General features: G+C 39.6%; 2 protein-coding genes and 1 non-coding gene across 3 annotated transcripts; all 3 read left to right on the forward strand.

Moving 5' to 3' along the window:
• The first annotated feature begins 22,711 nt into the window (after positions 1-22,711).
• On the forward strand, positions 22,712-22,847 carry LOC112841204. The gene has a single exon (XR_003212825.1). It is a non-coding gene; the product is annotated as a small nucleolar RNA SNORA66 (small nucleolar RNA).
• Positions 22,848-25,654: 2,807 nt separating this feature from the next.
• On the forward strand, positions 25,655-54,932 carry ZFR (zinc finger RNA binding protein; the record flags this gene model as incomplete). The annotated part of the gene is given in 19 exon segments (XM_018077276.3): positions 25,655-25,807; positions 25,810-25,944; positions 27,330-27,474; positions 28,220-28,438; positions 29,584-29,834; positions 31,206-31,397; positions 33,485-33,785; positions 34,671-34,864; positions 36,679-36,798; positions 37,302-37,447; positions 37,838-38,000; positions 39,574-39,779; positions 39,999-40,149; positions 41,575-41,716; positions 46,612-46,709; positions 47,533-47,628; positions 51,558-51,669; positions 51,778-51,875; positions 52,585-54,932. Coding segments are annotated over 19 exon segments (3,102 nt in total), but the record flags the coding sequence as incomplete, so codon positions are not given.
• Positions 54,933-66,826: 11,894 nt separating this feature from the next.
• Positions 66,827-100,513, forward strand: MTMR12 (myotubularin related protein 12). The gene is made up of 16 exons (XM_029961523.1): positions 66,827-67,000; positions 75,017-75,071; positions 75,970-76,109; positions 77,913-77,985; positions 78,773-78,903; positions 79,557-79,650; positions 82,108-82,231; positions 83,418-83,493; positions 85,764-85,870; positions 88,025-88,149; positions 92,090-92,168; positions 93,788-93,858; positions 94,909-95,081; positions 95,795-95,962; positions 96,734-96,895; positions 97,768-100,513. The coding sequence occupies exons 1-16, from the start codon at positions 66,827-66,829 to the stop codon at positions 98,341-98,343; spliced, it is 2,328 nt and encodes a 775-aa protein (XP_029817383.1). The 3' UTR covers positions 98,344-100,513.
• The last annotated feature ends 9,723 nt before the right edge of the window (positions 100,514-110,236 follow it).

The raw sequence follows: 110,236 nt of genomic DNA on the forward strand, positions 1-110,236 counted from the left end.
TGTAAGTGTCTCTTTGTTCTTGTTGTTCATTGCAGGTGAAGCTTACTAGCTGCCACCAGACCTGGTAAGTTTTTTCAAACTGAGTGATAGTATCATTTTTCTCTTTTATTTCTTTTATTTTTTGTGGCAGTCTCCCAGACGTTCTTTCCCTAATGGTATATGGTACTACAGTCTGTAGCCATAGCTGTGACTATAAACACTGAAGGGCAAGGGATACGTTACTTTGTAGTTCTCCTTCAAAGGATACAACTGACTGAAAGTCTTTTTGGGTGTGTCTGGACAGGGTGGTCAGGAAATCTTGCCGAAAGTTTTGCGTCAGTAGTGATGATCTTAATGATACTTGGAACTAGCCTAAGTCTGTAGTGACCGTACTTAATTTATTAATCAGTACGTCCTGATCTATAGAGTTAAGTATTCCTAATCCTGACCCGAACCATCCTGCTAAATCTCGCTTGACCTTGGTGTTTAGTGTCCGTGATTTTAGCCATGCTTCTCGTCCTTGTAAACTTTATGCTATAAATCGAGAACAGTTCTGTTGTACCTTTGAAATATCTGCTTGAATTGTAACCTCTAATTTCTTTAGCGAGTGCACTGGGTCTAGTAATAGTTTCTGTTCATTACTTTGTTTTACCACATAAGGTCCTGCAAATGAAAAGTTATGATAGCTTACCGTGCTCACAGAGGATACTGTTGCCTAAAGATCGGGAGCAAAAGCTCATCAGGCAAATTTAGTAGAGATTAGATAGAGAACAGGTCTTTAATGAAGGCTTTCTTGTGCAAGAAGTATGAAAAGTTGCGTGCCCCTGTGTCTAGGAGTTCCACAATTTTTGGTCCAATCCAAGAACTACCCATCCCCCAGATCCCCCCCAAATCTGCCTCCCAGCACGCCCCACTAGAAATTGAGTTGGAGGTCCCAAGACCCCTTTGTTCCTCATCTTCTCCTTCTTCACAGCACGTACTGTCTTTGGAGCTTCTCCAAGGTTGCAGGCTTGAAGGCCGCTTTGACTATGACAGTATCTTTTTGTTCGGGCCTGGGGTGCATATGTTCTCAAACAGAATGTGTTCACTCTAGTTCTGCCTTGAAAGGAGCCTAAACAAGCCTAAAGAATTTAGAAAATTTGATATGAAATAGGGGAATAGGGTTTGGTAAGTGTTAACTACTATTCTAAAGTGTGACAGACTATACAGCTGCATTAAAATCTACAAAAAGCTAAAAATCCTAAAAATTCAAAGGCATCAGTATGAAAGGGGGTGGTGAAGGAGAAAGGATAAATAGTAACACTAAATCCTGAGAAAAATTTGATTTTTCAGACATCTTCCATACACTCTTTATGTAATAGTATTGTTCTAATTCGTTCACTTGAACTACAAGTTTACATAGCATCCTGTTTGAACAAGAAACACTTTGTGTGATCTTCTTCCACAGTGTTCCTGGTACCTTTATTTCACAAAGATCTAGTTTTCTTGAGGTTTTATGTCTTATGGTTATAGTAAAATTCTTTACTCTAGCAGAGAGGGTATAAACATAAGAGATAGGCGAAACTAGGCTTGTTTCGTTTCCTGTATATCAAATATTCATCTGTCCTGCCACTATATACACCATAAAGTTTCAAAATTTATCTCCTGAGGGTTTCACAGTTGGCCTAACTCTTTTGCTAATTTCTGGAGAAGTACCTGATTTACTTATGTGCTGCTGACATTGGTCTCTGACTGAGCCACCGAACTGATCGTTCGGTCCTGCAGTTTACATCTAAAGATGCTACTATCATGCGGGATGATTTTTGAAATGTACTCCCTGTTCCTATTGTTCCTAAACAGATCAACACTATATCAGTTGAGGCTTTGATTTGCAGCTGACAGAAATCCTGGTAGAGGTCACAAGATGCTGAGTATATGCACTGGTTTGTATCATATATGTAAAAGGTTAGCATCAAAACAGTATCAATACACGTTTGCTTAACTTCAAACTTACAAGCCATATCAATATTACTATTAACATTGATTTTAAAATGTTGTATCATTGTATCCTGTTTCCAATCCTTGTTTACTTGTCCTTTTATATGAAGAGTGGTGTGCACCATTTTAATATTATTGGAAATATTCAAATCTGCAGGTCCTGAGTACCTTTTCTTTATCCAGTCTCCAGGGTCTAAAATTCCAGTGATGTTCTCATGAGTATTACAGTCTTGAGCACAGATCAGGCTCACACACTGATCAGGAAGAAACTGAATTTCGGCTTGGTGTCTCCAATTCTTTTGGCTGTCCATTGTGGTTTGACAGGCTCAAGAGCCTTTTTGGTCCTGGAATAATGTATCCAAGAAGTTAATCCTTTTACTTTGACAGCTGTGTAAGTGACCACCAGGGACCTTTCCGTTTGGCTTGGAAGGGATCTCCAACCATTGTTTTAACATACACTCTGTCTCGTTGTATATTGTGCAGGGGTGCATCTAATCCTTGTGACCATGTACCAGCCATATGCTTATTAATTTCAATTAATTGGTTTGATAAGGCTATGATATAGTTCTGAACATATCGTTCTCCCACACAGGAGATATCTTCTCCCTGGTAATTGTTCCCCTATGACCTTCCATACAGCAATTAAAATGGGCTCAATTTTTCCTTTGTTCTGGACTTTACTCTGATTCTTAATAAAGCCAGAGGTAGTGCTTGAGGCCATAATAAGCCAGCCTCTTGTCCAATTTTAGCAATTTGGTCTTTCAATAAATGATTCATCTTCTCCACCTGACCACATGCTTGTGGCCGACAGGGAGAATGTAGGTGTCAGTTGATTTGCAAAGCCTGACTCACATCCTTCGCTACGTCTGCTGTGAAGTGAGATCCTTTGTCAGAGGACGTAGCTGACAGTACTCAAAATCTGGGTATGATCTCATTCAGGAGTACTTTGACCACTTCTCTGGCTTTATTAGTTCTAGTGGGAAATGCTTCGGGCCAAGAAGAAAAGATATTTGTTAATACCAAAAGGTACTGATACCCCGTTTTTCTTGGGAGCTTGGAAAAATTAATTTGCCATTGTTGTCCTTTGTCTGTGTTTCCAATTCCTATTTTATGGGTAGTTTGGGGATTGTTTTGGAGGCAGACAGCACACTGTTACTTGTTTTACAATAGTATATAAATTCCTTCCTACTATCAGTTTCCTCAAATACCCATATAGGGCATCTCCTCCCCAATGAGTTTTACTATGTTCATCCTTAACCACCCTCCATAATGCTTTTTCAGGTACCACAATTTGTCTTTCTGATGTTATATAATTTTCTTCTTTTGGTTTTGCATGTATATCCTCTTTTAGCTCCTGGTCTTTACATGTGTATTGAATGCTATGATCAAATTGAATCTTACCTTCTGGAATGAGAGACTGAATGCTTGCTGTATCTTGTTCTGCCTCCCTTTCAGCCTCCTGGTCAGCTAACCTTTTGCCTTTTTCTTGATCAGATTCTCCTTTTTAATGGCCTCTGTGATGCATGATTGCTGCTTCTTGAGGTAGCAGCACAGTGTCCAAAAGTTCCAGGATTTCTTTGGAATGTTTTGTCAGTTTTCCTTGTGAGGTCAGTAGTCCTCTCACTTTCCATACTGCTCCATGCGCATGTGCTATTCTGAATGCATACTTTGAGTCTGTCCATACATTAATTCTTTTACCATTTGCCAGCTGGAGAGCTCTAGTCAATGCTATTATCTCTGCCTTTTGTGCTGAGGTTCCTGGAGGCAGGGATTCTGACTCTATAGCAGAGTCTGTAGTGGTGATGGCATACCTGGCCTTGCATTGTCTGTTTTTCACAAAACTGCTTCCATCTGTGTTACCAGGTCTCCACCTCTAGAAGGAGCACCTCCTTCAGATCTGGTCTGCTAGAATGTGTAGATTCTATTATCTCAATGCAATCACATTCCAGGGGTGCAGGATCAATCTGTTCAGTGGATAGAAAGGCTGCAGGATTGATTAGATAAGTTGTTATAATTTCAACATCGTCCTATTCAACGTGTAGGGCCTGGTATTTTAAAAATCTGGATGGAGGTGGCCAATGATTACCTTTTTGTTCCAGCACTGCAGCAAGAGTATGTGATACCAACGTGGTGATTCTTTGTCCCAAGGTAAATTTGCAACCCTCTTGTATGTTGAGGACCACAGCAACTACGGCCCTTTGCTCACTCGGTTTCCAAGCCGCTTTCACAAACACCTTTACTGTAACCTCCCAAAGGCACATTCAGTGCTTAGCTAACACCCGCTTAATACTTATACAGGCAATACAACACACAGATTTTCACACGGGATTCCCCCCTCCACACCATTTAAAGCAGACCAGAAGACAATATATTGCCAAACTTGCAATAATCGCAATTCCAAATCTGAGTCCAAAATCCATTGACAAAGGTAAATCCAAAAACATCCATTCCTTTCTTTCCAGACCCTTTTAGCCTAATGAGTCTGGTAGAGCTTTGGTGGGACTCTAACCCACATTCAAAAGCTCTTAGGACCCCCCTGTTGAGAACATAATCCACACTCAGAAGTTATAGCTCCTGTTTAACTGTTTCACGGCTGCTCCTGCAGGACTCTAACCCTCCCACCTCCTTCGTTTTTTCTTTTATGGGACTCTAACCCACAATCCTGAGAGGACACTTACGCCTCTGCAACTTCCTCAGGCTATCCTGCACATGACTTACGGATTTTAGCCAGTATAACTTTTTAGTAAAATACTTTTAAAATGCCTTTTAAAATACCCTTTTTAAAATTTTTAAAATATCCCCAGGGTTTCAAATTTTATGTCAGATACTTTAAATGTGGCTTACGAATCCGCGTCAGGATCTTGTCTATCCCCACGATGATCCATGGAACCTCCTGCAGAGCAAAAGGGCTCCGGGGTGGCCTTGGAGGGGCTGCAGCCCCAAGGGTCTCACAGCCAAACAGAGATTCTCCTGCTGGCTCGCCACTTGATTCAAAGAAATCCACCGACAAACGAATTGCCCGCCAAAGTACCATTAAACACCTTGGTAGAGAAGACGCGGGGTTAACCACACAGATGTGCCTTCTGCCTTTCCACATTTTCCATGGGTTTATATAGCAGTTTTATCATAAATGCCATACACTCTTACATTTCTATGGTCAGTAGCTGATAAACTAAATGGTTAAGCACACATTACAATAGCATTCTGTTTTACTTAGGCCTAAGACACATTTTCTGGCTTTCTTGATAACACCTGTCTACGTGCCTAAAAGCAACAGTTGGTTACCTATCTGTTTCTCCAAGCCTGTTTATGTGTTTTTGAAGCAACAATTAGTTAACTATCTGTCTCTCACACAGGGGTCGTTCCCTATTTGCAGCTAGCAGTTTTGAATATTTGTTAAAATATTCCAGGTTGCTAAGTCACACTAAACTATGCCTGCTTATGCTAATTACAATTACAATATAAAGTTGACAATTCTTTGTTTCAAAGTAAACTGGCTTTCAGCGTGAGAACCACCTTTCACTTTTTCACTTTAGTAGCAGGAAAACAGAAAGGAAATACCAGAAATAGGAAGTGTACTCTTTTAAATATTCCTTGGTAACTTGCAGTTTCACGATGTTACATAGCTTGCAAAATGAAAAGAAAAATAGAAAAATATACCATTCTTACTACATGCCTGACCTTTGGAAAATAAAAATATAGTTGTTTATAGAGAATTAAAAGACATTAAATCACACGTGGGCAGTGTAGTAATTATCACCACTGCACAAACACCGGTCTTGTCAAGCCATATAATTGTGGAAGATGGACAGATGATATTGTAATACTTATTGCTTAACTCCAACAAAGAAAAAAAACCTGTTCCACACAAGATCACCTCCAAATGTGAAATGTTAATCTGTAAAAATCCATAGTTACTCTTTTCAAGATTTTCACTAACATCTCATGTTAGAAGTTTAATGGCAGTAAAGGTTCTTTGTAATCCATGTCTGCTTCGCTTTCTTAGATGTTAACACCTGCTACACAAAGAATGCTCGGGTTTTAATCAAACCATCAAGGAACTGTTGATTCAAATCAGCAATTCTTAATGCATTTTTAATCAAGTCTTTCAGCCTTGACATAAATCAAAATTTCTAAAACATTTTTTTTCTGGCTCTTAATGAGTTAATTTCTCCCACCTGCAGCATTTCCTCCAAAGCAAGTACCAAGTTTATTTTTACAGCTGAATTCATAAATAACAGGTCAGTGAGGGGAAGGGAGTGTTTGCTGCAAGTGGAGATTTCATGTTCTGCTTTTCAGTAATAAGAGGTTTCTTTGAGAATTATTCTGGTTGTTGAGTATTGTGGCTGTTCGAGCTATTGGTAAATTACCCTTACTGTGTTTTATTCTTTTTAAAAAAGAAGAAAGAAGCTACCAAGAAAAAATGCTGTCTCTAGAACAGTGGGAAAGGAGCCGTAATTTTTCCAAGGTAAATTCTCTGCTGTTACCTTCTGACTGAGTCATCTATCCCCCTAAGGGGTATAGTTCACTTTCTGAGCTCTTAAAATAGACTTTTGTAATGGGTTTGTTACCTCATCAGACACTTTACTTCTGTAGCTGCCTTAAAAGGGCTTAAATTCTTCTAGTTACTGCCTGATTGCCTCATTTCATATCCCACATGTCTTTGGCACAGAATAATGTTCAAGCACTAGTTTTTTCTTCAAAAACATATGTTAGAATGCAGATTTGAATGGCAATGCTGAAAAATGCACGGGCTTCTGATCTCATAACAATTACTGGCTGCAATGGTTGACTCCTCTACTTAGAAACACACATTTTGGGGCAAGCCCAGTGAGAGATCAGCTCTTTAAAGCTCTTTTGTTCTCTACTTACTAGTTTAAAAGGTGGATGATGAAATGTGCTGTAGAACGGAAGGTTAGCCTATAACATGGGCAGTAGTTTTATTAAAGTGTCAGGAAAGAACAAGTAAGAGGTGCTGCCAGAGAGTATTCTTTTGCCTGTGTACTGTAACTGGTTTGTTTCTTGTGTGTGTATCATGTGCAATTTGAGTTTGCATTAATACTTGCATAACTTTCTGTTATGTTTGGGAAGTGGGGTTTTCATGTTGCAATTTAGTATTTAAACACTGATAACTTCCATCTGTAGTTTAATAAATTACTTTTATTTATTTTAATATGTCTATTGTTATGGTCACTCTTCAGTGCCTAAACACTGTTGTTAAAAGTGACACTTTTTTGCTTTAATAATTTTAAATCATGGTGAAAACACAGGGTCTTTGTCTTCACTGCTTAAAAAATGTAAATTCCCTTTAAAATAATGTTGATAAGCTGAAGAATGTCTTGTCTCTGTAGCTATCTGAAATAATTTCCAGGTGAGAAGGTAGCATTGGATTCCGTATGCTGATTGTAAACCTTTTTCCATCTAGAGCTTTTACAAAGAGAGCCCTAAGTATTAAGTTACCTTTTCAGGAAATAGAAGAGCAGCTTTTGTTAGCATGGTCTGTGCTGTGTTGGAAGCCTTTAATCTTCCGCTGCATCGCCCTGCCCTCTGGTGGGCACTCAAAGGCCGGCTGAGAGCCAGCTTTTACATAAACTGGAAGAAATCTTACTTAATCTTACTTAACAGATCTTAAGATTTAAAAAGATTTGGGTTTCCCCATTGTGTTTCAAGCACAGTTCTGCAGTCCTGTGGTAGCAGCTGAGACATGCATCTCGGAACATTAAAGTAAAAATAGCAGGATTGATGGCACTGCAGGTTATATGGTACTTTCTTCTTCTCCCCATATTTTGGAGATCTCCTTTCACAGAGTTAAAAAGAACGTCAAAAATTAGTTTTTCTGAATGCTACCTTGCTTACCAGTTTTGTCTGTGATATTTTTAAACACACTGAACTTTGAGCAGAAAGAGTAGCTGTAGTATTTGATTCCAAATTAAAGAATTGTGTTCCAGTGTACATTTTTATTCTGCAAATTCTTGGCTGTTCTTCTGTAATCTTAATAGGAAGAGAGATGATGTTTAATTTTCCTGTTTAAAAAATACCTTCTTCATCTTTCACAAAAGTTTTTCTTTCTTTCTCCCTCTGCCACGACTTGCACTTTATCACTCCATGTATTTCCCTTCCAGTTAAGGATACAGAAATCAGTAAAGCTCAAAATGCCCTGAAGGATCTAATCTGAATTTACTACTGTTTCATTTTGAAGCAATCTGATACACGTCTTAGGGAGATGCAATCTTGTTTTATAACCTACTGAGGTTTTTTTAAGTATAGACTATGAATCTGATCCTGCAAGCAACTAGTAGCATAAATAGATGTTATGTAATGGTTCACAAAGTCACCAGGAAGCATCAGGTTCTTATTAGGAAGCTGCTGAGGGAAAGACTTGTATAATACTAGTCATTTGGGTTTTTTTCAAGGAAAAAGGGAAACCTTGGGGGTGTTTTTGGTAATATTTAGTAAGTGTGACTTCTCATAAAGCGTGTTGTAGTCTTTTTTAAGTGATATATGCAGTGTAGACTGAAAATGCAAAATTCACCCAGGGTAGTAATCTGAATCTTCTGATGAAATTGCAGCTGAATCGAACTGCCAAGTGGGAGTTAATGCTCAGACATATGTGGGGCTGAAATCACAACACAGAGGGTGTAATATCTGAATTAGAACTACTAGAAATTATTTGGATTTTAAAAAGTACTGTATTTTCAATAGGAAGGGTTTTGGGGTTTTTTTGTGGAAACAAAGTTGAAAAGAGGGTAAGTAGTCCAAGTTGGTTTGGAATATTATAATACGATATATATATTAGTAGTTCTATATATTAAATACATATATATGTATATATAGATGTATGATATCCATTAGGAGAGTCCAGATGAGGCCACCAAGATGATCAGAGGAATGGAGCACCTCTCCTGTGAGGAAAGGCTGAGAGAATTGGGATTGTTCAGCCTGGAAAAGAGAAGGCTGACTCTGGAGCCTTCCAATATCTGACGGAAACCTATAAGAAAGATACAGAGAGTTTATTTACAAGTGCCTGGAGTGACAGGACAAGAGAGAACGGCTTCAAACTGAAAGAGAATAGGGTTAGATTAGATATTAGAAAAAATTCTTTACTATGAGGGTGGTGAGGCTCTGGAACAGGTTGTCCAGAGAACCTGTGGATGTCTCATCCCTGGAAGTGTTCAAGAGCAGGCTGGATGGGACTCTGAGCAACTTGGTCTAGTGGCATGTGACAACTGTCCGTGGCAGTGAGGTTGGAATGAGATGACCTTGAAGGTCCCTTCCAACCCAAGCCAATCTATGATATTCTGTCATTCAACAAAGTTTACCTCATAAATGAAGAGGCGATTGCAGGCCTATACACTAGTGAAATATAGCTTTAGTGATGTAGTGTTTAAAGGTGTGTGAATGTCTGTGTCTGTATATAGATGCTTGTATTTGTAAAGAAATGTGTATTGAATATTGCTTATTCATCAGTATATTGAATGTTTATAATTGAAGAAACTTGAAAGCAAGTGGAAGAAAACTTCTGTTGTCTTCTTGTCCAAGCATCACGATCCAGTGGTCTAATTATGAACAATTAAAAAAAAAAAAAAAGGAAGAGGGAGTGTATATATATCTCATTTGTGTATGCTACCTCAATCAAAGTTTTCATGGCAGAGGTCATACCCTCTGAGTTCTTCTGTAGAAGATTTCTGTATAGCCCTCTCCTCAAATACTGTCACAGAGAACTTTGAGATTAAGGCTTTGCTTTTTGTAATCTATAAACTAAATTATTGAAATGTTTTCACCCAATAGCCACTTTCTGCACAGAAAAGCACTTTGGGTGGAACCACGCAGATTCCTTTTACTATTGTGCCTGATAAGGATAAGAATGAAGAAAAGGTACAGTAATACTCCGTATGCAAAATTCATAATAATGACAAATTATGTCCAGTGGACTGGCAAGGATGTTTGGCATCTGAAGTAGCAGTACTTCATATGCAGCTGCAATAATGTAAGCTTTAGATGAGAAATTACTTTTTTCCTCTCATTTTATGAACAACAGTATCTTTGAAGTCTTAGTGCCTAAGATGTCCACAGCTACTGTAGGATAAGGGAAACCCCTGTTTTTGTGAGGACCATGGGAGGAGATCCCAAGCAGGGGCGTTTTGAGTATGTGTGGCTTACAGAAAACAAATACTTCCAAAATGATAATGATTTACTGAATCCAGAAGTGTTTTATAAGTCTTGACTAGTTTATGAAAAATGCACAGTGCAGCACAGACAAAAAAAAAAAAAAAAGAGATGGAAGTGTTTCAGCACTTAAGTTTTGCTCTCTTCAGAGCTTTGAGGAACGCCTGCTGCTCAGAGAGGAGGAGTGTGCGAAGGAGGGGCAGAGCCTCGAGGAATAGACACTAATTTAGTCCCTTTGGTCGGGAGGTCACTGCACCGGCCAGTGGATTTCAGTAGCGATCTGACGGGCTGCTGGTGCACGAATGGGCCCAGTATGGGTGAGGCTGTACCTGTGTTGTACGTGCAATAAGCATATAAGAACTGTTGTGAGATGGGGCTCTACATATGAGAGATATACATGTTTGTGTGTAAATACTCTCTGTGCTGCCCTGAGCGCGGCTCCCCGTGGTCGGACAGCGGGACTACAACTCCCGGCGGCCCCGGCGCACATCCCGCGCCTGCGCATCATGGGGCTCCCGGCGGCGGCGGGCGGCTCCCGCGGGTCCCCGTTCTGCGGGCGGGGGCGCCGCGGCGGCCGGACTACAGTTCCCAGCGGCCCCCCGCGCACATCCCGCCTTGCGCAGGCGAGCCGGCCGGCCGCACTCCGCCGTTGTCGCGGTTCGTGGGTGGGGAAGGAGCGAGCGGGAGGAGGAGGAGGAGGAGGAGAGGCGGAGGAGGGAGGTGGGAGGCGGGGGAGAGTTGATTTCACCGCCGCCGTCGCTGCCAGGCCGGACTCATGATTCCCATAGTGCCCGGTTAGTTTCGTTGCACCTATGGTGAGTAGCGGCGCTCGGCGTGTCCCGTGCGCGGGGAGGGGCGGCGGCGGGTCGGGGTGGGGGTCGGTGCTGAGGCCCCAGTTCTGACCGGCGCTCCGCGCTTTCTCGTCCCTTGTCCTCTGTTGTGTTCCCCTTCTTCTCCCCACCCGCCTCTCCCGCCGGCCTCTGTCATGGGGGCCCCCGGCGGCCCGCCGTCGCCGCCGCCGCAGTGCCCAGCCGGTGGGGGAAGATGCCAAAATGGCCACCGCAACTACTTTGGATTCACCCACAGCGGGGCTTGCCCATACAGGTAACCACCGCCGCGACCCGCCCCGCCCCTGTCCCCGGCCGGGACCCGCGCAGCCCGCCCCTCGCCTCTCGCCCGGGCGCCGTGCCCGGACGTCCTCCGCCGCGCCCGGGGTGCGTGTCTCAGGCTCCTTCTGCTCCTCATCTCCCGTGTCCCCCAGGGTGGGACGGTGGGCCGAGCACAGCGCGGGAGAGGGGGAGGAGAGTCGGCGGCGGCATCGGTCCCAGGCCCTCAAAAAAAATGGCCATTGCAGGCAGCAGCACCGGCGAGTCACCGAGTGCCGCCCCCGGGCCCGTCTGCTCCTGCGGCTCCGGGCAGCGCGGGCCCTGCTCCCCAGGGCTTTGCTGTCGGTGCGGGACGGCAGAATCCTTGCTAACATGGGTCGGAACCCAGCCTGAGGGAGACGGGATGGATAAGGGGAGAGATGGAGCACGGGAAAATACAGGGGACTTGATCCGGTTGAAGTAATGTTACGATTGATGTGTCTGAGAAAGTAGAGAAGGTACTTTCCGGGCCAGCTACCTTTTAGAAATATCTCCTACTATGATTTCTAAGACCGGGAGCACGTACTGTAGTGGAACTTGAGGACCTGTGACTGTAGGCAGGCAGACCTGCATCTTATAGGTCTGTACAGATCTCGTATGGACACACTGCCATGAGTCTCTGTATATTTGTTGGGTTTGTTCATCCGAATTGTGACCAGGGTGTTAAAAAGCAACCGGTAGCATCTATTATCTCACATTTTCTGACATCAGGTTGCTTAATTTGCTACATACAGTCAGGAATTGCCTTCACATTTTTGGCTTGTATGGGAGTAGCACCCTAAAGTCCACGTTTCAGTCTTATGTTGTTCATTCCATAAATCTGCGATAAAGACCTTCCATGATGCCTACGTCTTGGCTAATGGGAAAAACAAAAGAAGAAAGCGTATATCTCAAGGATTATTAACAAACAAGTGCAGATGTATGCTACTCTCTAATAAAAATTGCATACAGTTTCAGGAATGTACAGTTTTATGGAGGTCTTGTAAGAACTCCCAGACTGTTTTTTTGCAATTATTTTTTCCTGGAAATGGAAATGAAATACATTAAATTTTATTTACTTCAATGTTTAATATTAAAGGAGAGGATTAAGCTTAGCTCATATTCTAGGTCCCTTTCTGTGGCACTGCTTTGCAGCATCTCATTCCCCAGTCTATCTATACATCCAGGGTTGCCCTGTCCCAGATGCGGAGTTTAAATCAACACTGAAAAGACTATGGAGCTATTATTGGCATAGAATTTACAGTGTCTTCCTGGGATTCCAGTTTATCTGTGGCATTGGTGGATCATTTAAATACTCTCTCATGCTGCACATGAAGAAGAAATTAAAATTTGTCCAAGTCTTAACATTAACTACTGATATTTGAAGCAGTTTTAGAGGCCAGATTGGTAGGTTCTCAGGTGTTAGATCTTGGATTTGGAAAATTCAGAAGTACTGTGTCGTTGCTGTTTAACCCCAGCCAGCAACTCAGTACTACACAGGCTCTCACTCGCTTCCCACGGGTACTGGTGGGGAGGAGAATCAGAAAAGCAAAACTCCTGGGTTGAGATAAGAACAGTTTTAATAGTTGAAACAAAATAGAATACAATAATATGAGTTATAGCAGTAATAATAATAAAAATAATAGTAATGAAGAGAGCAGGGGGAATAAAGCCCAAGAGAAGAAAGTGAAGCACAACACAATTGCTCATCATATGCTGACCAATGCCCAACCTGCCCAGAAGCAAGCAGCAGCTCCTGGCCAATTCCCCATAGTTTATACACTGGGCATGATATTCCATGATATGAAATATCTCTTTGGCTATTTCTGGTCAGCTCTCTCCATGCTCCCTCCTGACTTTTTTTGCAACTGCTCTCTGGCATAGCACGGGACACTGAAAAGTCCTTGATTTAGAGTGAGCCCTGCTGAGCAACTAAACCATCAGTGTGTTATCAGTATTATTCTCATACTAAATCCAAAACAGCACTAAGCCAGCTACTAAAAAAAACTTAACTCCACGCCAGCCAAAAACCAGGACAGGCATGCAGGAGTTAATAATATTTACCATTGTAACAGTGTGATTGGTATTGACTAGATAAGAAAAGGAATAGATGACTGTCTTTATTAGTTCATAAATACTAATTTTCATAAAACACACTTGAAATCTTAACGTTTCATGTTTAATCAAAGGCAGCAAAAGAGCTAAGTGCCCTTTAAACCTGTAAATAATGTATTAGAAGCATTCTTGTTCCTTTCAGTGTTGTTGCTGCATAAAATTTCCTGCTATCCTACTCATTTAAAATTCTTTGTGTAATAGTATCATGACTTAATGAGAGAAGCATTAGATTATGCAAATACTAATGCAGGAAATGTCTCTGAATATTGCAATACCTTTCAATTTGTGCTTTCTGCCAGTGGCGGTATTAGGGCCCAAGATTATAAACCTGCATTCAATGCAAACTTCATTTGTTATTTATTTTAGTGTCTACTAATCTATCCATTTAGGAGCCTGAAATAAGTGTGGAATTTGGTGATACTAGACCTCATTTCTTTGTGTCTATTCAGTGTGAAATTACCATACTAATATTGGCTTGTCTTTAGCATGTAAAAAATACTAGCATGCTTGGTTCAGTGCTGGAGAGAGGCGTAATATGCTTTTATTCTGAAGTTTGCTGGTTGAAATGAGAAGATGCTGATGGAGAGATAGGGGTATTGAGTAATGTTTGGACAAAGTGTGTGAATGTGATAGTCTTGTTTAATTAAATTTGTGTTATGATTTTGCCTTCTGTTAAAAAGATGAAGAATCTTTAAGTGCTTGAGTTTCATCTTAGTGATATTCATACTATGTCTCTGCTCTAGTGAGACAGGATAGTGATGAAGATGCTCTTGTAGTTAGGAGTGATTTGTTAACTTTGAATTGCCTTGAAGCAGAGTGAATATTGCTAAATGTGCTGAGCCTTCACAGGTAAAGGCAATTCTAGCAGTTCAGGTTCAGAGCAGACCACGGTATCTGTGAGTTTAGGTTCAGATGCAATCTTCAAAGCAGCCATATGGAAGTGAACTCTCGCAGTTAGAGCTAGTTTGGAATTCAACGGTAGAGCTTGATGTTAAAACATACTTGAGTCTGGTGCAGAACAGCAAAGGAGGGTGAATTGCTGTGGTTGGGCAAGGTGGCTATTGAGAATTGATTGGGGGTGGAGTGTTTTTTTCACATTTGCTGGTGTTTCTAATTAACTTTTCTTTTGTCTTCAGTGTCTTCCCCAGGTACCTCTTCTTCAAGTAGATACTGGTTTGAAAAGTATTCAGTCTTTCAGAGGCATTAGGACTGTAATTCACACAGGCATATAAAGAAGTATCACTGAACATAAGTCAGGGTTGTACTGGTAGAAACAGATGAGGACAATACTGAGTAGCTTTTCTTCTGAAGAGAGTATGTAATAGTAGACTTAAACTTATGCGAAGAAAAACATTTATGCATCTTATAGCACATACACCTTATTCTAAAATGCATGGACAGTGAAAATAATCATAGTTTTACCATAGCAGGAAGGCAAAAGCTCCAAATGCTTTCTCTGTGAATTTTATGCTCATACTCTTTTGAGTTGCATCACATCTTGAAGCATACGGATTTTCAGCCAAGGAGACTTCAGTGAATGTGACAGAGCTGTGTGGAGCTGATTCTCTTTTTGTTTAGTCTTAAGTGCTATCCTAAACATGCTGTTCTAGCTTACTTAGTGTACACAAGAAGCCTCCAGTGCTGGTGTTTTTGAAAGGATTTTGATAGACCTCTTTTCAAGTCAATGAGGTCCTGCTCTCAAAGGAGGTGCACCAACATTAGAAAGGCAAGGAGGGCTCTGAGCTTGTTAACATGGGCTGTACCAGTATTGCAGTTGGCTGTAAAGGGGAGACAAGAGGAGGTGGTGGTAACCGAGGAGGAAAAGTGCCTCAGGAGTCAGAGGAGCCTTTGTCATTTTAAGGAGAGAAGTCTACCAACTAGTTGAAATTTGCAGCAGGTTCTTGTCTTTAGGAGCAGAGCACTTGGGGAAGCATTTCTGTTAATGGCATAGTTATGGTTAATGGTATAGTTATGTCCTTTGAAGTTGTATCCTCAGAATGGTTTGATGACTGTAGGCTTAACTCTAGGGTGTTAAATAATGTGTAAAATTTGATCTGTTTCTAAAACAAAACAGTGGTAGGTTAATGTGTTGTTACATTATTGATGCTAGAAAAGCAAAGTACTAGTTTAAGATAGGAAACACAGAATGTTTTAACAATTTAATACAACTTTCCATACTAGTGAAGTTTCTTTACTTTTACAGAGAATGTGCCAAGTTTAGCATTTTTTTCTATTTAACATCTTTATTAATGACCCAGATGATGGGGCAGAGTGTACCCTCAGCAAGTTTGCTCATGATAAACACTTAGGAGGAATGGCTGATGTGCCAGAGAGTTGCAGTGACATTTGGAGGGACTTCAAACGGCTGGAGAAATGGGCTGACAGGAATCTCAGGAAGTTTGACAAGGGGAAGTGCAAAGCTCTGTATGAAAAAACAACCCTATGTGCCAATTTATGCTGTGGGCCACCCAACTGGAAAGCAGCTTGGCAGAAAAAGGACCTGGGGATCCCAATGGACACTAGACTTGAATGTGAGACAGCAATGGGTCCTTGCAGCAAAGAAAGGGAATAGCATCCTGGGCTGCATTAGTGCAAATATTGCCAGGACATTGAGAGAGGTGATCCTTCCCCTCTAATTCAGCACCAGTGAGGCCACACCTGGAATCCTGCATCCATTTCTGTGCTTCAGTACAGGAGAGATATGGACATACTGGAGAGAGTTCAGTGAAAAGCCCACAAAGATGCTGAAGGATCTGTAGCTTTTATGGAGAAAGGCAAGGAGAGCTGGGATTGTTCAGTGTGGAGAAAAGGAGGCTGAGGGGGATCTTCTTAATGTGTATAAATGCTTGAAGGAAGGATGCAGAGAGGACAGAGCCAGGCTCTTTTCAGTGGTGCCCAGTGCTGGAGTCAGAGGCAGTGGGCACAAACTGAAACACAGGAGGTTCCCTCTGAACATCAGGAAGGACTTTTATTGTGAGAGTGACTGAGCCCTGGCAGAGGTTGCTCGGGGAATTTGTGGAGTCTGCATCCTTGGAGATACTTGAAAGCCATCTGGATACAGTCTTGGGTGTCTGGCTGTAGGTGGTCCTGCTTGAGTGGGACTGAACCTCCAGATGATTTCCAGAGGTTCCTTCCCAGCATCAGCCATTCTTTGATCTTGTGATTTTGGCAGGGATAATGTTAGTTAGTTGGCCCTTTTCAGGCAGATGTACCATCTCAATCTCAGGTCTTTTTGTGATGTTGACTAGACTGGAAAAGATCAACTTTTTGTGTGCTGTGAACTGTGTGTTGTGAGCAAAGGGAGGTAGATAACAGAGTGTATATTGCATCACTGTTACAGCCACTTGCAGTACATACATGAGGAAAACATTGTGGAATTCGATTGGAATTAAATCAGGCTGTGAAGCTAAATGTAAAGATTATCAATGCAGTAAGGGTGTTTTCAAAACATGGGGCTGTTCACCTTTGAGGTAAGTTATTCATAATATATGGTTTAGCCATCTAGTAGCAGTCATTAATTTTGGTTTGTATTGGAATGATACAAGCAAGTTCTTAGAACAAGGAAGAAGAAGGGAAACTCAAAATAGCTACAAAGAACTGTCTTTTTTAGGCTTTATGTAGTTAAACCATAGAACACATTACTAGGAACTTCTGAAATACAGCAGAATTCAAGAGGGGATTGCACATTTGCACGCCTTCAGGCCTCTCTTTGTATAGCTAGTGAATTGAATTACAGTGTTCTATTCACAAAACTGTAAGAATAGGAGAAAATTTAAAAATTTACTTTAAAAAATTAAAGTTCTAAATATATATATTGAGTCTTCATCAAAATCTTTTTGCCTGCAGTGAGTTACAAGCTCTAGAAAAACAGAAGCAAAGTCACTTCTAAAGTACAACTTAGTATAGTCTGTTATTTCAACATTTTATGCTGCTTGTTGTCAAGCATGCTTAGAAGGAAAAAAGTTCTCACTTTTTTGTTGTTTTTCAGTTATTATTTTGTTTTTACTTTACTCTGTCCATGTTCCATTAGCACACCTGAAAGTACATCTGACCAGTTATTCAGGAGTGCCTCTCCCTGGGTTAGAATCTTCAGCAGTAGCAGATTGCACTGCTTCTAGCAGTTTTTGTGACAACAGCCAAGAATGCACTCAGATAGCAGGGAAAGGCACACAGCTACTTTATTTACCTTAAGCTTAGACTTATATTCTTCTCTGTCCACGCGCAAACATAATATATTTCATTGTTCAGGTACTTCTCTTCACACGCCTAAACTCGTCTGTTGATAGGTGGTCGACAGTTCTTCACGTGCCGGCAAATCTCAAAAACAGCACCTGTTATTTACAGCAGTTTTGCTCCTTTTCTGCTTTCCCATCCTGTATTGTTTACATCTTTACAATTTCAGAGCCGCAACTGCTCAAATTCAAGGCCTACCATCCAGTCGTTCCCACGTTTTTGTAGAGTTGGATCATACTTGTATCAATCCTCATATTCCTGAAAAAGCTGCAAATCTGTATTTTTTGCTATTCATAGAATAATCTATGAAACTTCAAGAAGTCTGATAGTTAGGTGCTATCAGATATGGTTTCCTTGATGCTAAAATGTTCAAATATTCTTAAAAGTTAGAATTCAAGAAATACATCTTAATTTGTGAGGAGTTTAATTCAAGATACTTGTATTTTAAAATTTATTTTAAGACTTGCTTTAATGTTGTGCCAAACTAGCATGGAAATCTCCTCTTTAAATGAAAAACACCTGCAAGAAGTATGTTTTAGAAGTTGTAATTTCTGAGGAAGATTGTCATTTGGATAAGAGACAGACTTGGTTCTAGGCCAAATCTAAACTCTCTATCAAAATACCAGTCCTCAGAAAACTGAAACTAAAAAACTGAAGATGTTCTTTGCCTCTAGGAGAGGAGTTTTCAGTGTCCAGCAACCTAAACAGAGCTGGATCAGTAACGGCATTTGCGTGTGTGTGCATGTTGGTTGTTCGTACAGAGGTGTGCTGGAGATCAGTATTTTTTTCTTCAGGTTATGTGCACATGAGTAACAATTAATTTCCTTTTTTTTTAATTAAATGAGTCGGTATGATGAAAAGCAAGGCTTATAGGGAACCTTTTATGTGTTTCCTCTATATAGAGCTTTTATATGCTATATATCTTAGTTGGAAATAGACTGCATTTTCCTGAAAATGTGTTATTCTTCTGACAGTAATTGCTACAGATAGTTCATAAAATTTCTTAATGCATGACCTACTCCACGAATATCTTCATGTGGAAAATAAAATATCTTAAAATCTTTAGTTATCTGGAAAAATAGATATTTTCTTTTATTGTTAACATGCAAAAAATAAAGCTTTCTAGTTTCAATTCAGTTTTTTACAAAAAAAAACCTCAATTTTTTTTTCTAGGAAAGGGTAATAGTTGGAAATGAAAAAAAAAACATGACCCAAGTGTGTTACAGAAGAGAATTCAATATTTGTTTCATAATTGCTCTTAATTTTCTGTCATTCACGGGTAATCCAGACCTCCTATCGGTGGTGTTACTTGAAAGTAACTAACAAGGGTTCTGCTGTATTCTATCTAATAGTTAAAACAAGTTCTCATCTAAGCTTTTTTGTGGAATAATGTTGCTCCTTTACAAACCTACCTTATATAGCTATTTAAGTTAGACAAATGTGGTTTTGGGACTGGAGAACAATGTTTTGCCAAGTGGACACCAGTACCTCATTAATTGGTATTGATGAGCAATTTCTGCCTCCTAGGCAACTTCTGACTGTTTTAGGTGTGCTCCCAGATTTTTTTTTTTTTTGCTTTTCAAGGCCATATTTCTTTTTCTGTATCAAAAACACTGCTATAGTTTTCTTGCTAAAGATTTTTGTGCAGCTCAGAAAAGGTTGTTAGTTGCTGCTTGAGTGCTCTGATTTTTGACAAGGAAAATAAAAGTTACCAACAGAATTATGAAATTAATCTAGTTACTTTAATAACAAGTATTGATGGCTGACACCTTCTGAGAGCTTGTTCTCAGGATGTGGACTTTTTGTTGCTGATGTTTTAATACAACTTGGCCAAATGTAAGTGTTCAGGGTAGGATTTTCCTGGCTAAGTATCTATCTAGAATTTCACTGTTTTTTTTTAAAGCTGTGCTGTAGCTTATTCGATTTTGTGGTGTAGAATTGAGCAGGGAGATCTTCATAACTCTTTGGTGTCTCATTGTTTTGGAATGGAGACTTCACAAATGAGAAAAATATCTTTACGTATTACACTGTTTCAGAGTGATAGTTCTGAGTGTACACAACAGGTCGAATGGTGGTCGGATACCGTGTAAACATCTGCTGTATTATTCTTATATCCAGCTTAGAAAGTATTGAGGCAAAATGCACACCTGCTTTGAGAAAAGGTACTTGCACTTGGTGAGGGGAGTTCTGTGCACGAGACAGCAATATGGGCAAGGCCAGTTTTTTGCTGTGGACTTTGCTCTGGGATAAATTCTGCAGGACTGTGAGACAGTGTGGCCCCTGACTCCCACTCCCAGAAAATCAGATTGTCATGGAATTAGAGATTACTGTGGAGAAAGATACACAGTCACAGCTCACTGCAGTCAGTTTTATCAAGGAGGTTTAATCTCGTGGTGATATTTTCACAATATGGCACTTGTTCTGATACTAACACCACAGAAAGATTAGTATTTCCTGTTGTTAGTGTCAGTAAAAATTAGAATAGAAGTTATTCAAAGATTCGAGTCAAAGGTGTTTTACAAAAAATACTTTTCTCGTGCACTGTAATACAATATTTGTGAATAAAGAATTCTCTCATTCTTGAGGTTATTTATTTAGGATGTGGAAGATGAGGGCAAGTTAAGTGTGCACTGGGGTGTGAAACTTTTGAATAGAGGTGACCTTATTTAAGAGAAACAAGTAGAGAGCATGAGTAAATAGTGATATACATGTGGAAAAGAAGGTAAGGAGAGACAAAGCACATTAGGTAGGGTCCTGCAGGTGACCTTTTGTAGTTGACTGAAGCATACCTACAGAGCTTGAAGCAGAAAATTTGAGTGTAACATGTGCACTTTAACCTGGCTCTGGATGGGATAGTAAAAGTGCTGTGATGGGGATATCTGAACTGGAAGATGAGCGTTGAAGAATGTGTTCTTCCTAGAAAATAGAAATTAAGTCAGCGTGGTGGGAAAGCACTGCTATTATTATTATAAGCTAAAGAAATAGGAGTAGTTATCAGTAAAATGTATTATTTTTTAATTAAAACTTCTGGTGGAAAGGGTAATATAGTAGCAATACAGCAGAGTACAATTTGAAGATCTGCCTTATATAAATGTTGGTCTAGAGCTCATCTGTGTTTGCAATTGGAACATCTATAAACTAAGGAAAAAATTCTCAACAGGGTGCTCGAATATTGTGTGCTGATTTTGTCTGGGGTAAAGTTAATTTTTTTCATGGTAGCTGATATTAGGCTGTGTTTTGGATCTGTTCTGAAAAGTGTTGATAGCAGAGAGATGTGTTCATTACTGCTGAGTAGGACTCACTGAGCCAAGGCCTTTTCTGTTCCTCACCCCACCCCACCAAGCAAACAAGGAGACTGGGGGAGCACAAGAAATTGGGAAGGGACGCAGCTAGGACAGCTGACCCCAGCTCACTGAAGGGACTTTCCATACCATATGGCACCATCTCAGCAATAAAACTGGGGGAAGAAGGAGGAAGGGGGTGATGTTCAGAGTGATGGCATTTGTCTTCCCAAGTAACCATTACACGTGATGGAACCCTGCTTTCCTGGGATGGCTGGGCACCTACCTGCCAATAGAAAGTGGTGGATGAATTTACAGACTCACAGAATCATAGAATCATTAAGGTTGGAAAAGACCTCCAAGGGCATCAAGTCCATCCTTTGACCAAACACCACCATGTCAGCTAAACCGTAGCACCAAATGCCATGTCCAGTCATTTCTTGAACACTTCCAGGGACAGTGACTCCACCACCTCTGTGGGCAGTCCATTCCAATGCTTAGCCACTCTCTCAGTGAAGAAATTCTCGCTGATGTCCAGCCTGAACCTTCCCTGGCACAACTTCAGGCCACATTCTCATGTTCTGTCACTTCTGTGGGTGAAGAGACCAACTCCCACCTGGCTACAACCTCTTTTCAGATTGTCGTGGAGAGTGATGAGGTCCCCCCTGAGCCTCCTCTTCTCCAGGCTAAACATTCACAGCTCCCTCAGCTGCTCCTCATAGGACTTTTCTCCAGACCCTTCCACGCTCCATTGCCCTTTTCTGGACACACTCCAGCACCTCAGTGTCTTTCTTGGAGGGGCCCAAAGCTGGACACAGGAGTCAAGATGTGGCCTTACCATTGCTGAGTAAGGGGGACAATCAGTTCCCTGGTCCTGCTGGCCATACCATTTCTGATCCGAGCCAGGTGCCATTGGCCTTATTGGCCCACCTGGGCACATACTGGCTTGTGTTGAGCTGCTGTCAACCAGCTCCTTTTCCATGGCAGCTTTCCAGGCAGTCTGCCCCCAGCCTGTAGCACTGGTTGAGGTTATTGTGACCCAGGAACAGGACTTGGCAATTGGCCTCGTTGAACCTCATACCTTTGGCCTCGGCCCATCGATCCAGCCTGTCCAGATCCTTGTTTTGCCTTGCTTGTGTGCAAGACTTATGCTTTCCCTATTAAACTGTTTTTGTCTCAACTGACAAGCTTTCTCACTCCTACTCTTCCAGTTCTCTCCCTGCTTCCACTGTGGTGGAGCAGGTGGGCAGCTTTTTGAGGCTGAATTGGCAGCTGAGCTTAAACCATGGCACACTGGAACAGGTTGTCTAGAGAAGTTTTGCAATTTCCATTTTTAGTGATGATGAGAACCTGACTGGACAAAGCCCTGAGAAATCTAACTTTGAAATAAACTGTGTTTTGAACAGGTACAAACAGATGACTTCCAAATCTTTGGTTAAACCTAAATTATTCTGTGATTTTTAAGCTCCACCTACTTAATAAAGCAGATTGGACCCATAAAAACAGATAATGCTAGGATAGGTGTACAGATGGAGTGAAACAGGGAGTCCAGCAAAATAGTCTAGGAGGAGGTAAGTTCATCTCAGCAAATGTGATAAGGCACTAATCACCAAAAAAGGGCAAGAACTTTTGTAAGTTAAATGAAGAAGTTGGCACGAAGTCATTTTTATGTAAATTAATTCCATGAAAATGGCTGCTCATCTTAATGTTAAAAGACCATGGGGAGAAGAATGTCACAAATTTAGATGAGATGTCACTGTGAGTTTCTGTAACATAATGTAACATAACTTTTAGGAAGGAAGAAGCACTCAGTTCTAGAATACTTTTCTTGCAGTCTTGGAAACTCAGTCACCAGCTCTGCATGATGTTGCAGAAGCAAGGGAAGCAGATTTGCTAAAATTAACATGGACATAGAACTGTATTACCCTTAGAAATCAAATTATTTGGGCTGTTGTTCTATGCTATGATAAGGAATTTTGATGCACAAGAAATGGAACTGTTTGTACCATAATCTTATTAATAGTTCTGCCAGTAATGATTGTAATTTCTTCACAATATTAAATATGGAAAACTATCAGGTATCTTTAATCATACATATTCTGAGAACAAAAGCATTTTCTTTGATAAATAGACAGGCACTGTTATTTTGTAGTTTGTTGTGAGCTCTGAATCATATTTTATAATAGTGACTTAAACTCAGTGAAGCTTGGAAGAGCCAAGCTAGTGCTTCTGCACAGGTCTTTCTCCAGCTCCCATTTTCTCCCCATTTTCCTATATATATAACTTACGTGGGTTCTGGCACTCAGCCGACTTACTTTGTAAGCTCCAATGTTTCTTAATGTTTCTGCCATGTTAGAAAATGACCCCAGCAAAAAACCCTCTCTTTGTTTTCTTCTAGATTAATGAGTTAATAAATCAGTGCACTGAGTGGCTTGACAAGTAGCAGAATTAGCACCAAGGATGAAATAAAATGGCTTAGGTTTGGGAAAGAATAGTGTGCAGTAAGCTTTACCTTCTTGGCAGTAGTGGACTGTTGGTGTGTTCAGCTGCAGTCTGAGTTTAAACAGTCTGTTGTCTGTTTACTCAGTTTAATGTGGTTTTAGGAAACATGTATGATAGTGATAATTACTTCAGAATTTGTGAATATTTTATGCTTCTATGCTGTTAGCTATGCAGATAGTGCAGCCTAATTTTATAGACTGTCATTCACTTTTACCATCATAAACTGGTTTTCCTGAATTTTGTGGTGGAGTCCAATTCTCACCTTAAACAAACAGAGAATCTTCCTATATACATCAGGTAGGAGGAATTGTTTCAAGCAGTGAGGGGAGTTACATCAAAGTGGTTTAGTCTTTTCCTTCTACTTTTAGGCTAATAAATTGAAAATAACATGAAACATGATTGTGAGTACAAGTCACAAGTGGATTAAAATTGGGTAGAATGCAAGTGGTCTTTTGACCACTCAGGGACCTGTGATAGGCAGAAGGTTGAGTCCAGGCATGTAAGTCCAATAGCAGTAAAATTTTCTCTGTTTCTGCTGTGAGAATGCTGATGGGCAGAGAGGGGCAGTTGTTTTGTTTAATTGAAGTAGGTGGGTTCTATTGTAACTGAAATGACAAGATAAGGTTTTCTAAAACTAAATTAAAAAAACATGCTGAACACAAGTGAGTTGTGGAAATGTCTTTTGCAAAGCTAATAATAGATACGGTTAAAAGGTACTTTGTTTCTGTCAGAGGGAATACTGCAGACATTAGGAAAAAAATAGTGTAACTTGTTCCTTTTGGTTTTGAGCATAACCATATTTCAATTCCACTGTGCTGCTGAGTACATTTACTTCAAATGAGATTTCATTTTTCTATTTTCTGAAAAGCAGAGGATACTACCTCTGTACTAGGCATGGAGTTGTTTTGGAAATACCTTCTAATAGTGCTATGGCAATTTTAAACCCTACAGAGATTCTTAGCTGTTATTGAAAAACAGTGCAGAGAGTGTATTAAAAATTTAGAATTATCACTGAATCCTCACTTGATGACATTGTTCCAGATGGTGATATTTTGCCTGCTTTGCTTTATTTGTTTAAAAATCAAAATAGCTATTCTAAGCTTCTAAAAATAATCCACAGTTGTACATCAGTATAGGACATCACACAGAGTTACACATCAGTACAGGACAATGATACTAGTTTCTGTTCAAGTAATTAAACCTTTGAAGCCATTATTTTTGACTTCTGCTGTTAGTATTTGCTCATTCTTAGTATATGTCCACATATTAGTGTCCTGCCTGCAAATTTTAGAGAGCAGATTATTCGCAGCATGTGCCTGGAAGGTTGCCAGAGCTCTGGTGCCAGTCTTTTTGCTCAATAAGACTGACTGTTCTTTTGATGCTTCATGTTGTGTCAGTGGAATTCTGCACGAGCAAGTGGGGCCAGTTTTTACAATTCTAAACTTCTGTGGGAGAAGTCCTCTATCAGAGGTGTTTATTTAAGTAAATGCAACAGTTCTGAGCTAATTTCCATGGAAGTTTTCAATAAATCATATTACTTGAATATGGTTTCATGGAAGACTTCATGTTAGTACAGGTCACATAAAAGCTCTGACAGAAAAGTGACATCCTTCTTAATTTGACATGTGTCAGTCTTGTGGAAGAACCACTAAAGCATTTTAAAACTTGCCAGTCATGAAAAGATAACAGTTTAAGACTATTACATTATTTTGAATGAAAGACTTGTTCCACTGCTTAGAAAAAACCCAGCACAAACCCCCCCTTGCTAAGAAAATCATCATCTGCATATGTCAGAAACTGTAATGATAGTACAAGGAGTAATGGGTGAAAACTGAAAGAGGGGAAATTTGGGTTAGATATTAGGAAGAAATTCTTTACTGTGAGGCTGGTGAGACACTGGCACAAGTTTCCCAGGAAGGCTGTGGAAGCCACAACTCTGGCAGTGTTCAAGGCCAGGTTCGATAAGGCCTTGAGCAACCTGGTCTAGCGGGAGGTGTCCCTGCCCATGGCAGGGGGGTTGGGACTAGATGGTCTTTAAGGTCCTTTCTCACGCTTTGACATTCTGTGATTCTATTCTGTCTGTCCATCCACAGAACCTTCAGAATGATACAACCTTTTTCATGAGGGTGGCAGATGGGTAATAAGAGTATGCACAGGTAGATAGCTGCTCCAGGTCTGTCTGTAGAACAGACAAGTATTAATCAAATCTGGGATTTTGAAACGTGTGGGCGTTGGCTTTGTATGTTGGAATAATTTTCTTACTGTCCTTTTTCCCAATGCAGCCAGCAGCCGGCCTCGGGTGTAGCCTATTCCCATCCGACCACGGTTGCCAGCTACACTGTGCACCAGGCGCCAGTGGCTGCGCACACGGTCACCGCAGCCTATGCCCCGGCAGCAGCCACGGTGGCCGTGGCCAGGCCAGCCCCTGTGGGTCTGTTGCAGCTGCTGCCACAGCTGCTGCCTATGGAGGGTATCCCACGGCACACACAGCCACGGATTATGGCTACACGCAACGCCAGCAAGAGGCCCCACCACCACCGCCTCCTGTCACCACTCAGAATTACCAGGTCAGTTCCTGTTGTGTGGTATTTAAATGATAATTTTAAAAGAGAAAGGCTGTTTGGAAAAGAAAATGGGATTTTGTGAAGCTGCTGCTGTAAAGAATAGCACTGACTTGCCTCAGCTAAGTGATGTTCAAGTGGTGTGCAGTAAAATGGCTCATGGAACTGATGTAGCTGAAAAGACTGTGCCAAAGGAACTATTCTACCTCCACTGAAAATTTTTACTGGAAGATTCCTGGGTGCCATAGGAGTTGTAGTACCAAGCTTATGAGGATAGAAGATTGCTCTAGAAGATAAACTACTCTGTAAATAGCTTTTGGGTGCCCTCTGTGAGATCCCTGCCTAACCTGCTGTGGATACAGGCTTCTGCAAATGGGAGCTTTGTCCCTTTTCATTGTGAAATACTGTATCTCGTTTCAGCTGTTTAGTCCTAAACTTATCAAGGCATTAGCTAGATTCTAATTAGCAGCTTAGTTTGTCTAAAAGGACTATATTATTACTGCATGTTCTCAATTCTTTTGCACAGTTCCTCTAATTTTTTACATATTGTAATTATGGGGTCAGTTAATAGACAAGAAAGAGAGACCCCAAAAATAAATAAAATAATTCGTATTTACATAGGTTGGTTGGAAAAAGGATTTTATGTTATATTCTTTGGAATTACAAAAGATTTTTATATGTTAGTGTATTTCAGCTCTAGTGGTTCATGCCTTGCTACTCCTCAGTTGATCAACTCTTTGTGCTTTACTACAAACACTGTGAGGATGAGAGAATATATGTACATATATGTACAGTGGCTTCCAGGTCATTTCCTTCTAAGCTTACTAGGCATCTCCAATGTTTTAAAGGTGTCACATGGGCTATTTTATAGACTTCTTATGGTTCGGTAATGGGAAGAAGGCTTTAAAAGTACCACCTTCATACTCCAAAAAACATAACCAAGAAAAATGTTGTTAATGATAGGATTTTTAAAGCCAATATGGGCTCATGTTTCTAACCTTGTGAATTTATGGGGGTTGTAGAAATTTACATTTTGTGGAGATCTGTTGTGGGTTTTCCCTTCATATTTTACAGAAATAGAATCTGATACAGTTTTTATTAAAAACTAGTGAGATTAGATGTTTTTCAAAAACAAAAATAATTAGGTAGGGAAAGTTATGTAATAGCATGAGGTTAATTCCTGTATTAAGTCTATAAAAGACCAGTAGGGTTGTTTCAGGCCTGAAGCACCTTTAAATGTAAATTTAATTTCTTTAATGCATTTATTTGTATATACTCTATAGATAGATGGGGGGTTTTAATTCTACTTTAGTAGGCCAGAAGAAAATGCTAACGACTTTTATTACTCTAGATAGATACCTAAAGGTGATTTTTCTCTTTTGAATTCTTAGGATTCCTATTCCTACGTTCGATCTACTGCCCCAGCTGTAGCTTATGACAGCAAACAGTATTATCAACAGCCGACAGCAACCGCGGCAGCCGTAGCTGCTGCTGCCCCGCCTCAGCCCTCAGTGGCTGAGTCCTACTACCAGACAGGTGGGTGGCATGGTTCACACCGCTCTCCTTGTTCACAGCCAGTCAACTGCTTTAATATCTTAAAAAACAGTTGTTTGAACATTTCACTTTTTAGTTTTGTCGCATAGTTTCTGTCAACGTGTTGAAAAATTTTCCGCACCTAGAGCTTCAGTGTTATTGTGACATTGCCATAAGTAGCTGCCTCTCAGGTTTGGATTATTACCAAGTAGACTCAAAACATACCTCTAGGCAAAGGTCTTATTGATTTGTCTAGAAAACTTGCTGAAGTAGGTTCAGATGATAACTTGATTAGAATTACTCTTTTAAGTCTTTAGTTACTTCATTTGTGTAATTCTTTCATTATTCGCATCATGATTGCTACAAATCACCAATCCTATTTAATTTTTTTACTTCACTTAGAAATAAGAGGAAAGTTTAGGTGTGTGCTTTGGTTTAGTAAAACCAATGGATGAGGAGGTTCTTTAAAAACATAGTAGCACAGTTAAAAATAAATAATAAAAGTGAGGCTTACTAGTGTGAGCTGTGACATGGTTAAATTGCTGTTTGATACATTGTATGCAGTGCATAACCATGACAACCGAATGCAGGACGCTAAAAAGCAAAACAAACAAAGAAACCAAAACAAAGGCCCACTTTTTACACGTTTGTTCACCAGCATGTTTTTAGTTATCCCATAATATGGTTTGCATTTCATTCAACTAAAACCCATCAGTCTTTGTACACTTACATTTTCTATCCTAATTAGCTCCAAAAGCAGGATATAGCCAAGGGGCAACTCAGTACACCCAAGCCCAGCAAACTCGACAAGTGACAGCTATAAAACCTGCAACCCCAAGTCCAGCAACAACTACGTTTTCCATTTATCCGGTGTCCTCGACTGTGCAACCAGTGGCAGCTGCAGCCACTGTTGTTCCATCCTACACTCAAAGTGCGACATACAGTACAACGGCAGTGACTTACTCTGGTAAGGATTTTGCATGTTTTGTTACTGGGATCTTTGCAGTTGTTACAGGAGAGACTTTCAGTACTCAGAATTTCAGCGGTTTCTGTTCAATTACATCGAAGTCTGCTGAGAAATATCAACCAGTTAAATCATTGTAATTTTGTTATATCTTTAGAAGAGGTTTGGTGTCTTATGTGCCTCTTTGGTTATATGTGAGAGTATACAAGTGGCATTGCTACGCGAATGGTGACTTACTGTAAGAACTGAAAGGAAGAGATGAGGGATAGAAAAAATAAGGAAGTGCATCCACACAAATGTTACCCTTGGGAAATGAGAAGGGAGCATGCAGTTACAGAGACAGTTCGATATAAATCTTTTAAAATTGGGCTGTCTTGACCCAAAATGGGATGACAGTGGGTGCTGAAAAAAACACTGTCATTCAACCATTGAGAATCCAGAAAGTAGTTACTGAGGAAAATGTATTAACTTTGTAGCCAGATGATAATCAGCTGGCATGTTACAGCTACCTTGAACTTTTTGTTTTCTGTTTAAAAAGGGATTTTAGTACTTCCTCGAGACAGAGCCCAGTTTTCTTCATTTATTCAACTGATACTAGAAATCAAGAACTGGCATAGCCAAGCTTTAGTGAGCAAGCATCTTCTCTGCACTAAAAGAACTTAAATCAATGTAATAGGATGTAATAGTAGTAGACATTCTGTCTTTTATCTTCATTTTTTCCCTTTCTTCTGCATTATGTCAGTACTCCTTGCTGTTTGGAAACTTGAACAGCAACTCTGGTTCTGGAAGATTGCTTTCTTCAGGTGGCCTTTGATAAACCTTTCACTGAAATTCTTGTTCCATCATACCCAATTTTACCAGATATGCCAGGAAATTTCAGATGTTCTTTAGATATATAAGTGCATGCCTAGCATAACTGTTTGTCTGCAAAGATATGTCTAAAATTGAATATATTCCAGTACAATTGGTACCTCTGTATTCGTGTACTGTAAAACATGAAGTGAAATTCAGACTGCCTGACAAGATTTCAGTAAATTATTTATATCTTGCCCTGCCCCTCTGTTATGCAACATGATTTGAATTAGTGTATTATGTAGTCGATCCATGATACCCAGTGATGTAACATTTGCTTTATTTTGATTTGTGAGGTACCTCTTACTCTGGCTATGAAGCTGCAGTGTATTCGGCCGCATCGTCCTATTACCAACAGCAGCAGCAGCAGCAACAGAAACAGGCAGCAGCGGCAGCTGCTGCTGCTGCTGCCACAGCTGCTTGGACAGGGACCACCTTTACTAAAAAGGCACCATTCCAAAATAAGCAACTGAAACCAAAACAACCTCCCAAACCGCCCCAGATCCACTACTGTGATGTTTGCAAGATCAGCTGTGCTGGACCACAGGTACCTGTATTACATAGTTTTCTACTTTGCACGTTATTTGTAATTTCTTCAGCTAAAAATCCGACCCTGTTAAGAGTCATAGAATCGTTAAATGGCCTGAGTTGGAAGAGACCTTAAAGATCATCTCGTTCCAACACCCCTGCCATGGACAGGGACACCTTCCAACTGACTGGGTTGCTGAGAGCCCCATCCAGCCTGGCCTAGAACACTTCCAGGGATGGGGCATCTGCAGCTTCTCTTTTTCAGTTTGAAGCCATCCCCCATTATCATGTCATTGCATGCTCCTGTAAAAAGTCTCTTTCCATCTTTCTTGTAGGCTCCCTTCAGGTACTGGAAGGCGTCAGTTAGTTCACCCCAAAGCATTTTTTTTTCCAGGCTGAACAAACTGAATTCTCTCAGCCTTTCCTCGGAGGAGAGGTGCTCTATCCCTCTAATCAGGAATATGTGTTAATTTTTGAAGATTTGATTCTATACTTATACTGAAGGAATAATTAAATGAAAATGGGTGCTACTATAGAAAGAGGTCCTATGAGAAGACAAAAGGATAGATCCCCGAGCTTGTACAGAGAAGCTTCACCTGTATTTTGGACTTCAGAATTATTTGAAACTTTGAATTTGATTTACTTCTTTAGTATAGCAAACTTCTTAGAAAATACTTTTTGGAAAGCTATGGAATTACATAAATTATGTGAATGGTAAGCCTGAAAATTTATTCTTCACTGTATTCCAGCATCCCCCTTTAGTTTCACAGTGTGTACAAGTGCACGGAAAATAAGATACCAAGTCATGCAAAGTGTTGGCTAAAAAGTTCCTTTTTTTTTTTACATAAACTTGTTGTTATTTCCCATCCTGTATGCTCTCTAGATTGCCAGTGTTAATGTAGGAACTCAGATCAACTTATGCATTAAATTTTCAATACAGCTTTATTTATGCACTGCCTTCTTTTAAATTGGTTTTTCTGGTTATGTGGATACACTTGATCCCCGTGGTCTTGTAGGTTAGAGGAAAAACCAAAATCAAGAATAATTGAATGCAGTGCAGGAAACTGTGGTTTTCTGATCATACCAAGTTTTCAGTGATAGTATCTGTTGACCAGTCCTTGACTGTGGAAAGGAGAATTTAGAGAAGAAAAGCCTATATTGTTTTACCTAACCGTGGAATCCTGGTGGTAGAGAAGAAAATTTACTGGTCTTAGAAGTGGCCTATTAATACCTGAAAACATGTCATACAGAGGAAATGTTCAGAGTAGGAAGTGTTTCTTAAGTAAAGTGTGTGTTTTTTATGCAGTGTTATATATTATACGTATTCACATGAATGATGAATGAGCAGTACAAAGACAGCTGATTGTGTGTGTATTGTTTATTTAAACAGACTTATAAAGAACACTTAGAAGGCCAGAAACACAAAAAGAAAGAAGCAGCATTGAAAGCTTCCCAGAACACCAATAACAACAGTACTTCTGCTCGTGGAACTCAGAATCAGTTGCGCTGTGAGCTTTGTGATGTGTCTTGTACAGGGGCAGATGCTTATGCTGCACATATCCGTGGAGCCAAGCATCAGAAAGTAAGAGTTTTCTCTTGTTCTTACTATGCAAGACAATGTATATTTCTTTCCATCATTTTTTCTCATCTTAAGAAAGGAGAAGATAGGCAGAAACAATATAACTTGAATTATTTTTTTTAAAGATGTTTACTACTTCTTTTTGTTTCGACCTTGTCTTTAAGTTCACTATTGGAAAGGCCTTGCTGAAAGAAAGGGGGGGAAATATTGCCATGACATTAATGAGAAGAGGATGTCTTGGGAAAAGTATGTAAATTGTAGGAAGAGATATGGATTAAGATGAGGAAAAGAGTCATTGAGGACATGGGGTACTACACTTGTGCCCTGTAACTGTTCTCAAGACTTCTTGAGATTCATCCTACTTGTCTGGTGCTGTGAAGCTTTCAGTGCTCTTTGAAACACTGTAAGCTGAGACAGTGCCAAGAAACAGGACTATTATGCATCACTCCTTAGTAATTCTTGCAAAGAAAATTGTCATATGGGAGCAAGGAACAGTGTCCTGTAATAGACTTTACAATGCATATGCTTGGAAGACTTCTGATATGCATGTTTTTCCTACTGTTTTGGGGGCATTTAGGTGGGCATTCTGGAATAAAGTCTATGGGCTGCACTGTGAAACATTGTGACTTGTGTTTTAAATTTGGCCATACAACAGTAAATGCAGTAGTAGGGTAGAATGTGTGTTTTATATTACAGATTTTCCTCATAGCTCTGGAAAGATTAGTGTCACTAACAAATACAGTATTAATACTCAGCTTTTGTAGCTCTTTACATCTCAGAACACAAGCATCAGTAACATTGTTCCTATTGAAATAAATCTCATAGCAGATATAACATAAATTTCCCACAAGACAGACTTGTCTAGTGTTTTGTTCTTTCTTTAATAAATTGGACCATTACTACTTTGGGTTCTATCCAATAACTCCATAGTTATATGGAGTATAGTATATGTTATCCTTATGTAATCGGATGTAGTTTTCTCTTTCTGATAGGTAGTCACTAACCACTGCTCTTTTAGGTTCTTACCAGTATAAAAATGAAGTCTGAAAGGACTCTGTTTCTGTGGTAACTGAAGAACTGTGTGCATTCTACTGGAAAAAAAAAAGTAATTTTAAAGAGTTGCTTGAACTTAAATTATAGTATTGTGTGACATTAATATGTCTGTATTCTGATAGGGAACATAAAAACTAAGAACCTAAGAAATTAATTTATACAGTTGTGAGCATATCATGCTTGTGTACATGTGTTTGCATTTAAGGCATGTCTCAAAGATTTGTATGGTTTTTACTCCTATTTTCAAAACCCAGTCTTTAGTTTTGGTTTTGCATGTTTTCTGCTTATGGACTACATGGATTGCTTTTCCAGGTGATGGTAAGCAGTCACCAAAAAGAAGTCTTACTCTGTCAGGCATGTTGTGGAAAGGCCTCTGCTTATTGCTTCTAAGAATAAGCATGTACCTCTTTACTATGTAAGAGATATTAAAGAACTCTGAAATACCTCTTCCGTCCTCTTTAACTATTTCTGTACGTGTACCTTTTTCTCTTCTTAAAATAAAACAAAACAAAACACTTTTGCCCAAGGAACCTCTTCAGTTTTGCTAGATGAACTGGAAATTCTTTCAATATGAATACTCTTAAAATGTAGCAATTGAAAGAGACAGTGTTGTTCAATTTAATTAATTACTTAAATAGTTTAATTAGTTACAAATACTGTTTGGAACCAAAATAGTTCAATGTGCTACACTTTTGGAGGGAGAATAAAAAGCAACCAGACAACAAAACAGACACATTGAAACAATGGGAGCAAAATGTTTTCTTGAGTTGTGCTGACTTACAAGTTTATTGCATTTCTGTTCTCATCTACACAGCTGTGGGAGTAAATGCTTGAATTTCTCATGGAAGTAAGCTATGTGACATAAATATTTACTGTTTCCTTGTGATACAAATGCCAAGAGCTTTCAAATGTCCTTTTATTTGGACTACTTTTTGTAAAAAAACAACAGCCAAGTTTTTTAGTTATATTGATCTTTGTGATGCATAATTGAGATCATGTTATGAATTTGAATTATGAATTTCTCTTCATACTTACAGGTAGTAAAGTTACACACAAAACTGGGCAAGCCCATTCCTTCCACTGAACCAAATGTGGTTACCCAGGTGACTTCCTCAACATCCACATCTGCTTCCAAGCCAACTGCCTCTGCTTCAAATATAGCAACGAGCAGCAGTACTGTGAACTCTTCTGTGGCATCCTCTGCAGTGAAAATTCTTACTCCCACGGCAAACACGCCACTTAACACTGCGTCCAACAACAAAACATCTTCAACCGCTGCTAATATACCTGTAAAGAAAATATCTACACCGAAAATTAACTTTGTTGGCAAGTACAGAAGTCAGTCTTTATTTTGAAACCTAACCTATTCTATAATTTTTTATTATGTATGAGTGCAGAGATACAAATGTATTTAGTTAACTTCAGGCATGAGGAACTCCGTTGCGTTTAAAGGAATTACTGATAGGTGAGAATAGGGATGTATATTAAAGTTTTTTTCAAAATTTGTGGCATTTTCTGCCTGGTTGTCTCCCACCGTCATGAGAAATCTCACGCTTATGGTTTCTTATGTAGTAGCTGCTGGAGTATTGCAGTTTATAGTCCAGCTGGTCCTAATTTCAGCTCACAGCCTGGACTGTTAAGGCACCTGCAGTAGGTTGGCAGTCAGTAACTGGGCAACTGAAACATCCTTGTAAGAGTAGAAATGTAACCATGGAAACTTTGAACTGAGCATGACAGACACTGAAAGATGGGAAGCAGCTGTTCCACAATAAGCTGTCCTGCTCTTCAAGGAAAGACATACACAGTTGCAACACTATATGGGTATACTGCCTTTACTAGTACAAACACTATAACATTTTAAGTACTTTTTTTTTGATACATTTACACAATGTCAAAAAAAATTAAAATAAATTCAACTGACTTGTTCCATTCTGTCCTGTCTCTTGGAAAAGCGGGGGAAAAAAAAACCCAAACCAGTAATTTTATAAAGCAAAAGTTTTTCTTGTTAAAACAAAAAACTTTAGCATTTAAGTCACTTGAATGTTGCTAAACTCATTTTTAAACTCTTTATTTGTATTTAAAAATATGTTTAAGTTCTAACTGATTTTAAAAGACTGATAATGCCAGACCATTGATATTTGCAAATAAAGTCTTCAGTGTGCACGTCATGTTTAATCACATTCTCATTTTATGAAAGTTAATTTAACATTTTTTGATTTCTAGGTGGCAACAAGCTTCAGACAACAGGAAGTAAAATGGAAGAAATGAAATCAGCTGAAAGTGTTAAAACAACTCCTGCTGCTACAGTACAAACACAGGAAGTAAAACCAGACACAACAACTGAACCAGTGACTCCCACAACTCTTGCAGCCTTGCAAAGTGATGTCCAACCAGTGGGCCATGACTATGTGGAGGAGGTATTAATGTGAAAATGTGTATTTTAATTGTTTTAGTGAAACATAATTGCAGAGTGGTTGAAGTTGGCAGGGACATCTTGAGGTCGTCTGGTTCAGCCCCCTGCTCAAGCAGGGCCTCCTACAGCCAGTCACCCAGGACCATGTCCAGGTAGTTTTTGAGGATGTCCAAGGATGGAGACTCTGTAACTTTCTTGGGCAAACTGTGCCAGGGCTCACAATAACAAAATGTTTCCTAATGTTCAGTTGTGTTTTTGTGTCTGTTGTCTCTGGTCCTGGCACTGTGCACCACTGAAAAGAGTCTGGCTGTGTCCTCTTTACATCCTTCTTCCTTCAGGTATCTATATACATTGATAAGATCCCATCCCCATCAACCTCCTCTTCCCTAGGCTAGACAGTCAAGGTCCCTCTGGATGTCAGGGCAACCCTCTGGCATATCAGCCACTCCTCTTAGTTTCATGTCATCAGCAGACTTGCTGAGGTTACACTCTGCCCCATCATCCAGGTCATTCCTGAAGATGGAGCCAGTGTTGATCCCTAGGGTACACTGCTGGCTACTAGCCTCTAACTGGGCTTCATTCCGCTGATCACTGCTGTTGGCCAGGCTGTTCAGACAGCTTTCAGTCCACCTCACTGTATCCTTATCCAACCTGTGCATTAACGGATTATGTTTGAGGATATTGTGGTCAGACTGTGTCAAAGGCTTTACTGAAGTCCAGATAGACGGTATCAATTGCTGTGTCTTCATCTGCCAGGCTTCACTTTGGTGAAGCCATGCTGACTGCTCCTGATGGTTTTTTGCCCTCATTGTACCTGGAAGTGGTTTCCAGGGTTAGCTGCTTGCATCACCTTCCCAAGGATCAAGGTGAGGTTAACTGATCTGTAATTCCCTCAGTCCTCTGTGGATGGCGGGAGTACAGAGACAAAGCAGATGATCAATGTGATCGAAGCGATGTCCAATTTATTATTTAAATCAGTTAACTTTTATACAGTTTAGTTTGTTCTGGGTACATGCTCACAACAAGGTGATTGGATAGCTCAGTCTGTGCACGCATCTCATGCTTTCAGTTTATTGGACCTGGTACTCTGTCCATGTGGCCTGAAATCATAGTTGGCATGCAAAGCTCTTTCTATTGATCTACCTTTAGGGTTTTTCTGAGGTCTGCAGGTGTTTCATTATCTCCAGTTTCTCAAGGCTTTCTTACTTTAAACATACTATTTTCTCAAACTTTATAACTATAAACACACGGCTAACAAGTATAAACATTGCATATTTTCACACAGCTTATAAGTATAAACATTACACCGCTTGCCACTTCTAAAGTCATGGCAAGCAAGGCCTACAGAGTGCAGGAAAAATTGTTCAGAGAAATCTCTCTGCTGCGACCACAGTCCTCCTTGAAGATAAGAGTGACAAGGCACTGAACCTGCAAAGGCTTGTGCATGTGTTTACACTTTTGTATTTTACATATTTCTTTTTTTACTCAGTGGGGCATTCTTCAGGTGACTGGTATGAGAAAGGTGGACCAAGTCTAATGTAAATTTTGTATTATATGCAATGGTATATAGGTTTGTAATTTATTCAGCTCAGTACGTTCAGGTTTGAATTTAAAGCTATGGACAGTGGTTGTCTGTCAGCAATGAAAGTTCTCCTTTGCCTTCTTTCAGTCATTGAATGAACTTCTTAGCATGTTTTGAGACAGGTAGACATTATCCAGTGACACTGGATAGTTAGACTACTGGATAATCAATTTTTACATCAGCTTTATAAAAAAAGAAAATAAAAGGCCAAAATGTGTTACAACTTTATTTTCCAGGTAAGGAATGATGAAGGAAAGGTGATCCGCTTTCACTGTAAACTCTGTGAATGCAGTTTTAATGATCCCAATGCCAAGGAGATGCACTTGAAAGGGAGACGGCACAGACTTCAGTATAAGGTTGGTACAAATGCTAATGCTTCTCTCTGAAAATCAACCAGACATCACTGATCACGTGTTCTTACATTTAAAGACTAGAAGAAAGGAGGCATATGAAATAAAAGTTAGAGAAATACATTTCCTAGGGCATATACTCTTTAAGAAATAATGCACACTGTGAAACTATTTTGGTTTGGGTTTTTTAAGATGTTTTAACATTGCTTGTAGTATGCAAGCAACAATAGATTCTTTATGTTGTTTACCATGAATTTCAAATAGTGTAAAATAGTATTGCTCAATGTTTTTGTCAGGATAAACCATGTACACTCTTTGCGGAATCCTTAAGAAACAATTGTTTGCAGATTTTTTTAGTGATAAGTGCATTTATGCAGCTCTAAAACTGCATTTTACTCCCCTTCATTTTACTGTAGACGAGTAGGGCTTGTTAAATATGTCACAACAGCTCTGTAATCTTGTGATGAGAAGAGGAAATCAACATTTAATTAATTATATTTTTGAACTAGAAAAAAGTAAACCCAGACTTACAAGTAGAAGTAAAGCCCAGTATTCGAGCAAGAAAAATTCAAGAAGAGAAGATGAGGAAACAGATGCAGAAAGAAGAATACTGGAGAAGGCGAGAAGAGGAGGAACGCTGGAGGATGGAAATGAGGTAATGCATTGTTTTATGAATGAATGAATGAATGAATGAGACAAAGCTGCAGTCAGATTATCTGAAACTAAATTCAGTAGTTACTTATTTTGAATACTTCTTTGAGGAACTCTGTACTGTCTTGTTTTAAATTAGGTTGTCATTATCTCTCTGGGGTTTTTGTTTGTTATTGTTCACTCCCTCTGAGGAATGTAGAGTTGTTAGAATTACTTTGCTGTAAATTCAGACCTCCTTTTAAAATAATAATTCATTTTAGTTGCCCTCTGGAGTTCACTGGTATTTGCTTATGACCACTAAAAAGTGGTTGATGAGGACATATGAGAATCTCTTTAGGATGGCTGCAGGTATTAACTGCTATATAAAGAGAACACTTTGATTGATACACTTCAGGCGGTATGAAGAGGATATGTACTGGAGGAGAATGGAGGAAGAGCAGCACCACTGGGATGACCGACGCAGAATACCAGATGGAGGATATCCTCATGGTCCTCCAGGACCTCTAGGCCTGCTGGGAGTTAGACCAGGAATGCCTCCTCAGCCTCAAGGACCAGCTGTGAGTTTCTTAAATTGAGAAAAAAAATTAAATCATACTTACCAGGAGACCCAGTTAAGAATTACAAATTATTCAGTGCTATTTCATTTGTCTCCAGTGTTTGTTAATAAAGGATTTGGAAAAGTGAAAAATTTTATGGCAATGAAATGGTGTAAGTGTACCTGCCTTCCAAAATAAGTCCACTGAAATGACAAGAGGATGCCTTAAATATTGTTTCTTCTGAAATACAAGTCACATTGCATTTCTATAGTTTTTATTTTATTTTACTGCATTACATAATTTGTGGACAAATACTTGGATAAAAAGTGGCTGGATCATCAGTCTCAAAGGATATCAAAGGATAGTGCTTAGTGGTGGATCATACTCTACCTGTGTGGAGTGCAGTACCACATAGTTTTATCCTGAGGTTAGTCTGAAAAGGACCTTATGGATGATCTGAAAGGTGATGGGGTGAGTGCACACTCCTGTGGTTTGCAACTGGCATGAAACTGAACCAGTCTGGGATGGGGAGGATGGCTGATAGGTTTGAGGGCAAGGCTGCCATCCTGAGGGACTTAGGGAGGCTGGAGGAATGGAACTTTATGGAATTGTGCAAGGACAAATATCTAATACTGCACTCAGAGAGGAATAACCCCGTGCCTTGATACAGGCTGGGTAGCAGCTCTGCTGAAAGGGATCTGGAGGTCTTGGCAAACAGCAAACTGACTATAAGTCAGCAGTGTGCCCTGGCAGCAGGCCAGCAGCACCCTGGGCTTTGGTAACAGGAGCATAATCAAGAGGTAAAAGGAAGTGATCACTTTCGTGAGAAACAAACTGATATAGTACATTTAGTTTGGGGCTTGCCAGTAGAAGAAAGATACAATAAACTGTAGCAGGTTCAGTGTGGGGCTACCAGGATGGTGAGGGGTCTGGAATGCATGCCCTGAGAGACAGGGATCTGGGCTTCTTCAGTCTGGAGAGGCAAGAGCTTCAGTGGGACATAATAGCCTTCTGTTACCTGTGTATTATAAAGACAATGGAGCCAGGCTTTTACAGCCATGAGAGGGTGAGACACATGCAGCTTGAGCCAAGTCAAAAGAGGTTCAGATTGAAAACAGGAAATCATGTTTTTTCATGCAAATGGCATACAGCCTCCATCTTTGATGGTTTTCAAAAACCAACAGGCTAAAGCCCTGAGCAACATGATGTGGTCTAACAGCTGACCATGTTTTGCACAGGACGTTGGACCGTACAACTTCCTGAGATCCCATATTGTATGAATGTAATCATGGATACTTTATTTTGCATCAGTATGCAAGTATTTCCCAGTTGACAGAAAGACAAGAGGTATTTTTTTGGCAGAGGTCCCTCTGATCCTGGGATTTGTAATTTGTTTAATTTTGACACATTTCATGTCTTTTCAGACACTATTGATTGTGACCAGTGTAGATTGTTAAGGACACTTCAGTTCATGTTTTGTTACATTTCAGTGATGTCAGGGTTGAATATTCTGTTGTTTAACCATATGTTTGGGCTTTGATCACAACATGGAAGTGCACTCAAGTTTCAGAAATACACTTTTTTGTCTGTGTAGCCTTTGCGCCGCCCTGACTCCTCTGACGACCGCTACGTGATGACCAAGCATGCTGCTATATATCCGACGGAGGAGGAGCTTCAGGCAGTCCAGAAAATTGTTTCTATTACTGAGCGTGCTTTGAAACTTGTTTCTGACAGCATGACTGATCTGGAAAAAAGCAAGAACAAAGAGGGAGATGACAAAAAGGATGGCAGTAAAGACAGGTATTTTTTTAAATTAGTTTTTATGAGTGTCATTCTTTTTCCTTACCCAGTTAATCAGTGCTTGAGGGATTCTCTTCTCTCTGGGTTTTTATACAGTATATGCCACTGTGGTCCCAGAAGTATGTGGAATACTATTTTGCTTCACTTCTCTATGTTCAGGATTATTTTCAAGGTTTTTACATTGTTGTTTTAAATACGACTTTTAACTGTAATTCACAGAGCTTTGAAGGGAGTTTTACGGGTAGGCGTTTTGGCTAAAGGATTGCTGCTCCGTGGAGACCGAAACGTCAATCTTGTTTTGTTATGTGCTGAGAAGCCTTCTAAGTCATTGCTCAGTCGTATTGCTGAAAGTCTTCCTAAGCAACTTGCAGTAAGTAGAATTTTGGGGTTTAGATTGGAATTTTTGTAGAAGTGCTGTAAAATTCAAGTCACATATCAGCAGGGCTCACTGTGCTACATTTCATAGCTCTGGTTCAGTTTCTTTCCATTTTCTGAGTGTTTTCATCTGAATTCAGAGACTGCTGCAAATTCTGCTTTCTCTGTATTGTGTCCGTACAAGGGTGCACTCTAGTGGTGTAGTACCAGTCATCATTTTATAGATTTTATTTAAATGGGAAATAGAAATGAGCACAAGAAAGACTGTTATTCAGTTATCAGCAGCAATAGGGGTAATTTGTGCAGTGTTACAGAAAGCTTGCTGCCTGAAGGTCAGGTTCTCCATTAATGCCAGTCTTTTTGTAGTTATATCTTGTTTCCCATTTGTGTCAGTGCTTTGTAGGTCCACAGTAGCTTAGTCTTGTCGGGTGTTTTGTGTGATTTGGATCTTTAAAAAAACAAACATGCAGTCTTAGACCATTCATTGAAATTAATATAAACCATTTGTGGTATTTCCACAAGGAAGGAAAGTTAAAAATAAAGTCTCTCCCTTCTCTCTGCTGAATGAAGCCTGTCCAGTGTCACCCTAGAGTCCCTGTCACAGCATTAGTATTTCACTGCAGTCTGGTATAAACTGCTTGACAGAATATCAGTGACATGGTAGAAACTTTAGCAGGATCAGATTAATTAGAAAATAGTCTCAGGTTTTGCTCTTGTTTGAAGTAACAGAACAGAAGTCAATTTAAAAAATGCACATCTTGGGCTGTCTTTGTGGAGATGTGACTTGTCTATGTAGTTTGTGGAAGAATGTCACAGAGGTGCTGACAGCTTCCTTTTGGGGCTGTATAGAATTATTAAATTAAGTTCACAAGAAGCAATTTTTAAAAACAGTCTTGTTCAGTTACTCTTACATTTTTTTCCCCTAGTGTTTGTCTTGCCCTTAGTTCTTAGCATGTTGTGACAGCCAAGCATAGGATGTACCTAGCAATACCCATCCTGAAACTGTGAGCTTGAAAAACAACCACTGCATCTTTGTTTTTTAAAGGCTTCTGTGTTCCAATGAGAAACACCCTGCTGACATTCTAAGTGGCTCTGAGGCTTTTCTTTATCTCAAACACCATCAAGATTCTCGTTCTGTAATTGTATCTGAATTTCCTTTCTGGGTGGTTTTCTTTCTTTTGCGTGCTTGATTACTGTTGTGTATTTTCATTAACGATTTGGAAACAGTATGCAAGTCCAGATATTAAGTCCAGTCTTAATAGTGTGTACTTCGGTTTCTATGACTACACAGGTGTCTGCTTCATAAAATTATGTTGTGTTTCTGTCTTTCTGTTAAAAAACCACTATGTTGGAGTCCATTTTCTTCCCCACACTTTTATTGACCACATGCTAACAGAAATTTCTGTTTCTCAATATTTAGGTAATAAGTCCTGAGAAATACGATATCAAGTGTGCAGTCCCAGAAGCAGCAATAATTTTAAATTCATGTGTGGAACCCAAAATGCAAGTTACAATCACACTGACATCTCCAGTCATTCGGGAAGAGAACATGAGGGATGGAGGTTGGGAAGTTGTTAAAGATGTTACTTTTTTCTCACCCGTTTTTTAATGTTTATCTATTCTGCTTAAGATGGCATTAAGGTCCTGGAAGGCAACATGCTGGCACATATATTTGGTCGAAACCTTGTTTTTCAACAACCAGTCTTGGTAGAGAACAGTTGGTTAAAATAAATGCGTATATGATGCTTTTATTTAATTTTTAAAATTTTTAACTTTATGTCCAACCTCAGCTTTCTGGAAAAGGTACAAACTTGACTTTTTTCCCTTCTTTTAAAATTATGTGGAAAACTAAGTATTTTATACTAAGTGGCTATCAACTGGCTTCCTAGATCAGTCTTGCCTTAAGAGAAAGATTTTATGGTTTTAGAAAATCAAATGACAGGGTTTTGGGTTTAAACTGGATCAGTATTACCATCACTTAGTCATTCCAAATAGCAGCGCATTTAAAATGCACTTTCGATAATACTTTCGATGGTAACATTGCTTTTAACTTTAAAAGACAATGCGATTTTTTCCAGCTCTCTGAGGTTGTTTTTTGGTCTGAAGTGCTTTTTGAGTATATTTAGGCTCCTGGTATTACTATCAGTCTTCTATCCAACTGGCAAACCCAGACTAGTACAATAAGAAATGGCTTTGTCGTTGAGCTGAAGCAGAAGGTGGAGCTTGTAAATCAATTTGCATTTCTGAAGTCCACAGTTTCTCTGGTGCCAGCAGTGTTGCTTTAGGGTCTGTTCTGTAACACTTTCAGAGCTCCAAAAGCTTTTAAGCCAACAAGCATGATTAATGTCTGCAGTACATTGGTTCTTTTTATTTACGGGTCAGATAAAATTAACTTTTGTTTCCTTTTAATCCTGTATTTTCATAGTTGAAAGTGATCATAGCAAACAGGGTTCTGGTGTTTGACAGTGAACCTACAAATAGGAAATCTGAGGCGGTCTTAGCACATCTCATATGCAGGTTGAAAGAAACTGTATGTGTGTATGTATACATGTGCTTGTGTATATACGTATTTATATAAGCCACAGAGGTTTTTTTATTTCATCTCATCATTACATGTCCTCTAAAATACTTGAGGTTTTTATATTGCATTAGTAAATGTCCTGTAGCTGTGCCTAGTGCATTATAAGCAAGCTGTGTTAACACAGTCATCCTGCATACTCAGAAAGAAAAATTTCAAGATGCATTCTGTGGTTTGGATGACTTCCAAAGAGTCTTAGAGTGCTTTGTACATAATTTTTAAGCTGTGCATATTATTCCTAGCTATAAAGGCTTTGTAACATGTACTGTCACACCCAACCAATTTTACTTGTTTTTTAACAATGTAAGGGGAACGTGATTGGCCTGAATCTGACTTACCATATTATTTAAGTTTATAAAGAATATGTTCACTTAAAAGATTTTATTATTAAATTAGACTAACTATTAAGTGAAATTATCCTTAAACACCATGCTTATTTCTCAATGTGCTGTGCAAAAGTGCAATATTGATTCCTGCTACAACACTTAATTTCAAATAAGTGATTTCTGGCCTAAAATTCCATGATGTGGACTAAAAATAAAAGAATTTTCAAATTACTGTCATCGGTCCCTTAATTTATGCCACCAAAAGGAAACAAATCTGTATTTTTGTCTGACCCACACTTGAGTTAAATTATCTTTGTGAGTTTATTCACTGCTGAATGCAGTACTGCCTCTAGGCAATCAAAGTCAAGTTAAATTTCTCTTCAAGACACTGAGCAGTATAAAATGGATGTGCAGAAAAGTTCACTTTTGAAACTGGAGCAAATAGAAGACTGAATTGCCAATTATTGCAGCAAAGGAGTTCCTTGTTGCGAAGACTGCTGCTTATTTGCTGCAGAGTAACAGTATGTGTTTGTGTTTTTCTTACTGCAGCTTCTCATGCTCTGTGTCTTACATTGGTTTGAAGTTCTCATTTTTTTAGCCCACTTGGGGAGCTAGTTCAGGTGTTAAGGAAGGCTTTACCGGAAGAACCAGTTCGAGTAAAGATGAGACTGTCTTGCACGTGGAGTAGAATCATGTTTGATGTGTAATTACATGATGAAAGGCTAAAAAAAACCCCACCAAAACAGTGAAATAAAATTGTTAACCGCATAGCTACTGTTTCTCACAGTATTGTGCGTTTGACAGTTTCCCGAATCTGATATTCCAAGAGCTCTAACTCCTGCTGTGGAGTCTTCCTTCAGCAAACAAAGTGTACATACTTACAAAGACATCTGTGTGTGCGCGTGTGTCTTTTTTATCCTTAGCTAACAGCCCCGGTCCAAAGCCTTCTAGCAGAGGGACTTGATTCCTGTCAGGGGTGGCTGCCAAGACATCGGAAGGATTTTTGACCAAGGTTTTCTAAAGCTCAGTGTCACACCTGCCATGCTTTACAAAGGAGGGGTTTGGATGCATAGTCCTAGCATCTACTGTTACTTTGTGTTTGTTTTTGGTTTTTGTTTTTTTTTTTTTCTTTTCGTCTTTGTCTCTCTCCTAGAATTAAGCAGTGTTCACACTAGTCTTGAAATAGTTGACTGGATAAAATGTATTTCACATAATAAAACTTACCTAAATTGATACACCTGTTAACTTTTAATGAAGAGGTAGTGTGGACACAGCATGTCTAACTGAAGATTAACCCCTTATGTTTAGCCTAGTAATGAGTTATACAGGGTAAGAATTCGTGCCCGTATTTTGTAAATTAATTCAGGTTTTGTCTTAGTTTAATAGGGTGGTAGGTTAGGCATCTGATTTTAGTTAAATAGTCTTTAAGGGGTTAATCCTGAAATGTGAAACATATGCAAAAATCCACAGATTAAATATTACAGGAGTTCCCTTGATATATCTTTTCAGTCAATGTGCAATACATGCCTCAGCAACTTCTAACTTTCAGAGTCTTAAGTTTCAAGAATGTTCTTATAATAGCTGTTAGTAGTCCATTTTAGATGGGCGTTTCCAGCACTGAGTAAGATTCTTTTCTGTGCATTTAAACTGCAATTCTCAGTAAAATTATTTTCCAAATTAAAGTTTTTCAGAGGTAGAAGTTTAAAATTATTTAATGATTTGTTGTGCTAAAAGTTTGCACAGTGTCACTATTTGTGTATTACTTTTAGAAGAAAGTAAATAATTGACTGATTAGGCTAGTAGGCCCAACAACACATATTTTTATTTCTAATTCTCAGCCCAACTTTCCCACTTTTTCCTGGTGTGGGTTTTCTCAAGATGTTCTCCTTGTCTCTTATATCTGGGTTGTACTCCTTTCATCCGTTACCTTACCTGGCACCCCTCTTGTTTAGGTTTTGAGGGGATTATTTTGCTGGAATTTTTTTTCATTTGTTTTATTTTTTTAAAATAAACACCACTTGAGATGTCACCATTTGCTCTGTAATTGCCTTGTTAGTGCAGATTTTCATCTTTCCACTTCAACATGTAGTATGTAAGTTGGAATATCTGTGTGAGGAGATACCTATGTTCTTCTCAGCTTTGTTCTTATGAAGTCCTTTCCCTTTTATCCCTGTGCAATGGGACTGCTTTATCAAAATGCTCAAATCTGAATGCAGTACTTCACATTAAATTTAATTACTGTATTGCAAAGCTATACCACTGCATTAATTCATGGCTTTTCATCGCTGTATAGTAAAGTATCCTACTATTTATTTTACATTTGTGGTTTCAGAGCATTATTTCTGCAACATCCCTAAAAGCTTCTTGTTGCAGGCATGTTTGATAAGTCTCTGTTTTTAAATTTTATTCTCTGGCTTAGCTAAATTTGTATCTTTCTGAGTAAACTATATTGCTCCATACAGTCAGCTCCTGTGAAATGAGTGCCGTTGAGTGAGGGCTTTTTGTTCATTTTATCTGGTGTATCACCAGTTATGCTGCCAATATACTTTGTTAGTAGTCCCAATAGCCATTTTCACAACTACTAAAAAAAACTTCTAAAGGTTATCACTGATCTGATTATACCAATGTAATTTTCAGCCTGTGGATACCCTTTCACATTGTTCAGTGGTTCCAGTTTTGCTGATGAAATCACTTCTGTGGTCCCTTCCTTTTTGGTAGCAAAGCAGTCAGTTTGGTAATTAAATCCTTTTCTGAATATTTAAATACACAAGGTCTACTGTATTTTTTTATCTTTCAGGCATTCTGCTTTGTTTTTTAGACTATTCCTTGCTTTTCTCTTTCCTACTGAATCTTATGTAAAGCAGACCCTTGTCAGATCCAAATGTTGCTGGAATACATCACGTGTATTATCACTGAGGAATTTTATTTACATGAGTAAGATAGGATACTAGAAAGCAATGGAACTCTGTAATATTGAAGAACATTTCACATTCCTTTAGTTAGGTTTTTAAAGCAAAATAATTTCAAGTTTAAGGTATGATAAAAATAACATCATTACTAAACATCTAGTGCTGTTAAGATTTGTTATATTTAGTTTTTCTTTTAAGAATAGGTCCAAATAACACATGACCATTAAAATTTACAAGAAACTAAGTTTGAATGTTTCTGCTTGGTTAAAGTGGATTTTTGTGTTCCTTCTGTCTTGTGTTCTCTGTGCTGGTGCACTGTGTCCAACCATCCTTCCTTCAGAATTTAATTTTAGGGGATATGTGTTTTTCCAGTGTTAGCTTAAATAAAGAAATGCTGCGCATTGCATGATCTGCAATGCATTTGAAAATAACCTCAGAGCTGAAGCGCAACATGCTCTTGATCTTCCGACTGGGTTGATGCCCTCATCCGAATTGAACGACTTTCACTGAACATTTACATTTGTTGCTCAAGGGTTTTAAACTTTAAATGGCATGTGTGACATTGAAGCTATTTAAGGAAGTGTCTTGCTCACCTGGTCAAACACCCATTCCTCACTGCATTTTGCCAATTCAATCCATTTTAGATGTAACCTCGGGTATGGTGAAAGACCCACCGGACGTCTTGGACAGGCAAAAATGCCTTGACGCTCTGGCTGCTCTACGCCACGCTAAGTGGTTCCAGGTTCGGAACATCATTTTACTTTCTTCTTGTAGCCTTATGAGAGATTAGTTCAGTTACAATATAAATGTTTAATTGTGTGAAAAAACTCAGCGTTGTTCATGCTAATAATACTTAATACTTTTCTGGTCCCTAAATTTAACTGTAGAAGGTTGAGTATGGAGGAGCTGCTTTATGCAGTGGTTGCTCATTTGACGTCATTTTTTTTTCTGGTCATGGAGAAGGCGATGTTGAAAGCTTGACTCGCTTGGGGTGATCATACGGTGTATATTTGTTATATATTCCATAAGGCTGCAGAGTAACTTCGCTTTAAATAATGGAATATGTGTTTAAAGCTTTGTGTTTAGATTTTAAGACCTTTTTTTTTTCTATTTCTTTAAGTGCATTAAGTGTAGGGAATGAAAGGTGAGAAGCAACTGTTTGGTTTAGTGACTTTGCATGCTGGCAAAGGCACAATAAAGAAACCAAACAGATTCCCTTGACCTTTCAGTCTCTATACCTATTTCTTAGATCTTTACTTTATTCTTTTTTTTCTAATATAGAAAGATACTGTATTTATTGTTACAAATGAACATAGGTCAAAGTGTACAGGGGATCAAGAAATGTTATTCTTGTATAACCTGTGCACTTTGACTTCTACCACCTTAAATTACTAACCCTATATAAAATACTGCTGTAAATGGCAGCTCATGGAATAAAGTTGTAGAATGATTTGTTTCAATCTTGTATCTGAGCTTCCATTGAACAGCGGTGTTTTAGTCGTTCAGCAAGTCCTTTTTGCTGCAGGTGCAGGGATTAATTAATTTGATTTTGTATTGCTCTCAAGGCTAGAGCTAATGGTCTGCAGTCCTGTGTGATTATCATACGTATTCTTCGTGACCTCTGTCAGCGGGTCCCTACTTGGTCTGATTTTCCAAGCTGGGTAAGTAATGTCCTTTTGAATGAGTGTTTTTAATAAATGTGGTACTGCAAGTAAAGTGTAGGGAAGTGTTACTATAATTTTTCAATTTAGATTTTTTCAACAAGTAATGTAGGGGTTTGTTTGGGATTTTTTGGAGCATTTTTTGGTAACAAATACTCCAGATTCCCTCGTAAAGTATAATTTTCTGAGGTTTTGTCATTTAAAACTGGAAGTAATTATTTCTTCCAAAAGGAATTTTCTGGTTCTTTTGTATCCTCTGTGGGTATATTCTTGTGTGTTTTAGCATTTTTTCCCTTTACTCTGTAAAAAAAAATATATTTTTTTCTAACCATCTGCTCTAAATGCTTGGAGTTGGCTGAAGCTTATTTAAAATGATGTTAGCTGTGCCCAGATAGTTCCATGATAACAGAAAGGCTACTTGAAAGAATAAATCACAGTAATTCCTGTGATCGTTAATATGGCCCTCCCACAAGGTGAAATGCCATAGTACTTCAGTGTAGTCTGTCGTTGTGTCACCATCCGATTTTAATCTCTGGGTTGTATAGGGTCAACTCTCTAAATTCTTGCATCTGAGTGTTCTTGGAGCATTGACTATTAAATTACCTCTCCAGGAGTGCAGCATGTGCTCCGGATATTAACAGATGTTTAATCTGTGGACTGGACAAAGTTTGTCTGAAACAAGTCTCTGAAACTTGTATTGTGAGGAAATAAACTTAGCTCTGACTGTTTTGTTTCACGGACCAAATCCAATTGCAATGTGCTCCTTCCTATTCAGATTTGGCAGGAAGGGCACAGTCATTGTCAAGGAAGTTTCAGCAGTTGGCTTTATTTCAATGAGAAATGTTTTACAACTCTACTAAGTTTGCAGACAATTTTATTAAATTACTTCTGATAGTATTTACTGCTTCTGGAAAGAAGTGGAGCAGTTACATCTGGTTTTTAAATATCTAAAGGGAAAAAAAGTACTGTTTGTTTCTGTGCTACATTTGATGAAAAGTACATTGGACAAATAGGGCTTAAAAGACACTAAGAAGTAAGTGCCCTCCTAATATCACTGCAATACTAAGTTGCTAAAGAGTAAACCCTGGCATACTTTTAGAAGAGCATCCTTAGAACTACTGCAACACACAGCAGACTGCGCGTGGGTGAAGAACAAGGAATGTAGTTCCTTAGTGCTCACATACCTGTTCTAATACAATCCAAAAGGGAAGAGAGGTAGGAAGCAGCGTGTCAGACCTGTCTGTGTCTCAATTCTCTCCAAAAGTGATTCCTGACCTGCTCCTGGCACCTGATGCATTGTCAGTGACATGCATCAGCACTGAAGTGTAGTCAGCAGTTCTTTTGTCCCGTCGGAAAAATCTTACTGATTAAAACAATGGCTAAATGAAATTGGTGATTTCTGCCAGTCACAGATGGAATTTCATAGACTGGAGAAACACAGTTTTCTTGATGCAGGTCTAACTTATATGCCAGAAACCTCTTACAAACAAAGGAGATGCCAGAGTTTTAAAAAAAAACCAGCATAACTAGTTGTAAAAATAGAAGATATTAGGAAGTCTAAAATATTGATATTAGTAGCATTTTATGTGTCTAAAAGTAAAAATTAAATTAAAAAGCATTGTCAGGTTCCTACAAGTTGGAAGAAACTATTACTCAAGTTTGGTGTTTCAGACTTCAAATCCAGCCTTTTGTGGACATAAATGCCAGGGCATCAGTTATAATTCATATTTTCCTAGAATTGAGTTCTAGATTTCAGTGTATTGTATGAGGATTCAAATGAACTAGACTTGAATAAATGCAGAAGCATGGTCTGCTTTGTTCTTCACTGATGCATTTTGCTTCCTACTTGAAAACCACCACATAACTGTTGCCAAATCCTAAGGGATACAGTGTGAGTATGGAAATAACATGCTCAGGAACTGAAATATGTCAGTTAAATGGAGCTAAAATAGAAAGGAATGGGCACTCTTGGTGAAGGATTGGGATCAGCGCTGCCTGTAGTTAACTTGCATACATGAGAATAAACATTTACATGTGGAAAGGAAAAATCAAAGGTAGCACTGTAAAGGTAGTGAGAAGGACAAGGAACAAACAACAAATCTGTCCAAAAATCCTACCTAAGAGAAACACATTGTTTGAGAATTAAACTTGCCAAAGAGGTGGTAATGAAACATCCATTTAATGCTTGGAAAGAAAACTAAGGAAATCTAGTCTTTACTTTTACAAATATCTTTTATAGATTTTTCTGGAAAAAAACAGTGTCTTACAAAAGTGAATAGTGGAAATAGTCACAGAAAAAACACCAATGTTTAAAATACAGCTGATGATTTAAACCATTTTAACTAGTATCAAATAATGTGTAAAATTTAAAAAACATGTTTATTACGGCGTGTTCTTTTACCCTTGTTTAACATCTGAGTTAGTGTTAGGCAACAACCAGGAGAAAACTTGCTAGGAACTTCAGTTTTGCTAAATGGAAGAACTATTAACCACTTAAGCATTTTAAGAACATTAATTTTTTTATGTTTTCTGTACTCTTGTAGAAAAAAGTATTTTTCTGTATCATCCTGTTAATTTCTTTGGCTGTACTGTGTACTATACTAACATGGCTGACAGAATCAAGTGACCCATGATGTTTCATATGCTTGAAAAATGGCTGCACTAGTTGTCTACCTGCATATGTAGGCTACAAGTTTGTAAATTTCTACGAAATTATTGAACAACTTGTGATGAGAAGAATGATGTCATAGCATCACAGAATTGTTAAGCTTGGGAAAGACCTTTAAGATCCTAAAGTCCAACTGTTAACCCAGGACCATGACCACTAATCCATGTCCTTAAGTGCCATATTCCCGTTTCATGAACACTTCAAGGGATGGTGACTCCACCACCTCCATGAGCAGCCTGTTCCAGTGCCTTACAACCCATTCAGTGAAAAATTTTCTGCTTATATACAATATAAATCTTCCCTGCTTCAGCTTGAGGCCATTTTCTTGTCCTGTCACTTTGTTCCCTGGAAGAAGAGGCTGACTCCCACCTGGCTACAACCTCCTTTTCAGGTGGTTATAGAGAGTGATAAGGTCCCCCCTGAGCATCCTTTTCTCCAGACTGAGCCCAGCCAGCTCCCTCAGCTGCTCCTCACAGGATTTGGGTTCCACACCCTTCCCCAACTCCATTGTCCTTCTCTGGATATGCTCCAGCACCTCAGTGTCTTTCTTGGAGTGAGTAGCCCAAAACTGATCACAGGATGCAAGGCATGGTCTCACCATTGCCCAGTACAGGGGGACAATCCCTGCCCTGGTCCTGCTGGCCACACCACTACTGCTGACACAGACCAGGTGCCATTGGCCTTCTTGGTCACCTGGCCACACTCTGGCTCATGTTCAGCCACTGTCGACCAGCACTGGGACACTTTCCAGCCACTGTGTCCCAGGCCTGTAGGTCTGTATGGGGTTGTTGTGACCCAAGGGCAGGACCCAGCACTTGGCCCTGGTGAACCTCACAGAATTGGCCTCAGCCCATCGATTCAGCCTGTCCAGATCCCACTGCAGAGTGTTCCTACCCTCCAGTAGATCAACACTTCCAGACAGCTTGGTGTCATCTGTGAACTGACTGAGGGTGCACTTGATCCCCTTGTCCAGGTCATCAGTAAAGATATTAAACAGGAGTGGGCCTGATACTGAGCTCTGGAGAATAGTGATTGGCCACCAATATCATTATCAGTACTCAGTGTTAATCTTGCACCACCTTTCTTTTTATTTATCTTTATAAAATAACAGGATTTTTTTTTCCTTTTTAGCTGAAAGTGTTGTATGATGTGTGGTGTTCAAAATTCCAGATTCAAAAGTTCTATATTGAGCAACAGGAGCAGCTTTTTTCTGTCTTAATCCATATTCTGATTTGACTGAATTCTCTTATTTTTGGTCTAGGCTATGGAGTTGCTTGTGGAAAAAGCAATTAGCAGTGCTACTGGACCACAGAGTCCTGGAGATGCACTGAGAAGAGTTTTTGAGTGTATATCTTCTGGAATCATCCTTAAAGGCAAGTTGCATTTGATCAGTGTATGTGTATTATGTTTAACCAATGTAAAATCTGTAATCTTGGTTGAAATCTGGAAAAGATGAGCTGCTAATAGCCTGATTATCGTAGGTGGTCCTGGCCTTCTGGACCCTTGTGAAAAAGATCCTTTCGATACACTTGCTGTAATGACAGATCAGCAACGAGAGGATATTACTTCAAGTGCGCAGGTAAGGAAAGGATGTGTAAAGTAACTAAAATTGATGGATGCTTTTTGGTTAAATTATGGGTTTGGTTTTTTTCAATGGAGCTATATATTGGACATGAATTTTTCTTCCTCAGAATGTAGTCGGATCTTACCAGTCTTAAGTTAGGCATTAAACTTGTCACATTAGAAGATGTAGAATAGTGCTCATTTTTGCACTAAAATTAAAGTATTGTCCTGAAAGGTTAGTAGCATTCTCATACATATATCTATCTCTCTGTAAATAGGCTCACTCTGCACCAGCATGCTGCTAGATTGGACATTATGATGACATTTAATATTTTATAAATAAATCTGTGTAATTTTAATTTTTAATATGACAGTAGTGACCATTCATGCCTGGGGGTTAAGAGGTTACTGCCTCTTCATTTGATCCTTTTGCTTAAGTTTACTAATACCTAATGGGCCACGTGACAAGCCTTCCCTGCTTCAGTGCAAGTCCAGCAGTAAGACACATGTACATTATTTTTGAGCTAAGATGATGTACTTACAGAAGAAGCAAATGCGACATACACATTTTCTTATGTTGACTTTGTTTAGGGAAATAAAGAAGGGATAATTAGAGCTAAGGATAGTATCATGCACCACTAATGTTCTTCCTTAATTGTTTGATGAAGTACTCAGAACTGACATTTGTTCCTAACAGAAATAACTTCTTTCTACCCTTTTTCTAGTTCGCGCTGAGACTCCTTGCATTCCGTCAAATACACAAAGTTCTAGGAATGGATCCATTACCACAGATGAATCAACGCTTCAACATCCATAATAATCGTAAAAGGAGAAGAGACAGTGATGGGGTTGATGGATTTGAAGCAGAGGGAAAGAAAGACAAAAAAGATTATGATAACTTTTAAAAATGTTTGTCATCATTGGTAAGATTGAAGGTAATGAAAGTCCATTTGTTGCCTTGCTTTTACTTCATTCATAATAATGTCTGCTTAAAACATCCAAAGCATGGATCTGGTTCCAACTTGGTAATTAGATTTTGAAGTTTGATTAGTTTTTTAACAACCTAGCTCTTCTATGAGATTCTGAATATTTCAGTTGGATGTACTGTACCAGACAAATTATGGATGGAAAGACTGCAAATGGAAACTCTGTTGTCATAGGAAAAAATAGTTTTCCTTCATTTTGTTTTCTTTTAATGTTTTGCTAACTTCAGTAACTTCTTTTTATTATGTCTTTTCTATTAACAAGTGCATTGTCTTCCTATCTTGACTATATTTAATGCAGCATTTGTGCTTCTGTTGCTTTGTGTATTTTGACTTATTATTTAGAAGTATTTTTATTTGCCTTTGACACTAGTTGTATGAGTTACTTTGTGTTAGGTAGTAGAATTGTTCCCCTCCCAGATAATATTTTGCAGAAGTTGGTTGGGTTTTTTTGTAAAGTGAGACTGCAGGATCATGTTTTATTCTAAATGTGAAGGGATTACAACACATAATTGTCCTGCCATTTGAGTGCTCAGAATTCAATGTTTTTGCCAATCCTGTGGCATTTGTCTCCTTAGTGTGATATAACGGTGTAATTAAGACAAATTTGTGTTAATCTAATCGAGTTTGCTGTTAGTTGTGCATTAGCAGTATAAAAGCTAATATATACAGTATGGTCTTGCAACAGTTTTAAAGCGCTGCATAATTGATCAAAGATTTGCATGATGGTTTTTTTTTTTTATAGAAGGGCTTTTAAAACTATTACCTTAGGTTAAACGCGTAGATCTTTGTATGATTGACTTTGTGACATAGCAAGGCCAAAAAATAACTTTCTGAATTTCTTAACAAGCAAAAGTGGGCATTTCCCATTTAGACAAAGTTAGTCATTCTTTTCAGTCAACTTTGTCAATATGGTATTAATGCCTTTCAGCCCTTAAAATAAATGTTTGTCATATCAGTGCCTGTGAGGTTATCCTTATATCTGTTCCTGTATAAACTTTCTGTGACTTTTTCATTAATTCAAAATTTAAAAGTGAAGTATTACTGAAAAAGTGAAGGTTATCAAAGAAAAAACCCAGAAAATTATTTGCTGTGGCCATAGTGTATGCTTATGTCTCTTTCGAAAATCTAAATATAGCAGTGGTGTAAGTAAAGTTACATCATACTGTTAATGTATGCTCTGGTACACCGGTGTGATATGTTGTCACAGCACTACAGTGGAATACACAAATAAAAATTAAAATGTATTAAATGACTAAAATTCATTATATACTGGAAAGTGAAATTTCACTCTGTTAAATGTGTATTATGCTTTGTTGCAAACCCATAAAACACAGTTTAACATAGACTAACATTCCAGTAACTACTTTATCAATGGCTGTAGGAGAGTATCACACATGACAAAGATAATTTGTTAATTCTGGTACTATTTATTAAGGAAAACCCAGCTTTTGTTCCATTTCAAGGTCGAATTTATCTTTGACCTTTTTAATAAGTCACTCTTGGAGTAAAGGGGATGTTTCTTTTCACAACATTTACTGCTAAACAGCCTGGGCCTGTGGAATAAAAATACAATATTTTAAAAAAACAGAGGGAGTCTAAAGACTTAAAAGAAAAACATGTAATAATAGTGTTCTTCAAGCACCAGAGTGCAATTTTCAAGGGAGTGACTAGCTTTCTAAATAATTTCCATGTCAGAAATACAAAAAAGCAGAAATGCTTTAATATTACTTTAAAGAAATTACACTAGCTCTGTTGTCCAGCCTTCATGCATAGCTCCAAGCATATGCTTGTTCTTAGGGGATATCTTGCTGCCATCATGTCTAGTTAGCCATTACTATTTATTTTGGAAGCTACAGGTGCTATTCATGTGGCTAGTTCAACTCCATACCAAAGTTTCTTTCCTCATAAAATAAACTTGTCTATTCAGGAATGTGACCCTAAAATATAGGATTAAAAAGGTCAAAGATGTATTTTGGATTTTCTGTATTTTTGTTCTACTGGCTTTTAGCTCCTAACCAGTTTCTGGATGTTTTGAAATATTGTATACTTAAAGTGATTCCACATTAAATATGAAGCTGTGACCATTATTTTTGTGCTGTGTGGTGAAGGGTGAATTTGCATTTTGTTTTTGGTTTTCCTGGCCGTTTGAATGGATAACTTCTGACTCTGGTTAACAAGCCTAAGAAGAATGGAAAAATGAGGTTTTAAAAAGTACAGAGCTAGCTTTTACTTTAAATATTACACTGTGCACTTAGGAAGACAGAACTGTAACCAAGTAAGCATTTTAATATCCTGTGTTTTGGCAATGCTGCCAGTTGACTAATAAGTAATGTTTGCCTTTTTTATTCAGCAGTACTGGGCGTTAAAACTCAGAATCACAGACACTGTAGTCCTTATACACAGAAGATAAATGCACAAAGGAAGGATACTCCCCTCCATGCTCACCTTAGAGGAACAGTTTGTGAGAATGTGAGCTCTTCTCTTTTGAAGCTTTTTCAGCCTTTGACTTGTCTGCCTAGTTAATAAGTATGTCCTGTCTGTGAGCAGTGTGGTTTCACATGGATTCTTGCATAAAGGCATTGCTAGAAATTAAAGTCTGTTGGACATAGTCCATCAACTTCTTGCCCTTTTATGAAATTCTAGATGAACAGTTAAAGTTCCAGAGCTATTGAATGTGATGCATTCATTTGCAACTTCTGTTTTTAGACCTATTTCCCTACGCAGAAGTGATTTAAAGAAGTACTTAAAATTGTTCTACCTAGAAAATTTCTGAGAGTTGGAATCAACTTTAAACATTCCTACGACAATTTGTATGCATATTTAACATTCTGGTTGCTGTTTGAGTGTCTGCTGATCATTAGTCTGTTAAGTATTCACACAATGCTTAATTCTTTTCTTTATGAAACAATTAAGACTGTCCAATTAGGACTGTCCAAATGGATTTGAATAGCATAGCATTAATAATGGGGGGGGAGTAGACACAGTTGGCAATGTTTTTTTCTACTTTTATGGTAAGTTTACAAAGTACAGTGACAGATTCAACAAAAACATCTGTTTTCCTTCCGTTTGTTGGGGTTTTTTTTTCAATGACAGCTGTAAGCCAGAGAGTTTTCTAGCCAAAAAGACTAGCAAATTAAATTTCTTTTGAGAGATTCTTTTATAGATCTTCTCAGAAGATCTTTTTTTGCCTTCAATGTGGTATTTCTCAGGCTTTTGATAATGAAACAGATACTTGGTCTTTTTGAGGAGGAAAAAAAATCCAAGGAGTGTTGTCTATAGACTTATCATGATGATTTTGATTTATATGCAAATAAAAATCAGGCTTCATTCTGTAAATATCTGTTAATTGTTATTCTCCCATTTTGTTCCACTTTTTCATTTGGCTTACAAAAATCTAAGAGAAGTTTGCTGTTTATTGAACTGCTTTCTGATTGTTTACACTTTGCATTTTAAGAAATGCTGCTCTAATAATACTTTACAAGTGTAGAGTTCCTGCCAGGATAAAGGTCACTGTTTCTCAGGGGTACGTGACTTGCAGCTCTTGCTGGGGATCTTTACCCTGCACAGAGCACACTTTCCCATATAACATGGCCCTTACACACTTCTCTTAGTAAAGGTCATCATTAAGAGTCATCTTCTTTAATACATGTGTTTTCTTCAACTATTTTGCAAGGCCATGGCTGTTAGTATTTATTTATTACAGGGTAGTTTGAAGCCTATCACCTTTTAGAGGCTCAGCCTCTAGTTAAATACTTTCCCATATACTCTGCATCATTCCCACCTGAGACTGATTTCCTAAACTGAAAGAAACATGGAATGGCATCAAGAAACCTCTGTGGATTTTTTAAGTTTCCTGTACGTAAAAATCTAAGATTGCAGAGTGGAATAGGTGGCCAAGAGAAAATGAATGGCTTTTTCTACAGAAAAAGGTTACAGAAAGCCTTTTATTTCTACAAGAGAATCACAAGCCTTGCTCCTTACATAAGCTCTTTTATTTCCTCTTCTGCATGCTGCATCGTGCTTGTATTAATAGTATGCATACTATTAATCAGGAAATTCTGTCCAGAATATGTAAAGCAGCCTTATCACAGGCTTCACTTCTGGCACACATTTACATATGCCAGTAATTATCCAGTTATGCAAGTTAATGGACAGCATGGGAGAGATGAAGGTGCCTGAATACAGGAGTTTACTGTCATGTTTTACATGCTTTATGTGCTGCTCCGAAAGAGGGTGGGTTTATCAGAGGTTCAGGCCCAGGGCTGCCAGTCCCACATGGATACCTTGTTGTCATAGGATGTCAAGAATGTCACGGCTTAGGTAACTACCCTATATTTACACACATGAGAGAAAAGTGCAGTAAGTTTAAGAATTGGGAGCCAGAGTGGTCCAGAATGTTGCCAATGTAGTCATGCGAAACTGCAGCCCTGGGAAGGTGGGATAACCATGAAGGAAGCACTGTGGTACCAGCAGCAGAGTGTGTTTGTCACTGGAAAGTGTCTGCGATAATTGTCATCCCGATTTCTACCAATAACTTAAATAGTTTATCTTAATGTGTAAATAGTGGAAAGGGAAAGGGATATAAGTAGCGGGAATGGATTAAAGTAGAATATAATAGAACAGACTCCTTCAGTTGGAAAGGATCTGCAGTCACTGTCCAGTCCAACTGCTTGACCACTACAGGGCTGACCAAGTTCAAGGATGCTTTTAAGGGCACTATCCAAATACTTTTGAACACTGACAAGCTGGGGAGGCATCGACCCTTTCTCTAGGAAGCCTGTTCCAGTGTTTGACCACCCTCTCAGCAAAGAAATGCTTCCTAATGTCCAGTTTAAATCTTTCCAGGTGCAGCTGTGAACCATTCCTACATGTCCTCTCCCTGGATACCAGGGAGAAGAGCTCAGCACCTTCTCTCCCCTTACCCTCCTCAGGAAGTTGCAGAGGGCAACGAGGTCACACCTCAGCATCCTTTTCTCTGAACTGGACAAACCCAAAGTCCTCAGCTGCTTCTCACAGGAAATCTCTTCCAGCCCTCTTAGCAGCTTTGTTTCCCTCCTCAGGACACATTCCAAACCTTCACATCCTGCTCCACCTGCAGGGCCCAGCACTGCACACGGTGAGGCCGCACAAGGCTGAGCACAGCGGGATCATCCCCTCTCTGGGCCGGGTGGTTGTGCTCTGTTCGAAGGATCCCGGGATGTGTTTTCCCCTGGGCTACCGGGCCACACTCTGCTGACCCACACTGAGCTCAGCACCAGCCAGGCCCCCACATCCCTCTCTGCAGGTGTCCAGCCACTCCTGTGCCTGTCATTACTCCATCCCAGGACGCAGAATCCAGCATTTGGACTTTGTTAAATTTCTTTGCATTAGAAAGGGGGAAAAAAACCAAGAAAAATTATTACAGAAGAACAGAAATAATTAAATGGGTCCAATTGAAGAAATGAGGAAGGCCACTAGAGAGCTACAAATCAAAGCTAAATTAAAAAGGGGGGGGAAAAGATCAAGTAGTACAATAATCAACTCCAAAAATAGTGTGGAAAATTGAAAAGAAAGACTTTATTTCATGCAGAAAGAAGACTAGTGCATGGTTTGCCACCCATGCATCAATTGGAGTGCCCTACAAAAACAGAACTAAAAAAGAAGTTCCAGATGATTGAGGAAGTTGAGACCAAAATAATTTAGGCCAGCTGAGTTAAGGTTTTAATAAATGTTACATGTCATGTCACTGCAAGTGAGCTGGGGGAAAAGGTGAAGGGAAATTTGAACAGAAGCGACTGGAATACTGACCTTTTATGCATCTGTCCTACCTCACATACAGAACTGAACATGTAGTGTCCACGCACTGCTCCCTTACACGTGAATGAAGGGTGTTAAAAAGTGTGTGAAGACACTTCTCCAAACACTTGGAAACCCAAGTGAATGCTTAACAGCCAAAAAAGAAAGTGCACTTTTATGCAGCAAATCAACGGGTCTGTATTTGTCCCTATGTGCTCCCAGCAGCAGAGAGCGCTGTGTCCTCAGCAGCAGCTCCCATTGGAAAGACAAAGTTCTTTCTCACCTTTCTGTGACAAGCAGGTAGGGAAAACTGATCAGTTTCAGCTACTACAGTGTTCCTCTCTATTGCTGAAGAATGCATTTTAAAAGCATTTTAAATAAGTTTTCTTTAAGTTGCCATGGCAGCAAAACCCAAAATAAAATCTCCTGGTGCATTAGAAGAGAGCAGTGGTTACAAACACAATCAGGACTATCTCGTGAATAAATTAGAAATAAATACAGAGATAAAGAAATTAAACAATTCAGAGCAGGCAGAAGGGAGAAGAGATTCAATTTGTCCAGAGTCACTGGGAAGCTGCAAAGAAGAAATGAGCTATGGAAGTTCTGCAAGGTAAGGATAGATTCCCACTGAGGAAGGTGACCTGAGAAAGGTTATAAAGGAAGACTTGATAAAAACTTGTCAGAACACTGTATCTGGCAAATCACTGATAACAGGAGAAGAGGGACATTTCAGATGTAATTCTTCTGTGAGGAGGTACTGTGTGGTTTTGCTTTCTTACATACATTTCATAAGAAGTTTCTTGCAGGCTACTACCGGGGTTGATTTCAGGGCACTATATTCAGGATAAGCATTCCTCATGTCTCTGTTGTAAATCATAAATGAGGATTCTGGATGCTGTAACTAATGTCCCCAGCATATCCAAAGGCATAAGATGTGCCAATTTACAAGCTGTGTGACCTGTTCAGAGCTCCAGTTACAGGAGTAGCCTGGCCTGAAGTGTTTCTGAAGAAGCAGTGATACAAAGAAAACAGACCTGAAAACCAAAGGTTTGGGACAAAGTCCACACAATAAACTTCTACCAATCCTCTGCTGGTTTATATATTCTCCCTGAGGAAAAGTGTCTCTACAAATTTCACCCACGCATCAGAAAAAAATAGAAGAATTAAAATAACTTATTTCCTTGGAAAAACATTCTGGAGTTCTATAAGGGCAGGTGAGTTTTAGAGTTATCAAGAAAGATAATTCCAAATACCCATCTGCGTTCAGACATGCCAAATTCCCCTATAGACATCAGCATGAATATGTCTTAATTCTAGCACAAATATGTCTTAATTGTAGAAAGTTTGGTCAAAAAACTTTCCAAAGGCCTGAAGCTGAAAACCACAGCAATTCCAGAGAAAAATATTCTAGTAAATCGAAGACAGTTGCTAACAGGGTAGAATATATATGAGTTTATGAGATATCTTTTACAAGATTTGCTGCTTCTATGAAGTTTGCTGCTTCAAAGACTCGTTTGTCTTAGCCAAATAAAGGCTTACCTTGCTTAGACAAAGGCCTTTTTGGAGTCAGGGACAAAAATGGGAAGTTAGAGCCAACCTCTAGACTTAAGTTTGTGGTTTTAGTTCCCACTAAAGAGCGTGTCGCTTTCCTGAAGGGGTGGGTTTGTGCCTGTTTCTTAAATTATCTGGGCTGGATTTTTGAGTTGCAGCAGCTATATGGGAGGTGAGGACGACAGCGTGAGCATTTATTTAACTGGATGGCTTCTCTCTTACCCAACATCCATGATCAGTGACACACAAGTGCCTTTTCCATTAGGAAATCAAAGCCAAGAGTATGTCGAGGGCCTGGTAGGCAAAGTAAAACAAGCGCATTTTTTTACTGCAGTCATGCACTAGATACAATTGTCACACAAGGAAAGAACATGTGAAGCTACCAAAAGCTTCAAGTCTGTATGTGCCCTTCACAAAGAGAAGAGGCTACTGTATAGGCCTTGTATTTCTCCCTAAGGATACTCTGGAACCTGCCTGTCCAGTATCCTGTGACTTGGATGCTGGATGGTTCTCAATAGCTCCTCTTCTCCCACAGCAGAAGTCCTCATGCCCGATAGGAAGAGTCCTGCACAGGAAGAGCTGTTTAACTAGATGGACCAGATTCCTAGCTAGCGATGGAGAGCTGAAAATCTTTCCCAAGGACTTTACAACCATATTGCATTTGGAGAAGTTACTTGGGCAGAAAGAATCGGGGCTGCCCAAGGATACCTTGGCAGATTTTTCTACCACTCAGCTCAAGGACTGGCATCAAACTGGGAGCTGAATGTTGCTCTTTGGTTTCTTGGGTTCATTCCAAGACAGAAGAGTCAATTCACACCCTTAGATATCATGAGGACCACATAGCTGTTTATCATTCTTGTTTTCTAGGAGATCCTTAAGACCTCCCTTTGGTCTGCAGGTTTAGAAGAACCGAGGGTGAGAGGTGATCCCTGATTTAACTTTTCCTGACATCCAGACATGGCATAGGCTTGTCTCCTGATACAGATGGGCTTTGGCTCACTCTTTGGGTACTGTTAAGGGTAAGAAGTCTCCAGCCTGAAGTGATTTGGATTCACAGCTTTTTGAAGAATGAAAGAAGGAGGTTCACTACACAAACAAAGAAGTCTCTGTGTGCCCATGAAAAAGGAATTGTGTTTGCTTTCAAGAGATCAAAAAAAAAATGAGGAACTTTTCTAGCTCTTGTATTCTTGTTTGTGACACCCATGCTTTCCTGGGTGAGTAGAGTTAGTAGTCACTCACTTCCTCTTCTCCCACTTGTAGCTAATAAAAGAAGGTGATTTTGCTATTAGATGTGAGGTGCTGTGTTCCTTCAATTTTCACAAGTCTCATAGCAATACTTTGTTTTCCATCCTCAAGTTTAAACCATGTACTTTCCAGCTCTGTCTCTATGACTAAACACGCTGTTCCAGGGTGTGTTCCCAGCAGTTAATGCCTGTGTCTCATGTTAATTTGGACCTGCACTCTTCTGCATGCATGTTTTGGCACTATATGCCCTATATGCTCCAAATGGTAGATGAACCTTCCTGGTCATTGATCAGATGTTCCCATGGCCCCTCTCTATGGCCTTTTACCATCTAGATTATTACTTAACCAAGACTCCAAATTTTAGCTCTGGAAGGCCCTTGTAGAACAAAAATATCCAATAATTAGGGGATGGATACAAAATTGCAATGGTCTGTATTGCTACTGCTGAAGGAATTGCTGTTTGCCCTCTGAGTCATGATGTGAGCATGTGGGACATCCCAGATGGCTTTACTTAAGAAATAAAATGCATCTCTTCAACCACCTTCAGGGAGGAACTGGGCATGTGGCATCCATAGATTGAGACATGGGATGGATTAGGAGTCAGAGCCAGAGTTTTCAGCTGATGAGAGCTAGAATAGGTCTGCTTTCCCTTTACTAGGGGGGATTCACACAAAACCTCCCCAAAGAAATTAGGTTCTCACAACAATGAATAGAAAACGCTACATACAAAATTGAAACACACAATATAGTCAGTAGAGAAAGATCACTGTAACAAAGATGAGAGATAAAGAGTTCATGTAAGACACCATTACACAATCTCTGACCATATACTTTCATAAATGAGGATGGAAACAAATGGTTATACTGCACAGCTCCAGTATTACCTTGGAGTTCACCTCGAAGGTGACAGACTGTAATCTGAACCAAGTTTGGAAACTAACTCCCAAAGGACACTGGAAGTACTGACAGATGAAAATGTCAGTGTGAATCCAGTGCTAAAAGCAACATCTTAGAGTAGAGCTTTTATTTTATTTTTCTTTTTTTTAGAATTGTCTTAATTTGCATAAAGCTAACATTCATGACTTTTCATAGGAAATTATCTTAACCTGGGTAAAGCAGAGATAGCTATAGACTGATTTGCTGACCTTTTCCCAGGGGACATCACAGTACATTCCTCATTTATGATTTTTTCTCTGATACTTCCCAGTAATCTGACTGCCATCTTCATCTTAATTCTCCTATATTTTTTGCATACTGATTTCAGTCACTTTAATGTGCTTAATATATTAATCCCTAAATTGAGTTACTTAATTGAACAGTAGAGATAGGGAGTATCAGACCCAGCACACATGGCAGATCTGTTTATACTCAGGGTAAATCCAACACTTTGGGGACACCTCCTCCCTTCTTAGCACACGTGACCATGTGTAATGCTCTGGGAAGTGTCAAGAGTAACTCTACATGTATGACAGAAATACCTAGGTTTGTGCAGTTCTTCTGGTAATGCCCAGACAAACGTGAAAAAAAGAAAAATCTTCAAATTCTGTCCAGGTAGCTTTTCTGGATAGAAGAGGAGGACTGTGAAACCTTGACAAAGGGTAACTTTATAAGATTCTCTTTCCAGCTGCTGTGTCAAAATCTTTACCTGTGCCACCACTGGAGATGCACTTACTGAAAGTAGTGTCTACACCTGGACGTAGCCATGATGGGAGGTCAAAGGGGTGCACAGCCACGGAGTCCTGCCAGTGATTCACCCCTCTGGAATGGAAGCTCTGCCCACCTGTGACTTTGCAGGTCTACAGAAGGGCAAAGGCTCCTTCTATTTTCTTCAGCAAGAGGAAATCGGGAGTAGAAATTCAGTAGTCGCACAAGTTTGCTCAACCCCCAGAAATGGCTTTAAAAATTCGTGACACCTGTGCAACCCATACCAAAGCATCCACAACAACACACACTGACCTGCATCCCACCCGAGTGCACCACAGTGCATCCGAGCACCATTTGGACTCCCCAAGGCACCGCAATTTACAGAGTCCCAGGCTCAGAAAAGCTGGAATGCGGCACAAAGCCGTGTTCAGTGATCTTTGCCAACTGCACTCCAGATACTGCCTCGGATAATGCCTTATCCAGGCTACTCACTCCCCATGGCCAAGGCAATGGTGATGAGGAGGACTGCCACGAAGGAAAATGGGAGACACAACTTGCAGTTGAGAGGATCCCTGAAAAAATTGATAGAAAAGCTGCAAGTGGCTCCTTTTGTTTCCCCTCCGTCAGCTGTTCCCACCCAGCCTGGGCACAGCTGAGAATTCAGCCCAAAGAATTACTCAAAGTAATGGCACGTAAATTTTTTAAACAAAGCAATCTCTGTTCAGGGGAAGAGCAGAGCTGGTCTGGAGTTTCCTTCTTTTAAAGGTGAATACTGTGATTATGTTTTTAGAGAGTTCAAAGTATCAGGATAAAATAGGGGCAGTAAAATGCTGTATATTCCTCACCCACCACAGATAAACTAGAACTTGACTTTTAAAAAGTTTTAGTCTTCTACATTTGCATGACTGTCACTGATATAACTGAGAAATGTAAAACTGAATAAAATTAAATTACATAATTTTACACACTTTTTTTTTAATATACTGGAAGTCATTGGCAGAATGAAACAACACTTCCCATTTAGAAGTAACGTGGGAAGACATATCCTGTTAATACGCCATCCCAGGAATTTCAATTTGTTGCAAAATTATGTCTGAAAAAGTCTTCACTGGTGAAGAGAATAATCCCAAATGATGCAGGATTCAACTGCCTTATCTCCTCACAGGGAGAAAATTACAGGGGGTAATTTGGAACAACACTACAGAGTGAAAATGTGCGGGGAGGGAGCACATGAAAGTGACAGAAAAGTAAATATATGAATACATAAATGAGAGGCAGTAGATGACTATAGTGTAAAGACAAGGAGGGGAAGTAGGGCACTTCAGAAGACCAGCTTCAGTCTGACCAAGCTGGTTTCCCGAGGTGCTCTGAGCACTGGGCACTCTCTTGAGGCTGTTTCTTAACAAAGACTATATTTGGGTGCCTTCACAAGGACCCTATTTCCCTCCACTGTCTGCAGGAGGAATCTATGGAGATCAGGTGGCTGGGTTGAAGTTGGCTTTTGTGAGTACTCCCCACAGACTCTAGATTTTAGAAGAGAAAAGGAGAAGACAGAGGCCTTTCTGAGGAAAGGGAAGATCCCCAAAGCCCTCAGGGCTCTGTGATCTGTTGGGTCACTGTGGGTTGCAGCTGGCCCTTTCAGATGCCAGTGTACTTTTCTGAGTTAACCTGCATGTGTGACAGTTTATTTCATTCATTCCAGAAAAGGTGAACACACTGACTGATGAAGGGGATCTGAATCCCACCCTTAAATTCCAGGCAAAAGGCTTCAAATTCCTTCTGCGATTGGTTGAGCCCTGCACATTTGGCAGCCTGGAGAGCAAACCCCAGGAAGGAACACTTCCTGTTCATTACCAGGGACAGGACACGGATTTTTTGCTGTGGATATTAGCAGTTACATTCCGATTTTTTTGGATGTAGGGCTTTTTTTTTTATGAGATGTTGAAGAATGAATTCCCATGTGCTATGTGGGAATTAAAGCTCCTTTTGCACTTCCCATCCAAGTTAAGACTCTGGCCTAGTGTCAAAACATCCTTCCTCTTTGAAACGTGTTATGTCAGTAAGTAGCTGATTTTTGCCTTAGTGTGCCTTCATGGCATTCTGAGGTATTCATGCTATTCCCACTGTAAATTCAGATATACTTTAAAACTTTTTTTTTTATAGTGCCGTTCTCTTTCTTTGTGTATTTTAATACACTAGGGAGCACAGAAATGCAGTCCTACATTTCCCCTCTCCCTGGATTTACACCAATTTAATCCCATGGGGTGTACTATTGACCTATGCAGCTGAGGTCAGCTGCAATGTAAGGAATGACAAGGAAGCAGCTGTGGAGTGAAACGAGAGCTCTTCTGCGTGGGATCCCATACCAGAATAACCTTTGTTGTAAAACTACCAATGAAACCTAATCTCTGAATTTTCTTTTTTTTCTGACAATTTTCTTGAAGGTGATTAAATCCAAAGACTTCTTTTTCCTTGAGTTTGAAAATAGGGAAATTGTTTTATTTCTGAATTAAAACTCTATTTTATTTTTATAAAGGCTGTCTTACACACGTAATCCTTTTTCTTCCTCTTTTAGTTTTCCTAGGTCTGGGTTTGGAGCAAGGTAAATAAAGAGTATTGCAATAAAAAGGGAGAGAATGATATCAGAAGTACTTATTATTATTATTTAAGTAGCTATTGATATTCACATCTTATGGTCTACCGAAGTTTGTAAAGTATGTTTTATTTGTAAAAATATTTCCATAAACTCTACTCTGTGTGCAAATTGTCGCCTGGGTTACCATTCATCATTTGAATTGCTGTGTTGTCTTGCTGCATTGCCACAGGCCACTTACAATATTTGCATTGTTCTGTATCCATATAAAAGTGGAGCTTTTAAAAGTAACCTAGATACCAGGTAAACCCGGTGTTCGTTTACAGCGTCCAAAGACGACATTCCAGAGAGGCTGTGATTGTAACACACGAACAGATATTGAGCAGAGGACTTCTTGGGGTCTATTAGCAGTCCGGTTTTAGAGGATTTAGAGGATTATTTCATGGAGAGCTAATTTCATGTCATTTTCCTTGCACTTCTCCTGCCATAACTAAAACTCTACACCTCAGTGCTTTGTTCTGATTTTATTTAATGCTGACTTTTCTTATAAGTTTGCACAGATACAAGACTGGCGTTTTGCAGCTGAGTACAAAACAGTGCCATGGATGACTAAAACGAAGTTTAGATTGGATATTAGGAAGATATTCTTGACTGTGAGGGTGGTGAGGCTCTGGTACAGGTTGCCCATAGAAGCTGTGGATGCCCCATCCCTGGAAATGTTCAAGAGTAAGTTGGATGGTGTTCCGAGCAACCTGGTCTGGTGGAAGGTGTCTCTGCCTATAGCAAGGGGGTTTGGAACGAAATGAGCTTTAGGTCCTTTACAACCCAAACCATTCCGTGATTTTATGACTCTGTGGAAGTGACAACGGGACCGAGGCACAGGCAGGGGCAGGCGCTCCTCTCAGCAACGCAAAAAGGGACGCGGTCACCCCGAATTCAGAAAGCCAGCGGAGGAGGGACCCCTGTTAGCCCAAGCCGCGTCCAGCAGATCAAAGCAAGAGCCGCCACCACCTTCCCGGGACGTCCCTCGGGAGATGCCCAGGGCCGTGCCCTCCCACCCCAGGGACGGTGACTGACAGCGGCCGGGCCCAGTGCGGGCTGTGGGCGGGAGGCGGCGCCCCAGAAATGGCCGTCGGGGGGCCGGGCCGCGGCGGGTTGGGGCTGTGGGCGGGCATGGGCGGTGTCGGCTCCGTGATGCGGATCCTGGCCGCGCCGCGGCGGGCTCGCTCCTTCCGCTGTCTCCCGCTCGGGACGAGCCCAGGGAAGCGGTGCGCCGCCGGCCGGGGCCATGTTGGCGGCGGGGCCAGGGCGGCCAAGCCGTCCTTCGTGTCCTACATCAGCCCGGAGGTGCGGGGGGCGCGGGGGCGGGCGGGGAAGGGGCGGGAGGGCGGCGGGCCGGCGGGGCCGCGGTCCTCCTCCGCCCCTCGGCCCCGGCGGGTCCGCGGGGAGCGGAGGATCCTGAGGGAGCGGGGACGGTGCCGGGGGTGCCGCCGGAGACTGCGGGGCTGAGCCTCCCGGGGGCTGCCCCGAAGGTGAGGGGGTGAAAAAAAAGCTGAGAAAATATTTAGAAATATCGCTGGCTGGTCAGAGGAGTTGTTTTTATGAGCGGGGACCAGATGTCGGGCTGTGGCTGCTCGTCCCGTAAGGTGGGACTTTCCGAACCTGTTGTTCTTATTGTCCCTGAACATCACTTCACGCTGTGCCTCGGTGAGCTCCTTGCTCTCAGTTCTGCCGCTGGAAAGCTCTGGATCTCCCTCCGTAACAGCTCTTGGCTGTGTGTATCTTTCTGTGTTCAACCTTCGTATTGTTCTTCCCTCTTGTCCTTGCACTTACTTATTGAAACTTGTGTTGGCGCCTTGGTCGAAGTGACCTTACACTCGGTTTACTGAGGTCATCTTGTTACCAGATGGCATTAGATCAGTATTATTCTGTATTTCTCCATTCTTATTCCTGGTAAACAGCTGTTTTCTAGTTAAACCAATCCATGAAAATGAGCCATATGTGTTGGGTTTTTTTCCCCACCTCCTAGTTCTTTGTAATGTGTGTCAGACCGGTTCTTCTTAATTTTTTGATTCTCATGAGATCTTCTTAAGGAAGAGATTTTTGTTTATCTTGTTGGTTAGTACAGTATGTCACTGGTAGGACCTTGGTAAGTCCACTGCTTTTATTTTTTACTGGATCTGAAAACAATGCAGAGTTGTTACAACTAAAGTAGCTGTGCCGCTTAAAGCTTAGGTCCTTAGTTTGTGATAGCAAAACTGGTTCTATATGTTGTTCAGGCCTAGTGGCTTGTAGTTTCATTGGTTTGCTTTAAAAGTTTTCTCTTTCTTGTATTTCCAAGAGAAAACAGGTGTAAATGACATGTACAAATATTTCTGGAGTCAGCCACTATATCCCTGTGTGATGTCACTGTTTCACCTTAGGAAAGTACCTTGTACAAATATGCAAAATTCAGTTCTCAGGGAACTGAATTTTGTGAAGGTCACAACTTGACTTGTTGGACTTACTGGATGATATTTCACCACTTAAATGAGTGAGGTGGATGCCTAAAGCTCGCTAGAAAAAATGGCTGGTCTGGAAAAGTACAAGTCAAATATATATAGTGCAAAATAGTAAAATATCAAATAATAAAGAGTACTTTAGCTTGATTTCAACTGCAGTGATGTAACACCTCAAATATGATTGATGGCTGCAGGAAGAATAACAGAAGTATTTAATATTGGAAGATGAAACTCTTAATGAAATATCCTGATTCACTCGAGCTTGCAGTCATTAACTCTTGACATATTTCTGCTGCTTTTAGCCCTCTCCTTTTTAGACTTAAATTTAACAATTTCATGGACTCTTGCAGCAGAAACTTTGTGTTAGTTGTGACTTCTGCCATAGAATTGGTGTCTCACTAGCACCTTCAAAAACTCAGTGAAATTGAGGTCTGATGTGAGTAGCAAGTAAAGCAAGTGTCACTCTGCTCTTGTTGACAGCCTATGACTACCTTAATGGTTACACAGGAAACTGAAGACTTTAGTGGTTTTTTTGAGGATTAAAAAAAATAAAATTAGATATATGTTGAAACCTGTAAGGCTATTTGGGTATCTAGAAAAAGCATGTTGATTAAATATCCTAAAGTAAGCAGAAGTGAGCATCTCTCAAGGAACTGTATTCTGTATGCACCCAAGAAAAATAACTTTCTGAACATGAGTTTCCTGTACAAGTTAACTTTCATATAGCTGAGTTTTTAAAATGGATCTAGACTGATAGAACAGGGGGAAATTCCTAATTCCCTGTGTGTATGGAACATAGTTTGGTTGGCTGGGAAATTTGATCAAGGTAGTGTTAACTTCCAGGTGCTCAGGGAGGAATATTGGCAACAGGTTTATTCAGCATAATGCTTTCTCTGGCAGGTCCTGTCAAAAGATGGGTAACAGCAGTTCAGGGACTTGATGAATTTGAATTTACATCTGGGTAGCATTGGAGTCAGTGGTGGACTTCTTGCTGAATTTACAGAGCCTTGCCTTGAATCTCTTTGTGCTTCTAACCTGCAGCAAGATTTCCTGTCAACCATGGTGCAACAAAGAGCGATATGCTAGCGTTATGCTGTAGCCTCCCCTTGCTTACAGCCTCCAGGTTCTTTGGGCTCATCCTTGTTTGCTTGGGAAGTTGTTTAAGACCTTAAGATGCCCCTTCTGGGTTAGGGGAGCCCTACAATAAGGAAATCAACAGCCAGCACTGAGTTTTGGTTTAGCCCTTCTTATTTATTCCATCTTCAGATACTTGAGGGACACACTAGGCAATGTTCTGAAAAGTAAAATTTAAGTTAGCTTTAAGCTGTGCTGTGTGTTTGATTAAGAAAAGAAACAGGAACACTATTCATGTTAATATATGACCACATGGAAGTAAGGACTGAAAAGAAAATGCTCTTTATTAAAGGAACAGAAGTATTTTCTGCTGTGAAACCCCAGAATGTCTGGAAAAGCAGTGTTTTTGACATCTGACTAAATATAACCTAGTTATGCTCTGCTGTATGAAACCACAGATCAATCAATGGTCTGTTGAGAGTGAGACTGTAGGATGTTGATATTAATGACACACTTCCCCTCAGGACAGACTTGGCTACCCTGCAGGAAGTGGGGTGAATACTGGGGTATAAAGTCAATGTTTTGACATGTCTGATCATAGACTTGGAATATTTGTCTATGGAGACACAGAAACAAGAACCATTGAACTACTTCATGATTTCTAACTTTTCAAACTTTCAAAACTGAGGGGATTTACAGGGCAAACGAGGTAGATCATATTTTCCTAAAAAAATCTTTAATTTGGATAAAAAAGTAGATATTACATTTGATTTCAAGCTTAAAGTTGATTTTTGTGTACATGCATTCTTTAGAGTTAAATCCTTCGTGTTAATTATTATGGAATGCTATTTCATGTGTTAGCCCTTAAACTTTAAAAGAGGTTGTTCTGCTCCATGCTGCTTGTCCCTGAAATCTGGAGTACACCACAGACTGCTGAGGGTAACTTTCATACCTGTTGTGCTTTGTCTCTCAGATCCTGCACATTTTTTAGCTCATAACCACCGCAAATACTTTTTGCTTGTAAATCTTGGTACAATATTGCGGGTTCTATAGTAACCACTCTTAAAATAGCACAGTGCTCCTTCAAAGCTGGAATGGTGTCATTAAAGGGTTAGTGGTATATGGAATAGGAGTTATTGAAGAGGACAGCTGGGCTGACATGGGGGAAGCCAGGAGCTGATGTCAGAGGGGATGGACAGGACAATGTAAGGAAAGAGGAAAGGATAAGAGATGAAACGGACATGGAAAACACGCGCTATGATCTAATGGACTGTTGAATAATGGAGTGAAAGGAAGGAAAACAAGCAGTTAGAGATTATTTTCAGCAATGTTATTGAAGTGTGGTAAGTATATTCTCTGGATTGTATGGCATACAACATGGGATTAGGCTTGTGTGACCAATAAAGAAAATACCAAGTACTTAATGTGGTTTGTTTCAGAATACAAAGTATATGCTATGCATTTGCACAGGTATTTCCTTTTTTGCGTGACGTTCTGGTGGAACTGTCAGGCACAAGTTTGATTTATTTTACTCAGGAACGCTGTACGTTGTTTGTTGGAGCACCACAACAGGCTTGCAAGTATTTCAGTACAGTTTGACTCTTACAACTGATAACTTTCTTAACTATACATTTATCTTTCACCCCTCTTTTAATCTTTTGATGAAGTAAATATGAAAAAAAAGCAGATGTTCATAGCAAACCTCACCATGATGTAGAGCTTCCCCATGCTGAGCTTACTTTTGGAAAACTGTATAAAAACACGAAAGTATCCTGTGTCCTCACAGCTCTACTATTTGCTGTCAGCTTTGAAAAAATGTACTTTTCAGCCAACACTCTTGATACCCTGAAAGTGATAACTTTACTGCTTGAATCTCAGAAACATGTTTTCTCAGTATATTTACTAAAAAATCTCATTTTTCATTGTTGGAACTACCTCTAGCACAAATGTCCAGCTATGGATAAATGGAGGCGTTACTGTGGGTAAGGTGGGTTCAGAGTTTACAGCATACAGTTTGCAGTAGCAGACTGTATGCGTGGTCTCTGCTGGGAGTGATGAGCAACATCCAGTGTCAACAGACTTGTATCTATCTCTCTATATATATATTGCAATACTGATTGAAAAGCAAATATCCAGATTTTCTAACAAGGTCTGTGTTCTAGCATGCAGGTAGTGTTTTTCTCTCTTTACATATCTCCTGTACGCAGTTGTTTACCTCCACGTGGAGTGAGAGGAATTGCTCTCAGTTGTAGTGAGGCTGTAGGACAAAAAGCAGGGCTCGCTTGGGATTCCTTTCCTGCTCCAGCTGTTAGGACCCTCTTAATGAAGCATAGCTGCTGCTTGACTTGCTGGCCCTGAACTTGATGTTGCCTCACATGTGCCTTCAGCGCTTGGGGAAGACCTCCCCAGACCCATGTGGGGAGTATACACTAGTCCCTTCAAATATATGTTTTTGGGAGACCTGAATGTAGTCCCTGGGTATTGCAAACTGTGCAGTTGTTGCTCATACTCAGGTAAAACCCAAGATGAGAAGGGGTGAGCCTTTCCTTAGGAAAAACAGTTTCTGTATTGTCTTTTCTCCCGTGTTGAGGCAGAGAATCTGTGAGCAGTGTGGTGTCTCCTTTCCCTACTACTTCATGTTTTTATAGGGCAATCACCTGAAGTTGCTTTGAACTAGCTAGGAGGAGTATGCATTATGAATTAATAAGGTGTCAGCCTTATATGTCAGCCTGAAATTGTGGCATGATTTGGTACTCTGCACTGTTACAACTGATAATTTTAAAGGGCATTGCTGTAATACCTACCACTATTCTAGAGCCTGGAAAAAGGACTGTAGCACAAGGTGAGTGCACTAGTGAGAAGCATCTCTGAGAAAGAAGTTTCTAGAACCCTCAGCAAAGTTCAGGTCTTTGTCTCTATAGTATCTGAAGTTAATTTTTGTCATTTGTGTGGTGTCCTATGGGTGTCTGCTTTTAGCTGTGGCTGCTAGTAGGGTTTCCTGTGTTGTATCTTGAGTAAGAAGTGACAAAATGCTGTTTGGGGAATTCAGAACCGGGAAGCTACAGATCTATCTAAATAGATCTATGAGAAGTGTCTCCCTACAATCTGCATAGCTTTCTGTGGTCACATATGGAAAGTACTTGCATGCTTAGCTTCAGCAAATGGTCAAAGGGTGAAGATTCCTGAAGTCCAAATGTGTTTAGTAGCTTTTGTGGAAAAGGACAGATTTACTCCTGCTGCTTCCCTTTCTTTTGTTTCTGTGCTCATCTGACCTGTTGATGAGCCAGTTCTGCTAACAATGGGCACTAACTGCAAAACCAGATGTAGCACAAGTACATACATCCCAGCTGATCTTATGAACCAAATTACCTTACTATGTATCAGACAAACCCAGGGATAAAAGAACTGGATGGGAGACTATTAACCTGTGACTAATTAAAGGGATGTTGAACAGCATGAATTCTAGTGTCAGCAGGCTCTTAAGTTAGTGGTAGGATCTGTGTTGCCCCAAAACTTAAATACATGTTAAAAAAAATTTGAAACAGAATGGAGATGGTAGCTAAAGATGTGGTTTCCTGCACAACTTGCACAGACTCACGGTGAGTTAACAACATATCTTCCTAAAGATCTTTGCCTTCTCCCTGAAAAGAGCAAATACAAAATGTATCTACAAAATGTTACTAGAATTTAATGTGTTTTAATACCCTCCCTTGGAAAATGAGTCCCACAGTATGGATTCTTCAGCAACATTCATGGCTTGCAGTCTAGCTATCCCTAGTGTTTAATATGTTCATTAATTCATTATGGGAATATAAAAGTTGACTTTCAAATGGAACTGTTCTGTAGGCTTAGCTCTTGAAAGCTGTTGAATGTTACAGGGATTCTGCCTATAGTAAGCACTTCAGTGAGTGGGGTTTTGTCAACAAAGCAAAACTGGATTTTACATGGTGGTCTCACTGTTTGACTGAGGTCTCTAATCTGCTCTGATGGAATCTAATGAAAATTCTAATTCCTTTTAGAAGATAACCAGTTTAACTTGTAACCAACACCCAAAGCACCTGTACAAAATTATTGCTTTGGATACCTGTATAAAATCTTCATTGCATTTTAGCAAATGCATGTAAGCATAAAGAACTTATTTGAGGTCAGTTTTTTTTTCTTCAGGTCTTATCTGCCAACAGTAACATAAAATGGTACTCATGGCAATGAATTAAAACACTGAAGCAGTGTGTATACAGAAACAGTAGTTATTACATGCCTTATGATATCTCCCAAAGTAAAAGTTACTGGAAAAGCTACCTGGTTAATATACTGCTTTACTGTTCTGTGGCAGTGATTATTGGCATACAATTTCTGAGCAGTGTTGCATGTAGTTGCACACAAAGAGTGATTGTATAAGGTATGGCTATTAAAGTCACTAGTAAATCCAAAGTTTAGCTTAGGAGTGGTGAAGAGGCAACACTGAAGAAAGAAAAGAATGTGTGTATCTTCTCTGAATGCAGCAGTACTTACATTAAGCTACAGTAATTTTTCTAGCTGACAAGTGTGAACTTTGATTAAAAGCTACTTGTACAACGCCCACTCTTAGAAGTCAAAGGTAGCAAACTGTGTTTTGCTTTCTGCATTAGCTGCCAGCTGTAGTTATGGATTTCTTTCTTCACCACCATTTTAATTTTGTAACCTTTTTCTCTTTTCAGCCTGTCGTGAACATCTCTGCTGTTCTCATGACATGATTTCCTGGTGGCTTTAGCTTTGCTGTACAACTTTCAAACTTTGTTTTGAGTCTCCTGAGTGTTGAGGGCAAGTGTTTTTATGAAGGGCAGGGGGGTTTATTTTTGTGCTCTCAGGGGCTTTTGTTTCTCTGTACTTAATCCAGCAAAACTATTATTGCTTGTATCTCCCTTTGATTGCTTGCCTTGATTTGCAGTATCTGACTCTGGATGCTGGTGACAAACTAAAATTAGATTGCTTATTGCTGTGGCCCCGGGGGGGTTTCCAGTTAACTAATAGTTTTCCAGAAAGACTCCAATGCGTGTGTAGTGATTGGACTTGGAGGAGGAAGTTCTGAACTGAGCAGGAAGGGTGTAGCATGTCCTCTCATTTATTAGTCTTTTGGCTGGAGATTTTAGCCCAACTATCAGTGCCATGAGGCTGGAATAAGTGATACTGTGAACATTCATTTTATGCAGTTTAGGTCCAAACTAAAGAATATCCTATCACTGGTTTTTACCTCTTGGCTCTGAGATCCTAAAGTCCCTTTTACATTGTGTTAGTACTGTTTAAGTAACTTTTTGTGCTTTGATTGAAATAATACATGTAAGAAAATCAGAAACAGGTAGTAATGGATGAACCTTGAAAAACTGTGAAGGATGCATTAGAAAAAATAGTGAGTCATATGTGGCAAAGCTTATGAATGAATTCTGGGAGATGGTGTTGTAATACTAAGTTTGTGCTTATTCATTCAGATGTGCTGAGAGAACTTAGTGTTTGTAATGCTTTATTTTTGTCTGTTCTTTACACAAATAATGCATTTTCTTGTGTGTGTTCAGAAATGCATGTAACTGTCACTGTGGGTGGCAAACCACTTAATTATTTAGCTAATAGACTACTGACATTTAGTAGAAGGATCACATTGCAAACTTACTCTCCTTTTGTATAGAAGGCGTTTCGCTTAATTTTAATTTGCCTATTTGCTAGAATGTGAGGTGTGTTAGAGGGGGAGTGTAGTTGTTTACAGCATGTGTTGAAGGTAATAATTCAAAGTAATGATTACTCTTTCTGTCTTTAGGAAATACACATAAAGGAACCCATAGAAAAGGAAGTAAATCCTCGCTTATTACCAGGTAACTGTTGTATGTTACATGTTTTTTTTGTTTGGGAACTGAAGTCAAGAACTAGAGGAAACTTACTTTCTAGTTGCTTTGCTTGTACTGTGAGTTACTTAGGCCTTTTGATGCCTAATTTACTGTTAAGACTTTTTTTTTTTTAATTTACAATTATTTCTTGTTAAAAAATGTTTTCCAAGATCAGGAAAGACAAAATATCAGTAAAAGTTTACAATAAACTAGTATTGGTGTATTAAGTTTCTTGCACTTTCTAGGAAAGACCAAGAGTTTGTCTGATTTTACCTATTAAAACTTTATTTTCTTAAACTTGAAGTTCGCTTCCTGTGAATTCTAAGACTAGATCTTTGACCATTATTTATGCAAACTTGCATTTGAGAACTTTAAAATAGCCCTGGGACCTGCAAAATAAGCAATGTCCTCAGTCAAAGTTATGAAGAATTAACCATGATGAACTTGAAATAATTAACTCAACTGTTTCAGCATTCTTAGAGTTTAACAGAAAGGAAAATTGGAAGAGTTTAACTTGTTTATTGACCGGATACTCTTTGCTGTCGTTTGTTTTTTTTTTTTCAAGTACACAGTGGCAAGGTTGTTCTTTGCAACTCTGTGTGTTGTTCTTCTGCCACTTAGAGTAGGCCATGACAGAGATACCTCTGGTTACAGAACTCCTCAGCATCTGCAGTTCAGGCTGTCCGGAGTAGTGTGAATAACCTGGAAAGCTCTCAGTGTGCTGATTCAGGAGCTGCCTCTTGGTGGTTTTGTGTCACAGTGATGAAATATTTTCAGATGAGTTCTGAGAAGCTGTCAGGAAGTTAATGCTGAGTTTAAGATAACAACTGAAACAATTAACTTATAAATGTCAGTTGTGTTGCAAGTTGGTGTTTCTTTCGTACAGGTGAACTGCTGCTTTGTGAAGCAAGCACAGTGTACAAGTATATGCAAGAAGATGGATCAAATCGTGGCGCCTACGGGAAACTCGTGTGCACGAACTTCAAGATTTCTTTCCTTGATGATGATTCTGCTTCAGATGATAATGTAGGAAAGCAAGTTTTCTAATTATGACCAAACAGGCTCTAAAGCATGTAGTGTTTCTGAATAAATAATCATATCGGGTTTTTTTTGCATCCCTGTGTAAAGGAAAGATAAGTTTATAAATTGTTCTAATGCATGCAGAGTAACTTTAATCTGCATCTGCATCCTCAAGCTCTAATGATTATTTTAACGAAAAACAATGCAAGCTTATTGTGGACACTTACCTTAGACATAGTTTATAACTTTTGTGAGTTGATGAAGCTTAAGTTAAAAGAATCTGTTGTTTTGAAAATTATGTCAGCTGTTCATTTAAACCCAATTTCTAACTCCTTGTCTGGTAGCAGTAGTGGAAGTGTGAGTGTCAAACATGGCTCTGGTACTGGATAACATCTGTCTGACTTGACTTGGGCTACATCTGCAGAATTACTTCAGGGCTGTACAAGACTGAATAAGCTAGTACTCAGTGGAAATGCTCCGGATAATTTGTGTGGCTCACTAAGGCTTTGAATTATTCCATTCAAAGTCAGGTGTTACTGAAAAGATTTAAAAATCTAGTGCTGTTGAGCTTGCAAAACAGTGAATAAGCTAAAAGCTCCTCAAATCTTAAAAATTATTTCCATCTTGTTTCCTTTGGTTTAGGTGCTCAAATTGAGCTGTGAAAGGGGAATGATAATGCCACACCTTTTTTGATATGCTTAAGCACTGAAACAGTTTGGTCCATTTAGGTGATAAAAGTGACAGGAGAGCCTGGTATGTGGCTCTTGAGTGCAAGATGATCTCAACAGTGAAGAACAATGAGAATAATATGATCAGCACACATTGATGGTAGTCAGAAGTTTCTTGGGGTAAAATTTCACAAAGTTTAAGCATTAAAACTAAGGCTTCTGCAGCCAAATACAGATTTTCGGACCTTCTGGAATTAAAACAAATTGTGGAGTTTCTTAGCATAAATTGCAAGTGATGTGGAAGTAGTTGGTAATTAGTGTGGAAAGTTAGTAATGACCATACTACTTTCTGTTCTACCACTAACTTTAGACCTTGGTTTTATAGTATGCCAAGTCAACTATATTTCTTTTAACAAAAGTTCAGTATTAGCCACCTGATGCAGAGTACTGCAGACCTGGAAGTAACGTGAATAAGGTTAACTCTGTTCACAGCAAAATATAATTTACTGATGTAGTGTATATCAGCCTTTTGGTAATAATATTTTACATAACCTTGTTTAATTGTAGCATCACTGAAATGCCATTTTTAACTCTGAACCTGTGGAATGATAAAAGTGGAAGGAACTCCAAATCACTTCAAGTTTGGTGACACAGTAATAATTGAGTTGTGTGTGTCTTCACTTTACCCAGTGATAAATCTGGCTATGATGTTGGAATATTATTGGGATGCTTGTTCTTTTAAGAGACTTTGTATTTCCTGCCAGGTTCCCATAGCAAGGAAACTTGTCATAAAAGGGCTTGGATTCCATCAAGTTACTGTATTTCCTGTTTACTGGGATGATTCTACTTTGAAAAGTGACTCTCAGTAGAAATACGTGCTTTGAAGCTATTGGAAAAATAAAATCTGTGTACATTTTAAGCATGGCTGAGACTTAAAAAAACTGTATCTGCAGTTTACAAACTGTCTGTGTAACCTGCATCTGTCTGTATTTTAATAACTATTTTCAGTGTTCTGCCTTACACAGCTTGTAAGAATAAGAAGTGCTGCTGATATTAATGTACTGAATGCATCCTTTACTTGTGAGAAGGTGCTACTGCTTAGCAGTGTGACTTTTCTAAGAATATTTTTTTTATGTTCTAGGAACCAGAATTTAAGAATAAAATTGTAGGAGAAAATGACATAACCCTGCAATGTGTAGATCAAATCTACGGAGGTAGGTCAGCTTTCTCCTCTGAGGTGTTTTGTAGTGCTCCTTTTACATGTACATTGTTTTTAGAAAACTGATAGATTTGTCACTTTGGAAACTAGGATTGGGTAGTCTAGAACAAGCAGCTGCAGTTATATTTAATGATGAAATGACAGATAAGAAATCTCTCAGAACCCAGTCTGATCCTTCAAGCTTGTCAAATTAATTTTAATTTATTTGATTGAATTAATTTGATTAATTATCTTGCTGGGACGAACAGAACAATCCCTTCAAAATACAATGATTCAAACCAGAGAATGTACTGTGAAAAGTCTCTTAAGTTTGGTGCACAAGGATCTTCCAGTGTAATCAACTATTCCTGTAAATGTGGAGGTATTCACTTCATTTGAACAGTAACACTGCAGAGCAGTACAGGTACCAACTTACCAAACAATACTTCTTGTTTGTCTAAGGGAACTTTGTTTTATGAAATCCATGATATCTTCAACATATTAAAGGAGATCTAAAACTAGGTCTTGGTTTTAATTTTCAGGTAAATCAAGGAGTGCTTTGCAGCTGGTTTGCTACAAATTTGTTTTCTACCTCGTATGAAGTAATTTGAGGGGTTTAAAAGAAAAGGTTGAGTATATTAACACAAGAGTGTGCCTACCTGTGTTGTATGATACTTGTTTTCTCTTGCTAAAACTTGGGATGAAATAGTTTATTGAGAATTCTGAAGAGTCAGACAGGTACAACTATATCAACAGATGGCAAATATCTTTTTGATATTTACTTGGGCTTTTTAATTTTACAGTTTATGATGAGAAAAAGAAACTTCTAACTGGACAGCTGAGAAAATACCCAGAAAGGTTAATTATCTACTGTAAAGATCTTAGAGTATTTAATTTTTGCCTGAGATACACAAAAGAAGAGGAAGTGAAAAGAGTAAGTATAGTAACTTAATTTGTTTTTCTATTTTTAAGCTTAGTGTTGAGTGTTTGTGAGGATGGGAGAAGGGTAAAATTCAGCATGAGAGATCCCTGAAACTTTAAGTATTTTCTGATAATTTAAAAAAACTTGCTCTGATCACCTCTGAGAAAGACTGATTTCATTGATTGTCATTATGTGTAGCAGTTAAAAGATCAGATGCACTGGCTCTTTAAAGAAAACTGGAACTTTAGAGTGCTGCAGGAAATCAGCTTCAGCTCAGGCAAACTTGTAAAGCTGTTCTATTTGTGATGTGTAATTTCATTATATTTTAGACTTCATCCTTTTTCTTATGAAAGCTGTTAGTTTCCGGATAACTTCAGTTCTTTTGACAAGTTAATCTGAACTCCAAACTAGATGTCTACTAGTTTTATTTGAATATGAGTAATTCTGGAAGTTGAACATATATAATACTACTTAGGCCAAGTAGATACAGTGTCTTGCAGACAACAGAGAAAGCTTACTAGAAGTCAGTTTTCAGCTGTTGGGGATAGAATCCATGAGTTTTGTTTAAAACCTGGATGGAGTGGGTGGCAAAAAAAAAAGAATCACATTTTTAACACTGATAGTCTTGGTGTGTGTTTGGGTGTTAATTTTTGGTCCTCTTCTAGATCGTCAGTGGTATAGTTCATCATAGCCAGACTCCTAAGCTGCTTAAACGTTTGTTTCTGTTCTCTTATGCATCAGCTGCCCCAAACAACACAGGTAAATGTTTTTCTATTTTTTTATCTGTTTGTTGCGTAGTTAGTTCCTTAAGCAGTCTGGGATGTTCAGTATTTGAGTGTGTGCTTGGCTTATGACTCTGTCCTGCTGGCAGATAGCCTCAGAAGATTAATTTTTCCCGTGTTAGACTTGTTGTTCAGAGTCTCTAAATCGTCTGCTCTTGGTGTCTGTGTCCTTTGAGTAGTTGCACAGAAATTTTCCAAGCAAGGGTAGCACCCCTGGACCAATGTATGCAAATGCTTTTCACGTGGTTCATCTACAAAATACTTTGTGTATTTTATCAATGTGGTTTTTCCTGTACTATTGCTGTGAACGAAACTTCCTGCTCTTAATTCTGAAATTATTGCATTTGCAGTGGCATCGTGTCAAAAAGTATTTCCCTTTTTGCTCTCATTTGCAAGCAATATGCTGCTTCCAGGCAACTGCAAAAAAAGCATAGGTTTGCAAAGCAGGATTCTGGAAGACATCTGACTTCCTCATGAAGCTGATTTATTACATAATCTTCCCTCTTGATCAAACTGGGCTGACTAATAAACTAAGCTGCAAAATTCAAGATAAAAAAGTTATCAGTACACTTTTTAGCATTCTGCAGTTCAGACCTCAATAGTGCTGTTTTGAATTAGGAACCTGATCCTCAGTGCACCAGCAACACCTATTCCTTTCACTAAGGGAAGTTTTGATGTATGCAAGGAATTAATCAGACAGTTAGCAAAATATGTCAAGAAATTTCAGAATCACTGAGATTAGAAGAAACCTCTGGAGCAATGTCCATCTGCCCCCCTTCAGAGTAGGGTTAACTACAGCAACTTACCAGGGTCATGTCCAGTTGGGTTTCAGATATATCCATAGCCTTTCTGGACAGTCTGTTTCATTATTTGACCCTCTTTGTAGTGAAAAATTTTATTGTTAAATTTAAATGGAATTTCCTGTATTTCAGGTTGTGCATAACTGCCTTTTGTCATGTCACTGAGTCTAGAGTCATCTTCTGTACTCTCCTCCCCTGCTTCCACTCTTAGTCAGATGTTTATACAGGCTGGGAACACTTCTGGCCCCCTCTGTGCCCCTGCTGAGCCCGCTTTTCTGTAGCCTGAATGATCCCAGCTCTGTGTCTCCTCCATAGCAGGTGCTTTGAGCCCTTCAGTGAAGACAATGAGCCTTCACTGGGCTTGGCCCAGGAACCCTGTGCCTGTCTTGTGCTGGGGAGCCCAGCACTGGACACAGCCCTTCAGTTATGGAGGCTGAGAACAATGGTCACTTCATTCAGGTGGTAGGCAGTGGATTTCTGATGCAGCCCAAGAATACACTGTCCACCTTTGCTGCAAGGGCCTGTTGCTGGCTCGGGTAGTTGCTGCAGACTTTACCTGTAACTGGTGTTCAGTTTCAGCTACAAACATCAGAAAGACTGAGCTTTTCCAGGGAGAGGCTGAGAAATCTGGGAGAAGCCTAGTCTTTATAGCAACATTGGAGTGCCGTGCCAGAATTCTTTCATGCTTTAGTAACTGTTTTCAATAGTAAGTGTCTAGGTCTCCTTTATGAAATTGTTACAGGACAAACCAAGTAAACTTCAGAAATTGGTTTTTATGCCTCTTATGGTCTGATACTTTTAAAATTGTAACTTTTCTGTAAGAGCTCATTAATAATGTTCTGTTTCAAGCTGTAAATTTTTCATCAACCTTATCTTCTTACAGTGGAAAGTTTCAAGTTGCCATTTTATCTTCACTGGAAGTTCTAGCTCTGTTTGGCATTTCAGTGTTAGCTGATGTTGCAGGATGTTACTTAACTATGATGTGTGCCTAAAACAATTGACATTACTCCATAAATTATATAGTTATTATACAAGATTTGAGGCTGAATCAAGCTGCTGTCATAACTGTTGCTGGGGTGACTAAATATAACTACAGGGAAGGTTCTCAGTTGAAATTATTGAGACTGACTTGGTGTAATCAATTTTCTGCTCTTATCGAGTACCTGAGATGTTCTATTCAATGCAAAACTCCATCATAAAAGAATGAACTTTAAATGAAATGCAGTATCTGAATTTTTGTAGAAAGATTTTTGATATGATTGTGAATTCTGCATTTAAACCTGTATTATTAGATGCCAGTCCAGCAGCATTAGTATAAAATGTTATTTGCTGCACAATATCCTGGATTTTAAGCTGGATATGAGGACAGCCTCAGCTCTCTGGGAGTTCTGTGAGAACTGATTAGTTTCTGTTGGAGAAACTGTTCCTGAAATTATTAGTCACAGCAGTATTTGACAAAAGGTGTCTTATTAAAGATCAAACAGAGACAGTGTGGTGTACAAAAGGCATTTTATCTTTGACTTTCTGTACACAAGAGGTCTTACTTAGTGGCAACCAACTCCATTATTTAGGAATGCTTTTGTGTTAAAAGTTCCTAGTAGTCTGCAAAGCTAACATTATCGAATATCTGACAGATGGAAGAAACCAAACTGTGATGTTTGATACGCTCGAGGACTGGCGTGATGAGTTGGAGCGGACCAAAGGGAATGTGAAATACAAAGCAGTGATCACCAATGAAGGCTACAGAGTGTCTGAGAAGTAAGCTTGCCCTAATGAATAGTGAACTTTGGATTTGCAAAAATCAGTGCTACTTTTGATGCTGAGGATTATACAGTTGTTTGGGGCTCTTTTTAGGATCTGGTTTCCATTTTTATTTGTGGAATACTTAGATTCGTGACCTCAGGAGGTGATCTTACACAACCCCCAGCTCAAGCAGGGTTAATTTCAATAGGAGGTCAGACTACTCAGGACCTTGGTCAGTCAAGCTTTGTGCAGGTCAAGGAGTGGAGAATACCACCTTAAAATGGAATAGGAAATATGTAGATATGGGACTTACACTGCTATCATACTGGTTAGGTTGACACTTTCTCAATCCTGCACCTTTACTCTGGTAAAATTTCAAGGTAGATGCACTGGAGATTTTTCACTGATTTAGCTGAGGGGGGCTGGATGGGGAAAGAGTACCTGGTTTAAAGTGTATATGCAAAATGTGCCAGTGGAGGTTGTGTTGCCTTTAAGAGAAGGTTGGCTGAGTTTAGCTACCAGATTAGCTGAGCAGCATCTATTGGTGAACCCTTTAGAATGTATACAAACCTTTGTATACTACTGCTGTTTTGTTTAATAGTCAAATCTTGAAAGGCTTCACAGATCTTGGAAATGAATACCAACATTCAAACAAGTCTTAACTATTTATTCTACAACTGTTTTGAGAGACCCTAACCAAGTTTAAGAGTACTTACCTTTGTTGCTTCTCTGGGCCTTGAATATAAATAATGTTGGCTAATGCTGGAAATCCATGATATATTAAATTACATTCTTGAATTAGGATGTAAACTGCTTAAAAGGCCTGGAAACAGGAGTAGTTATCTAATACTGCAAGGGTATCTTTTGAAACAACAAAGCATGAGAAAACCAAGGTGGTCTTTACAATCAGTCTTAGAGGTTCCAGTTAAATGTGGTATTTAATTGCAACCTTGGAAAGACAGAGGAAAGTTGCAGGGAAAATAATTAAGAGATCAAGATTGGAAAAAAATACCTTGCTCAGCTGAAAATAAAGGGACAGCATTGAGGAAAATATAATTGTCTGGTTGGAAAGATTATTGTAGCAGTAAGAATGAATATATAATTAGCATGTGGACTAGAACACTCACCATCATTAAAAAAAGGTTGGATATTGTTCTTTGTTTAATTTTTAAGACCAATAAACTCTCCTTTGTTATCTTAGGCTGCCTTTGTATTTTGTTGTTCCCATATGCATTTCTGAAGAGAGTATCTTGAAGTATGAAGGCAGAGGCATTCCTGTAAGTATGTGCATGGCTGAGGGTAAGAAATCTTACTGAGATGGCAAAATTTCAACTAGCGTTTCAGATGTGACTGCATTTTATTTCAGAACTTGTTTCAACAGCTTACATGTTGAATATACCTGGCCATCTACTCAAGGGAAACAGATGTTGAAAGGAGAGGTGCTCGAAGTATTCTATATTTCACTAAACCGGGTAATACGTAGCAAAGACATAACAGCAAAATATGTATTTACTATTCACAGTTCCTATTTTCTTACGTCAGATGTCAGTGTTCCTATAGACTACAAATACTACTAATCCTTCTGTCCATCAGCCTGTTTTTCATGAGACTGTACTGACTGGCATCTGGCTGGGCAGGATGTAGGACTTGAAATACTGTTTGGATGTTGAGGTGAAGACCATGCATGTAAGGTGAAGGTGAATACCTCCAGTTACCTGGCTGGGGTGCTGGTTAATGGTATGGCTGTGATGATGCAGTGCTTTTACAAAGTCAAGTAACCCAACTGAAAAACTGGTTCTACCAGTCCAACAGAAAATGAAGTTAAATATACTGGTTTGCACCCTGTAGCAAGCTGGCTTTGGCTTCCTACCTTGTAGTTTTAGAACCAGTAAGACTGAGTAGATGGAAACAAGGAGCAAAGCAATCTCACTTGTAAAGTCTTACCTTAGTTGCTGCATGTCCATCAGATTTGACAAGGAAACCCATGTTCATTTCATGCCTTTAAATTAATTGGTCCATGGAGAAGATGGTACTGTATTGTCCTGACTACAAATTTGGTTCAGTTTGTCTCAGTGTCAGAGATATATTACACTGGCTGTTACACACAAACAGAAGTGTTTTCACTTGTTGGTTTGGTTTTTGGTTTTTTTATCCCATCTTGCATTCATAGAATCATTGAATAGTTTGGGTTGAGAGGGGCCCTTTTAAACATCATCTAGTCCAATCCCCCTCTGGAATGAACAGAAACATCTTCTAGGTAAGGCTGCACAGAACTCTGTCCAACCTGACCTTGAATGTTTCTGGGGCATCTACCATCTCTCTGGGCACCATGTTCCATCCAGTGTTTCACTGCCTTCATTGTAAAAAGTTTCTTCCCTTTATCTAGTCCTAAATCTACCATCTTTTAGTTTCAAACCATTACCCCTTGTCCTATCACAGCAGGACTTAGGAAAAAGCCTTTCCCAGGTTTTCTTACAATCTCCCTTTAAGTAATGAAAGGCTACAATAAGGTCTTCCAGACCCTTTTCTTCCCCAGATGATCAGAGGGCTGGGGCACCTCTGCTATAGAGACAGGCTGAGATCACCTTTGTGTCTCTCCTCTGGACCTGTTCCAACAGGACGGATGACAGCATTTGTAGCTCTTGTCCACTGTTCAGAGGCCTTGTAGAACTCTTCTCGTTATTTCCAAATTAGTTTTGTGAAGGTAGTGTAAAGATAGCTTGACAATATTAAGGTGGTTTGAGAAGGCAGTGAAAGGGGACAGTATAGTAATTTTTTTCACGCTTGATGATTGTGAGTTTCCTGCATCCTTCTGAGTTGCTCCCCTTGCTTACTGTGAGTTGGTAGCAGACCTTCAGCTTCCCAGTTTGCCCTGTGTGATATTCCTGTTCAAAATGATTCTTACTCCTCGCTTCAAAATAAGTTTAAAGATGAGCTCGAGAACTTCAAGGAGTAGGTGTGAGTCAAGAAATTGTGTAAAGAGAAGTAAGAAACTTTGAGGACTGATTTGCTACAAGGAGTACCTGGCAATCTGATTCAGTTTTGGAGTGTTTAATTTTTATTTCATATGCCTAAATGACCCTTTATGCATAGTTCATGTGGAAAGGCATATCAGTGCATCTATTGTGAGTTATCTTAAGGCTGAACTATAAAAAAACCCCCTGCTATCAGTATGGAGAAACTGATGGATGAAATATATAAGTTACTTAAAAGTGCTGTCTTGCTGTGGCATATATTCCAACGTATTTTGGCCATGCACTTTTTTTTACCTGTGAGGGCAGTTGAGAAAGCAGGGTTTTTATATAATCTGACATTTGTTTCCTTGTGTCTGTGTAAGTTTAAAACTTCACTTAAAACTTGCAAGTGGTAACATGGTGTACTGAGGCATGTAATTTTGGTGCAGGTGTAGATTTGCTTCTACTGATGGAGCTTTTGAATACATCAAAAACTCAGTGAAGCACAGCAAAGAGAAATTTCTTGTGTTAAGCAAATATCTTGTATGGGACAATTTACTAATTTTTATCACCTAATAAATGTCTTTCTGCAGATTTGGTGTTGGTCTTGCCATAATGGTGCTGCTCTTCTCAAAATGTCTGCATTTCCCAAAGAACAGGATGACAGCACTTCACAAATGCAAAAAGCCTTCTTGGATGGGTCAGTAATAGCTATTCTGTCCACAACACTTTGCTTGGTATGGACCTTGCTTCTCTTTTTCCATATATGCTATATCTTTTAAGCTTTCACACATCAGGAAACAAGTTCTAGATCTGAAAGTAGTTTTCTGTAGTGGAATGTGTTTAAGCCCTTGACTCCACGGCATTGGTCAGTTGTGCAGGACTGGAACTTCACTGAAGGCTTTTTTGTGGAAGTATGTATACATACCTGAGTAATCTCTCTACAAACTATGGTGTGTTATTTAGGACAAGCAGCACCAAAGCCTGTAGGTGTTAAGTACAGTTGAAATATTATTAACTGATGGGCTCAATTCTGTTTGCAAGTGGGAAAAATCTAGACTCCATCTCTAAACATGGATTTGCAAGCTGAGTTTTTAAGACTCTGCCATCTTCTGAGAACTAGGTTTGTGTTTTTATAGACAAAGTGATCTAAAACTCTCTTGAGACAGCCTAGCAGTTCACTGCTGCAGCTTTCAGATGTGAAGCCAGACAGTGCTTTTTCAGGTGAGGCAGTGAGCTGAATTAGTTTAGCAGTTTGAAAAATGCAAAGTTTAATTTAATGGAAGGAGCACAGCTGCCTGACTGAGAGTTACAGTGATGATTTGTTGCTCTTCGGTCTTGGTTTTTTTTAACCTGTTGGGTGTCCTGGAGAGAACTTCTCTTAGCAGCCAGCTTTTGATCACTCATATGTACAGTCTGTATGTTCAACATCAGCTCTTTGCTCCTCAAAGATGAAAGGCCTGTTAATCACACAGAACTAACAGAAAATATCTTGATTGGGTTCTTAAAACCTCCTTTGTTTATAAAATTAATTATACTTGCATAGAAAAGGCTTTTGACTCTTCCTGCAGATTCTCTAATGCTTCTCATGTGAAATGGGGAAGATTACAAGACTTAGAACTCTAATGCTATTTCATGATGCAAAAATAAGTAAAACTATACTAAGCTGTTACAAGGTATTGACTGATACTTTTATCCCTTTTCTGGAGTCATTTGAACTTCGGCTAGTATTGCTGTTTTTTTTTTTTTTTTTGCTGTGGAGTACTGGTGCTTTACTACTCGTATCTAAAAATATATATACAAATTGTCCCTGAGGGTGTGTTAACGTGCTGTTGTAACAGTAGTTGCAACTCAGGCACAAAGCAGGTGTTTACGATTAACAGCTTATCTTATTGAAAAAGCTGTTCAGAGCCAGATCTTCCAGCACAAATTGTTTACTTCTTTACTACTTCACTTGGAAGAAGTATTGTATTTAACCAGTGATTGCTTTCCCTCAGTTCTTTGATCTGAGGCACGTTCCGGTAGGTCTGGTAACCTGTGTTTCTGATGTGGATGCCTGTAGTTCTCACTTAAAACAGGTTTCTGTGCTACAGCATACAGGAAACAAAGCACTCTGTCCTGCCTGGAGAAGTGCCCACAAGTCTTCACTTCTGAAGTATGAGCTAGAGCAGCTTTTCCCAGGTCTTGACAATAAAAAGCCAGCATGACAGCAGACATATTTACTAAGCTGATGTTCATCTGAGCTCTGGAACCTGAATGAGAGGGGATGTTCTGGGTCCAAACCAAAGCTTCATCTGGTCTGATATTTTTTCCTCTTCTTCAAGGGAAAAAAATAGCAGATACCTAGGGAAGTGCAAGGTATATTGTCTTGTTTGTGTCCAAATTTTCTTTTACTCATATGTTTCATTAGCAAACCTGGCAGCTGGGTATCAGAATGTAATTTGGTTGGTAGAAGTCAAAAGAAATTTTAAGCTTCTACTGGGAGAGTTGAGTGTTTCTATCCATCTTTTCTTTCTGGGTTGATCTCTAGTAGCCTGTTAGTAAAGTGATTTTTGGTGTGTCTGGTGAAGATAATCAAATAGTGCTTACAATGTTTGTAGCTGCACAAATAGGCATGAATGTAATTTTACTGGTGTAACGGTTAAATGCATCAAACCTTGTTATAAGCTTGTAGGCAAGCTTTCAAACAGCACTTACAAATGCATGGATGCCACTAGCTTTCCACGGTGACTATCTCTTGGTATTACAGCTCTTTCCCAAACCATGCCTATTAACTTTGTCATCAGTGATAATAGTTGCTACATTATTTGACTTGTGAAGCAGAAGGCTTTAATCTCTTAATGATTTGATTTAGAATCTATAAGACAATTAGCAAACCTCCCTATGAACTCCTGAAGGTGGATGATTTGTCAAGCAGCCTTCCATCTCTGCAAGATATCCAGACTGCATATACAAGATTTAAACAGCTGTTTTTGATAGGTAAGTTAAATTTTAAAGACTGCATATACAAGATTTAAACAGCTGTTTTTGATAGGTAAGTTAAATTTTAAAGCAAAGCATAACAAGGCTGTGCCGTGTCTCATGAATGCAGTCATTTTTACAGTGTCTTGCTTTTGAGGGTGGTTAAAAGAAGATTTTAAAATATGTAACTGAACACTGTGCTTATGTCTGGCACATTAATGAAGGTTTGTAGTTCTTAGACTTAACTACCTCTTGCTAAGCTGTATCTGAAAATGACTGACTTTTAAAGAGGGTGTCTGTCAGTTAGAATACACCAGCTGGAGTGAAGTTCATAGGAGAGATTTTTCCAGTCTTCTGTGGTCCACTGAAGTTGAATTTTAAGTGTCAACCTTTAGCCTTTGTGCTATGTTAAGAGTTGAGTCTAAATGCTGATTAATTTTTGCCCTGGCTTTTGTTGTACATTAGTCGCATCTCAAAACATGATGGTGCTTAAATTTTGTCCACTTGAAAGGAGTAAAATGGGATCCATGAGAAAGTGTACTCCAGACTTACAGGCTCTTTTTTTTTGAGACTCTTTAACTCTTCTGCTATCATGAAACAGTACTTTGACCTCACCTCTTGACATGAAGAAAGTTCCACTCCACTTTGCAATATGAGGTATTTGCCAGAGTTTCGCACGGAGGATTTTGTCCAGAATACACTGTCAAATCCGCAGTGAATCTTAAGAGCTAAAAATAAATACCTATCTGTTAATGTAGTTTCTTGTAACTCACACCTTTCTCCTATATCCTCCTATATGAAAAACGCCAAAGCTTGAATTTAAGTCATTTAACATCTCTCAGGAAATACTGCATGTTTCAGTGATGTAATTGTATTATTGTCTTCTATTGATGCAAAAGGGAATGCATCAATAAGTGTTGCAATCCACTAAGTGTTTTTGTCTTATGACTTTTTAAATAAGGTTTGTTAGTAGACTGTACCCTACTGAATATGGCGCTATGCACTGACAGTCTGAGAAAAACTTTCAGGTAACGTTTTGCAGAAGTACTAAGATCTTACAGAATTTTACTACCTCTTTGCTTACTTTTAAAGTCTGCACATGTTAACCAGTATTCGTGTCCTGTACATGATCAGCTAATTTGATTTAGGTAACTTGACCTGGCCATGTGCACTCACAGCCCAGAAAACTAATCCTGTCCTGGGCTGCATCCAAAGCAGGGTGGGCAGCAGGTGAGGGAGGGCATTCTGCCCCTCTGCTCTGCTCTGGTGAGACCCACCTGCAGTGCTGCATCCAGCTGTGGGGTCCTCAACATAAGAAGGATGTCAAGCTGTTGGACTGAGTCCAGAGCAGGGCCATGAAGATGATCAGGGGATTGGAGCCCCTCTCCTATGAGGGCAGGCTGAGAGAGTTGGAGTTGCTAAGCCTGGAGAGGAGAAGACTCCAGGGAGACCTTATAGCACTGTCCAGTACCTAAAACTAGTACTTAAAAGGACCTAAAGGAGACTGGAGAGGGACATTTGACAAGGGCATGTAGTAGCAGGACAAGTGGGAATGGGGAGATTTAGATTAGGTATTAGGAAGAAATTCTGCAAGGTGGGGAGATAGATCAAAACTGCGAGTAATGTGAGGACAGCTCACTAGGGAGCTTTGAAGGTGCGTTCCTACGCGTTTTTGGAGAACTAGTTTCTATGGTCAGGGTGAAAGGAATTGGGGAAAGGAAGACTTTAAGTGCAATGAACAGGGTTGAGGGGCAGAGGCATGGAGGTAGAACAGCTACAGGAACAAAACAGGTATGTGCCTATGTACTTGAGGATCATAGATAAAAGATGCAGAACAGACACAAGTATATATGGGCTGGAATTAAATGTTGGAAGTACACGGAGAGACTTTTGGGAGGTGAGCAGTTGCACAGAAACATGCAGAACCAAAGCTATCCTGGGAAGGGTGGGAAGGAGGGAAGTGTGAGATGTATCAGCGGTTTCTCAGTAGTAGAACTGTCAGACCTTGGGCTTAAAGATTTGGCTTATGCAGGAAAGGTAATATATTCTGGTTTTAATTGACTGTATCAACTTGTGAGAGCTTTCCAATTTCTGTTTACTGGCTTTGATAGAAATAAAAGCAATGGACACTTAGGTTGCATTTAAAAAAACTATAGAAATTCCAGTGAAATTTTTAAGAGTTTAATGAATTTATGGTATGGTGTCATGGTTTGAGATAGCCCCAAAATCTAATTCCCTAGTCCTAGCCCCCTCCCCCATCTCAACCTAATGTGGGATGCATTTTTCCAGACAAAACATGCCAGACTCAGAATGGGGGAAAGGGAATATATTACAATGACTGTACAAATAAATACTATAACACATTATACACACGATCACAACTATCTCTACCATGACATATAGTATTTACAATGGATCAGAGCTCTTCTCCCCTCCAAATAAAAGTCCAGGAGGGAAAGAAGGACAGATCCCTTCCACATTTAGGGCAGCAGCTCCTCTTCTGTCTTCCATGCAGCAGTAACTGGATTGTTGTAGCTGGATCTCTGTTCAATACACACAAGGGGGTCTCCAAGCCCCTTGGCCCGTCGTCTCCAAAACGAGGGTCTTTCTCTTCCGTGGACTGCGTAGCAGGGACAAGCTCGCATCACCACGTCATACCACGAAGCTCAGGGGTCTTTGTGGCAGTCCCTTCCTCAGGGGATTCAAATTCCCCTTTGCAGAGCTCCGTGCTCTGTCTCCAGGCAGCGGGGGGGGTGAAGCCCTCCTCCACATTCCTTTGGCTGTCCTGGTCCAGCTTCAGGACACCTTTGAGCTTCTCAGCTCCTCTCTGCAAGTGCTGTAGCGCTCCAAGGCTCTTTCAAGTAAGAGTCCATCATCTTCCTCCTTTTCCAGGAGGTCTCAAAGGAGTTTGGGGGGGGTCTGGTATCAGTTCTTACCCCAGAACTCTGTAGAACTCAGCTGCTGACTCTCTTTTCCTCAGCTCTCCTTCCAGGAGTCCTTTCTCTGGTGCTGCATGTCTTTGTTGCTTCTTCAGTTCAGTTCTTATCTGTCCTGGCTCTCTGCCACCGTTTCTCCGGTCAGTGCCGGCTGCTGCTCTGCGCCCATGGAGAAAACATCTCCCGGCATAACTACAGGCACCTAGCCCAGCTTTATGCTGTTCCAGGTCCCTGCAGGCCCCCGCTGGGGGCTGGGGCCAAAGCCCCCCTGTGGGGCTCTGAGCCCCTTCCTCGTGGCTCTACAACATGGCCACCTCTCCTCAACAACCCAAACTACAACTCATCTCTTCCGGTGAGCTTGTGGAATGTTGACATTTTTGCAGGAGCGCCCATTGGGCAGAACTTCAAAACTTCCAGGGGTTTCCACCCCTTGGGGTCTACCACTTTTCTTAGCCTCTGGGGGGAAACAAGATTCAAACCACTACATGTGGTAATTTGCTTTCCAGTTTGTTAGCTGTTCCTTTTTATGTATTTTCATGCCTCTTCAGTTGCAGTGAAAACTGTTTAAAACCTTCTTCAGGTAATTTTACATTCTATGAGTTTGTGTAACCTACTTCTAGAACCGATTGACATTTCTGGCTCGGAGGGTAATGACTTTCAAAATCCAGCCTCCTTATGTTAAACTTTATATAGATCATCATCTCTGAATGAATTTATTTTCTTGTCCTTTCACATTTTGTCAGCAGGTTTATTTACCTGGTTTGATTGCTATGAACCTTAAGCATACTTTTTCTAAAAGGTTATGGTGCTATAAAACTTTACTGGTGTTTGTAGGACTACTTAATTTCCTTATTTTAGTTATAAAGTGTCAACTTTAGCAGTGGTTGGTACTTGCTGACTCCTTGGTATTGCTTGTTTTATATTGATTCATAACTGAAGGGTAATACCGTGGATGGCTGTTAGTTAGCACTACATATATGTGAATAAACCAGTTTTTGTTTTGTTTTGGGGTTTTTTTGCAGATAACAGTACAGACTTCTGGGCAACTGATGTGAAATGGTTTTCATTACTGGAGAGCACAAACTGGCTAGAGATAATCAGGTTTGCTATATCCTCAGCTTTCTGTGTTTCAGAATTGTTGATAAATGCATTTGTAGTGGATTTTCTAGCTGGTTTCTTGAAATGTAACAACATTCTTTACCACCAGTAGGGAAAAAAAATTAAGACAGAGTTATGGTCCCATTTATATATTCTATTTCTGCAACTTGAGACAGTGTTTTTTACAGTGCAGGTTTGTGTAAAGCCTCCCACAGTAAAGGATGTGAGAAGCAGGAGATCATTCCAATTACAATTCTTCCAGCAAACCTATTAAAAATACAGATCCAGTAATTTCTCTCCTGCACTAAGTCACCCTCTTTCCAAACTCAAGAATCCTATTTGTTTCTTGCATGAAACCTGTTCGTGTCTCTGACTAGCCTTGCCATTCTTCTCTGTACTCTCTACTTCTGCAATATCCTTTAGGACGGGATGAACTGCAGTGTTCAAGATCTTATCCCACCAAAGATTTATAAAATGACAGTTGTTCTCAGTTTTGTCCCCTTCCTGTCCTGATTGTTCCTCAAGTTCTTTTTTCTTCTCTCAGCAGTCCACAGTGAGTAAGTGTTGGAATGGTGTTGGCTAACTGAAGGCTTGTTATAGTGGAATGTTGAGGAGCTTTATTTGTTTTCAGTGTTGCTTTGTGCTAGCTCTTTTGTCTGTCAGTTTATTCTGTGATCAGCTTGTTATCATGAAGTGCTTCTGTAGTCAGCTCCAGTCCCTTCTAGTCTTAATCAATAAATATCAGTAGTTATCAATTCATTAATTCAGAATTTAAATGTATGTTTAATAAGAGGTTCTAGCAAAGACCATGTGTTGAGAAACTCATTGACATAACCAAGAGCACAAGTTTAAAGTGTAAGCCAGCCCAAGTTCCTATCCTTAGGCTGTTTTGAGACTGGTCATTTCCATACTTGGATCCAGTTGCTTCCTGGATCAGCCTGGTCTTGGCTCTTGCAGTTTGTAGGAATGCCTGCTCAGCTGTTCTAGATGCTAGAACAAAGAATCTGACAATTCCACTCTTAGGAAATTAACTGTCAGCTTCTACTAGTGACCTAAGCAGTTGCAAGAACCCTAATTTGTGCGCAGACTTTTGCTAGAAATAACCAACTTGATGAAGATTTAGATCTAGAAACCAACAGTGTTACATCTGTTTTTGTAATCTTTAATTCCACTCATTTTTCCTTGTGTTATGATAATTCTGAATAAATTTTGTCAGTGCATTTACAAGATCTGATTGCTCATCCTTCCCTCTGCCTCTTAAAACCAGATTATGGAAGAAATGTATTATGTAGTACATTAGAACTTAAATTGTGGTGATGTTGACTCTTTCCAGGGTAAAGATCTGGCCCTTAGCAGTTGTAATACTTCAGTGATGGCTGCTGTTGGTCTAGAATGAAGTGTTTTGTATAACGACTGGAATTGCATGATCAGTGGACAAATAAGATGCTCTTGAAGCTAAACAGTTCTTCATTTACACAAGCTGAGCGTGGGGTTTGTGTTTTAAAGGAATAGTCAAGTTTCAAGTATGGCTTTCAAACCCTGTCCAGGGGAAACTAATGTAAGAAACTTAATTGTAAAAATGCTATGAAAACATTCCCTTAACTTTTCTTGTACCACAACAGGAGAGTCTTGAAGAAAGCAATAGAAGTTGCTGAGTGTCTTGAAAGGCAGCATACAAATGTTCTCCTTATAGGTAAGAACTTAATGAGATTGTCCTATATATTTATTTTTTAAAATTTATTTATTTATTTATTCAGTTACTTAAACTGTAAGGTTATAATTACGGTAGGGACTTGGTAATACATACAAAATTCATACAGTATTGAAGCACTAGACCCCTAAATCTCTTATGCTCCTGGAAATGCTTCCTCTAGTTAAAAAAACCTGGTAAGCATAGTTCCAGGCTAAGAGAAATATGATGTGAATGAGAACTGCTGATAAATTCACAGGAGAGCCATGCATAAAGAAGATGTAGCATTCCTGCTTCCTAATTTGTTTTATTGAAGGTCTCCCAGACTCTTTGCTATACTTTGAGGGAGGGGGACCATATCTACACAAAGGACTAGTAATGTGAAAAGTTTGTAAAAGGCCTTTTTTGTATTCTAGATACACACTGAATACTGTGTAGTCTCTTCATGAAAAATAAATGAAAGAATATGCCTACTGTACACATGTTGGGCAGTTTGTTTTCTTAGATTAAATAAAGTAATCACACGGAAACCCAAACCTAATGTTAACCATTAAGTTACTCTTGGATTGGTAACTTAGTTGTTTTTTTCCCACGTGTTGCCATTCGAGAAACCTGGCACAGAAAAAAGGTGGTTTTGGGAGGCAGCTGAAAGGTGAAGAATGCATGTTGCATGAGGAGGCAGTTTCACACCTTGTGAAAAGACACATGGAGGATAGGAGGGGTAAGGAGGGATAGCTGGACTGGTGTGTGTGTGTAGTGTGTGAGACTGCAGAGTGCAGGCGTCTAAGTTATAATAGTAAAAAGCTTGGGGTTTGCAGGTTTTATTGTCACAGCATTTTCCTAGTATAAATGTAGAAATAACCTTACATTTTTACTAACAGAAGTACTGGAAACGTGGATTAACTTCTCTGATGGTGTAACACTTGCAAAAAATCCTGTTTCTCTGATCTTGAAATACAATTTTGTTTATGCTAAGATAGCAATGCATTGCTTTTTTACACAAGGTTTTAGGAATGGCTTAGTAGATAATATGGTTTCTGTTCTCTTCTGCAGAAGAGACTGCTACTGATCTGTGCTGTGTGATATCTAGTCTGGTTCAAGTGATGATGGATTCATACAGCAGAACAAAGTCAGGGTTTCAGAGCCTTATTCAGAAGGAGTGGGTAATTGGAGGACATAGCTTTTTGGATCGCTGTAACCACTTACGCAAAAGTGAAAAAGAGGAGGTATGATTTTATTACATTCCTTGCTTACTACTTACAAGTTTACTCAATGTAAGGAGGAATTTAGCTGTTAGTCCGGAAGTTACAGTTACTCAGGATCTTTTGTGTTTTGTTTTATGGGTTGATAGTTTTACTATTTTTGCTGTTTAGAGGTCAGCAATGTCTTTAACTTAATGGGAAATTTTATATTTGTTCCCTTTAATTTTGTAGCCTTTTGAAAGTCATGTATCTTCTGTCCTTGAAAACTGTGTTAAATGGCAGTAATCTCCATAGAAATAAGTAAAATGAGTTGCCTATTCGTGTTACATCCAAAGATCAACTTCTGCTGTCTTGCTAAATTTTGCAGTCTCACCTCTCCATGTTTGTTTATATCTTGGGATTAGATCAGATGGCTATACAGAATGGAAATAGTAGGTGTAAACTGATCAAGAATTGCTATAAACTAGTTTTGCTTTGCCAACTTTAATAGGCTGCATAATGGCATCTTTCAGATTCAGGGTAGGAAGGGCTCATCTCATCTGTCAACAGTTGGCCCAAGGTTAGCTCAGATGATACTTCTTCAGAGCTCAGCCAAATGTATGTGCAGCAGTTCTGGAGTTAACCAGGCTTCTTGCCTTAAGACTTGTATTTGGAGACACTAAATACTGTAAAATAAATAGTCTTCATGGTGGAACAATTTTTTTTTCTGAAACTGATGCAATATTTTCTTTACTTAGGCTCCTGTTTTTCTGCTCCTGCTAAATTGTGTTTGGCAGTTGGTACAACAGTATCCTCCAGCATTTGAGTTCACAGAAACTTACTTAACTGTCCTGTCAGACAGCCTCTATGTGCCTGTTTTTAGCACTTTCTTCTTCAACTCCCAACATCAAAGAGACACCAGTACGGTAAGGGTTTGTTATTTTGTGGATGGAGAGTGTTGAAGAACAAGTTTGACTAAGAAGCAGGGAAAACTCAAAAAAGCTAATTCCCTAGCAGCACCTCTTTTCATACTAATCAAAGTGAGTGAGTGTAACTTTGGCTGTAAGGAGTCGAGTTCAGGACTTAAGAGTTTATGATGGCAGAACGGATCTGTTACTTCTCATGTGTGGCTGTAGTTTCATGTTTATTGCTCTTCAATGAAAACAGAGCTCTTTAACCTAAGAGGAATATCTGGCTGTCCTTCAGAATAAGTTATCTATGAAATTCTTGTGTAGTATTTTCAGTTGTATTCCAAAATCAACATTTCCTGAATGCTGATTTTTATATTTGGTTTATGCTTTTCTCCAGCCTAAGAATCTGGAAGCAATGGAAGTATCCTCTGCAAGGCTGCACAGAGACTAAAAAAAAGGGAACACCGCTGTCTTTCGTAAATAAATTGTCGACCACAAAATCTAAATAAGTAGCACTGCATAACTGCAGTGTCTAACATTACCCATGTTTGAAGAATCTATCTCGTGCCCAAGTTTGAAAACTTTTTTTTTCCTTAGATTATTTAGCCTTATTTTCAAATCTGAAAGTCTAATTGCACTGTTGTTCAGTAACTGAACATATAGAAAGAAAAGAGTGTTGTTGCAACTCTGTAGCCTCTTCTCTGAAAAGCCAGTTTCTTAATTTCACCTTGACTTGGTCAGAATTCCTTTCTAACAGTATTAATTGTAACCTGTTTGTTTTGGCAGAGTGGTGAAAGCCTCAAGACACAAAGTGGTCCTTTCAGATTTCTTACCGTGTGGGACTGGTCTGTGCAGTTTGACCCCAAGGCCCAAGCTTTTCTGAACAACTCTTTTTATGCAGAGAAACCAAAACCAGATAAAAGTCAACGGAAAACTACACGATTCAAAGTAAGATATGTGCTGCTTAACTGTTTTTTTTAAATTATAGAAATATTTTTAAATCTCCTATTTCAAATTTACTCCCAGTGGAAGTGTTGGTACAAAGGTGGGGTTTTTTTAATTGATAAAATACATGTACACCTCAGACTCACCTGGATTTAACATTCAGGTAAGTTACACTGGCATGTTTGAAGGGAGTTTATTTTGTTGTTGCACAGACTACCTAACCAAAATACACAGCAGGTTTATAATTGCCTCCCTAATTTTGTCTGAGTGTAACCGGAGTGCATGTGTGCGCTCAGAGAGGGAGTGCAGCAAAAACTGTCTGGGGTGTGGAAGGTTATGGGTGGGCCACCTCATTACTGGAAAGTAGCACAAACTCAGGAAAAAACTGAGCTTGGAGTTGCCTCTTTCAATTGAAATTTCTCCCTTGGTTAAGTTCTCTACTGTACAAAGCATTCTTGAGTGAGGCGCTGCCAGTATGATCTACAGCATTAATCTCTTTTGGAGAGAAATGCAATAAAGAACCACTGCATAAGCACGAATCAAGTGCTCTTTGATTTGTGACTAGCTTAAACTAAACAGGGAAGTTTGTAATACTTGAAAGGATTTGGCTTTTTCAGAGAAGATTGCTTTATCCGTGTTACTTCATTGCTATAGTTAGTGCAGGGAAGGTATCTGGCAATACTGAGTGTGCTCTGTGAGGTATTTGGTGTATTAGCCGAAAGAACAGTTTAAACACAGCCACTGCTTTGCCATATGGTTGAAGTGACTATTGCTTGCAAGTAATTTCTGAATACAAGTTTTTCTTCCTCTTAAAGTTGCTTTCTGAAGTCCCATCAATATTTATCTCAGTATTTCTCTTTTCTTTCCTCTTAAAGCATCAACGGCAACTTTCTTTGCCACTGACGCAGGCAAAGCCTTCCACAAAGAGAGGATTTTTCAGGGAGGAAACAGATCATCTAATTAAAAACATTCTGGGTAGAAGAATTGGCAAGTTCATAAATTCTTCAGACGAGCCTCCCAATAATTTAAGGGAGTTCTATGATAGCTGGCACAGCAAACCTGTTGACTATCATGGCCTTCTGTTACCTCGCATCGATGGCCCTGAAATCAAAGTGTGGGCACAGCGGTATTTACGATGGATCCCTGAAGCCCAGCTTCATGGTGGTGGAACAATAGCTATAACTGCCAAGATTTTGGACTTGATGGAGGAAGTGCAAAGCTTGCAGGTGAAAATAGAAGAAGAACATAGTCAAGCTGTTTCCGGAGATGTACATTCTGTTACCACACAGAGAAATTCTGCCCGTTTGTCATCCTTGTTTCCATTTGCATTGCTCCAGAGACAGTCTGTCAAACCAGCTTTACCCACCAGCACCTGGAAGGACTTGGAAGATGAAGATGACTTGGTCAGGAGGGATGACGAATTTCTTGATCTAAGTGGGGATATGCCATAACATGTATATAGATTACAGTATGGATTGTATGTGGCTAAGCTCTGAGTTTAAATGTTGTGCTGTATCTTCATGTATGGAACTTGAGCATCTGCAACCTGTTTAATGGGTTTGTGGGGTTAGAAAACCTTGATTGGAAAGAACTACTTGCCATAATTAACTGAGCATGTTTTGAACTTCTTTTTCACTCTAAAGATATTTATTGCTGAAACGTGTTTTTAGCATAGGCGTAATAAAAACAGGAGTCTTGGCTGGTGTAACCCTGTGGCCGCTCTGTTTAAAAAAGAAAAACAACAAAAGAATACTTTCTGCTGTAAAGGTGGAATACTAAATGCATACCGCAACAATCATACCATCTTAACACCTCTTCCCCTTATGCTAAGAGTACTGGGAATGGAAGTACTGTGGTGAGGAACTTAATACGTCTACATTTCCCCTCCACATAAAAAACAGCGAAAGGTGCAACTAACTGTGCATTCACAGATGAACTTTTGACAGCTGAGGAATAAACCTGTGGTCACCAGGGGTTTTTTTGTCTGCTGTTGCATCAACAGAAGTCATGTGCTTGCCCCCTCCCCTCTCACAGTGTTTTGTCTGTGTGATATCACAGTCACAGATTGGCTGCTCTGAGCCTGTGCTTGCAGTCAGCTTAGGGTGAGATGCAAGAGCTTGATGACACATTTCAAGTCTTAGTGCTGCTGTGCTATATGCCCTTGCTGCCTTGGAATATTAAGTTTGCTGGTAATGTTAAAAAAATGGCCTGACTATGAGATTCTAATTTGCCACAAGTGGTTTTTCTCCTTTCAGTAGAGTGAGAGTTTCATTTTTAGTTTCCCCCATGGATGCCAGTTGCCTTTAAGGCTTTCTGTAGCTTGCACTGAGACCCTCCACATAGCAGGGAAGACTCTTTTCCTGTAATCCTGCAGTGAAGCAGGACTTGCAGTCTGTTGCCACTTGCCATGGGTTGGTGGTACAGCTTATGAATGTGGCATTTATACCATAGGACATTTGCATCCTGTTGCTGGATGTTATAACAGTACCTCAGTGAAAGAAGCCATAAAGAAATGCCTGTTGACTTGGATCTACTGTGTGTATGTTTATATAAAGTATTTTTACTGCAAATAATTGTCCTTTTTAAAGCTGAATATTATTTGACTGTCAAATCTATTTTGAACCCTTAAATTCTAGAATACACCAAGAATGGATTCAAGTCATAAAATCAGTTACACTGAGAGTTTAGACATTGAATAGTTTCTCTGTTCTCATAGGAGTTTTAGAAATCCATTGCTGGAAAACTTAGCTGGTGGTTAAACTGTTGCTTAATTTGATCAGCTCGGTGAAACTGGGGATATTAAACTTTGTTACTGACTTATCACTTCACACTGAGTTGTATTAATGGATAGCAACAATTCATCAGCAGCCCTCTAAAAATAATTTTTCGTATGTTAAAGTAAATGTATTAATGGGGAAAGAGGGAGAGCTTGATGCAACTATGCCAAAAAGAAGCTTCCCAAGTCTTGATTGCCTTAAGTCTTAGTGCGAGGACAATACTTGAGTTTGTCGTGTTTTATTTAAAAATACACTAGTACTTATGCTTTCTTCTGTGATATGTATGATCTTACAGCTAGCACTTGCTAGAATGGGCTGTACAGCACATTTCCTTCAGACTTAGTTGTTGTAATTCATGTATGCAATAATACTTTGCATGTTGAATGAGCAGTGTATTATTATGGTGAAGAAATACTTGTCATTCTAAGGTCATTTGGGTTCAAGGGTGGGGTTTTTTAAATTGCCATTAGGAAAAAAAATATTAAAATGATTTTTCTATACTTTTGATCAAACTGTTGTAATATTTCAGTCATGGAGATTACATATTTATATTAAAGAACAGATGTTGGACGTTTATTTGTACATAAGTTATCAGAAGTATATATAGAAGAGAAGCATATATCTGGAATTGAACATGGGAACACTTCTAACATAGAGTAAATATCATTGTTACCAGTTTTCTGCACTGAGGGATTGGAAATGTACTTCATATTTTTACTCCAGGCTTCTGTTTATACCTCTAAGTTTTAACACTGAATGCAAGCTAGAAGCTTTACAGGTTTTTACCTTCTTGTTATTTCCAACAGGCTGTTTGAAGAGTGTCAATAAAATATACTTTGAAATACTTGTCCTGAAATAAGAATGTATGTTTAAAGTCCTACTTCGCAAATGATGCATTAAATCATAGGCAACTTGACAATCTGCAGTGACAAGGCTTTTCTGGTTATAACCCTGTTTTTACAGACTTTTACAGGAAGGAAGCTGTGCAGTTTTGACCTGGCTGTACTTACTGGAGAGGTGCTGTTGGCACAGGAGAGAGCAAAGTTCAAGGTAGTGAAGTAGGATGGCTGTCGGAAGTTACCAAGGTGATCTAGAAGCTGTCTGCTGAATGTCCGTATTTGGGGAGTTATTAAACAGTGTTTATTTCGGTCTTAGCGAGGTACTCCCCCCATATCCAGAACAAACATTGTTCTTACATTGTTAAACTAAGCAACTTCTTGAAATCACCACAGTGGGGTGTTTCTGAAACCAAATGTGTGTTTGAGCAGGGACTGAGAGGTGGTCACAGTGACCTGTGGAGTACGACTCAAAACAATTCCACTTTTTTTCAAGGCATTACAGATTACTAGCCCCTGCTCAAAGCCAGCACTTGTGCAAATCACACGTTCAAAAACTGTGCCACTTGGGGTATTTCCTAAAGCCTGTGCCAGGCTTGTTCTTGGAGCCCTGTACAACAATAGCTGGTGCAGCTGCTGCGGGTCATGTTGTAAACACAAGGTGTGCCTTTGCCTCACCCACACCTTCTAAAGACCAGCAAGTGTACTTTGACCACTTGGCTTTGATTTAAGACTGTATTCACTATTGAAAATGTTCAGCTATTGATGTGTAGCAGATTGGAATGCACTTTATAAAGGTGCTTACAGCCAGTTTGGCTCCAGCTAAGGCTTTTTCTGTTTGTGCTCAAAGCATGGAAGCAGAACTTCAGGCGGTAGCGTAATACTTTCTGCTGAGGATTTCTTACAATGGATTAGTTTTGTCACACTAGAGGTCACCTTCATTCTAATTCTTAGCTGGAGACCTCATACACAGTATTTACGGCTTGGTACTTCCTTGGAAAGAGCTAGGTTTTGCATAAAACTATTTAAAAATTAAATAGGATGGACTTCATTTTCTGGGACAGGAAGGAGATTTGAATAGTGAACTTAATCTGAGTCTAAAAACACCATTCTACATACAGAGCTATACTTGTTCTTCCGCAGTGAATTGGGCAAGGTGGGGGAATGGAACCCTTCTTACCGTCTCATGTCCTTTTCCATGTCTTATAGTAAGGTTAATGTGACAAATGATGTTGTCAGCATTTGCAGGATGAGAGAACTTGGTGGGATAGTAGAGTTACCTTGGAAAGGAGTGGACACAGAAGGTAAGGAGAGCTGATGTTTGAGCTGGTGAAACACTTCAATGGGGAGGGCACCACTATGTTGAACATAAAGGGAGTAGAAATGGTGTTGTTCAGGCTGTGTTAGAGGAACATGGTAGAGACTACACACAGTTCTGAGTCCTAGAGGACTTCCTCTGCTTGGGAGGTTTGACTTGAGTCACAGGTTTAAACTTGCTGTGGAGGCTGAGAAGAGGTTAATAGAGGACTGCTAATATCTTGGCAAGTGTTTGTATTGGCAAGGGATGCCCGGTGCTGCCATGTTTTGGGTTGCTGTGGAGCCTTGTGCTCATGTGTGAGCCCTGTGAAACAGTAAACACTGCTGCTTGATTGCAGCATGTTACTCTGCGTTTGGTTTCTCTGTTTATTGTTTCAGCAATCCAGTAGAATGAAGTAGCTACTTCCCTTAACGTTATGGTTAAAGCAGGACGATAACCCATACCTAGGAATGCGTTTGGAAACTTAATTTGTGAACACCAGAACTACAAGGTCTGATTTCCCAGGGCCTCGTCTTTTCTGGCCATACCACAGTTCCCTCCACTTTGTCCTTTCTTCTGGCATTTCCTGCCCTTGTCCATACAATAGCATCTTTAGTCTCCATCTGTCTCCTCTCTGTTCCTGACTCCTGTGCTGTACCAGCACTTTACATGTTTGTCACTGCTGACTTGCTGGGCAAGACAAACTCAATGTCTTGGTTCCTGGGGGACCAAGTAAATACCCATGACTTGACCTGGCCAGGCCACATAGCCTTCAGACTGACTGTTGGAATCTAGTAACCCTGGAAATAATGTTTTGTCAAAACGCATCAAAATTATCTGCTGGTTTTCAAAGCAGGTGGGTGGAGAGGCTATTGACAAGCTGCCCTGTGTGGTTACTGAGGAAATCAAGAGTGGGAGAAAGGAACGAACTCCCCCGTGCCTGCAGCTCAGGCATGATTCAAATCTGCAGTTCTCAAGCTAAAAACAATGCTGCCCTCAAATAGGAAAATCTGCTCATTTACAGCCAGATCAGGTATCCTTGTTTTCTCAATGCAACTTTTTCTTTTTTTTAATGTTGCATATTATCTGGTTTTGTGCTCTGAAATAAAATTTTTGTTACACTGCAGAAGCCAAAATTCAGGACATAGAACCACTGAGTTTCCTGGAAACCAACTGACATTTCTATGAGTTCTGAAAGGTCACTTACAATCCTCACTGTTATTATTACTCCCATCTGAAGAATATGTCAAATTAAGAACAGCAAACGCTGCTAGAATTAATGTACAGTTTTGCTAATAAAGAGTGTAAATTTTCAAGTATTTTGCAAATACTAGTGAGCTTTTAAATGTCAATGCTTTGTGGGCTCACTTTGCAGTCAGTGGGACTCATTTCCTTTTGTGTTTTAGAGACTTTTTTGAAGTACATTTATGCATGTGTTGACAGAGAAGCTAATTTTATGCAGAGGGTGTAAGTGCTCATTGCTTCATGTTTTGGTGATGATGCAAGAAGATATTTCAACTTTAGCCATGACCCCAATTCATAAATCAAAACAGCATGCTCCTCACCAGCCTCCTTCAGTTCACTACACAGATGAACCCAGTTTGTTTCCTACAAGCCATTTCTTGCATTTTCCAGTTTCCCAACCCAGATTTTCCCCTGTGGGTTCGCTCTTAAAGAATATTTGTTGTTTTTCCAATGGCTGTTCATTCAACTTTGGAAAAGACTGGTTTTATACCTGCCAGCTATACTTAGCTTTTCCTGTTGCAAGGGGTGGTGGGAATATCTGAAAGTGAGATGAGGAGTACTACAGATGACTCAACCAGTCTTCTCAAAGCACAAGGTCCCTCTCCTCCTTGCCAATATGGAGCATGGCAGCTCTGAAATTTACTCTGTAATAATAATTATTATTATCTGGAGTAAGTAAAATCCTCCTGGACAGCGTTTTTTCCCAAACAAAAACTGCATCAAAGAAAAAGCAGGGTGGTAATCCTGATAATAGATGTATTTTCTAATGCAGCACATCTCCTGTAGTTTCAGTAGTTTCCTGTGATGGTTTGGGTTTGGGTCTGGGTCACACCCAGTGTGGGGCAAATGCAGACAGGTGCCAAAGGGGGTCCTGCTATGCACTGTTAGCCTCAGGTAGCTGCCAGCTGATTGAATGGAAATAGGCATTTTGCTTTTGTGGATTAGCCTTCTATCAGATCAGCTCATTTACCCAAATCACCCCATGAGGGTGCAGGGGGAAACAAGGGGAGCAGATGGTTTAAGGATGCCCCTCTCAACAGTTGGCCCCCAGTCAGAGCAGACGAGGCAGAAGGTGGAACCACAGGAGCAGAAAATTGCTCTTGATCTGCCATGTTGTTGAAAAAAAGATAAATCCCGGGAACCATGACTGAAGTGTGGCTAGCTGAAATGTTTAAATAACATGCCCAGCCAACTCCAGCTATTTAACACTTCTGAGGGGGAAAAAAATAAAAAGAGAAGAAAAAACCACAACCTGAAGCAGCTTTGTTTTGAGGCTGCCTGTAGAAGCCTTACAGGGTGATTTGAAGTATAGTTGTATTGGATCTGGCCTGTTTGCTGTAGTAGGAAGGTAAGTAAGGAAACAAATCCAGTGAATTCAATCTGTGGCCATCCATTTTTGTTGAAAAGCAAAAATCGTGTTCTGACTTGTAATCTAAAAACAACAATCGCTCAGCAAGTGATTTTTTGATTCCTGGGGCATTCCTGCTTTTCTCTTCTAAGCTCCAGCCACACATAGGTTAGCTGATCGGTTACTCCCCCACCCTCCTTTAGCGTATTTTACTTACTTTTTCTTTAGATTTAATGCAGGTGATCTGCTTTGTCCATATGCCACCCATTATCTCTCTCAGGTGTAGGATATAGTACTCCACCTGATTTTCCATGGAAATTTATCTACCTAGTGTTGTTCCGAAGGCAGTGGCCCTTTTTATGGTTCAGATTGCAGCAGAATAGCTATCTGGCAGAGATGATGATGAAAAGGGCAAGTTACTGAAATGAAATACAGTAATAGTAAAACCACTACTCCATGGCTTGGTATTAAGAGGAGGCTGCATGAATATGCAACCCCCTGGAGTTCTGAAGGTAATAATGAATGCTAGAAACAGCTGAAATACAATTACCAGGGACCCAGGCTGACTTAGGCAGCAGGAAATGACCGAACATAAATGTTTTTTTATAATCTTTGGATCTTATTAAAGTAATAATAGCTCTGCTTATGCTGGCTGCTGACATTAATATTCTGTCTAGGCTGATAGACATCCTTCCCCCTCCTTGAACGTTTTCCCCCTCAGTTATTAATATACAACCTGCTGCCTTCCAGCTCTAGCCTCATGAAGGAAATATCTCCCCAGCTGCAAAACAGAGGGAAAGGTTGACTGACATCTCTGCATTTGTCAGAGGACTGTAGTAAATGGCTGTTCCCTGCCAAGAAATTTCTTTTTAAAAGTTACTTTCAGCTAGTAAAATAATATCTGGGTGTATCAAACCAGAGTTGAAAAAGCTAAATTTAATTACAGAATTGGAAAGGAATTCTTTAATACACCTGAGCTCTTTCAAGTGAGGAAAGGAGGATTAACTCTTTCCATGGACATGTGAGGGAAAGGAAACACTGTCTGGCTGTCCCCCTGCAGTCCACGGAGGTCCATGTGGGAACAGACATCCACCTGAGGACCCCTTGCTGGAGCAGGTGGATGCCCAGAGGAGGTTGTGACCGCTTAGGAAGCTCATTTGTTATATGTTCTGCCCTGCCCTGTTGAGGAGAGGAGTGACAGAGTGGCCTTGGTGGTCACCTGTTCTCCAGCCAAGGTCAACCCACCACAAACACTTAAAACAGTTGCGCCCTTCAACAGCATCTGTTCGACTGTGTGGGCTGTTTGAAAGCTTTAATGGTGAGAATTTCAGTCCCTTTAGGTATGGCTGAGTTTAAAAGATGTTGAAAATTTATTTCACACATCTGTACTAGCTTTTGTTCAATTCATTTAACTATTGATCTGCCAGTAGGTGGCCACTCTCACAGGACAGTCTTGTCCAGTTAAAACCACCCACTGATTGGTATTTTCCAAGTCTTCTGAATGTCTTCCTGGACCTGAGAAGATATTGCATTAATAAGCCAGTTGTCTTGGTGTGGCCATCACCAAATCCTCACTGCTGAGCCATGGAAGCCCAAGCATTGTTTCATACTGGGGCAGGGAATAGCCTGGTGGCTTTGGTGTGCAAACTCAGTCAGATTTCCGAGAGGTATTTGATGTCAGTGAGGAGCATGAAGTGGAGAATTGCTCTGTGGAGAACTGGTAGAGGAGATGCCTTGCAAAAGGGCTCGTGGGTCAGGTGCTGGCTGAAAGAGCTGTGTTTGAAGAAGCTGTCTGCCTCTAGCTCTTCGGTTTATACCCTGCTCAAACAAGAAGGGCTTCTTATATTTTTTTGCAAACAAACCAAACTGTGTCAAAGATGCTTTATTCCTAACTGGAGCAACTTACTGGACACTGAGCTGGCCAACTGCCCAGATTAAGAAAGATCTCTTCCTGCGGAAGGGAAACTGTCAGATGAAGCAGAATTAGGAATCTTACTGGGTTTTTTATTTTTGTCAGCTGTGGTGGAGAGACATAGTAAAAAGCCTACTTTGAAAAAGCTTTATCTATATATATTTTTTCAAATTTCAGAGTTACTTTTGTGCAGCAGCATCTTTCCAATATGATCTTGCCAAAGATGGTAAAAATGGCATCTTCTTCTTTAAACGGTTTTGGTCCTCCATATTCCATGCCATATTTTGTGATATTAATGGCAAAAAGGAGTCCCTGCTACAGTCAGCCTGGAGCACACCTTCATAAAAATTATTTACTGAAGTTTTCACTTCTGTTGCAGTAGAATAGCTGAGAGCAATGTGGCCTTGTGAAGCATCAAAAATAGCTCCTACCATAAAACAGGATGTTAGAAACACTTGGCACTTTGTATTAACCTTGTATTAACAAAGACTAACAAACACATGTTCAAATATGACATTCATATCTGAGGCCAATTTACAATCCTGGGGTCATGCAGATTTAAGTAGTGCTTTGGTTTTGACTGCAGGATGTTTAGGACTGATGGTGAGGTGCCAAGTTGGTTCTCCAGTTCCAGGCTGAGTTTGAAGCTAGGAAAACAGAACCTATTTGATTTAAAGAGGAGGAAAAGTCCAAAATTTGTGGTTTGGATTGAGGTTTTTGCTTTTTGGGGGTTTTTTTGTAGTTTTTGTTTTGGGGTGTTTTTTTTTGTTGGTTTTTTTTTTGTTTTTATTTTTTACAGAGCTGTGTTTCAGAGTGGGACCATGCTTCCAGGATAGGGAGTGCTTTGTTTGCTTTGGCACAGTGCCTGGTCCTGCTCTCCTGCTCTAAGCAGTGCGAGATCACCTCACTGGATTTCAGCCACAGGTGTGTTTTGACCACTGAGGCCAGTAAAAGCTTAACTGTCTTCTGCTCAAGCATTTGTTCTGCAGAAACACAAGACTTGCATTTGTTGTTCCATAACAGGCTATGAAAAATGAGACTGGTTTTAGTCTGGGGGGAGTTTTTAAGGATTTTTTGGTTGGTTGGGTTGTTGTTTGGTTTTGGTTTGGGTAGTTTTTTTTTTAATTTTCTCTCTGAAGGGCTTAACTGTGTAATAAATAGATGTTAATTAAAATCACTGTTTTATCCCTTGGCAAAGAAAATTAAGCTGGTGCCTGAGTAAACATTAGGGAAAACACTTAGTGAGAAAAGACCATACATACACACCGAAGTAGGACACCTTGATGCAGATGGCTGACTCATCAGTGTGACATATTCTGTGTTAAATATGGAAAGCTCAGATGTCATTTGCTGTATGTCAGCAAGACAGAAGGAGATTTATTTTTGTTTGTTTCTTCCAAAGATGCCTTGTAAACCAGACAGAGTTCTCAACTGACTGTCTGTGCAGGTGAAAGCACTGATACACTGTGCAGCTTCCCTCATTCCCCACTGCAGCCATGGGATGCATCCCTGTTTGGAGGTTTCTGGACCATGCCAGGGCAACTTTCTTAGGCTGCTGGATGTATTTCTATTACCACTCACCAGCTGGGTTTCTCCACTAACTTTTTGTTTCTAACTTCCATCTTAATTTGTGACTGGCGATAATTTAGCTGCTGATCCTTTTTCATTTCTCCTCCCTGGGGCAGTCACTGGAGTCCTGAAAGTCTCATCCTGGCTTCACTGATGCAGCTTATTGCCATGAGGATCAGGCTGCCTCCAGCAGCTTTGGAGGGCAGATTTTTGGGAGGCTCAGGAGATAGGCTCTGATGTGTAGATAGTGCTGCAATCCCATCAGCATAGGATGGTCGCCTGCATTGTCATGGCTTGGAGTTATAATGTAACAGTAAATGGATTCAAGAGGAGAGGAAGGCTTCTTCTGGCCTGTTCAAATATAACATTTGCAACAACTTATACCTTTAAAAAAAAAAAGATAGTGCAAATGTAAGTGGCCATTGGCAAGACAGCAGTTCATGTAACTGAACAAGTGATGCAAGCACTTTTTCACACTTTCTTTCCTTTTCCTCCCAGATATAGAAAAGACTTTTGGGGAACTAATCTCATGCCAAGTTTTTCAACACAGTTTTTGTCAGGCTCACTGGCTGTCACTTGGTGCTTGCTGCATGCCTGGGCATGCAGAGAAATGTACCCAGCTGCTGGTTCACTCTGGAGTCAGCAAAGCATTTGTCTAGTAAGTCCCTTCCCCATACCAGCATCCCTAGAAAAAGAGTCATATAACATTTCCAGCTCTACTGTGTAATTCTGGTGCTGTTTTAGCTCCTTTTGGCTTCAGTAGTGGAGCTTCAAATCCCCCATCTTCTTCCTCAATCTAGTTTTCAGGGAGAAAATATAGTCCACTCACAGGCAGAAAGATGAGCATGCTATAGATGTGTAAGGCTGATGGTAAAATTACCACCTCTTCATGAGTTTTCTGACAGTTCCTGACTACTAATCAGGTTCCTGCTCTCTTTGAATCCACTGTGATTGCTACAAATACTAGTTTTAAAAAACAGGAGACATTCTAGAATCCCCCTCCTTCTGTGTCTCATGGCTATATATTATACACCATCTTGACTTAGTTCCGTGCAGAAAGTCTTGTGTTTGGTGCTACATTAGTACACAGAAGAAATTCCTACACATTTGTAGAAAATTAATCAACTCTTAAATGCAGTCAGTGCTTATGAAAATGTACTTATTCAACTGCTCAGCAAGAAGTTTTTAAATAACTGGCTAACCTTAGAAATACCATTGTGTTTTAATGCTAAAATGCTCATCAATTTCTACGATGCAGGTAACATTTTAAACAGCCTTTGTTCCAATCATTCAAATTATTATTTCAATTTGAATTAGGAAGGTGGTGCAGTGTAGATAGGATCCCCTGTGAAGAGGTTTCTGTTTGAATAACAGCTCTTTTGCAGCCATTTATATATTTGCATAGAAGGTAGAGTGCTTGCCGGTGAAATCTCTTTAAAAGCCATCACACAGAATATGATATAACCATAATACCATTTTTCAATACCAAAGACAGATATTGTTTCACAGATATAATCCAGTGCAGAATTAACCACCCCAAAAAATCAGTCCGTATTTCGCTTGTTTTCACCATTTGTGGACCCATTCACAGGAATAATATTCTCAAACTTTCTACCTTGCGGTCAGAGGAGGCACCTGGATTACAGATTGAAACAGAGAGGTGGCAGTGCTGTGGAGCTGAGCACTCCATGCTGCTGAGTGGGGAGTCCAACTTCTGAATTTCCCCAGTTAAGAGCAAGTGCATCTCCCCAAAAAAACATCTGGAATTTTCTCCCCTTGTCACAGTCAGCTGTGCAAGGTAGCTCACAGCAAGATGGTGAGACGTAGTGCTCCCAAAGACTTAACTCGGATTTCATTCTTCCATATTTTCAAAGCTAACTGTAGCAGCACAATTAGAAATGCTTCCATCCTGGTTTGACTCTTGAATGAATCAGAGGAAAAGGTAATCCAAATATGTCTGTATGTTTAATCTACAAATGTTTATCAATGTTTTTTGCTCCCTGGATAGAAGGTACTGTGGGAGGTATTAACATCTGTGCCAGACTTAAAAACTTTCTGGCATTCCCTGTGTTCACAACCTCCTGGCTGCCATCAGGAGTACAAATCATCCAGCACAAGCAGGGTATGCAACTTGTGCCAGGAACAGAACAGACTGCAATGCACTTGGCTGATTTTTTCAGGATCAAAGTAACCTGAAAATGCAGCTTTATCTCCCTTAAACAGGCTTTATAGCGGCTCAGAGCTGGCTGCTGCCAAATATTTCCAGATTGTTCTTCCATTTCCCCAGTCCCAGCTGCTCGCACACCTTTTCTGAGCTGATATGACCACTAGTTCCTGGAATCCATATTTTTCTCAGTCAC

The sequence above is a fragment of the Manacus vitellinus genome, unplaced genomic scaffold (assembly GCF_001715985.3).
Source record: "Manacus vitellinus isolate BGI_N305 unplaced genomic scaffold, ASM171598v3 scaffold_36_pilon, whole genome shotgun sequence".
NCBI lineage: Eukaryota > Metazoa > Chordata > Aves > Passeriformes > Pipridae > Manacus > Manacus vitellinus.

What these genes read in the sequence shown, in the direction of transcription:
- MTMR12 (XM_029961523.1), top strand. Translation starts at nt 66,827, where the DNA reads ATGGGCGGTGTCGGCTCCGTGATGCGGATCCTGGCCGCGCCGCGGCGG. An exon ending in AAATCCTCGCTTATTACCAG is followed by an intron (nt 75,072 to 75,969) that starts GTAACTGTTGTA and finishes TCTTTCGTACAG; the next exon opens with GTGAACTGCTGCTTTGTGAA. An exon ending in AAGAAGAGGAAGTGAAAAGA is followed by an intron (nt 78,904 to 79,556) that starts GTAAGTATAGTA and finishes GTCCTCTTCTAG; the next exon opens with ATCGTCAGTGGTATAGTTCA.